Here is a 135063-nt window from a genome sequence, read left to right as displayed (position 1 = left end):
GATAAATCCCAGATAGATGCAACCAGCCTGGAGCATCAGGATGGAACTAAAGTTATGCTTTGTTTTCTCCGAAGTTAGATGATTCAGCAAGGGGCCTTTGAGACTGTTGTTCTCTTTTCTAGGCCCAAAAGACTCCTTCACGTGCAAAGGCCCTGCTGAGAAAAAGAATGAGATGTATATGAAACACTTAAAGGAAGTCACTATGGTGATTTAGGACAAACAGTGACAGTTAATCCAGTTGGCAGGTTAGGACAGCATCAGATCACCCAGGATCCTGTAAGTCATAGTGAGTTTTTGTGGAGTGTATGCTAAGAACGATGGGAGCCACCAGAGAGCTTCAGTCTGGGAGAAGCACTGGGGCTGATTGCTAGTTTGAAAGATAACTCTAGCAGCTGCATGGAGAATGAGCTTCAGTGGCAAGCATGGAAGCTGGAAAAGGAGTTTAAGGCTACATGAGCGCTGATGTGGCATGGACTAGGGGTTGTGGACAGGATGAAAAGTGGAGAGATCAGAAAGATAGTTGGAGCAATTTGCTGGTTGTCCAGTGCTCACTGCTTCCCTGGTCAGAGAATTAAGATTCCCCCCATGCCCTGGGATGTGGCACATATATATATATATATATATATATATATATATATAATAGTTAGGAAGTTGAAACAGTGCAGAATAGTCTACCTAAGAACTAACCCCTGGTGCTAGAATGCCTGGTTCGAAGCCTGGCTCTGCCACGTTTTAGTTGCATGCGTGCATGCTAAGTCGTTTCAGTTGTGTCAGACTCTTTGTGATCCTATGGACTTTGGCCCACCAGGCTTCTGTCCACGGAATTCTCCAGGCAAGAATACTGCAGTGGGTTGCCATTTCTTTCTCCAGAGGATCTTCCCAACCCGGGGATCGAACCTGCAGGATGGATTCAGGCAAATCTGTAATTTCTCTGCGCCTCAGTGTGTGCGTCTACAAAATGATGATAATAATGGTACTTATAGGAAGTGTCAGGATGAAATGAGTTAATATACACAGCATATTTACCACATTTTCTAAAGTACAGTAAGCACAATTGATATTGTGTGCTAACTATTAATTTTGATGACGCACTGGAACTGAGGAAGAAATCAATGGTGGTGTCAGGTTTCTAGCCTGAGCTACTGTATGTCTCCTTGAGTCATTAAAGTGGCAAAACCTTGGTCTCGAGTAAAACTGATAATTTATGTTCTCCATGGCTACTGGAAAAAGTCACATAATTGGGCAGGTTGGGCCTATTGTAAAATTCATGATCACAGACCCCAAATGAGACTTCAGTATTGCCTAGTAATTTTATTACATATTTTTGGTCAATCCACTCACCTGCCTTCTGCAACCATTTTTTACAACCTTCCTCACTCTTCTCTAACCTCCTACCCCAGCACTACCTCCTATTTGCCCTCATACATTCAATACTTGACCACAACTCTCATTTCACAGAGAAAATAGAAGCCATTAGATAGGAACTCCCTCATCTTCCGCTGACCAGATATACATATCTACCCAGCTCCTTACCCACCCTGTCTTCCTTGCCTCCTGCTACATAGGATAGTGGTTCCCAAACCAGTTAATCCCCCAGAACAGATCAACAGAATCAACACTGCCTGGGAACTTGTTAGTAATGCAGATTTGCAGATCCCGCCTCCAAACCTACAGAATCACAAACTCTGGTGGAGGAGGGGGCAGTGATCAGTTTTAAGAAGCTCTCCGGGGAATTCTGTTTTATTTATTTACCTTTGTTTTGTTTCTCTTTTGCTCTTGTTGTCGCCAGGGAATTCTGATGCACAATCCAGTTAGAGAACCAATGCAATAGAAGGATGATGCCTCTTCTCACGTAAGGCCGTTCCTTCTATTTCTTCTTGGAATAATGTCCTCCTCTGCCTTCCTGGGAACTTTTTGTAATTAATTATCTCTTTTTCATCATGTTTATGCAACCTCTCCTTCTCAACTGGAACTTTCTCATGCATATGAAAGCATGCTCTGGGACTTTCTGGCAGTCCAGCGGTTAGGACTCAGTGGTTCCACTGCAGGGGGCAGGGGTTTGATCCCTGGTTGGGGAACTAAGATCCCACATGCCTCACAGCAGGGCTCTGCAAAATGCTCTAACACAACATTGTAAATCAACGATACTCCAATAAAAATGAATTAAAAACAAAACAAACAAAAAACCAAAAAACATACTCTCGCCTTTCTCATATACAAAACTCTTTCAATCTTTCACCCGCTTCTAGCTACCAGGGGATAGTTTTCTCCCTCACCAGCCAAACATCTTGAAAGAGTTGCTGCAGGTGTGGGATAAGGGGTAGTCAGTAGTCTTAAGAGACTCCCACTGCTGATGGGAGGGAAAATTGGTACAGTCATTTGGGAGGGCAGTTTGGTAACACATTTTCTATTAAAATAGGAAAAGTGCAAGTCGTGTCTATTGAAATTTAAATGAGCATACCCTTCCTTTTGCCTTCTTTGACAAAGTCAGTGTATACAAGGCAGTGTTTTGCAGAATTGTGAGTGACTTGGGGGAAAAAATAAGAAGCACTTCAAAGACTATCAGTAGAAGAATGTCAAATAAATTATAATATAGTATGTGATATCTGTGGTGTATTTATTTAAAAAACGAAGTAGTTCATTCCATATATCATATTATACTATATAATATATGTATTGATATAAATGGGCTTCCCAAGTGTCTCAGTGGTAAAGAATCCACTTGCCGATGCAGAAGATGCAAGTTCAATCCGTGGGTCAGGAAGATCCCCTGGAGGAGGAAAGGGCAACCCCTTCCAGTATTCTTGCCTGGGACATCCCATGGACAGAGGAGGAGCCTGGCAGGCCACAGTCCATAGGGTCACAAAGACTTAGACACAACTGAGCAATTGAACATTGATACCTGTAAAACATATGCATATGTGTGTGTGTGTATATATATGGGTTTGGTTTTTTTTTTTTGCCTTTTTATACAGTTCATGGGGTTCTCACAACAAGAATATCAGAGTGATTTGCCATTCCCTCTTCCAGCGGGCCATGTTTTGTCAGACCTCTTCACTATGACCTATCCATCTTCAGTGGCTCATAGCTTCATTGAATTACACAAGCCCCTTCACCACAACAAGGCAGTGATCCATGAAGGGGGATTCAAACATCTGACTCATTGGAAAAGACCTGATTCTGGGAAAGATTGAAGGCAGAAGGAAAAGAGGGCGACAGAGAATGAGACGATTGGATGGCATCACCAATTCAATAGACATGAACTTAGGCAAACTCTGAGATATGGTGAGCGACAGGGAGGCCTGGTGTGCTGCAGTCCATGGGGTCACAAAGAGTCAGACACAACTTGGCAACTGAACAACTATGTTAAATTATGCTGTTACCTATAACAGTAATATATTAATATCTAGCAAAAGGCCAGGAAGGACATACCAAACAAATAACTATGGTTACCTCTGAAAGATGGAGAAGAAAACCAGGATTGGTGGCAGTGATCAAAGAGGATTTTAGTCTTGTTCGTAATGTTTTAATTTTTTTAAAGGAAAATATATTTATATATTATTTATTTAATTAAAAATCAAATAAAAGAGTTGTCAAAAAAGAGTTATCTATACCAACTACTCCATTTTATCACCTCTCACTCAATTCTCAACCCACTCCAATCTGGCTTTTATCCAGATAATTTCCCTGAAATAGCTCTCTTTCATGTTGCCAATGACATCTGTGTCACCACATCAAAAAGATAAGATGTTTTCTGCTCTTTTACTTGGCCTTTTTTTCTTCTTGGCACTTTCTCCTTGAAGCAGTCTCTTCCTTTGACTTCTAAGCTCTTTTATATTTAATGTTCTGGTTTTCCACCTACCTCTCTGCCTGCTCTTTTTCTAACAACCCTGAACCTTATCCTTCTCTACTAGACCACAAATTTGTTGAATTTTTTTAAAGACTTGCCCTAGATCCTCTTCTCATTCAGTATTCTCCCAAATGTGTGCCTGTACTCCGCAACAAGAGAACCCAACACAGTGAGAAGCCCGTGCACTGTAAATAGAGTAGCCCAACTGGAGAAAGCCCGCCTGCAGCAATGAAGACCCAGTGTAGTCAAAAATAAAGAAGTAAGTAAACCACAAAGAGATATCTTCTCACACCTGTTGCAATGGTTATTATCAAAAAGAACAGAAATAACAAATATTAGCAAGGATGTAGAAAAAAGCATGCAGTGTTGGTGGGAATGTAAAAAGAAAGTGAAGTCACTCAGTCGTGTCGTGTCTGACTCTTTGCAACCCCGTAGACTGTAGACTACCAGGCTCCTCTGTCCATGGGATTTTCCAAGCAAGGGTACTGGAGTAGGTGGCCTTTCCCTTCTCCAGCGGATCTTCCCAACCCAGGGATCAAACCCAGGTCTCCTGCATCAATTCTGGATTCTTTACCAGCTAAGCCACCAGGGAAGCACAAGGATGCTGGAGTGGGTAGCCTATCCCTTCTCCAGCAGATATTCCTGACCCAGGAATCGAACCAGGGTCCCCTGCATTTGCAGGCAGATACTTTACCAACTCAGCTATCAGGGAAGGAAAGAAATTGGTACAGCCAGTATGGAAAACAGGCTTTGCAGGTGGCTTAGTAGTAAAGAATCCACCTGCAACGCAGGAGATGCAGATTCAATTCCTGGGTCAGGAACATCTGGAGAAGGAAATGGCTACCCACTCCAGTATTCTTGCCTGGAGAATCCCCATGGACAGAGGAGCCTGGCAGGCTACAGTCCATAGGGTTGCAAAGAGTTAGACATGATTGAACAACTAAACAACAACAACAACTATATAAAACAATATGGAGGGTCCTCAAAAAATTAAAAATAGAACTACCATATGATTCAGTCATTGTACTTCTAGGTATTTATCTAAAGAAAATGAAAACAGTAACTGGAAAAGATACATTGCCCCTTCCCCCACATCCTTTGCAACATTATTTACAATGGCGGAGATACAGGAAAGCAACTTAAATGTCCATCATCGATAGATGAATGGATAAAGAAAATGTGATGGACAGATATATAGATACACAGTCATGCATGCAACACACAAATGGAATATTATTCAGCCACAAAAAGAAGGAAATCTTGCCATTTGTGACAATACGGATAGACCTGAGGGCGATATCCTAAGTGAGGTAAGTCAGACAAAGAAAGATAAATACCATATGCTGTCATCTATATGTGGAATCTAAACAAAACAAAAAAGAATAAAAACTGAGCTCATGGGTATAGAGAAGAGATTGGTGGATGCCAGAGGTGGAGGATTGGGGGTGGGTAAAATAGGTGAAGGGAGTGAAAAGGTACGAACTTCCAGCTATAAAATAAGTCCCATGGGGTATAGTGTATAACACAGTGACTATAGTTAATAACACTGTATTGCATATTTGAAACTTGCTAAGAGAGTAAATACTAAAAGTTTCATCACAAAGATGAAGTATGTATAGTGATAGAAGCTAAATAGACTTATTGCGTTGATCATTTCTCAATGATCCCTGTAATAAAGGGATATAGTGTACCCTTTGGATAATAAGTTAATATTGGTGCAGAAATATGACTCACAGAAACTCAACAATATCAAGGAAAAAAACGAAAACTCTCCATTCTCACTGTATCACAGAATATATAAACTATATGAATAATTACTTGAATGAAAAACTCAATCCTCAAAAGTTTTAAACCTGTGAAATCAAGCTATTTTTTTAAACTTTTTTTTTCATTTATTTTTATTAGTTGGAGGCTAATTACTTTACAATATTGTAGTGGTTTTTGTCATACACTGACATGAATCAGCCATGGATTTACTATATATGGAATTTAGAAATCAAGCTATTTTAATGGCTGCCTTGCTGTATGAAAGTCGTAGGTGTGGCTAGAAGGAGAAGACCCAGAGTCAACAACTGACAAATGTGGGAGACAGAACTATAATACAGTGTGAAAGTGACTAATCACAAAAATGCATAGGGTGTAGTGGGAGCACATATAAAGGACACTTAATCCAACTCTGGTGTATCAGTGGGGAGGGAGTGGTATATATGTGGAGTAGGGGGGCGGGTTGTCAGGGAAGATTTGCTAGGAAAGGTAACTTTCCAAGAAATATACAAGCAAGATTTCAGCCAAGCAAAAGGTGGAAGAGGGGGTGGCAGGATCAGCAGAGCCTACTAGATGAAGAAACAGCAAGGATTAATTTGTTCAGAGGCTAGAGAGAATGGCCTTTTCATGTAACTGTAAGTAGTTTTTTGGAGCAGAATCAGAGAGTGGCCTGACTGTGGGAGTGGAATTCCCATCCTTCCCCACCGCCCTCCACCCTCCTTCCCTGCCCTAAATTTTGATGCTGGAGCATGTACGTATGTGGGGCTGAAGGGTTAGGTCATGCAGGTCTTCCTGAGCAAAGGCAAAGAATTTGTACTTAATCCTTAGGGTAATGAAGAGCTAGGAGAAGATTTTTCCCCCACTTTTTATTCTGAGATAATTTTAGATTTACTAAAGTGTTGCAAAAATAGTACAGAAAGGTGTCATATACCTATTCACTGAGCTTCCTTTAACATGAACCTCTTACATAACCACGGTAGAATGATCAAACTAAGAAATTAAGATTGGTACAATATATTAATATTAACTACACTACAGACTTTATTTGGATTTCACCAGTTTTCCCAGTAGTGTCTGTGTGTGTGTGTGTGTGCGCGCGGGCTGGCAGCAGGATCCAATCTGGGACCCCATATTGCATTAATTTGCTCAGTAAAGGATTCTAATTATATTTATTTATTTTTTTCCCTGTGCTGGGTCTTGGCTGTGCTGGGTCTTTGGTGCTGTGCGGGTTCTTCTTCCCCCACTCGCTGGGGGCTACTCTGGAGCGGCGGTGTGCGGGCTTCTCATCGCGGTGGCTTCTCCAGTTCAGAGTCCAGCCTCTAGGGCGCACAGGCTTCAGGAGCTGCGGCACGTGGGCGCAGTTGCTGTGCTTCCCTCTAAAGGAGCAGTATCAGAGCAGAACCAAGTTTCTAATCCTAGGGTTAGTCACTCAGTCGTGTCTGACTCTTTGTGACACCGTGGACTGAAGCCCACCAGGCTCCTCTGTCCATGGGATTTTCCAGGCAAGAATGCTGGAGTGGGTAGCCATTCCCTTCTCCAGGGGATCTTCCCAACCCAGGGATTGAACCTGGGTCTCCTGCATTGCAGGCAGATTCTTAACCATCTGAGCCACTAGGGAAGCCCCTGGTTCCCTCTAGTGCACAGACTCCGCCAGAGTGGTAGCGCATAGGCTTAGTTGCTCCGCAGTATGTGGGATCTTCCCGGATCCGGGATCAAACCTGTGTCTCCTGCATTGGCAGGCAGTTTACCACTGAGCCACCAGGGAAGCCCCAGTAAGTGATTTTAAAGAGGAGTGTAACATGATCACATTTGCACTATCAGTTTTGAGAGAAACATATTTAGACTGTGGGCAATGGGGAAGGGAAAAGTGAGCCGAGGCGGGAAGCCCAAGGACTAAGCTAATCTGGCCCTATCTATGAAACATGTGATGTAGTTTCTGGAGCTGACACATTGACCTACCATGGCAGGTTAGTTCTCTTTTTGATATTCCAATATGCTGATTTAGAAACGTGGCTTAAATAGAGTATGATTCTGCTGGATCCCAGTATTCCTTTGTTCTACTCAATTTTGGTATGGGCACATTGAAGTGAACTGGAAAGAGGATGGGAATTGTAGCTTGGATACCTTTAACTCCACATGGTTAGAAACATGGGGAAAAATAACTATTAAAACCTAGTAGTTGCATTGGTCTGTTTTATACATTTTCACTAATGTGTCCTGAAGCATCTGCTTTTGTGAAGTATCATTCCTTGTGTTTCTCTTCCTTTCCAATGTTGTCCGAGTGACACTGCATTTCACAAATCCCATGGTTAAATCTATGTGCCTTTGTCAAAGATAGCTCCTAACCTGATATTTATACGCTTCGCTTAATCCTTTACCTGCTTGTTTCCAGAACATTCTTAGTTAATGTAGCTGGAAATGTAACCGCTACATTATAAAATGAGTTTCTTTCTTTTTTTATTACCAAACGTTTTTCACTTCCTTTTAAAACATTTCTTTATTTTTGGCAATGCCACAAAGCTTGCAGGATGTTAGTTCTCCAACCAAGGATTGAACTTGAGGAGCCTGCAGTGAAAGCATGGAGTTCTAATTACTGGACCATCAGAGAATTCCTTCACTTTCTTTTAATTCCATTAATTTAAGAACTATATTAGATATCAGGAGACCTGTTTTCCAGCCTTGACTTGGTCATCTATTATCTGTGTGACCTTGGACAAGCAAATTAACTTCTCTTGGTCTAAGTTACTTCACATTAAATAAATACCCTGCCTACCTCTTAATCACTTGAAGTAATGGATGGGCACAAACTTTGCAAACTCTACTGCTACATAAATAAAGGGGGTATTATCCTTCTTATCTATACTTACTCTTGTCTGTCCTTTGATTGCATCCTCTTTTGATTTATTTCCAAATGAGGTAAAACACAAAATGTCTGTGACAGTGTGAGTTCATTTATTAATTCATTTTTTCATTTATTCTGAATTACAAAGGGCCCAGCCGTGTGCTATGGATTTGAAGATAAGAAATGGATCCTGTGCTCAAGAAGCTTACTTTCAATAGAGGGAGAGTGACAAGTAAGCACAGAAAATTAGTACAGTGCTCATGCTCTACTTTTCCACCAACATTCATCATGCCTCAGGAGAGAGAACCCATGTCTTCCTGGAGTTTGGGGCATAGTTTACATTAAGAAACTAATTTCTTTGAAATGGAAAGATACCCCTTGCTCTTGGATTAGAAGAATTAGTATCCTTAAAATGGCCATACTTTCCACAGCTACTGGTCTGCAGCTGTTCTTAAAGGTAGCAGCTGTGGCATTCCACTGTGGGAAAGAAACTGTCACACAACCCAACACCTCTTTCTCAGCACAACAGAAAGTGGGCATGTGTGTGACAAACACAAGGTAAAAAAAAAAAAAAATGGCCATACTATCCAGAGCAATCTAGAGATTTAATGTAACCCCTATCAAATTATCCATGGCATTTTCCCACAGAAAAAATAATCCTAAAACCACTGTGGAATCATAAAAGACCCAGAACTGTCAAAGCAATACTGAGGAAAAAGAATAAAGCAAGAGACAACCCTTCCAGACTTCAGATAAATCTACAGTAATCAAAATAGTGTGGTGTTAGCACAAAAAATATACAGATAGATCAAGGGAACAGAATAAAGAGTCCAGAAATAAACTCACACACCTATGGTCAATTAATCTTTGACAAAGGAAGCAAGAATATACAAAGGAGAAAAGACAGTCTCCCCAATAAGCGGTGCTGCGAAAACTGCACAGCTAAAAGAATGAATTGTAGAACATTCTCTAACACCATATACAAAAATAAACTCAAAATGGATTAGAGACTTGAATATAAGACACGACACCATAAAACACCTAGAAGAGAATACAAGCAAAATATTCTCTGGCATAAATTGTACCAATGTTTTCTTAGGTCAGTCTCCCAAGGCAATCAAGTGAAGAGGCAGAATACAAATCCCCAGAGCCTCTATAGCACAGAGAATATGCTGTATCTCCAGGCCCGGCAGAAGGCTGGAGCTGGTGATGATCACACACTGATAACACTAGGAGGGCTGTCTTGTGGCAGAGAATGGGGACATAGCTTTCTGTGATGCTTCACTTCTTGAGGTTAAGAGACACAGCATGGCAGGGAGCTTTAATGGAAAACTTCGATGGCACTACTGGAGTTGTAGAGGGTGAGGATGGTAATCTGCTGACCACCGCTCTTTCCTGCTTCTCAGAATCTCTGGAGAGTGAGCACAAGGGCGGGGGCAGGCATCCTGTAGAGGACCTGGGGGGCACCCCTCCTCCAGGCAGTGCCCAGAACCCCACCTTCCTGGGTTAGCAGAATCCGCAGGCACTTGGCAGGCTGCCCAGTCCTGCAGCAGTTCCGGCCTGCTGGGTTATCCTGTTTTCCAAATCTTTACAGGGGCCACTCCAGTTTTCTTGGTCAAGTTCAATCCTTTTACTAACAACATGACTAATTCTGATCATTAGTACATTTTCTCCATTCATGTCCCTAACAACTTTTCCTACCTCTTGGGTCCAGGAGTAAACTCGCTGAAATTTCTTCCAGCTTCTGCTATTGGCCAGTTAGCTGCCTTTGTTTGGTCTTGAATCGCCCCTGCCAATCTGCAGAAGATGCAGACCTCTTGGAGCGAGGGAACTTGCACAGAAATGCTCTTGGCCAGGCACACACATCTCAACATAAACAAATGACCTCTGTTCTCCAAAACTCTTGAGACACAAGGAGGAAAAATAAGAAGCTCTTCTATTTTTGTCCTGTGATGCCTACAATGCTTCCCTCGGTGGCTCAGCAGTAGGGTCCACCTGCAATCCAGGAGACTTGCAGGAGACGCAGGTTCAATCTCTGGGTTGGGAAGATCTGCTGGAATGGGAAATGGCAACCCACTCCAGTATTCTTGCCTGAAAAATCCCATGAACAGAGGAGCTTGGCGGGCTACAGTCCATGGAGTCACAAAGAGTCAGACAAGATTGAGCATGCACCTACAATACTCTCTAGGTGCAAATACAGACACTTTGCATTAACAGACAGAACAAGGAGCAGAAGGTAAGGATTCTGACAGAGGTTGCAAAATAAGATCCCTGCCCTAAGAGAAAGAAAACTTTCTTTCAGAATCTAAGAGCACCCCCTTCCTTCTACTCTCTCTTCATTTCCCCCCTCCTTTTCCTCCTTCCCCAGACTTGTACTGTCCAACAGCAATATAATTAGAACTCCATATGTAATCTTAAATGTTCTAGTAGCCACACTTAAAAAAATGAAGAAAGGGATAATTTCAGAGTTTGAGATTAACAGATGCACATTATTATTATAAAGTAAACACAAGGACATACTGTATAGTACAGGGAACTATATTCAATATCTTGTAATAACCTATAATGGAAACAACTCTGAAAAAGAATAGATATATACACATATATAACTGAATCCCTGTGCTGTACACCTGAAACTAATACAATGTTGTAAATTAACTACAGTTCAATAAAATTTACAAAAGAGAAACAGATGGAGTTAATTTTAATGTTTTATTTAATGCAATATTTCCCTGGTGGCTCAGATAGTAAGGAATCCGCTTACAATGCAGGAGACCTGGGTTCAATCCCTGGGTTGGGAAGACCCCCTGGAGAAGAGAATGGCTACCCACTCCAGTATTCTGGCCTCGAGAATTCCATGGACAGAGGAGCCTGGTAGGCTACAGTCCATGGGGTTGCAAAGAGTCAGACATGACTGAGCGACTTTCACTTTCACCCTAAATATTATCATTTCAACATGTAATCAATATTAAGTTGGGGAGGTTTTGCATTCTTTTTATCACTCAAAGTCTTTGAAGCCCGGTGTGCAATGTACCATTGCAAGGCAAACTATCCAGCATCACCATAATCCAACTCTACCATTGCAAGGCAAACTATCCAGCATCACCATAATCCAACTCTATGACCCAACCACTGATGCCAAAGAAGTGTAAGTTGAACAGTTCTGTGAAGACCTACCATGTCTACTAGAACCAGCACCAAAAAAGGTGTCCTTTTCATCACAGGAGAGTAGAAAGCAAAAGTAGGAAGTCAAGACATACCCAGATTAACAGGCAAGTTTGGTCTTGGAGTACAAAATGAAGCAGGGCAAAGGCTAACAGAGTTTTGTCAAGAGAACACACTGGTCATAGCAAACAACTTTTCCCACAACTCAAGAGATCATTACACATGGACATCACCAGGTGTTCAGTAGTGAAATCAGATTATGTTCTTTGTAGCCAAAGATGGAGAAGCTCTATACAGTCAGCAAAAACAAGACCTATAGCTGACTGTGGCTCAGATCATCAGCTACTTATTGCAAAATTCAGGCTTAAATGGAAGAAAGTAGGGAAAACCACTAGGCCTTTCAGGTATGACCTAAATCAAATCTCGTATGATTATACTGTGGAGGTGATGAATAGATTCAAGGGATTAGATCTGGTAAATAAAGTGCCTGAAGAACTATGGATGGAGGTTTGCAACACTGTACAGGAAACAGTAACTGGAACTAAACCAAAGAAAAAGAAATGCAAGAAGGCAAACTGCTTGTCTGAGGAGGCTTTGCAAATAGCTCAGGAAAGAAGAAAAGGGAAAGGCAAGAGAGGAAAGGAACGATATACCCAACTGAATGCAGAGTTCCAGAGAATAGCAAGGACAGATAAGAAGACCTTCTTCAATGAACAATGTAAAGTAGAGGAAAACAATAGAATGGGAAAGTCTAGAGATCTCTTCAAGAAAACTGGGGCTATCAAGAGAACATTTCATGCAAGGATGGGCATGATAAAGGACAGAAATGGTAAGGACTTAACAGAAGCAGAAGAGATGACAAGAATACACAGAAGAGCTATACAGGAAAGGTCTTAATGACCCAAATAACAATGATGGTGTGGTCACTAACCTAGAGACAGACATCCTGGAGTGTGAAGTCAAGAGGGCTTTAAGAAGCATTATTACAAACAAAGCTAGTGGAGATGATGGAATTCCAGCTGAGCTATTTCAAATCCTAAAAGACGATGCTGTTAAGGTGCTGCATTCAATACGTCAGCAAATTTGGAAAACTCGACAGTGACCACAGGACTGGAAAAGGTCAGTTTTCAAACCAATCTCAAAGAAGGGTGATGCTAAAGAATGTTCAAACTATTGTACAATTGTGCTCATTTCACATGTTAGCAAGGTTATGCTCAAAATCCTTCAATTTAGGTTTCAGCAGTATGTAAACCAAGAACTTTCAGATGTACAAGCTGGGTTAAGAAGAGGCAGAGGAACCAGAGGTCAAATTGCCTACATTTGTTGGCTCATGGAGAAAGCAAGAGAATTCCAGAAAAACACCCAATTCTGCTTCATTAACTATGATAAAGCCTTTGAATGTGTGGATCACAACAAATTGTGGAAAATTCTTAGAGATGGGAGAAGCAGACCACCTTACCTGTCTCCTGAGAAGCTGGTATGAGGGTCAAAAAGCAATAGTTAGAACCAGACATGGACCAATGGATTGGTTCAAAGTTGGGAAAGGAGTATCAAGGCTGTATATTATCACCCTGCTTATTTAACTTATATGCAGAGTACATCAAGCAAAATACTGGGTTGGATGAATTACAAGCTGGAATCAAGATTTCCTGGAGAAATATCAATAACATCAGATATACAGATGATAACACGCTGGTGGCAGAAAGTGAAGAGGAACTAAAGAACCTCTTGATGAGGGTCAAAGAGGAAAGGGAAAAAACTGGCTTGAAACTCAATATAAAACAAAACTAAGATCATGGTATCTGGTCCCATCACTTAATGGCAAATAGAAGGGGTTACAGTAGAAGCAGTGACAGATTTTATTTTCTTGGACTCTCAAATTACTGCAGACGGTGACTGCAGCCATGAAATTAAGACACTTACTCCTTGGAAGGAAAGCTATGATAAACCCAGACCGCGTATCAAAAAGCAGACATCACTTTGCTGACAAAGGTCCCTATAGTCAAAGCTATGGTTTTTCCAGTAGTCATGTATGGATGTGAGAGTTGGATTATAAAGAAAGCTGAGTGTGGAAGAATTGGTGCTTTTGAACTGTGGTGCTGGAGAAGACTCTTGCGAGTCCCTTGGACAGCAAGGAGATCAAACCAATCCTAAAGGAGATGAACCCTGAATATTCATTGGAATGACTGATGCTGAAGCTCCAACACTTTTGGTCATTTAATGTGAAGAGGTGACTCATTGGCAAAGACCCTGATGCTGGGAAAGATTGAGGGCAGGAGTAGAAAGGGACGACAGAGGATGAGACGGTTGGATGGGATCACGGATTCAATGGACATGAACTTGAGCAAGCTCTGGGAGAAATAGGAGGAAAGAAGAGCCTGGTCTGCTGCAGTCCCTGGGCTTGCAGACTGGGACACGACTTAGTGACTGAACAACAGTAACATGCAATGTACACTTACAGAACATCAGTTTTGGATTAGCTGCATTTCAAGCCCGTATTAATCATCATAGTGGGCAACAAGGTCCAGGAATTCCCTGTCTTCTCCTTTCCACCCACCTGGAGCAAGACCTGAAGATGGCCGGGCGGCTTACCACCCGGTAACCCTGCTACTCTGGTGCTGAGAGGCAAAATCAAGAGGATGCCAGACTCTGGGATGTTGGAAACTTTAAATCTCTCCGACTGCATCCTCACCTCGCAACCATCCCCTACTCTGCACCCTCCCTCCAGACTCCGCGAGGAACCTCTGAAGGAGGCGCGCGAGAAGCCGCCCAAACCGCGGGAACGTGTTCCGCAGGGGATGCTGGGGAGAGGGGGAGGGGTTTGCGGGGGGGGGGGAGGGCGGGGGAAGACGCAGCAGGACCATCACGCATGCGTACGGCGCGCGCGCGCGCTCATAAAGGCAGCCAGGTCGCCTAGCAACCGAGTTCCAAGCCAGTATCTCGTCTGAACAGGTGGCCTTCCCCAGAGTGCTAAGTCTCACTAGCCGGTCTGGGCTCTCCTCTGTCGTTTCACGGTTCTCCTTATAATTTCCGCTTCTTCTCTCCACTGGGTCCAGTCACGCCCCTGGTGTGTGTCCCCAAGCGCAGAACCCGCTACTAAAATGAGTACTCGTTTCTGCCTGGGAACCAACCCCTGGAGCCGATGGCCCACCCTCCCCTGGCTCAGGGTGTTGCTGGGGCTGGGACTGATCCTGGGTCTTCAGACCGCCAGCTCCACCGCTTTCTATCTTCCCGGGTTGGCGCCAGTCAATTTCTGCGAAGTGAACGGAGAGACCAATTACTGTCAGGTGAGGACTAGAGGGACGAAGTGAGATGTGAGGGGAAGGCTTCGGGTTGGAGTATCGGGCACACCGGGGCCGACCAGTGCTGAGAGCTTTCTGACTCTACCCGGAATGCCCAAGCCCCCTCTGTGGGTGTGTCTCAGGGTCTCGATTGCAGAGCCTCGCACCTGGCGGATCCGGATCTATCTTTTTCCCTTGATCCTCTTTCTCTCCCTCTCGGTTCAGCCCCTCCCCTCCCGTCCCCTCCCTCTCAGCTCAGCCCCTCCCTTCCCCTCTTCCCCTAGGTTCTGCCCTCCCTTTTGCCCCCGCCCTCCCCTTGGCCCCGCCCCTTCCTTATCTCGTTCCCCCTTTTTCCTGCTCCTGCTTGGTCCCGCCTACTCCCTCACAGCCCACTCCAAGTGGTTCCAACCTCCCCCCTCCCAATTGGTTGCTCCTCCCCTGTCATAGCTCCTCCCAGTCATAGCTCCTCCTCGTCATAGCCCCTCCCCCGTCATAGCTCTTCCCGTCATAGCCCCTCCTTCGTCATAGCCCCTCCCCGTCATAGCCCCGCCCCGTCATAGCTCCGCCCCGTCATAGCTCCTCCCCTCCCCCTCCGTCTCGGTGGTTCCTTCCTCTTCCGGTGGGTCCTTCCTCTTCCGCTACGTATAGTCTTCTCCCTCACTTCCCCTTCCTGTTGTCCCCCTTATACAATCTGCCTGTCAAGACAAACTTCTCACTTGATCTTATGTATAGTCACACCATGTGTGTGTCACTCCTCACACCTGTGGTCTCAGACTTTTACCTGTTTAATTCTTGTTAATTCATCTTGGTTTCCCTTGGGCCCTCTCTGCAAACAGCAAGATAATATTTACCTCTCAGACTTGTGAGAATAAAATGAGACAAGGTATGAAAAGCACTGACAAAAACATCTGGCACATGGTAAGCTTTAAATAAGTTGTGACCATTATCATTATAAGTTTTCTTTAGTCAGAGATCTCTTGCTCAGTTCCTCTTCCACACGTCCACAAACCCCCTGATAAATTTTTGACTTCCTTCTTTGGCAGCCTAATTTTTTTAAACTAGAAACTCACTGTAAATTTTTTTTTGGCAAGTAATGCATTCAAAAAGTATTACTGAATAGTAAGACTTATTTTCTGATCTCAAGTTGCCGGTCAAGTGTGTGAGCAATGTTTTGGTAGAAGGAACCACAAAGGCTTTAGAGCTAAGAACAGTGCTAGGTGTGGCTTGACTACAGACTTAACAAATTGAAAGTTGGGGTTTTTAGAGACCAGGTCTAGGTGCAGCAAATTTGCACTTAAAACCTGGAGCTTGCCTTTTCCTGTGAGAAGTATTGATAGTAGTGTTTTGAGCCATCATCTTGCCAAATACAGTAAATAAGAAATGGCATTAAAAATAATTTTACACCTGCCTTTTCTCTGACTGGTAATGCCTAGTCCTGGCTCTTTCTTCTTTATTACAGCAGACTTCCTAGCAAAAATGATATAATCTTTAACCATATCAAATGTCTGGAATTTCTTTTTTGTAAGCTCTTTTCTTTTTAGATTTACTTACCTCCTTGAATGTGTTCTACTTTTGATTCTGAGATTGTACCTTCTTTCCTTTGGTGAGTCTCTCATTTTATGTTTAGTATGCCAAACTTCCCGAATTCAGTAGTGTCCGGCCTCTTGATTTCAGATAGGCAGAAATCAGGTAGTGAGATGAGATGGTTGGATGGCATCACTGACTCAGTGAACAGGAATTTGAGCACTCTGGGAGACAGTGAAGGACAGGGAAGGCTGGTGTGCTGCAGTCCATGGAGTCACAAAGAGTCAGACACAACTGAGTGACCGAACAACAGTGCGCATTTATACTTTCAATAAACTTTATTTTTTGAGCAGTTTTAGATTTGCAGCAGAATTGAGCAGAGAGTGTATAGAGTTACCATATGCCTTGGCCCCCCCACACGTGCATAGCCTTTCCCATTATTAACATCCCCAACCAGAGGTACAGTTCTTATAGTTGGTGAACCTTCACTGAATAACATTATCACCTAAAGTCCATAGTTTACGTTACAGTTTAATCTTAGTGTTGTACATCCTATGAGTTTGAACAAATGTATACTGATGTGTATCCATCATTATAATATCATACAGGGTAATTTCACTACCCTAAAAATCCTCTATGTTCTCTGCTCACTCATCCTAATGTCCCTTTAATCCATGACAACCAGTGATGTATTTATTGTCTCTACATGTCTGCCTTTTCCAGAATGTCACATAGTTGGAATCATACAGTATGTAGCCTTTTCAGCTTGGCATCTTTCACACAGTAATATGATTAAAGTCTCTTTCATGTCTTTTTATAGTGGACTAGTTCGTTTCTTTTTAGTGCTGAATAATATTCCATTGTCTAGATGTGTCACAGTACATTTATCTATTCATTAACTAAAGGACACCTTGGTTGCTTCCAAATTTTGACAATGATGAATAAAGCTGCCATAAACATTGTGTGTAAGTTTTTTGTGTGGACATGTTTTCAACTGTTTTGAGTAAATACCAAGGAGCAAAATTCCTGGATCATGTGGTAGGAGTATGTTTAGTTTTGTGAGAAACTGCTAAACTGTCTTCCAAAGTAGCCGTACCATTTTACCTTCCCAACCAGGAGTGAATGAGAGTTCACATTCATTTTTTTCCCAAAATAAGATCATAGTATACATGTTAATGACTGCAACAGCCATAAGGAAAGAGACATAAAATCTTTACACACAAGTTTATATTCTTTGGTAGAGTTGAGGGGGTGTGGGTAGCCGGGGTGTAAGTAGTCATCTCTTGCCATTCAGCTTTGGGGCAAATAACTCTTCTCATTTCACTTGATACTGAAGATGTCACAGAGTCAAAGCAAGTGCAATAGCTGATGCTCAAAATGACCCTGAGTCATCAAGGAAGGTTAAATTGTGATCATAATGTTCTGTTTAAGTTAGGAAAGAGTGAAGTGTATTTTAGAATAATTAAACAATAGTTAAAATAATGCAAAAAAAAGCACTTATGCAGGTAGCTTAATTATTTCAAGTTCTTGAGTTCCATGGACGCTAGGGTCCCTATGAAGACTCTTAAAGCTGAATAGGGAATTTGGTGAATGTGTGTGCTTCTCTGGGGAGAGGGGCCATAGTTTTCATCATATTCTCAAAGGGTTCTATGGTTTAAAAAAATTAAGAATGGCTGAGGTATATGAAAAATTCATATGTTCAGAGACCCTGATGAGGCCAGATAAATGAAATGTTATGAATTTATAGCTATACTGTGTTAAATTTTATAACTGTACTGTGTTATGAACATATAATACTACACTAAGTTATAAATTTATAAATATACAGTTATAAATTGATGGGAGTAATGAACCCAATTACCTTTCAGTTACTTCATTATTACGTATTTTGCAAGTGCTACCTTATTTTACTTTGTATTAATTAATTAATGTTTTTTTTCCTTCTTGCAGTCATCAATAGAACTGTATGTAAACAGATTGGACTCAGTGGAGTCCGTGCTACCTTATGAATATAATACGTAAGTTATAAGTATTATAATTATATCTGATATAGTTGATATAATTGTAATTAATTTATATCAAAATTATGATATAATACTGTTAAGATGTGCCTTCAGTTTTTAAAGTTAGTGAATGCAAGCCATGGGTGTATTAAGAAATGTGGTGGTAATATTATAATAAAGGTAACAGGAAAAAATGATTAGAGAACTTTCAATGTGAGACAAATGCCTAAAAGATTAGGAAGTTTCCATTCTTGATTTTTCTTGCTAAGAAAGGCAAATTATAAATTTGCTACATTTTGAACCTTGAAAAAGTATCTTTGCAGTTGTACCTTATTTCCAAAACATCGAATAGGTAGGTTTCTACTAAGATTTTAATGGATGAAGGTGCTTAGTTTAGTAGTGAGTAGTTATTACATATTGAAGATTAAGTATGATCATTCATTTGACAATAACAACAAATGATGCACTTCTTGGAAAAAAATGATCATCGTTTCCTTTGGTATTGCTTTACTGCCTCTAATTAGGCAGAAATAAAATCAGGTCTCATTTTCATTAAAATACCAGGTGTAAATGTAGGGTGTTAGTATGAGTATTAAAAATATTACTCAGGCCTACTATTTATTTTATCTTCTACCTAAACCATTTTACATTCAAATTTACTTAAAGGTAGTTGTGATTCTTTTCAGTTAGTAACCATTTGATTTGTGAATATGTGAGAATGTGTTTGAGGGCTTTTTTAAAATTCCCCTTTGGTCAGAACTGATAATTACAGTTTCTAAATGTCTCAGGTTAGAATCAGTACAGACTTTAAGCCATGATTTCCTTATTTGTGCTTACATGTCATTCGAAGTGTAACCCTAAAAATAGTGTTGGTTTCTTTCTGATTGTGATTACCTACATTACAAAAGTCAAGAGCAGTATCATGAGCATTTTGAATCCTGAATTCATAATTATCAGAGGTTAAACAATTTAAAGAGAAATATAGAATCTACCATGAAAGGTGGAGCAGCTAGATAAATGATCAGGACTGATTTCTTTGTTGAATTTTTTTAAACCTTACTTAAACTTTTCTTTTTTTAGATTTGATTTCTGTCATGACTTCAAAAAGAAAAGCCCTTCTGAAAATCTCGGACAAGTCCTGTTTGGAGAAAGAATAACATCATCTCCTTATGAGGTTATTCAGTTGATCTTATTTTAAATTTTATTTTAAAATGAATCTTCTCAGAACTGACTACATACAGAGTTGTCTGTCAGTATCCATGAGAAGTTGGTTCCAGGACCCACTGTGGATGCCAAAATCCACATATGCTCAAAGTCCCATAGTCAGCCCTCCATATAGGCAGGTTCTGCATCTGTAGATTGAATGAACCATGGTTCATGTGTTAAGTTTTCCATCTGCCATCCACAGTTGGTTGAATACGTGGATGTCGAACCTACAGATACAGAGGGTCTGCTGTATATTTATTGAAAAAAATCCACACATAAGAATGGACCTGGGTAGTTCAAACTTGTAGTTGTTCGAGGGTCAACAGTCATACCAAAGAGTCTTTGCTTTAAAAGGAAAAGAAAAAGGAAAGGAGGTAGAATCTGGTGTTGCCAGAAGAATGCATTAATATAGTCGGCCCTCCAAATCCGAGGGTTCTGCATCTGAAGATTCAACCAACTGAGAATCAAAAATATTCAGGTAAAAAAATTCTAGAGTCCCCAAAAGCAAAACTAGAATTTACATAGTATTTACATTATGCTTAAAACTAGTTGCACAGCATTTACATTGTATATTAAGTATTATAGGTAATCTGGAGATGATCTGAAGTACAGTTGACCCTTGAACAACACAAGTTTGAACAGTGTGGGTCTACTTATACCCAGATTTTTTTCCCACTATATGATCTATGGTTGGCTGAATCTGTGGATGTGAAATCTCATTCAGAGGAACCATCTATGTGGAAGACCACCTATAAGTTATAGGTAGATTTTCAGCTTCAGGGAGGGTTGATCCACTAACCTCTGCATTGTTCAAGGGTTACCTATATAGGGGAGGATGTGTATAAGTTATATGTGTATGCATGCATGCTAAGTCACCTCAGTCATGTCAGACTCTTTGTGACCCTCTGAACTGTAGCCCACCAGGCTCCTCTATCCATGGTATTCTTCAGGCAAGAATACTGAAGTGGGTTGGCATGCCATCCTCCAGGGGATCTTCCCGACCCAGGAATGGAACCAGTGTCTCTTCTGTCTCCTGCATTGGCAGGCAGGTTCTTTACCACTAGCGCCACCTGGGAAGCCCCATATACTCCACCATTTTATATGAGGGACTTGGGCAATGGTGGATTTTGGTATCTGTGGATCTTTATATCTTCCACTGATACTTTGATATACTTCACTGGGCTTCCCAGGTGGCGCGAGTGGTAAAGAATCAGCATGACAATGCAGGAGAAGCAAGAGACGTGATTTTGATCCCTGGATTGGGAAGATCCCCTAGAGGAGGAAATGGCAACCCACTCCAGTATTCTTGCCTGGAAAATTCCATGGACAAAGGAGGGCTATAGTTCATGGGGTCATAGAGAGTCAGACATGGTGAGCTATAGTTCATGGGGTCGTAGAGAGTCAGACATGACTCCGAGACTGAGCATAGTGACTGATACTGTGAGATGACTCTATACTCTTTAAGCTTTCTGCAGTAGTTGGTGGTTCCACACAAGGATTTTGCCTTTGACATTTTATTTTTGCTTCATAAAGAGAAAAAGTTTAATTTTTTGTTCTTACATATTTTGGGTAGGGTGATATAAGGAAATATAATTGGACTCTCAGTGTCTATTGATATTGCCCTCAATATCTTAATAGATGTGAGGATAGAGTAAGGATGTTTTCATGAGCAGTTATGATTATGAAGGCACTAAGTTTTTTCTTCTTTTTTCCCCAACTTCATGGAAGTATAACTGAAGTACAATAAACTACACATATTGAAAGTGTATAATTTGATCCATATATGTGAAACTATCAGTCATTAGCCTGTTTTACAACTTTTTATTTTGAAGTAATTACAGATTCACAGGAAATGACAAAAGAATGAACAGGGAGGTCTCATGTATGCTTTGCCCAGGTTTGCCCAATGGTAACATCTTGCACATTGAAAGAAGAGGGTGGCAGAGGGTGAGATGGTTAGATAGCCTCAATGACTCAATGGACATGAGTTTGAGTAAACTCTGGGAGATAGTGAAGTACACGGAAGCTTGGAGTACTGCAGTCTGTGGGGTCACAAAGAGTTGGACACGACTGAGTGACTGACAACAACAACATCTTGTATAGCTACAGTATGACAGCAAAGCCAGGGAATTAACATTGGACAATGCACAGAGCTTATTTAGATTTCACTAGTTTTACATGCACTTATTTGTGTGTGTGTGATACAGATTTGTGTACGTACTACCACAGTCAATACATGGCATAGTTCTATCAGCACAAGGCTCCCTAAAGTTCTCCATTTACTATTCTTTTTCTGTTTAGTTTTCAGAATTCTTTATGTATTCTAGTTATGATTCCTTTGTTGCAACAGTCATTTGCAAATAGTTTATGCCTGTCTGTGACTTGTTTTTTTGGACTTTTTATTAGGGTCTTTCATGAAGCAAAGACTTTAAATTTTATGTGGTCCAATAATCAAGTTTTCCTTTTATGAATCATGCTTCTGGTGTCTAGTCTAAGAAGACTTTGTATAGCCTTCGGGCCTAAAAACTTTTTTCTATGCTTTTTTCTAGAAGTTTTATAATTTAGCTTTATATCTTTAAGTCTGTGATCCATTTTGAATTTTTTTTATATAAGGTGTGAGGTTTGGGTTGAAATTTTTTTTCTTTCTTTTTTGGCCTGTAGGTGTGCAATTACTTCAGTACCATTTGCTGAAAAGACCTTTTCAACAATTTCAGTTCTTTCTACACTGACTTGCTTTTGCACCTTTGTAGAAAAAAATCACTTGGGCCTAGTTGTGTAGGTGTAATTCTAGGTTCCCTGTTGATCTGTTCCATTGGTCTGTGTGTCAGGCATTTGCTTTTTGATGATTAAAGTTGCACACACTCCCCCTATTATACCATTGTACTAAAAGAAAAGTGCACCTTTCCAAGAAATGCTATGCTTTGCACTGAACATGACAGTTCAACTCAGTTTGGGGTTAATATTGTATGATTTCAGGATATCAGGTGTTGAATTTTCATTGTTTATTCTTGCTCATTGTTTTCTGATTAACAACACTAGCACTTCACCTTGGTCATCTCCAGTAGCCAGACTTTGTAAATAAGAGATTTCATATTAAAAGTTTCAAATATTTTCTTATCATTTTTTGGTAACAGTTTTATTGAGGGATCATTTGGATGCCAAATAATTCACCCGCTCATAAGTGTCCATTTCAGTGCTTTTCAGTATATTCATAGAGTTCTATAACCATCACTACAACCAATTTTATTATCAGTTTTAAGTGAAGTGTTCTAGATCAGGGTAATTTATAGAAAGCTGCAGTGGATTTTATACCCCACCTTATATAGTATTGAAGAAGGCAGGTTCTCTTGAAAGCAGTGTGTGCCTATGTGTGTATGTGTCTAGTTTAATTATTTCAGATGTGTACTGAGGTGTAGAGGAAATAGTGTTGAGAGTGATGGCATACTGAAATCTCTGAAGAAAAGTTTTATCTGGAAGATAAAGGCTTACTTTGTGACATTTGGTTTATACAACTTAATACAAATCTCTTAATATTTTAAATTTTCTTTCTTAACAGTTTTCCTTTAACAAGACAGAGACATGTGTGAAAGTTTGTAAGAAATCTTATGATTCAGCAAAGGAAGATCAAAAGAAAAAGCTGGATTTTTTGAAGAAAGGAATGCAACTGAATTATCAACATCACTGGTAGGTTTGGCATCTGACATCGTATGACTTAAATTTTAAATTCCCTTCAGAAGCAGTTTTATGCATTTTATTTCCCTTTGGAGAAATGTATGTTGTGATAGTATAAATTAGTAGTTTTACTGTAAAGTAATTAACCAGTTTGCAGTCTTTGAAAATATGCTGGTATTTGGGAATGGATTGGGGGAAATCTTGATTGGGGATTTAAAAAACATCTTCAAGGAAAGAGAACAGAATGAAAGACAATGTTTGACAATTGGTAAACTTGTGGGTGACTTCTTTATTTGCTAGATTTTATATAGCATCCTTTTTATTTCTTATCTGCAAACAAATTTATGTATTAGTGCCTGGCATATGGTAGGTGTTCAATAAATAGTTGCTGAATGGGTAATGAGTGGAAGAATTTTTTAAAATTTATTTTTTTCATTTTTTTGGCCATGCCACACAGCATGGGGGATCTTAGTTCCCTGACCAGGGATTGAACCCAGGCCCTTGGCAGTGAAAGAGTGGAGTACTAACCACTGGACCACCAGGGAATTCCTTAAGTTCAGATTCTTAAAAAAAGATTTTTTTAAGTATTGGAGTACAAATAAATTAATAAAAATAATTGGAATGTAATTTCTTTACAATGTATTAGTTTCTGCTGTACAATAGCATCAATCTGCTGTATGTATACATATACCTCTTCCTTGTTAAGTCCTCCCTCCCACCTTCTCCCCATAAGTTAATATTTTTAATTAAAGCCAAGTCACAAAAAATAGTATATAATTTCAGGTAGATATTAAATAAATTTTAAAACTGCTTCTGGGGAATTTCTTGGCCGTCCAGTGGTTAGGACTCGGCACTTTCACTGCCATGGGCCTGGGTTCAATCCCTTGTCGGGGAACTAAGATCTTGCAAGCCATGTGGTGTGGCCAAAACAAAAACAAACAAGAATCTGAACTTAAATATATGTACGATGATGTTATTATTGCTTGTTAAATCTTTTCCTCAAAAATATTTATATTTAGGATTATTGATAATATGCCAGTGGTATGGTGTCGTGATATAAATGGTGGAAATAAGTACTGTACAACAGGATTTCCGATAGGATGCTTTGTTACCCCAAGTGGCGTATCCAGTGATGCTTGCATCATGCACGTAAGTATTGAGAACTTACTATAGAAATATAAGAATGTTGCTTCATTTACAATTTGCTTTCTAGTATAGTCACTTAACAAATATGAATGGGACACCTATTATTGTCTCCGTTTTATGCTAGAGGTTGAGGATACAAAGACAAGTGGTCCCTTGCCCTCTAGAAGTTCATAGTCCTAAGTAGAAGATAGACTTGTGAGCACACTGATGCAATAAAATGTTTTATGGTAGGAGACTAAGGAGAAAGGAGGATATAATGAAGGGAATGAAAAAAAAGTATTTGTTAGATGAATGGGTGGGTGAGCATTTCTAGAAGGGAAATCAGTCAAGAGATTGGAAGTCTGAAATAGCATGCTGTGATTGAGGGACTGTGAGTAATTGGGTATATCTGCAGCATAAGGCTTGGGGTTTTGGGGATGCATGTAGAGATGAAGCTCAAAACAGGGGTAGGTAGAAGCCAGATCATGGCAGGAGGTCCTGTATACAGTGGTAAGAAAAGTCACATTAAATGCCTGTTATGAGCCAGAAGCAATGTTATATCAAACTCTATACACAGTGATTAATCCTTGAAACAGCCCTGTTGCTAGAATCTACTGCTGTTTTACAGATGATGAAATTCAATCTCAGAGAAGGTAAGAGACATGACTAGGGGCAGACAGCTAGTAAGTGGGAGACATAGGACTCCAACTCAGATCTTTTTAGCTTGGAAGTCCTAATCACACGGTTTGAAATTTATCTTGTGGTTCTCAAACTGTTTTCTACTGGGTCCTAGGGTAACAGAAGTGTCTTGGGGCTGCCTTGGAGGCTGAATGGGCATGGAAGGGCAGCACCACTTAGAATCTTTCTTATATGAAGAGACTCAATGTGGATCAGCAATGGGCTGAAGGGGAAGGGAGAGAGAGGAGCAGAGGCTGCCTGCCAGGTTTCTGTTTTGGAGTCTAAACTATGGTACCCTTCATTGTTTCTTTCCAGAGAAAAGGGCTGTGCTTCTTGCATTTCAGTCATTCAGGGACCACCTTGGTGATTTGTGCCACAACTGAGGCACTTGTAATTATTATTTATCTGTAATTTTAAAAGTTTCTTTAAAGTTTTATTGTTATGAATCTAGGAAGGAAAGTTATATTTGGTACTGCTAGTTATAACAGCTATAGCAAAAAGTATAGTGACCATGATATATAAAACAATAGATAACCAACGTGGATAACCCGGGAGGTCACTCTCCCCGGGCTCTGTCCAGGTGGCGTACGGGAGCATAGGGCTCTGCCCGGTGATGTACAGTCCCTTTCCACAACGTTGGAGATGAAGCCGGGCCTTGAGTCTGCGCCTGCATATTCCTACGTCTTCTCAGAGTCCTGTGGACAATGACTGGGGAGAAAAACCATGCAGGAAACAGCTCTCTGGGAAAAAAAAACAAAAACAAACAAAAACAAACAAAAAAAAACAATAGATATTTAATCTTTAATCAATTTCGAAGGTATTTTTTAATACCAAAGGCTTGACATAGCTAACAAGACTCATGGGGCCTGAGGTGTAGTTTATACATGTCTCAGGGATTCCAGCATATCAGAGCAGGCCACTAAAAGTCCTAGTTACATGAAAACTCCATCTTTTCTCCCATCTCCAATAAAGACATCCTGGGAAAAAGGGGGCTTTTTTTTTTTTTTTTACACAAACATTTGTAACAATTTATGTTAGCCAACATCTGCAAACAATGTAAATGCCCCTCAACAGGTGAGTAAATGAGGAAGATATGGGGTATTCATTCCTTGTACAACAACTCAGCAATTAAAATGAGCAAACTGTTGACACATGCACAACATGGAGAGATCTCAAATTTGTACTAAGCGAAAGAAGCCAGAAATAAAATTTTACAGGTTGTGTGATTTCATTTATGAGGTATTACTAGCAAAGGTAAAGCTATAAAGACAAATGGCTTTAGATCTGACAAGCATAAGGATTTGGAGTGGAATACAGAGAAGACCAAGGCCAGAAGCTCCAATTCTTGGAGCGCAGAGAAATCACTCTGAGGTAACAAAGTTGAGATAAATGGGATACAGAGTTTAGAAGTATGTAACAAAATAGTTGTTTTATTTTTCAAAAGTTTTTCTTTCCTTTTTAAAAAAAACCCTGGAATATAATTGCTTTACAAAAGCTATTGTTTTGTTAAGGACCTCAAAAGTCATCTGGCTTAGTCTAGGAGACTTGTTAATACAGTGCTCTGCAAAAGAGATGGAAAATATGTATTTGTCTCTAATTTAACTTAAACTTATTTAAAAGGAAATTATAGAAATTACAGGCTTAGTGTACTTATATATTTTATTCATCTATTTTCAAGTACATAGAAAAGTAGAATACAGATTGTTTTTTCATCTACTACCTAAGATTATCTCATATATCCCCAGTGATATATATTCTTCACAATGGTAAACATTGACATAGGGAATGTGGGAGGAAAAGCAGCAAATAGCAGAAGAGAGAAGTTAATGAGTAGGAGAAATTTGGATAAATAAAGTTTGTGTTTGATACTCTAGATGAAATTCTATATGGAATGGTTCTTTTTTTGGTTGGGTCATGCAGCTTACAGGATCTTAGTTCCTTGACCAGGGATTGAACTGTGGCCATGGCGGTGAAAGTGCCGAATCCTAACCACTAGACCACCAGGGAACTCTCCAAAGGATATGGACTTAATAAAAACCCTTTTTGTTAAAAAAAAAACACAGATAACAGAAAACCACACAGAGCATTATATAAAGTTTAATGAACTATTGTAAGGGGAACAGCTTTGTAAACCTCAGCCAGATCAAGAAATTGAATTTGGCTGGCCTCCTCAGAAGGTGTCCATGTATCCTACCCGTTGAAACTCTGTTGTGTCCCCTAAAATAACCACAATCCTAACTTTTACCCTAATCACTTCTTGAGTTTCTTTTACAGTTTTATTACCCAAGTCTACATCTCTCAACACTATAGTTTAGATTTGAGCATTTTATATATCTTTTATCAATATTTTCTTATGAAAGTGAAAGTGAAGTCGCTCAGTTGTGTCCTGACTCTTTGCGACCCCATGGACTGAGCATTCTCTTTTTTGGGGGAGCATTTTCAAACACACAGAAAAGTTGAATGCATTGTATAGTGGACACTCATATACCTAGATTCTATAATTAGCATTTTTTGTATTTGATTTATCACAGATTTACACATTTGTCTATTCCTGTATCATTCATCCAAACAATGGTACATTTTCCTCTGTCCCTGATTTCTTTGAAATTGGTAGATGGATCTAGGGGCTTGATTAGATTCAGGTTTGATCTCTTTGACAAGATAAGGTAGTGGTGTTCTTTTATCAGGACTAACATAATATCTCTTTTTTAAAAATAGGTTTATTTAAAAAAAATAAAAATAGGTTTATTATTTAGAGCAGTTTTAGGTCAAAGAAAAATGAAGTGGCAGGTACAGAGACTTCCCAGGTGCCTGCTGCCCTCACACATGCATAGCTTTCCTCCTTATCAACATCACTCACCAGAATGTGGTACATATGTACAACTGATGAATCTTCATTGATACACAGTGAAGATACACATTATAGCACTATGTGATACACATTAATTAATGTGATAGACATTTCACCCAAAGCCCATAGTTTACATTAGGGTTCACTCTTGCATGCATTTTATGGGTTTGGACAAATGTATAATGACATGTGTCCACTGTTATAATATCATACAGAGTAGTTTCACTGCCCTAAAAGTCTTCTGTGCTCTGCTTGTTCATCCCCCTCCACCTGGTGTCTTTTGTTTCTTTTACTGTGATAACTGGATCCACTTCCTTAGAGGATGCTGAGGCTTCTGAAACTAGAGGGTAAAGAAACCGTATGCTTCCATCAACCAGGAAACAAAAACCTTTTCTCGTGCAGTGTCTAGCTAGCGCCCTCTACTGACAAAGCTTCATTTAGTGCCAGCTTGCAAAGGAAAGCTAGTTAAAATACTGAAAGGGCCCAGATAATTTTCACAGAGGTAAAAGAGCATGAATTTGGCGGTGAGAGGCAATAAATCAATAACTGGCACACCTTACACGCATGCACTGATCAATACTCTGATGAAAGAGAGCCCTTGTTTATCTCCAGAAATCTCTGTGCAGCTCTCGTTTCTCTGGTATTCTGCCCCACAAAATCCAGCCCCTGTGGCCTCTCTGGACTTTGAACTTTGTCTTTCCAACTGGGGAGATTGCGGGGCTCCCTTGGGTACCCCCTTCCCTGCACCACTGCCTGGAAATTCTCTCTGGGAAGGAAGCTTGAGGCTTCCCCTTCTCTAGGTGATCACTCTCTTATTAATGTTCTTTGTTGTCCAAGGTCTGAAAACCATTTTCAAATATTTTAACCATTTGAAAAAATTGTTTAAGGTGAAAGAGTAAATCTAGTCTCATGTTCTTCCATCATGTCTGGAGGAGGAGATTCCACTCTCCTGTTTTCTTTTTGCATACATTTGCTTGGTGTGACTTTGCCTATCCTTTCAACTTAACTTTCCAAATCTCTTTTAGATGTGTCTCTTTTATACAACATGTTATTGGTTTTTGCTTCAGGGCATCTTCTGAAAAATCTTTTCCTCTTAATGGGTGAGTTAAGCCCGTTTACATGTATTGCTATGATATTTACTTTCAGTTCTGTTATATTACCTTTAGTTTGCTATTTTGATATTACACATTTTATTGATTCTTTTTTTCCCATTTGTTTTTATTAGTTGGAGGCTAATTACTTTACAATATTGTAGTGGTTTTTGCCATACATTGACATGAATCAGCTGTGGATTTACATGTGTTCCCCATTTATTGATTCTAAGACTCATGTTTCCCCATATTTTATCATTTATGAAATCAAGATGTGTCTTCCAGTTGATGGCATGTTAAACTTTAATTGGCAGTGTATTTTTTTAGCAGCACATAAAATAATGTTTTGCAAGTGGTGGCATTTTCAATTCCATGAAATATAATATTTCTTCGAAAAATCTTTATGTGGTCTACATTTTATTGTAATTCTTCTAATATTTAAGGTTTGAATTTCTATTATAGTCTTTTCATTTCTACCTACTTCTTAGTCACTGTTTTTTTTTTTTTTGCCACACCATATGGTTTTCAGGATCTCAATTTCCTGACCAGCGATTGAACCAGGCCTGAGGCCGTGAAAGCTCAGAATCTTAGCCACTAGGCTACCAGGGACCTTCCAGTTGCCTGTTTCTTAGAGGGTGTTATACAGTTTGATGATTATGCATCTGGTTATGGATTTTTGTTTTGCTTTGTTTTTAATCGTGTTGTTAATTCCTTGAGTTTCGTGGACTGGTGCCTTTTATCAGTTCTGTAATTCTCAACCATAGTCAGATATTTTCTTCTTTCCTTTTTAGACTCCAGTTAAAGCTACGTTAAGTGTTTTTTTCTTCTCCACATGTCTTAACTTTTTTTCTGTATTTTCTATTTTTTTTCTGTGCTGTGTTCTTCTGGTATATCTTCTAGTCTATAAATTCTCTTTTCACATGTTCCTTCTCTTAAAATTTCAGTAATAATCGTTCTCATTTCTACAAGTTCTGTTGTTTTTCAAGTCTGCTAGGTCATTATTTTATGCTTATCTAGTTTATGCACATGCTTTCACACTTGTGTTTGATGTCTTTGAAATATATATTGAGTTTGGTTAACTTTAAATCTGCCTCTTATCATTCCTGGATCTGAAATCTTTACAAATTTGTTTCTGCTGGTTCCTGCCCATGATTCCTTTTTTCCTTGTATACTTCATTATTTTGACTTCACATTCATTGTTCTCAAGTAGTATTTGTGGAGTTTGAGTCCTAGGGTCAAAATACTTTCCTTCAGAGAGGATTTTCATTTACTTCCACATGGTGTCTTTGGAAAATACCAGTCCAGGAACACCTTAAGGCAAATTCATAATTTAAACTTCCTGAGGCAACTTAGATGATGTGAATCTAGCCAGCAAATCTATGATTTTTGAGGATAGTTTTATTTCTCTCCCCCTACCCCCACCAGGTTCTGTTTATCTTTGAGGCCATCTTCCCAATAGTCCGTTGGGACTATAGGAGTAGGCTCACTTCTGGCTCACCTTTATCCTGAGGATGTTGCTTTTGGAAGGGGTGGGTGGTCTCAGCTTAGTGTGCAGAGGGTCTCATATTAGCCTTCTCATCTGGGAGGGCCCTCCCTGAGTGCCCCCCTCCTCATCCTATGAAGCTACCCAAACCGAAGTTCAGGTTTGCCCAAATTAGCAGGTATCCTCAGTGCAAGAGCAGCATCAGTGTTTCCTTACCCAGCTGACCTCTCTGGCTTGCTGCTTCCCCTTAGAATTTGGCATTGGGACCTCCCTCGCAGTCCAGTGGTTAAGACTCTGGGCTTTCAATGCAGGGGGCAGGGGTTTGATCCCTGGTTCAGGGAACTAAGATCTTATATGCCACATGGCATGGCCAAACAATAAAAATAAATAAAAAAAACAATAAGAATAATAAATAAAAAAAGAATTTGGCATTGGTAGTTCTTTACTTTCTTGTCACCTCATGTTGCTTTTTTAAATTTTAAAGCCTATTTTTTTAGAGCAGGTTTGGGTTTATAGTAAAATTGAGAGGAAGGTACAGAGATTTCCCATGTACCCTCTGTGCCATACAGACATAACCTCCTCCATTCTCAGCATCTTCCACCAGAGTGGGACATTCATTACAACGATGAGCCTGCATTGATGCATCACATGATGACCACCTAAAGTCCATAGTTGACATTAGGGGTCACTCTTAGTGTGGTACATCCTATGCTCATGTTACTTTTAAGGAGATATTTGTTATGATTATCATTTGTGCTTTGCAGCAGGAGATTTGGCCAAAATAAGATGGGAATTGGAAATCTAGTTAGTTTTAAAGCATACTTTTAATATCTAGTAGGAAGGAATCTAACATTTAATGACTTCCTTATTCTGTGCCAGGTACTGTACTAGCTCTTTCCATATGATTTCTCATTTAATCCTCTTAATAATTTTATGAATTAAGTGATGGTAGCCCCATTTTACGGACTTCCCTGGTGGTTCAGTAGTAAAGAATCTGGCTGCAATGCAGGAGACCTGGGTTCGACCCCTGGGTTGGGCAGATTCCCTGGAGGAGGACATGGAAACCCACTCTAGTACTCTTGCCTGGAGAATCCCCATGGACAGAGGAGCCTGGAGGGCTAGAGTCCATGGGGTCACAAAGAGTCGGACGTGACTGAGGGACTAAGCGCAGTGTGCTGCTTCTGTTAGCATATATCATGGCCATACCTCCATGCCAGTACGTGCAGATCTACTGTAGCTGCGTTGTATTTCTCTGTATGGTTATATTGTCTTTCATTTAATTGTACTGGCAGATACAGTCCAACCCATCACAAGTCTTATACAGAAGCTTCTCCCACATCCTTATGGAAAAATAATCATTCACTCTCCCTTAACCAGTTTTACCAGAAAAGAGCAGTCAGAAGTTTTCTTTCTTCTGAATTGGAGCAGTGGTTCTCAAAGTGTGTTCCAGGACCAGTAGCATCGGCACCACCTGGGAGCTTGTTAGACATATAGAATCTCAAGTTTCACCCTAGGCCCAGTGAGTCAGAATCTGCATTTTAACAAGATCCCTGGGTGATTTGTATAAACTTTCAAGTTTAAGAAGCACTGATGTAGGATAATTACCTACAGATATAGTTGTGGCTGTTAGGGAACGAGCTAATGAATACTTGACTGATAGAGAGTTTAATTCACTTTTTGATGCCTCTGTTTGATGCCTGTGATTATAAATGTAAATATACCCTCATTATACAAAATTTGGTAAGTACAGAAAAATCTAAAGAACCAGTGGAAAAATGAATGCCTGTAGTATCACTACCGAGAGACACCATAGTTTACATTCTGCAACACGTCTTCTTTCTATTTTCTCTTGTTTCCTTACTTTTACCATAAGTAAAGCCCAAACTCTTGATATGCTTAAACTTTAAGTACCTATAACATTTTATTAGTTTATTTGCATTACTTCATATTTTTGTGTGGTTAAAAACCAGCAATGTGTGCATTTGTGAATTTTACATTTTCAAATTATTCCTTTGTAACAACTGTTTAAGACAATAGAATTAAGTAACATCTTAATTTTAGGACAGATATTCAGGGCTGCAGTTTTAACCTTATAAAAACACATTTACACTTCAGTATGCTTAATTTATAGCTTGGTTTTTTAGAACTAATATATCCCATTTTCATTCCATGCTCACAATTTATATTTTTGAGTTTGTAGGAAAAATTCAAACTTTTTTCAAATTTGTTTATATTTTTGCAGCCTGAATTCAACAAAAATAATACTTACTACCTCTTCAACCACGTTGATATTACCATTACATATCACAGTGAAAATGAAGTAGATTGGTATGTTTCAAAATTGGTTTCTGCTAGACTTGAACCCAAAAGGTAATTATAGAATATCTTTTAAAGTAGTCCCATTAATTTAAAAATTAATTTAAAGTGTAGAAGATCTCACCAGAATTTTCATTTTTAGGATATATGTGTGATATAACCTTAGACATAAAGTTTAAAAAAATCAAATAGACAATTTTATTCCCTTTTACTTATAGTAAGCATCTGAGTAACAGGTAATGTGAAAAAGAACTGACAGATCTGGAAGAGAATAGCCTTATTGAGGGTGTCCTAACTCTCTTCTTTAGTTGCTGCCATATGACGGAGATTACGTTAAGGTTTGTGTTTGCTCAGAGGAGAATTCTAGTTCCAATGGAGTCTATCAGGCAGGTATCAGTTGGGTTTGAGGAAGAATCTGCTAACAGTTAGAGCTCTCTAACAGTTGAATAAGCACTCTCAAGAAGCAGTGAGTAGTTAATCCCTAGATGTTTGTAGGAAGAGCCTAGATGACCCAGCTCTTAGAGATTTCATAATTAGGCACCCAGCATAGTGTCTGGTACTTAGTAAGTGAATACTTAATGAATTTTTATTTTATTTTATTATTTTTTTAACACTTAATGAATTTTAAGGGCAGTTCTGCATTGGGTAAGAGACTGGATAGGTGCAAATGATGTTCTAACTTCAAGATTCTTTGAAACTGTAGGATAAGATTGGTACTCTTCAATTAAAAGAGGGAGGGGGAATAAATCATACAGTATATCAAATCATGATCAATATGGGTAAAAATATTATAAAATCTGATATATTAGGATGGAGGAAGTTATCCTTTGAGACTAAGGTGAAGTATATTAAAGGAGGTAAGTGTGGTATAGTTTTCTGAACACAGAACAGGAATTTGGAAATTTGGATTTTAGTCTTATATCTGCCGGTTCCATTTTGGAAGTCAACCCTAAGTTCATTAAGATGGATCAGATTTCATTGTTTTTAAGTCTACTAGCTTATTTTATTTTACCCAAGGTTGTTCCATCTGTCAGAACTAATGACCAAAGGGAAAGAATAGTTAAAGAATGTACTGTACCAATCTTTTGGCCCTGGGTACATTAACTTGATGTCTCACAGGCTCAATTTCCTCATCTACAAAAGGAGGGGACTGAATTAGGGGTTTTTAATATAGATCCTTATGCATCAAACCCAGTTTTTATTGATGTGTATTTTTCTGGGTAAAAGGGTCCATATATTTCATTAGATAAACAAGACCCCAAAAGATGAAGAACATTGGTACTTTTCAACTCTGGTTTATCTTTGTTTTTTTATTTTTTTTTTATCTTTGTAAAAAGATATTCTTTTGGAAATTAGTGGTTATGTTAAAATTTTTTGAAGATTTATTTCATAAGGTATTGCAGATAGGAAATAAAAGAAAAGATTAAAAGGATCAGGGCATGTTTATCATTAACAGGATAAACAGAGCTACTCAGAGAGGCCAGGGAATACTAACCATTGTCAAGGGCAATCACCCATGCTTCTTTGTGTATGTCACTTCTGATAAGTGGGAATAGAATTTTAGGTTCATGGACTGTGAGATCTGACTCAGAATGGCTGCTCCTGTTGAATGTCATTTGGGTAGAAAGGTACTAAACATACAAAGTATGATATAGGAAGCTAATCTCATCAGCTATATGAAAATCAAATTTAGTGCTTACAGGCACATTGCATATTCTCAAACTCAGGGTAAAAAAAGCCAAGAAAATAATTTTCTAGAGCTGTGTTTATCTATCCTGCCCATAGTAATCACTTATGTATGCTTACAATAAAACTTTTATCTAATCACAGTAAAGCTCATTTATTTGGTCCCCCTGAGAATAAGGACTGTGTTAAAATTCATCTTTTTCGGAATTGGGCAATCTGCTCAAGGTCATAGATGTGAGTTAGGCCTAATGGTTTTCTAAGTCTAAAGTCTTGTGTTTTCTTTCAGGTACTGTACCCTGTTCATTTCCCTGATGGTTGCCATAGCTGATTATCTCTTTTTCCTTAAAACACCTGCTGCGTTGGCTTTTGGATTGCCACTTTCCTGGTTTTCTCTTGTCTCACTGGTTGCTCATCAGTCTTCCAATTTCTCCAACCTCTCTCTCTCTCTCTTTTTTTCTTTGTCATTTTTGGGTTTACCACACGGTTTGTGGGATTTTAGTTCTCCAACCAGGGGTTGAACCAGGGCCCTTGGCAGTGAGAGTATGGAGTCATAACCACTGGACTACCAGGGAAGTCCCTCATTTCTCCAGCCTCTTAATCTCAGTGGGCTCCAGAACTCAGTATTTGAGCTCTGCCTCTTTATTTATACTCACCTTGGTGATCTTACCCTGTCTCCTGGCATCAGACACCACAACGGCACTTAGGTCTCTGTGTGTGTGCTCAGTTGCTTCAGTCATGTCCAACTCTTTGCTACTCTGAACCGTAGCCCACCAGTCTCCTCTGTCCATGGGTTTCTCCAGGCACGAATACTGGAGAGGGTTGTCATGCCCTTCTCCAGGGGCTCTTCCTGACCTAGGGATCAAACCCATGTCTACTGTGTCTCCTGCATTGGCAGGCAGATTCTTTACCACTAATGCCACCGGGAAGCCCCTCTTAGGTCTCTAGACCTGTATATTTAGCGATCTATTTGCCACTTGGATGTCTAATAGGCATTTCCAACTTAACATGTCCCCAAATAAACTTCTAATCTTCCCTCCAAACCCACTTCTCTTGTTGTCTTCTCCATCTCAGTAGATGACAACTATATCCTTCTAGTTGCTCAGACCCCCAAACCATGACATCACTCTTGATTTCTCTTTATCATTCTTCCCTCATACCCTATATCTGGTCCAACCCTTTAGTATATCATGTGGCTCTGGCTTTTTTTTTTTGGCAGCACCATATGGCTTGTGGAATCTTAGTTACTAGACCAGGGATGGAACCCATGCTCCCTGTGATGGAAGCCCAGAGACCACCATGGAATTCCCCATGTGGCTCTATTTTAAAAACATATTTAGAATCCACCACTTCTCATCACCTCCAGCACTATCAGCTGGTCCATGACATCATCATACCTTACCTGGATTGTTGCAGAAATCTAGCTGGTCTCCTTGCTGCTACCCTTGTCTTCTCATAACCTTTTCTCAATACAGCATTCAGAGCATTCCTTTTTATTTTTTTATTTTAAACTTTTATTTTGTATCGGGGTATAGATGATTAACAATGTTGTGATAGTTTCAGGTGAATAGCTAAGGGACTCAGCCATACATATGGCTTTTTTAAATTTTAAAATTTAAAATTTCAGCTTGTGTTAATCCCCCACTTAGAATCATCCAGTGACTTCCCATCTCAGAGTTAAAGTTGAAGTTGTGAAAGAGGCCTGGAAGGCCTTATACAATTCATATATAAGGCCAGTGGTTTAAAATAGGGCTTCTAATTCGATTAGAGACCTTTATAGAATTTTTGCCACATAGTCTCTCATATGAAATGCAGATCTTCCCTGTATGGGGTTCAAGACCCATGCTTCATAGCATACTTGATATGCATTATCATGTAGTAATTTAATTTTTCCCTTCAGTGTGAAATGTTGACCTGTAGCCTTAACAATTATGATTTCTCTAATTCATAGCTATTTTAAAATGTATTTTGGCTTTAAATAGAACACGTTTATGCTACACTTGTAAGGGTACATTATGGACCAGACAGTAAGTAAGGTTACAAGAATGAATACAAAAGATGTGCACACCAGTAACCTTTGCAGTTGTGAGTGAGTGGTTTGATTGTGCATGTATGTGTAGAGATAATAATCTCATCAGGATTGCATAGTAATCTTTAGACAGAAACCACGGGGTAAACTGTATGTTGAATTAACTAATTAAAAAATGAAGCAACATGGTTTCTCCTTTTGATTTTTCTCCCTCCCCTTTATTCTTTTATTTTTCAAGAAATAGAAGAGTCACTTTATTTCTGACCAGGCATTTGCTAGCTTCACCAGTCCTGTCTAGTTTCAAGCTTCTCTAGTTTTTGTTTTCCATCTTTGGGTTTTAATGGTCATTCTCTTTTTCAAACACAAAATGTTCACATAGATATATCCTCAGGCCCTTTTATGGCTAAGCATGGCATTTTACACACAGTAGGCCCTCAAATCTCTGGGTGCTTATAAATATGATTTCGGTCTCATCTATTTGATTTTCTAACTCTATAGTTGAGGTTACAAGATAGATTTTTTTTTAGTATATAGAAGAGAGGGATGGGATGAAAGATGAAAAATAAAGCCATTTGCTAATAGGATTTAAAAAAAATCTATCCACTGGCAAAGAGAAAGTTCTTAAGTATTGTGTTTTGGGCAGTATATTGAGTCTATTTGCATGTTAGGGACATTTAGAAACAAGAATATTTTAAATTGCAAAGAGTTTTAAATGCAAAATATAATGAAAGGCCCATTTTTATCAGCCTGCTGTTATTACATGCCCAAAGAGCCATGAATCAGAAGTTTACAATTTCAATTTGGTATAAAAATTCCCTTCCCTTCCTTTTCTCCTTCTCTTTTACTAGCTATAAACATGTAGATGAAAACCATCTAACTTGTAATGGAACCCCTATGGAAATTCCTGGAGACAACACAGATAAGTTGAACATCATCTACACTTACTCGGTGAAATTTGAAGTAAGTATTCCATACCATAATCTTACTTTTTTTTTCTAAATCAAGTATATAAATATCATATACTTCAGTAATGTTAAAGCCTTTATTTCTATCAATTGAAAGTTGTATAGTGCACCTTAGGAGTCCAAGAAAGAAGGTAAGTTCTTCATGTTAAAACCATTCAAAGGACAATCATTACAGGAATTGCTGTATTTAATCTACTACATTTCAGGTAGCTTGCCAGGTACTTTACTTATTCTTACTTCATATTGAGGTTTGAATGAGGTACATGGGAAACCAGAGAGGTGTCGCCCGGGGTTGGCAGACTGGCTGACTGCTCAGGTGAGACCTTAAAGGAAGAGTATCTTGTGGAAGAGACGAAGTCTAGTATAGTGAAAAGAGCAGACATTGGACATTGGGACTAACCTGCGGTTCAAACTATGGCTTGGCCACTTACTAGACACAAGTGCATAGGCAAGTCATGTGATCTCTGAGGCTCAATTTCTTCTCATGTCATTTCATCCTCATTTTCAGAATATATAAAGCCCTTAGCATGATATAGAATAGGTCCTCAACATATAACATTTATTATTATTTGTACATCTGGAATTATCCCTTTTGTGAATAGCTATTTTTATAAAGATGGTATGTATTTTTGGTAAATAGGTAGATAGATTAATAACATTCTGGTGAATAATCTATCAGCTCTTTGAAGCCCATGTTTCCCAAAGAGTTTTCTGAAAACAAATTCCTTCATATTTTATTCATTTTAGCTTTTTTTATTTTAGCTTTATATTTTAAAAGGTGTTACATGAAAAAAAGGATCTATGATGAGGTTACGGTGGATAATGCTAGGTTAAACAATGTTAAAACAATGGCTTTAAGGGTATTCACTATGATAAACAGCATTGTAAATTTCCAAAAGATGATTATAACATGCAGCATTTCATAGACCATGGCACAGCTCATGGGGATATCATTTTCTGTAGGAAAATACTGTGTGTGGTGCTAAAAAGTGCACAACTTTGTACAAATGGGGTATTATATATATTATTTTCACTTACTGTATATGTCATGGACATTTTTCCAGGTCAATAAATACAGAGTCACCACCTTCTTTTTATTGACTACATAGTATATTTAATGTACAGGCTGTAATCAACTTATATTGTGCCCTATTGATAAAAATCCAAATGTCTAATTTTTAATTCTTATAAACAGTGTTTTAATTAGCACCCCTTTTTATTTGTCTGATTATCTCCTTGTATTAAATTCCTAGAAGTAGGAATTTAGGTAACAGGGTGTACAGAACAGACTTTTAGACTCTGTGGGAGAAGGCGAGGGTGGGATGTTCAGGGTGTAAACATTAAAAAAATATATTTGTTTGCCTGCGCTGGGTTTTAGTTGCAGCACACAGGATCTTTGATCTTCGTTGCTGCATGCAGGATCTTTAGTTGCAGCATGTGGGATCTAGTTCCCTCATCAGGGATCAAACCCGGGACCCTGTATTGGGAGCACAGAGTCTTAGCCACTGGACCACCAGGGAAGTCCCAGGGTGTACACATTTTGATAACACATTACCAAATTCTTTGCAAAAAAGTTGGTAGGCTGTTCCCTAGCATGCTCCGCAATACTAGGTTTCTGTCAATTTAAAAAATCTTGCTTCAGAATTTTAATTCTGTGAGTATAACAAAGTGAGATAGATTCATACTAGGCAAACTCCTAAGGGTCTAATATATAAACCAAAACACCAATTTCATAATTTATTTGGAGAACTCTAAATGCCTCGTTGACCACATCATTCACGTTAGCTGGTTGGCACATCTGCCTATGATAAAGAGATATGAGAAAACAAATATAAATAGAGTAGAATAAGTAGAAAGTTTCTTGGTGAACATAGGACTCCAGAGAAAAAGGAAGACAAGTATTAAAAGATGATATTCACATGGCACATGGACCAGATGTTCATATTCATGGGTCAGGTACTCTTAGCCTTGGGCAGTTTTAGAGGTACTTCCCCAGAAAATGAACAGTGGGGCTTACCTTTCATAGGGAAAACTTTTTATCACTATGTAGGTATATGTATTTCTCTTTATAGTTTTTCTTAAAGACTATGTGTCATATTTTTGATTCAGCTTTGATTATACTTGATTTTATACAAGGCTTATTTCTTATAGCTTTGGATATGCTTTCCTGAGACAAAACCCTAATCACCTTATTTGGGATCAGGTCTCAAATCTCTTTGAACACTTACAAATTGTGCTTGGTTTGTGTCATTTCTATAGATGGCCTGACAGCCATTATAACACAATTCTTCCTAATCTCATTCTCAAAGCAATTCCAGTTTGGGGATGCCTTGCTTTTGTCCCTATGTATCACCTAGAGTGGTTATCTCCATTTTATAAATGAGGATCCTAAAGCCCAGTGAGCTGAAGTAATTTTCTCCAGATCATAGCTAGCAGGAGGTGGAAGTGATATTCAAACTCAGGTCTGTTTGGCCCCAAACTCATAGTTTTTCCACTATTCCATTCTGGCTTTCTATATTAAAGGTCTATTATATTTTCTGCCTACAGAGTTACTGTAAAGAAAATGAGAAGCGTTTATGTTAGAGATATGTGTGTGTACTTTGAGTCATCCAGCTAGAGGTCAGGATTACTTGATCCTACATCCTGCAGTTTACCCAAAATACAATTGGTGAAAACAGGCAATTTACCAGTCCAATAAGTATAGTCCAGTCTTCTAATCTCTGGATGAAACACAGAAGTGTAATCTGGGAAAAGGAATGAAGTACACCCTGAAGAAATTAAAATAACCTTTTCCTAGTGATTGAAAATAGTATTCCAACTCCAAGCTATTACCAGAAGTAGATTGAAGAGTGGAAGCTCTTATATATTTTTATCACTTATCAATTGGCTATTAAAATTAAGTGTAGGATGGTAACAGACTTATTTGTGGTGATTATTTTGAAATGTATAGAAATATTGAATCACTATGTTGTGTAACAAGAACTGACAGAGTTGTAGGTCAATTATACTTCAAAAACAAACTCAGAGAAAGAGATTAGATTTGTGGTTACTGGAAGCAGAGGATGAAGGGAGGGAGGAATTAGATGATGGTGGTCATAACTACAAACTTGGAGTTATAAGATAAATAAGTGCTAGGGATGTAATGTACATCATGATAAATATAATTAATGCTGTATGTTATATATGAAAGTTGGGAGTAAATCCTAGGAGTTCTGATCATAAGGAAAACATTTTTTAATTTCTTTAATTTTATATCTATATGAGATGATGGATGCTCACTAAACCTATTCTGGTCATGATTTCATGACATATGTTAAGTCCCATCATTATGCTGTACACCTTAAATGTATACAGTGCTGTGTATCAATTATACTCAGTAAAACTGGAAGAAAAAAATAATAAAATAAATTTAAGTGTAAGAATGCTTATGTTTACAGGAAATGTCAAGGGAAAGCACATCTAAACTCTGAAGTTTAGACTCAAGCCAGGGGCCTACATGGTATGGTGTTAGTGATCTGTCTGCCTGTTAGGAAGCAACTGTGGCAGTTAAAAGAGCTAAAGTGCAAGTTTAGATGCAGCTATAGCATATGGGGGTTTTGGGGGGAATTGCCTTATTTGGGGTTAGGTCTCAACTCCTTGTTCTTTAACTTTCCTTAATCCTGGGAGCTATTTCAGAGGAGGAATTTTCCTTCCCATTGAAACTCATTTAAGGTGCTTAGAAGGCCTGTGGCTTCCAGATGTGGTACAATGGAAAGAACCAGACAAACCCAAGGTCTGAATCCTGGCTTTGACATTTCTTAGCTGTGTGAACTTGGGCAGGTTACATTGAGCCTATATTTCCTGATCTGTAAAATAGGGATAAAATAGTTACCTCATGTGATTGCTAGCAGAGATAAGTTAACAAACATATAAAATATTTAGCACAGCTCCTAGCCAGTAGTAGACACACAGTGTTTCCTCTTCCTTCTCTCAGATACAGGAGCGCTTGCTTTATAAGTGTCTTATACAAAAGTAGCTCATAGGTGCAGAGTGCACTTATACAGTGAGAATGCACTAAGCCACAATGTTCTTTTTTTGGCCTTTACTTAATTGCTTTTAACCACAATAGTCTGTATCTGAACACCAGGAAGTTGCTGTTACAGTTGTGGGGAGGGCGCCAGGAAGAGTGGTTATGAATATCTCTGATGGTGTTGTTTCTTTATTTTCTGTCTTGGGTTGAAAATGTTTGTGTTTTTTAAAAATTTTTTACCCAGTGATAATCGTACACATCAACATGTCCCAAAGTGCATTCCCGAGAATGCTAGTCAAATAAATTTGGAAAATGCTATTTTCTACTGTCTGCTTTTGTAGCTTCAGAAAGCACATGAGTGTTTGATGTTTTTTAGTTGCTATGTCTGACTCTTTTCAACCCCATGGACTGTAGCCCACTGGGTTCCTCTGTCCATGGGATTTCCCAGGCAGGAATACTGGAGTGGGTTGCCATTTTCTTCTCTAGGAGACCTGCCCAACTCAGGGATCAAATTCACACTCCTGCTTGATAGGCATATTCTTTACCGCTGAATCACCTGGGAAGCCCACATCAGTGTTTTAAAGTCTCCTAATAGAGAAACCTTTGACTGCGTCTAACTCAACAGTTTAGAATCGTCTTTTGACTATGGAGTACTATTCTGGAGTAACATTTATATCCCACTGCAGATTCTACTTTGTGTACACTAGGTGTACATGGTTGTTGTGTCTTACAGTAGCTTACAAGATTCTACTGAACTAGAAATTTTTACTTTTTAAATTAAAAAAAATTTTATTGAACTATAGTTGATATACAATATCATGTAAGTTTCAGGTGTACAGCACAGAGATTCAGTTATACATGCATATATATATATATATTATTTTTTAGATTTTTTTCCCCTTATAAGTTATTACATAATAGCGAGTATAGTTTCCTGTGCTATTTAGTAGGTCCTTGTCAGCTGTTTTAAGTAAAAAAAAAATTATAGTAGTAATTCATGTTCATTGTAAAAATATAGAAAGATCACAAAATGTAAATAAAAGTCATTTAGAATACCACCATGTGCTGAGAACCACCATGAAAATTTTGGTATGGAATTAGATAATTCTGAAATCAGGCAGCTGGGTTTGAATTCCTGTTTTCTACCACTACTTACTATACTAGCTCTTGCCTACCATTTACCTCTTCAGACTTCAGTTTCTTCATTTGTAAAACTGGGTCAATAATAGTAATTATCTACATCACAGGTGTGAAATTTAAATAAGGAAATATAACTAAAGGCACGAGTTATAGTTTCTGACACAAAGAAGGAGCTCAAACAATGCTTGCTACTAGTAGTGTCATTAGGTTGTGAGAATTGGATGAGCTACATTGTTTTGTAACCTGCCCTTTTAACTTAACCATATAATGTAAACACTTGCCATATGATTAAGTTTTCTTCTGCATTATCTAAATTTAAACTTGGTGAGATTATATTATTTTAAATTTAAGATTATGAAAATGAAAGTTCAATTCTCTACAATAAAAAATCATATTGAACCTATAACATAGCTTTCAGTGGACAAATGAGAAGCTGTGTACTTAATTATCATTTATTGAATTTCTTCAATGGGAATGACAGAATTTGAAAATAAGTCTCTTTTTCTGGATTTCCCTGGTGGTTCAGTGGTTAGGACTCCTCACTTCCAATGCAGGGGGCACAGGTTCAGTCCCTGGTCGGGGAATTAAGATCCCACATGCCAGACAGTGCAGTAAAAAAGAAAAAAAAGAGGTTTCCTTTCATCCTCCAACTAAATAATTGATTCAGGTCAATAATTGATTAAAGGATATTAAAGCTGTAGATGACTGAGTGCTGGAGAAACAGGGTTATTCTCACAGTGACAAAGTAGCACTCCATAGATTATTTTCTAACTGTAAATGAGAAAATATAAAAATAAATGGATAAAATAAATATGACAAATAGGAATTCATACTGATCTCTCTGACCGCAGTGGTCATGCTAGCCCTCTCCTCTTGTTGATCTGTAACTTCTTTCTCCGATATTGAGAAACCTGGCTCCCATTATCCACAAGATACTGACTTTTTGGTCAACTGAAGCACACATGTAAAATATTGTCTCCTGCTAACCCATAGTCCTGTGAGAAACAAATGTATTAAACAGTATATAGTGTTCGTGTAGCACTTTTTTGATAAATATCTTACATTCTTCTTTCTTGAACCAAATCTTTAAAATCTGATGTATGTTTTACACTTAGAGCTCATCTCACTTAGGACTGGCACATTTCAAGTGCTGAATAGCCATGTGTGACTAGCTGCCGCCATCTTAGCTAGATCTAGACCTCCACATTTTCAGGGACTGTCCGTTTTGATCTGTGTTTGTACATGTTCTTTGCCTTTTGCTACTTCTCACTCTTAATACAGAAAATCCCACCAGGTCATTTAATAGACTATAGTATAGTTGTAAAAATTTTGTCTTTTTGCTTTTTAATTGAACATCTGTGCACTTTGTGTTTTCAGAAAATGATACATGTTTCCATGTGGGTATAAAGTTTGGTGTTTATATAATGATTTTGTTCAGAAGTTACTGAAGGATGGGACCATAATGATTAACATTTGAATGAAGACCTTTTATTCATCTGTTTATATAGCAAATATTTTTGAGGGTCTATTATGTTCCTGGGCTTCTCTGGTGGCTCAGCAGTAAAGAATCCACCTGCAATGCTGGAGACATAAGAATTACACTTATAAGAAAGGGAAGATGTAAATCTAGTGCAGTATTATTAATGTCTCTAGTTGGTGACATGGTGCTTCCCTGGTGGCTCAGTGGTAAAGAATCTGCCAGCCAATGCAGGAGATGTGGGTTTGATCCCTGGGTCAGGAAGATCCCCTGGAGGAGGGCATGGCAACCCACTCCAGTATTCTTGCCTGGGGCATCCCATGGACAGACGAGCCTGGTGGGCTACAGTCCACCAGGTCGCAAAGAGTTGGACACAACTGAGCGACTTGGCATGCATGATTATGTGCCTAGCATGGGAAGTTTTATAAAGTACCTAGTTTAACTTTATTTTTCATACCTGCCTCTGAAGGCAAGTATTTTAAATCTCCATTTTTTTTTGGCCTCTTGACTTGCAGAATCTTAGTTCCCTGATCAGGGATTGAACCCAGGCCACAGCAGTGAAAGTGCCGAGTCCTAACCACTGGACCACCAGGAATTCCCTTTAAATCTTCATTTTATAGACTATAAAACTGAGACTCATAAAGTCACTTGCCCAAGGTCACAAATGTAAAGGATTATAAATCTAGATTAAGTTGGCTACAGAATCCGGGCTCCTAAAACAGCCACTTTAATGGTATGAGTTTATTTTTATTTTTTATCTATTTATTTTTTGGCTATACTAAGTGGCATGTGGAATCTTGCTTTCCTGACTTCCAGGGAAGTCCCCATGGTGTGTGTTTACAATGGGCAGGAACTATGCCTAGGAATGAAGGGTGGGTACGGGAGGGCTTTACAGACAGCCCCAGGGGGAGGGCAGGGCTCTGGCGGGAGGACAGTGTCTAGAGGCCAGCAGGCCCTGGGGCGTCCAGAAGGCGAGGCCCTGGGGGGGCTGGTGGAGGGGTTGGCTTCCCAGAAACCCCCAGGGTTCAGGTGGGCAGGGGAGGCCAGATCCCACCGTCCAGGCCCAGGCTGGGCAGAACTCCCAGGTGCTAGGAAGGCTTTTTAAGAGAGAGGCCTTGACCTAGTCCTTGAAGGATGTTGAGGATGGTTTGGATGGCATGGGTAGAATGTGCAAGGCATTCTGGGAAAGGTCATAGACTGAGTTAAAAGACCTGGAATTTAGGAATTTGGAGGGGGGCCAGCTGAAGGGCTTTCCAGGTGAGAATGTGCATGTGTATGTGGGAAACAGTGAATAGATTTGTCTGAAAGAAATTTTTTTCATTTGTTTATTCATTCATCAATAGGTAATAAGTGCATTCTAGGTGCCAGGTGTTAAGTCCTGGGTATATAAAGGCCAAAAAGATTCAGTATAACACCCCAGACTTTAACAGTTTATGTGTAAACAGTATTCATAGAAAGGTTAGAAAGATAGATTTGAGACACATTTTGAATGGCCTTGAATGCTGGGCTAAGGTATTTTTCTACTCATCATATTTTACTTTAGAAAACTTACTGTTTATACCACCAATTAAAGATTTTTTTGATTTCACTCTAATCACATTAATTTTAGTTATGTATCTGTGTATGTGAGTTATATAAGCTTTAGTTGTGGGCTAGCTTGAGACCCTAGCCACATATATAGATTGTTTTTTGCAAGATGCATTCCTGATTTTCAGGCACCATGGACCAATAACTGAATTTGAGAATCAGAAATTTTTGGTACTGGTTTACTTCAAACTCATACTTGACCTTGAGCAAGTTCATTTTCTTTTCTGGGCTTCAGTTTCCCTATAGTAGAGTGAGGGAATGGAGCTGGATAAGTAGTTCTCAACCCTATCAGATTAATATCTTCTTTTAATAACAAATGTTTTATCCTTCTCCCTTTGCTGTTGTAAAACAATTTTAATAGATACTAGATAATTATACTTGTCTTACACGTAGTTTCAAGAGACATCAGTATAGCACCACAACTATAATATAAAGGAGGAATAAAAAAATCAATTTTTAATAAGATATATTTCAGTCATTGTTAGATGCTTGCACCTTTGTGCATTCGTGCGTGTGTGCATGCTCAGTCATGTCCCACTCTATGGGACCCTATGAACTACATACAGCCTGCCAGGTTCTTTGGTCCATGGAATTTTCCTGGCAAGAATACTGGAGTAGATTGCAATTTCCTCCTTCAGGGACCTGTGTGTATAATCATTGTAAATATGATATATATGAATACAGATGAATATGAGACTATTTTATATTGGTGGCTCAAATATCACACCTTCCTAAAGGATGCCATGATTTTCTGAAATGTTGATTAATTTTAATAAAGTTTCAAGCCAAACAGTACCATTTTCCCTCAATTTACATGGTCGTTGCATTCCTGGGGGAAAAATAAATGTATATTAACTTGCCTGCCAATGCAGAAGATGCTGGAGACAAGAGTTCAATCCCTTGGTCAGGAAGAGCCCCTGGAGGAGGGTACGGGAACCAACTCCAGTATTCTTGCCTGGAGATTCACATGGACAGAGAAGCCTGGCGGGTCATTGCAAAGAGTTGGACACGACTGAAAAGATTTAGCACACAAAAATACTTTAATTGTAAAACGAAGTTAGAATCTAGCTGCAGATAATCATAAGCAGTTTTTCACTCACATAAATGGTGGATGGGGGCTTTTGGAAGTTGTTCTCAATTCTTTGTGTGGGTCTCCCAGTGCCCCGCAGGACGTCTGGCATTCTGCTATGCTTCTAATACCAGTAGTATCCTCGCGTCGTTTCATTATGTCCCCTAGAGGGTGCTGTTCTCCCTGTTGAAAACAACTAGACTGAAAGAAGCTCTAGTTGCCTGCCCCTTGATTCTTTGATTCCCTGCAGGTGTTTTTACTGAGTGAAACTCATCATATACTGGGTCCTGAATCAAGAACTCTCATCTACATTTCTGCCTTTGCTTCTTGTGATTTCATTAGAAAGAGCATTAAAGACCTGCCTACCTCATATGCTTTTATGTCTTATAAAAGATTTTGAAACTCTGGGATGTAAAGATGCAGAATAATTAATTTTAAATGGATTTAAAAAATGGGTTCCACCATTTAGTTATCTTTTTACATTTGTCATTTTGTCTCAAATGTGCCTTAGGATTTTAAAATAATTTCTTATTTTCTTATGGAGGAGTAGTATGTGTTGTGGATTGTTATTTCCAGCAGATGGCAATGTTTGGTGCAAAAACTACTTGATTTAACAACTGCAGATTTTCTAGGCTCTCTTTGTATTTAAAAGCCAAACTTCATAATGTATATTTGAAAGTATCTCTTTTTTTGAAGTTTTATTTTTTCTTCCAGTTTTATTGAGCTATAATTGATATACAGCATGGTATGAGTTTAGGGGCTTCCCAGGTGGTGCAGTGGGTAAAGAATTCTTCTGCCAATGCAGGAGATGCAAGAGATGTGGATTCAATCCCTTTGTCAGGAAAATCCCCTGGAGGAGGGCATGGCAACCCACTCGAGTATTCTTGCCTGGGAAATCCCGTGACAGAGGAGTCTGGTGGGCTACAGTCCATGGGGTCACAAAGAGTCGGACACAACTGAGTGACTGAGCACTGTATGAGTTTAAGGTGGACAGCATTATGGTTTGACTTATGTCATGAAATGATGACCACAATAAATTTAGTGAACATTCATCATCTCATATAGATACAAAATTAAAGAAATAGCAAAGCAATATTTTTTCCTTGTGATGAGAACTCTTGGGATTTACTCTTTTAACAGCTTTCATATGTAACATACAGCAGTGTTAATTATATTTATCGTGTTGTACATTACATCCCTAGTACTTGTTTACCTCATAACTGGAAATTTGTCCCTTTGACCACCTTCATCTACTTTCCCCTCTCCCCATTTCCACTTCTGGTAACTACAAATATGATCCCCTTTTCTATGGATTTATTTGTTTGTTGTTTTTGAAGTATAATTAACTTACAATACTATGTTAGATCTTGTTTGTTACAAAACAGTGATCCGATATTTCTATCCATTTTAAAATGATCACCGCGATAAGTCATTACCATCTGTCACCATACAAAGGTATTACATAATCATTGACTAGATTCCTCACCCTGTACATTTCATACTTGTGACTCATTTATTTTGCAACTGGAAGTTTGGACCTTTTAATTTCCCTCACTTATTTCACTCCTTGTTAAAAGGCTTGATATGAGTTAACTTGCTTAAGTCAATGGACAGTAGTCTGGTGAAGAAATGCATGCAATTCAAATTTTGACAAATTAAGTCACACTTTAGTATAATAACAATATTTTAATAATAAAATGGCTAAGACAAATCCTTTCATGCAATGACTATGTATCCCTGGATTTGTCAGTCTGTAAATTCAGATTTTCTAAAAATAACTTATTTAGAAAGAATTTCATACTACAGAGAAATTGCTAAAATAACACAAAGAACTCTTTTTTTTTTTAAATTATTTATTTATTTTTTTTCCAGTGGGTTTTGTCATACATTGATATGAATCAGCCATGGGTTTACATGTATTCCCAATCCCGATCCCCCCTCCCACCTCCCTCTCCACCCACAAAGAACTCTTGTAGTCCCTTTAACCAGATACTCCAATGTTTAACATTTTACTTCATTTGCTCCATTGTTCACTCTTCTCTCTGTGTCCATTATCTTTAGCCTTTCTGTGAATCCTTTGAGAGCTAGATGTTGTCTCATCGCCCCTAAATCTGCCAGAGTGTCTTTCCCTAAAACAAGCATGCAACAGTGCAAACCAGGAATCAATATTGGCATTACAGCATTACATTACCATCTGATTCATATCCATCCATTCAGATTTCGCCAGCTGACCAACAATGTCACTTTCCCCCTTTCTGGTTCAGTATCCTTTCCAGGATTACATGTTATATTTAGTTTTTTTTTAAAAATTTTTTTCCATTTATTTTTATTAGTTGGAGGCTAATTACTTTACAATATTGTAGTGGGTTTTGCCGTACATTGACATGAATCATATATTTAGTTTTTGATCTCCTCCAATCTGGGCCAGTTCTTCAGTCTTTCCTTATGTTTCATACTCTTGAAAATTTTGAAGAGTACAGACCTTACATTCTGTGGGATGACCATCAACTTGGGTCTGTCTAATGGTTCTTCATGACCAGGCTCAGGCCATGGATTCTCAACAGGAAGACTGCAAAATGATACTGCACATCAGTAGATACAAAATGTCAACCTGACCTTTCATAGATAAGTTCATCATGAACACTGGGTCATCAGGTGTTAGCTAAAGTCTACTGTTGAATTAAAAGTCATTTCAATTAAAATCCATCATTTCAGTTTTTTTAAAAGCAGTGTACATTGACTTTCTTCATACCCATCCCCCACACTTCACAGAAAACATAGATACCTAATTTTATTAATTTTTTCTGCCCATTTTAGATTATTTTAAATTATAAAAGTATGATAATACATCTATAGGAGACTTGGAAAATACAGAACAAAGTTACTTATAGTTCCATTATATATTACAGTTATTTTTAAGTAGATAAATTAAGATTTTTAGTTGGAGCTTCAATATCAAACTCTCAAACATTAATAGGATGAATAGACAGAAAAGTAGAAGGATATAGTAGACCTGAAAAGTACTATGAACCAATTTAACGTAATTAAGATTTATACAATTTTCACAAAACAGCAGGATACAAATTCTATTCAAGTTCCCATAGACTATAAATCAGTAGACACTAGAACGTATCCATGGACATAAAACAAGGTGCAAAAATTTCATGGTCTAAAAGTATTGAAATCATACAGAGTCTGTTTTCTTATCACTGGAATTATTTTAGAAATCATTATCAGAAGATATTTGAAAATAACCCACATATTTTCAAGCGCAATGTGACATTTACCAGGAGAGATCTTTGACTTAGTCATTGAAAGCCTCAATGAAGTTAAAAGATTGAAGAAACACAGTGGGTGATTGCAGAGAAGAAAGCATTTAAATGAGAAACTAATATAAAAATGAGAAATTAATATTAAAGATACTTTAAAAAACCCATGTTTTTTGAAATTAAATGTCCACTTTTTAAATGATGGGTGCAGATACCAAATTTTAAATAATAAGTCATTTCAAACATAATTTGGTCAATTTGTTACCTGTGTTTTCCTTTTGCTAAGAGCATGCCATTAATTTAAGGGGTAATAATAACACATTAATGGTTTAAATGTTTATCAGGGATTATCTTTTAAGATATTCATTTATTGGGGCTATTTTATAAGAAAGCTATTGAAAGGTTAGATTTGATCATACATCAGCAGAAACAACTGGTGATTATATTTTCTTAGGTTTTAATAAATATCGAGAACCACAATATTAAAAAACTTTTTATCAGTTTGTTGCTGAAACATTTCAAAATACTTAAAGTACAAAAGTAAAATATTAGAATATTCTGTAAGAAATAATGACAGAAATTGAATACTGTTTTCTAAGTAAACAAAATACTGTAATAATAAACCTATTTGCAGGAGGTGGATTTGGTGTGTTGTAGTGAAGCAAGTTGTCTTATAGTTCAAAATTTTAGTTCAATTTAAATAATAATATTGATAATACTTATATGTGGTAAAGGCTTCAAACCATATAGAAAATGTATAAGTAAAATTCTGCCTTCCTTTACTACCCTTCCCCTAATTTCTAGTCTCTTCCTCCAAAAGTATAACCATTGTTTTTTCTTCCAGAAAAATGTTTGCATCTACAAAATATGTATATTTTTTTGGAGGGGGAATAGAATCTTGCTGTACATACATGTCTTACTATGTACTTTTCACCTTTATTTTTTCATTTAATGCTATTTCATAGACATGTCATCACCTAGAGATGCACATCATTCTTTTTAATGATTACATAGTATTTCTTAGCATGGATTACCATAGTTTGTTTATTCCTATTCTGAAGGGAATTTTTGGTGGCTGTTTTTAGGTTTTTAAATTTAAAAACAAACCACAGTGACTCTCATTATATATGCCTGTGAAGTTTCAATTAAGATGAAAATGTGGTCTGGACAAAAAGAAATGAAGTATGGGGTGGATTTAGGATGACAGAAAAATAGCAAAAAGGTGCTATTATTTCTGACGAACAGTAAACTAAATTTTTTTTCCTAGTCCCTTTCTGAAATGAGATAGTGAAGTGAAGTTGCTCAGTCTTGTCCGACTCTTTGCAACCCCATGGACTGTAGCTTACCAGGCTTCTCCATCCATGGGATTTTCCAGGCAAGAGTAGTAGAGTGTGTTGCCATTTCCTTCTCCAGGGGATCTTCCCAACCCAGGGATCGCACCCTGGTCTCCCGCATTGCGGGCATCTGAGCCACCAGGGAAGCCTGAAATGAGACAGGATATCAGTAAAGTAAGATGAAAAAAAAAAAAAAAAAAAGTAAGATGAAAATGTCAGGCTAGATTGCATGATTCCATGAAGTTAGCAGTAAAGAAATGGAGAATGTACAGGCAGAATAACTTTCTGTTTTAGGATTAAACCTTTAATAAAAGGTCAGTTAAAGTTTGGTCATGTGATTTTTGTATTTTTGTTTTTAGGAAAACAAACAGATCAGGTGGAGTTCTAGGTGGGATTATATTTTGGAGTCCATGTCTCATACCAGCATTCAGTGGTTTAGGTAAGCACTTATTGAATTAAAGAGTAAGTAGCTTCATGGTGGGAAATGTATATACACACATATATGTACATATGTGTATTTTAAAACTTATTTTGTTACCAGAGATGATCTTTTGTTCCTTCCAGTTTTATTGAGATATAATTGACATATAATAGTATAAGTTTAAAGTGTGCAGAATAATCTGACTTGCATTGATGGCCACACTAAGTTTAGTGAACATCAGTGATCTCCTATAGATACAAAATGAAAGAAATGTAAAAAATTTCCCCTCAGTGATGAAAACTCTTAGGATTTTCAGTCTTAACAACTTTCAGTATAATGTACGTTAGTGTTAATTATATTTATCATATTGTATATTATATCTCTAGTACTTATTTATCTTACAACTGCAAGTTTGTTGTACCTTTTAATTACTTCACCCAATTCCCTTTCCCCCAACCCCCTATCAGAGATGATCTTGAGTGACAGTTTTTCTTCTCTCTGGCTAATTTCCCCTCTTCTTCTCCTCCCCCACCTCTCTACATACACAAAGAGAAACAGGAAGGAAAATCTGTTTTAAATATACTAATGTTTATGCTCAAGGGAAGGAGAAGGCTGAGATGTCCAAGAGATAGCATGTCTGCGTGTAAAGAGTAATACATGCTGGGAAGTATGCAGGATAGGACTGTGATAGTGGACCCTGTGCAGAAGATGGAAGGAAAACAAGACAGATTCTTTCATTTGTGGGGTCAGAAAGTCTGAGCAAAGTAGAGTGGAGGAAAAGCAGTAGCCAGCTGGGGTGGAGGAAGGTAAAGATGTCATGAAAGACTGGGAAGAGAGCAGAGAAAGATGAAAAGATTACAGATGAGAAACCAAAGCACTGCAAGTGGTCAGTTAATCAAGGCAGGTCATTTAGATGAGACAATTGTGTGGAGATAATGTCTGTGAGTGAAGGTCGATTCATTTTCCAGGTGTTCTTTTTCATCCCTATTAGGATGCCAAGCACTAGGGGAGGTGCTCAGACCTGGCAGTGAATAAGGCACACAGGCTTCTGCTCGATGGAAGCTTACATTCTAGTGGATTCACAGTGAAGGGACTTGATTCCTCAGGAATTTTCAACAGGATCAAACCACAGAGTTAGAAGTCCTTCATGACTATGGAAGGAATAGTTTCGACATGAAACTGAAGGATGGATCAACTGAGAATGTGATGATTGAGGCTGTCATAAAGTGCTGACAGCGAGCATAGGATCTTCAGTTAGTAACTTAGGAGACTGATCAGAGAAGCTGATGAGAAAATAGAAGAAACTGGTACATATAGTACTTTTCCCCCTTCGTCTCTTATAATAAAGCAATTTTGGATGGAAGAACACTATAAAGGTAAAGGTGAAAGTAAGGAAGGATGTAATTCTATGAGTATGGCCTTCTGAGGTGATGATTTTCCTTATACTGCTATTGCCTTTGTTTTTTAAAAAATATTTTATTTTGGGTTGGGGGACACATGTACACCCATGGCAGATTCATGTCAATGTATGGCAGAAACCACCACAATATTGTAAAGTAATTAGCCTCCAAGTAAAATAAATAAATTAATTAAAGAAATATTTTATTGGTGTATAGTTGCTTTACAATATTGAGGTAATTTCTGCTGTACAGCAGAATGAATCAGCTATGTGTTTACATATATCCCCTCTTTTTTGGATTTCCTTCCTGTTTAGGTCACCACAGAGCACTGAATGGGGTTCCCTGAGCTAAGAGTAGGTTCTCATTAGTTATCACCTTTATTTTTTAAAATTTCATTTTATTGAAGTATAGTTGATTTACAATGCTATTGCCTTTAAAGTGAGAATAGCTCCCATTCTCCTCCTCCTCCTATTTCTATCCTCACTCTTCCTTCTCCTCTATCTCCTTCTCTTCCTCATTATAATTATCATATCTTAATTTTTCTAGAAAATCTTCTGTTGGGGCAATAGTCCACATCCCATTTTGTCACACCCCCAAGGAGTCTCTTCAAATAAAATTTATTTAAATGGTTTCTTTAAAGGGGTCGTGAAAGGAAAGGGCATCCAGATAAATGGTGGGGCTAATCTCTAGTATTAATATTTATGATGTAACAATAAATGTACTTTAGTTTCTGTCTCGAGCTAATTTACTTATGACATTTAACAGACATTTTAGACATCCTAGTGGCATTTTTCTATGACAGTGCTGGTCTTTTCAGAGATTCTGGTGAAACTTTTTTAAATGTGTCTGGATTTGGCTGGGTGGTGGGATGACAGATGGTCTTGGTTTTCATTTGGACATAATTTTTAAGATTCAGTTTTGGAACCAGTAAGAGCTGGTAGGTAAGTGGTCCATGGGATCTTTACCCTGAAACTTGATAAAGACTTGATTAAGTTAAAAGCCTTGATCCATCTAAGGATCCACCTAAGGACTGACTGACTAAAGTCATCAATTTAACCTTGACTCCTGAACTTCCATTCTCAGTTTCATGTTCTGGAACTAAGTTTGTGTTCCTGATCTTTTTCATTTCCCCTTGTTTATTTTTGGGGATGTACTCTTAAAAAGTTGTAAAATAACCTTAAGAATAGTGTTGCTTCTATTGCTTAATTGGTAGTGAACTTTTGTGATAGAACTTTAGGTTTATTTAATATATTGATGTATTATCCAAATGTATTAGCCTTAGATCCAAATTTAACTTTAGAAAACTGTTCGACATGATAATTTGAATGTCTTTCTTTTACATGTGCAAACATTTTTTTTTATTTAACTTCTATTTTTCCTTCTTTCCATTTTCTAGTATCTTGAATTCATTTGTTGTTGTTCTATTCTTAACTGGAATGGTGGCTATGATCATATTAAGGACTCTCCACAAAGATATTATCAGATATAATCAGGTTTGTTTTCCTGTAAATAAAAATGCACATATTTGATTCAGCCAATATTTGAATGCCTGCTTTGCCCAGTTCTCAAGGTTATGTTTCTACTTAGAGTATAACACCTTGAATACAACACATTTTAATGTCTAGTAATTTTGCATATTGTGCTGAATCCAAGTATAGAGTATTGTGTAGATTCTTAAAAAGTATAGGTAAGTTTATTAGAGAGTTATTTGCTATCAGCTCTTTGGTTATATACCTTTCCATGTCCTGAGCTTTCAAAATATCATTATTTAAGATTTTCATTAATTTGGAACATGAGAATATGTAAAAAACATTGCAAAATACTACAATTTAGGGCAAATTTAGTTTTATCTAATTTATACTCTTTTGACTCTTATGATCATTTATGTATTGATGAACTTTTAATTTCTATAGAATTAGTTGAATTTTTTTTGTAAGTTAAATCATGTTGCTTTCTCCATGAAAATCAAGCCAGTTGTGTGCTTTACATAATTAATACAGTGCAAAACTTAGAGAATGGCTCATTTGTATGGCCGGATCACATACCTGCCAGAGACCTACTTTATCCAAAATGAGCCATTAGTCTTGTCTTTAGAGGAAAATTACTTTTCCCCTAACTTTCAGAGCTCTTGTAAACTTTCTGTCATAATAATTCCTGTGTTTATTAAAGACTTTCTCTTATGCAGGAAGATATCCAGAAGGATTATGGTTGGAAGCTTGTTCATGGGGATGTATTCAGACCTCCAAGGCATGGAATGTTGCTATCAATTTTACTGGGTCAAGGAACACAAGTTTTGATTATGACATTTATTACTTTATGTGAGTAGGCTCAGATCAATATGTGTCATTCTCAACATTCTGACATAGGTTAAACTTCGATTCATGTGTATAAAAGAACTTTGAAAATTCTACCCTAAAGTTTAAGGAAATGTGTATTTTATAGTATATTTTAATGAGTATTTGTAGTGTATTTAAAATAAAATTTGTATTTTATTTTAAGGATATGAGTCTGAATATGTTCCTATATCAAGGACCTTTCATAGTTTCTTCAGTTCTGAATAATATATTGTAATGTCCAATATACATGTTCCTTGCTTTGCGTGTGGGTAGATCATATTTTAGGTGGGCTCGGGGAATTATAATTCAGAGATTAAGATTTTGAAATGCTAAGGCAAGCCTAAGCACTGGTCTTTAAATGTATAAATGAAGTGGTATCATCAGTAGTCTTACAATGGCTGATGAACTCTCTCTGCCTTCATTATCAACCAAGAGTAGAGTTTGTCAGTTTTTCATAATCAGAGTGGGGATTTTCACAAACAAAGCTTCTGTAAATAAATGGCTTATTAGGTGTTTCAGATGTCAATGATAACTTCTAAATTTAGCTCTTAAGGTTATGTTTTCCTGAAACCAAGTCTCACTGTGATGGTTTTCCCCCCTCACCTTGGATAAAAGGAAACAGAAGGAAATTTTTGTGGGGAAAATGATTTGCTCTTTAGGGAGTGACTACTGGAGTAGGGAAAGGGAAGATCTTCTCTTTGATTTTGATTTAAAATAATATAATTAATGATTTAAACAAGGTGATTAAAGACTAAATTGAAAACACATAGTTTGCCTTGTATGGGATCAGACTTTTTATTAAGAACAGATTGTCAAAAAATTAGCTAAGTAACATCAGAGAATTTCCCTGTATTCTGTTTCATAAAAATGTCTTAATAAGGTGTCTTTAATATAAAATAAAGCCTTATGTGTTTTGAGGCTATTATTGTCACTGGTTTGATATTTCTTCTTTGTGCTTTTAGTTCTTGCCTGCCTTGGTTTCCTTTCTCCTGCTAATCGTGGTGCTTTAATGACCTGTTCTGTTGTGTTATGGGTCCTTATGGGAGCATCTGCTGGATACGTGTCTGCTAAGGTGTACAGATGTAAGCATTACTATTCTTATTCCAAGTTGGTGTGTTAAATATAGAAATTAAAAAGCTTGAAAATTTTAAAAATTGCATCAGGAATTTTAGCTGACCTAGCAAAATATAATTGTGTCTTCGTTATTGTAAAGTATTTGTAAAGTGGACTAAATCTAGTTGCCCTAGTAATTATTCTGTCCTTTACTTCCTCAGCATTTAGAGGTCTGAAGTGGAAGACAAATTTCTTGCTGACAGCACTGCTGTGTCCTGGGTTAGTATCTCATGTTCTCTTTTCTCTACACAATTATAATCTTCTTTATACTTTACCTTGGAAAAATCATTGTACACAATAATGAAGAGTAGAATGGAGGTGAGTGACCACTGTTTTTTCTGTGGCTGCAGCATTCTTTTTTTGGTATATTTGCATTCTTTTCATCTTTTTGTACATCTTAACCCTTAGTACAAAGAGATGGTGATGGTGCTGCAATATTCAATTTTGATCTTTGTTTTTGAAGCAGGTTTCATAAATGCTCATCTCAGTTATGCATCTTCCCTTATATGTCATGTTAGAGTGGCAGCTTATATACCACATTGTGTTACTCTCTTGTCTCTGCCTTCTGTGATTATTTCTTCCTATCTCACCTAGTTACTGCAGTGTCATTAGTGACTGCAGACCCCAGGCAGAGTCATGGTCAGAGAGGGAGTCAGGGTGGTGCTGCACAGGGGCTCTTAGGGAGCTCATCTGGTCCCCTAGTTCTAAAGATGCAGAATCAACGTGTTCAAGGTCATACGTGAAGTCAGTACTGGAGCTCGGGCTGTATACTATCTTGGCCAAAAAGTTAATTTGGGTTTTTCCATCTTGTGGAACAGCCTGAGTGACCTTTTTGGCCAACCCAGTATCCCCAACCAGTGCTCTTCCCATAATCCCTCACCAATAAGGTGCTGACTCATTTTGAGTTTTATCTCCAAATCCTTTAATATGTTTTATCTTAGTCAGCTCGGGCTACCATAACAGAATACCATAGACTGGGTGGCTTAAGCAACAGCCATTTATTTTCTCACAGTTCTGGAGGCTGGGAAGCCCAAGATCAGGGCATCAACAGGATACGGTCCTGGTGAGTGCTCTCTTCCTGGTCACTGATGGCTGCAATCTTGATGCATCCTTACATGGCAGAGGAAAAGAGAGACACTGAACTCTATGGTGTCTCTTCTTGTAAGGGCACTAATGCCATCATGAAGGCTGCACCCTCATGACCTCATCTAAACCTAATTCCTCTCCCAAGGCCCCATTTCCAAACACCATCTCATTAGAGATTAGGGTTTTTTTTTTAAAAAACTTTTTATTTTTTTGGGGGGTGTATGTGATTAACAATGTTGTGATAGTTTCAGGTGAACAGTGAAGGGACTCAACCATACATATACATGTATCCATTCTCCCTCAAATTCCTCTCCCATTCAGACTGCCACATGACATTGAGCAGAGTAGGGATTAGGCTTTTAATGTTAGAATTTTGGGGGAAACAATTCAATCCATAGCATATTTCATTAAAAAAATTCTTTCTTTGATATGTTCTGAAGGACAGTTTTTTTTTTAGGAAATGTCATGGATTATATCTTAATTGTTACATGGAACTTAAAAAAAGTTGTGTTTTTTGGCTGCACTGGGACTTCATTGCTGCATGGCTTTCTCTAATTGTGGTGCACAGACTTCCCATTGTGGTGGCTTCTTCTGTTGTGGAGCAGACTCTAGGCACGTGGGCTCAGTAGCTGCGCCTCATGGGGTTAGTTGCTCCATGGTATGTGAAATCTTCTCAGATCAGGGATCAAACCCCTGTCCCCTGCATTGGCAGGCAGATTCCCTATCACTGAACCACCAGGGAAGTCCTGTTTTGTGGTAATTTAATTTCCATTTGTTGTAAAATTCCCATGTCCTTGATGCTAGAAGTGTGTCACAATAACGCATGTATGTGTGCTCAGTCACTCAGTTGTGTCCGACTCTGTGACTATGGATTGTAGCCCACCAGACTTCGCTGTCCATAGGATTTCCTAGGCAAGAATACTGGAGTGGGTTGCCATTTCCTCCTCCAGGGGATCTTCCCAACCCAGGGATCAAAACTGCATCTCCTGCATCACTTGTATTGGCAGGCAGATTCTTTACCACTGAGCCACCTGGGAAGCCCCATAACAATGGTGGAAATTCTATAATGGAAGTTATATATAATAAATTCAGTTACATTGTATACTAATTAGTGACAAAATGAGAGCAAATGCTCTGTGACTGAGTATAAAGCCATCATCAGTGCAATGCAGTGATAGATGATATATTCAGTAGACTCATAATGTTTTATCTACATGTGGCCTTTCCCCTCAACTCCAGGGAAAGGCTTGAATATTCCAAGTTTGCACATCAAATACATGTACCACAGAGTTTTTGATTTATTTAAAATAAGGACAATGCACTCCTCTCCCCCTTGCCACCTTGAATAGAGCCATCTGCTTTTTCTGTAACTCTTTTCAAGGGAACTAGAATGGGTGGTCTTTCCTGAGCTTTAATACCTTTATGTAAGAAAGCAATGTCCTTGACAATATTTCAGATATTTGTTGCTTCAAGTTCAAGACTCAGATGAATCTGACATTGAGTAACTTTGGCACAAAAGTGCCATTGTGCAAAAGTCATTATACTGGATTGTAATACAAGGGATATTGCGAGCAAGAACTAGTCAATAAACCGTCTACTGTTCTCTTCATTATTTAGTTACTCATTCAACTTATTTATTGTATTTTTGAAAAAAATTTTTTTTACTATATTTAATGCATTATGCTAGGCACTGGAGAGGAAATAAATGTAAATCTCTCCTGAAATTGCCTTCATGGATTCAGATGAATAATAATGGCCTATTTTTCATCAGACAGATGTTCCATCTCATTGTAAAAAGAAGTTACGTCATTAGAATAGAAAATTTAAAAGAATTAGAATATGCTGTGTCACTAAGCTTGATTAACTAAATTGAACAATTAATGTCTGGAAAAACATTAGCATTTTCACTGCACTATGAGCTGTTTTTATCTCATTTTCTGTGGGATCAGTTTTGAAGAATGTTTTACACAGAAAAATTTAAAAATTCGAGTGGATGTCCATAATAACATGGCTCAGGGTTACAGGGACTATGAAATAGTTCAGTATCAAACCATAGTTTTGTGAAAATATTTTTTTTTAATTTGAAAAACACCTGTTAACAGTGGTTGTCCCCAGGTGGGTTGCTGCATGGCTGGGGGAAAGGAGTGTGAAGGAGACTGTTTTATACTTATTTTCACTGTTTCTCTATTTTTCTTTTTACTTTTCACATTGTATACCATATACATGTACTACCTATTTTTAAATAATCTCATTATAAACAACTCATTACCATATATTAAAGTGGAGAGGCAGCATTAAAGGTTACCAGCACAGGTGTTAGAATCAGACACACACACACCCTACACTCTGTACACATAGGGGTTCATTTCCCAATTCTGCCTCTGTCTAATTAATGAGGCCTTTAGTAGGTTTTGAATAAGGCTGCAATGAACATGGGAGTGTAAGCTATCCCTTTGAGATTCTGTTTTCATTTTCTTTTGCATACCCAGAAGTAGGATGGATGAATCATATAGTAATTTTATTTAAAAATTTTGGGGAGAGGACTTCCCTGGCGGTCCAGTGGTTAAGATACCACACTTCCACTGCAAGGGCATGGGTTTGATCCCTAGTTGGGGAAGTAAGATCTCACATGCTGCATGGTGTGGCCAAAAAAAAAAACTTTTTGGGGGGGAACCTCCATACTGTTTTCCGTAGTGCCTATACCAATTTAGATTCCCACCAACAGTGCATAAGGGTTCCTTTTTCTCCATATCCTGCCAACAATTGTCTCTTGTCTTTTTGATGATAGCCATTCTGACAGGTGTGAGGTGTTATCTTATGGTAGTTTTAATTTGCATTTCCCTGATGATTAGTGATGTAGAACACTTTTCCATATATCTGTTGGCAATTTGTGTGTCTTTGGAAAAATGTGTATTCAGGTCCTCTGCCCCTTTGTTAATTGTTGTTTTTTTGCTATTGAGTTGTTTGAGTTCTTTATATATTTTGGAATTTAACTCCTTATCACATGTATGATTGTGATATATGTGATACCCACACCACACAGTTTGCAGGATCTTAAGTTTCTTGACCAGAGATCTAACCCAGCCCTTTGGCAGTGAAAGTGCAGAGTCCTAACCACCGGACTACCAAGGGATTTCCTATCTGTTTTTGAGTATAGCCATCCTAATTATTATGAAGTGATGTTTTATTGTAGTTTTAGCTTATATTTTTTGGTGATTAATGGTATGGAGCCTCTTTTATTACTCATTGGTAATTTGTATATATTCTTTAGCAATATGTCTATTCAAATCCTTTGCCCACTTTAATTTTTAAACAATAATTAATTTACTTTGGCATGTGGGGTCTTAATTCCCCAACCAGGGATCAAACCTGTGCCTTCTGCATTGTAAGCATAGAGTCTTAACCATTGGACTGCCAGGGAAGTCCCTGCCCATTTTAAAATTGAATTTTTAAAATTATTGAATTGTAAGAGTTCTTTATATATTCTGTTAACTAGATACTTATCAGATATATGATTTGTAAATATTTTCATGTCTTCTGTATGTTGTCATCTCAGTTTCTTGATAGTATTCTTTGAAGTACAAAACTTGAAATTTTTGAAGACATTTATTTACTTTTTCTTTGGTTGCTTGTACTTTAGATATATTTAAGAAAGCTAATTCAAGGTCACTAAAATTTATGCTTATGTTTTCTTATAAAAGTTTTCTAGTTTTACGTACTAAATTTTGGTCTTTGGTCCATTTTGAGTTAATTTTTTTGTATATGTGAGAGGTAGGGATCTAACTTCATTCTCTTGTACATGGATATTCAGTTGTCTGGACACTATTTGTTGAAAAGACTCTTCTGCCCCAGTTGAATTGTCTTGAGTCCCTTATTGGAATTCAAATGTCCACAAATATGTGAGCTTATTTCTGAATTCTCAATCCTGTTCCATTAGTCTATGTCTATCCTTAGGCCAGTACTCATCATCTTGGTTATTGTAGATTTTAATAAATTTTGAAATTATGAAGTGAGCGTTCTCCAGCTTTTTTCTTTTTCAAGAATATTTTGGCTATTCTGAAACTTTGCATTTCCATATGAATTTTAGAAAAAGTGAAAGTGTTAGTCTCTCAGTTGTGTCTGACTCTTTCCGATCCCATGGACTGTAGCTTGCCAGGCTCCTCTGTCCATGGGATCCTCCAGACAAGAATATTGGAGTGGGTTGCCATGCCCTTCTCCAGGGGATCTTCTGGAACCAGGGATTGAACCCAGGTCTCCCACACTGCAGGCAGATTCTTTACTGCTGAGCTACCAGGGAAGACCCTATGAATTTTAGGAAAAGCTTTTCAATTTCTTCAAATAGCTGACTGGAATTTTGATAAGGTTACATGGAATCTGCAGGTCAGTTTGGGGGATATTGCCATCTTAATATTAAATCTTCAATTCATGAACACAGGATGTCTTTTCATTTATTTGGTCTTCTTTAATTCCTTTCAATTACATTATACTTTGTGTGATTTCAGGTCTGTTAAATTTACTGAGACTTGTGTTATGGTCTAACATATGGTCTACCCTCGAGAATGTTCCATATACACTTAGAAGAATGTGTATTCTGCTGACAATGAGTGGAGTGTTTTACAGATGTTTGTTAGGTCTAGTAGGTGTACACTGTTGTTAAAGTCTTTCATTTCCTTGTTGATTTTCTATCTAGTTGTTCTATCCATTATTGAAAGTGGGTATTCAAGTCTCCAACTATCATTGTTGAATTGTCTGTTTCTTCCTTCAGTTCTATCAGTTTTTGCTTCATATATTTTTTGGATTCTGCTGTTATGTACATATGTATTTATAATTGTTTTTTTTATAATTGTTATATATTCTTTTTTTTCCATTTATTTTTATTAGTTGGAGGCTAATTACAATATTGTAGTGGTTTTTGTCATACATTGACATGAATATATGTTCTATATTCTTGATTGACAGTTTTATTGTTTTTTAAAATTATTTGGCTGCGGGGTCTTTGATCTTTGTGTAGCATGCAGGATCTTCTGCTGTAGCACACAAGCTCTTTAGCTGCAACATGTGGGATCTAGTTTTCTGACCAGGGATTGAACCCAGGTCCTTTGCATTGGGAGTGTGGAGTCCTAGCCACTGGACTACCAGGGAAGTCCTAACACTTTTATTGTTATAGAAGTCCTTCTTTACCTTGCATAATGCTTTTTGTCTTAAAGTCTATTTTGTCTGATAGAAGTATAGCCACTTTAGCTCTCTTTTGGTTACTGTTTGCATGATCTATCTATCTATTTGTCTATCTATATATATCTAGAGATCTTATATAGATCTCATATAGTTGACCCTAGAACAACATGGTGGCTAGGTGCCCTGAATCCCTGCAGAGTTGGAAATCTGTGTATAACTGTAGAGTCAACCCTCTGTATCCATGGTTCTGCATCTATGGATTCAACCAATAGCAGATTGTGTAGCACTGCACTATGTATTTATTGAAAAAAATCCATGTATGAGTGGACTCAGGCAGTTCAAACCCATTTTGTTCAAGAGTGAACTATATGTAAAATCATTTCACTTTCAATCTATTTGTTTCTGTGAATCAAAATTGTGTCTCTTGTAGACATCATTTATTTGGATCATTTTTTGGGGTCCCTTTTGCCAACCTCTGCCTTTTAATTGGAATATTTAATCCATGTACATTTAATGAAATCATTGGTAAAGTAGGATTTACATCTGCTATTTTCTCTTTATAAGTTTTAAGTCTTTTTTGCTGTTTCATTAATGTTCTCTGTTGTGTTAAATAAATATTTTTAGTGTACTGTTTTTATTCCCTTATCATTCCTTTTACAGTTTTTTGGTTTGTTTTCAGTAGTTGCATTATGTATTACATTTAATGTTTCAATTGGAAACAATCTAGTTCAGATTAATACCAACTTAATTATAATATTATTAAAAATATTATATGCTCTTATGTAGCTTCTTTCCCTCTTCCCTCCTTTGTGCTGTTATTGTTATACAAGTTGCATCTTAATGCTTTGTGTGCTTATCAACACAGATTTATAATTACTGCATTATGCAGTTGCCTTTTAAATTTGATAGGCAAAAGAGGAGTTTTAAATAACATTTTATATCATGGGACCTTGAGCAAGTTATTTTACCTTTCTGATCTTAGGCTTCTTTATCTGCAGTATGGAAATAATGGTATTATGTATTTCATATGATTGTTGTGAGGATTAAATGGGATAATGTATTAAAGCTTTTGTAAGTGCCTAGCACATAATAAGTAAGTGTTAGTTGCTCAGTCGTGCCCGACTCTTTGCGACCCCATGGACTGCAGTCCACCAGGCTCCTCTCTCCATGAGATTTTCCAGGCAAGGATACTGGAGTGGGTTGCCATTTCCTTCTCCAGGGGATCTTCCCAACCCAGGGATCGAACCCAGGTCTCCTGCACTGCAGGTAGATTCTTTATTGACTGAGTTACAAGGGAAGCCCAATAATAAGTGTTTAATAAAGTACATAATAAGCACATAATAAGTGTTTAATAAATGGTAACTGGTTTATTAGCTACTATTTTCTTCCACTAACAGGCCTTTGCTCAAGCTGTTCCATCTATTTTGTTCCAATTTTCCAATGCCAAATTTGCATTCATTCTTTAATTTCCAGCTCACCACCACTTTCATGTTTTAAAATTGTACAATATCTATTACCGTTATTACAATGCCCACCACAGTATTCCTCAGATTGAGTTATTAATGATATGTCTTATCTCTCATTTTACATTCTAAGACTCATGTGAGTGAGTGTCTTATTCATTTTTGTATCTTTCACAGTGTGTAGCCCAGTGCCTTATATGAAGTATAAGTGATTTATAGAGTGTAAGTGTTTATTAAATGATTGAATCATGTGAAGAATTTAAAATGCAAGACAGGTTCAGTTTCCTATTTCTGTTAGTAGAACTGAACACAGTTTAAAAGCAATAAACCAGACATGATACAAAATACATATTCTCTTCAAGAGGTTTAGGGGCTTTCTTAAGTAGATGAGAGGGAGAATCTCAAGGTACTGGGATTCTTATTTGTTAGAATGTGGTAGGTTGAAAGAGTTTCAGTGCCTCATGGTATGGACATGGACAATGTAAAAATGGTTTTGAACTTAAATGGAGAAGCAGTTAAATTAATGAGCATACACTTCCTAAGAGAAATTGAAAAAAGTAAAATTATTAAATGATGTCATTTTGCTGCATGTAGCCCCAAGAGTGGTAGTAAGTAAGAGAAGAGTCAGCAGAGGTTGATGGGCATGTACCCAAACTTTAAAGTTAGAAGAAGGAAGGTTGAATTGTAGTACTCAGTATTAGCTAAGTGACTTTGGATAAGTCCTATAACCTTTCTGATTGTCCATTTCCTTGTGTGTAATGCTTGTGTCACAGAGTCATTTAGAGAAGTAAATGAACTAATGGATTGTGAAATTGTTTTGTGAACTACAAAGCATTTTTGGCCACTCTCTTCTTCTGTGTTCCTACTGTTTTATATCTATTATCTGCTATAATATTTCCTATGTTATAATTTGTTTGTCTCTGTCCCCCACTAGACTGAGCTTTTTCAGAGCAAGGATTTTTGTTTTATTTATCTTGGAACACCAGGGCCTAACTCATAGGTACTCAATAAATGTTTGATGAATGTGTGAATAAATGTTTCAAGTAGGAGATGGACCCGGGTGACCTCTTAAGTTTCCTTCTGGTTTTGCTGTTTAAGATTCTATGAAAAGGTCTAGAAATAATTAGACATCAACAAAGGAAGAAATACTTAGAATATAAAAACATGAAATGGAAGGACAGTTACAGAATTGTTAAACACATATTAGCATTCTAGAGTGTACTTTCAAAAGGAAAATCGTTGAGACGGGTTAATTGAGTTTATATATAAGAAAGAAGGTTATGATTTGTCAACTGAGAAGTAATTTTTCTGGCTATGGAAAGATAACAGCTAAAATGAATCTTTCCAAAGCTAGAAAATGTGGCAGAGGAATATTGCGGCTAAACAAATTCATTAGAGCAGAAAGGTATTAAAAAAACATTTGAGGAAGTATGGTTAAATCATGGGAAACTAAACTCCCTTATTGAGAAGCCAGAAACTGATGAGACGTAAGGTGGAGGTTTTATTGTTGTACATGCTGTTGTTTGAAAGGACTGGAAGCTATATCTCCAACAGGAGCAAAGTATGAGCCTTTAAAGAGCAGAATAGATACACCTACTGAAAAAAGTGTTAATAGAAGAGTCTGTAAATGCAAGGAGGAAAGGTGAAGTAGAAATAGTAAAATGAAAGAATAAATGGATAAAAAGGAATAAAAGAATAAAATGAAAGAAGGTTTAGAAAGGACAAAATCACTTATAATGAGGGATGGGGAAGGATCCAAAAACAATGATCCTAAGTAAGAAATTGAAAATAGATGGAAAATACGAAGGAAGCCTTAAAATACTAGAACTGGAATGGGCCTTGAGAGAATTTACAGCTGAAGACTGAAATCAGAGATTCTCTAAACAGTAGACCTCAAAGCCTAACCTGGTGCAGCATCAAGTGGCTGTCACCACACTCCCTGTCTCTGATCTTTGACAAAATGTTTTGGGGAGGAGAAGGTAGATGCGATTGCTCTGGTTGGTTCCTACTGTAGAGGCTTTATTATAGCACAGTGGGATGGAGAAAGCTTGCTGTTAAACACACACACACACACACACCCCTGAGTAAGAATCCCAGCTCTGCCTCTTTTCAGCTGTTTGATCTTCAGCAAATTACTTACTGTCCCTAAAAGATATTCAGAAAGAACTCTATCCATGTAACTTCTCTTTTACATTTACCTGGGTTGATCATTAATTTTCCTTTTTTTTCTTGCCTGTTCTTCATTTTTTTCTCTTTTTAAACTGCTTTCTATGACATTTCATCAGCTTTATCTTGCAACCCTTTTACTAAGGTTTATATTCACCTTGTCATTTTTTTTAAATTGGAGTATAGTTGATTTATAGTGTGTTACAGGTGTACAGAACAGTGATTCAGTTATACATGTATCTATCTACCATATATATATATATTCTTTTTCACAGTCATTTCCATATAGGTTATTATAAAATATTGAGTATCATTTCTTGTGCTATATAGTAGGTTCTTGCTGATTGTCTATTTTATATATTAGTAGTGTGTATATATGGGCTTCCCAGGTGGCGCTAGTGGTAAAGAACCTGTCTGCCAATGCAGGAGACACAGGAGACACGGGTTCAATCCCTGGGTTGGGAAGATCCCCTGGAGGAGGAAATGGCAACCCACTTCACTGTTCTTGCCTGGAAAAATTCCATGGACAGAGAGGCCTGGTAGGCTACATATGTTAATCCCAACCTCCTGATTTATTCCTCTCCTCGCCTTTCCTTCCTGATAGCTGAGTTGGTAAAGCATCCACCTGCAATGCCGGAGACCCTGGTTCGATTCCTGGGTCAGGAAGACCCGCTGGAGAAGGGAAAGGCTACCCACTCCAGTATTCTGGCCTAGAGAATTCCATGGACTGTATAGTCCATAGGGTCTCAAAGAGTCGGACACCACTGAGCAACTTTCACTTCACTTTCCCGTTTGATAACCATAAGTTTATTTTCTATGTCTGTCTCTTTCCATTTTGTAAATAAGTTTATTATTATTATTATTATTTTTAGATTTCACATACAAGTGCCTCTGGTCATACTTTGAATTCCTAAGACCTCTTCCAGGGAATTCCCTGGCAGTCCAGTGGTTAGGGCTCTGTGCTTCTGTTGCAGGGGGCACAGGCTGGATCCCTGGTCGGGGAAGCTAAGATGCTGCAAGTCCTGTGGCACAGCCGACACAAAAGCAAAAACACAACAGCAAGAACTCTTCCATTTTCTCAAAAGTCTTAAAAAATTTCCTCTTCCTGTCTCATGGCTGCAATGTCTCCTCTGATTTCTCTGAGGATCTTAAATTGTCTTGGTAAAGTTTTTACCTGAGCTTCAGGAATCTTCTCTAAGGAACTAACCCTCCTGTCTTTTGCAGGGGTTGTGAAGTGACATTGTTTGGTTCTGCAGAGTTGGGGGGTGGGGGACAGAATCTGCAGGTCTGTCAGCATCTCAGGCTGACTTTGAACCAGTCATTCTGGTTTTAGCCACTCCTTCATCCCTACCTGTAGAGGTACCTGGCACCACAAATTCCCGAGCCTTTTTGGACCTCTGTGGTATAAATTGAGTTGCCTCTCAGCCTTTTCTACTGACGACTTAGGATACAAGTTCGCACTCCAACTAACTTGGTTACTATTTGTCTGCTCTCTGGTTTCCAAACTTTGCTGTTAATGTCTTCTCCCCTTTACAACATCCCCCAATCCTTATGCCTTTAAAAAATTCTTTTGCTATAATTTTATCAGGGTTTTGATGAGGGAGCAGAACTAAATATGCATTCAATGTGCCATCTTTAACCCAAAGTCTTTTAATTCTTCATGTCTTTTGTATCCATTCTTTACATTTTAACCATCATCACATTGTACAGATTCTTAACACTTTATATCTAGGCTCCTTGCCTCTAGTATCTCCTCCTTTAGATTTGTCCTTTGGAATGCTGTATACTCATCTTTCCGGAAAATTGCATGGAGTACCTCACAGCTTTGAGTGTAAAAACCCTTTAGTTGCTTCCTGGTGTTGACAGGATAAAGTCTATATTCCTTAACTGGACATTCAAAGCCTTCCACAATCTAACTTCTGCCCATCTTTTCAACCTCATCATTTAGGCTTTCAGAAATACTCATGGGACTTCCCTGGTAGTCCAGTGGTTAAGATTCCATGCTTCCAATGCAAGGGGCCTAGGTTCAATCCCTGAATGGGGAACTAGATCCCACATGCAACAACTGAGACCCAGTGTAGCCAAATAAATAAATGTTAAAAAAGAGGAAGAGATAAATCCCTGTCAGAAACACTCACATCCGTACCACTGATACCCATACTCACCTGTAGCTGTGATTAAACTTGTCTGGAACATCTACAGGCATAGTAGCTGGGCTTGCCTGGTGAGTTATCCATTAGACTTAGGGGTTGACCTGCTGATTTTGAATGGTTAATTTAAACAGTTTGTTTTATTTTGGGGGAAAATTTAAATTATTTTATTGTAAAATTTATACAAAATAAACCATAAGCACACAGTTAAACTTTAAACAGAATTAAGCCAGTCCATAAAAGATTTAAAATAAAAAAGTAATAAAAACCTTATCAGTTCATTTGAAATTATTCATCTTTAGATACATGATGGTTTATTTCCTAGATTTAGAATAGTGATCTCCATTGCACTTAGGCTGTAAAATATTAAATACTATTTTTAAAAGACAGATTCTTTTAAAAGTTTTTTTCATTTTATTTTTTTCCCATTTATTTTTATTAGTTGGAGGCTAATTACTTTACAATATTGTAGTGGTTTTTGCCATACATTGACATGAATCAGCCATGGATTTACACATATTCCCCATCCTGATCCCCCCTCCCACCTCCCTCCCCTTATTTTTTAAATTATGGAAGTATAACACATTTACAGGAGACTTGGAAAATACAAAACAAAGTTATATGTAGTTCCACTATATATTACAATTATTTTTTAAGTAGATAAATTAAGATTTTTAGGGGAACTTTCAATATCAAACTCTAAAACACTAATAGAATGAATAGACAGAAAAGTAGAAGGACATAGTAGACCTGAAAAGCAGTATGAACCAATTCAACATAATTAAGATGACAAAACCCACTACAATATTCTAAAGTAATTAGCCTCCAACTAATAAAAATAAATGAAAAAAAAGATTTATACAGTTTTCACATAGCAGCAGGACACAAATTCTATTCAAGTTCCATAGACTATAAGCCAGGAGACACTGTAACATATCCAGGGACATAAGGTGCAAAAATTTCATGGTCTAAAGGTATTGAATTCATGTAGAGAAAAAACAGATTCTTATACTCAAGGATTAGCAAACACTTGCAAAGTGATCACCAAAATCTTTATTTGAGAACAAAATTGTAAATCCAGAATACAAAAATCTACTTGAAATAATCTAACCAAATACTAAATTACCTAAATGAGACTCAGTTTCTGAGGTGGTATCAAGAGGAAAAAAATCTTATTTACATACAAGTTTGTATACACAAGTAGGTTTTTGTCAATATATGTTTTAAAATTTTTTTATTGAAATATAGTTGAATTACAGTGTTGTGTTAATTTCTGTTGTACAGCAAAGTGATTCAGTCACACACACTCACACAGGTTTGGCCAAAAAGTTTGTTCAGATTTTTCCATGACATCTTAAATTCTCTTCATATTCTTTTTCCATTATGGTTATCACAGGATATTGAATATAGTCCTCTGTGCTATACAGTAGGACCTTGTTGTTTATTCATTATGTGTATACCAGTTTGCATCTGCTAATCCCAAAACTCCCACTCCTACTGCCTCCCACCCCCACTTTGGCAAATATACTTTTTTAAAAAAAAATCAAACTGGCCACCATTCCCAAAAATGCTTCTTACACTATGCTGGAATTTAAAAGGGCTTTTAATAACTTTGAGCCCTATCTGCACTACATGTGAAACAGCTTTTAAGATTTCTCTACCTCCTGTACTGAAGGTAAAAAAAAAAAAAAGCTGAAAATGTCTGCATGATAGTAAACTTTTCCCCCCATCACTTAGAGATATTATTAGAAATTGTATGGCAGAATCTTTGTTAGGAAGGCTCTGAAAAAAAAAGGTATGTGTAAGATAATTTTTAATGAACTTTCTTCCAGGAAATCATTGTAAAACTCTTGGTTTTAAATGAATACTTGTTTGACAAGAGGCTTCATATAGCCCATTTCAGTCTAGTATTCTAAAATCTGTTTGTAATATATGTATTTTCTTAATTGTGTTTATTGCATATTGTTTTTCGATGGTATATTATTCCACACCTTATTTATTTTCTGCTAGGCTCTGGAACTGCAAAGACGAGTGGGATGTAGAAATTATGTCCTGTAATAAACTGCTATCTTGTTATATATATGGTATTGAGTTTAAGCTCCAACTCAATAACTGGGTTTACACAGAATGATTTAATATTCTTCTAGGGTTTAATGTTCTAACATTCATATCAAGTATGTTTATAACATTTTCCTGAAATCGTAACATTTTCTGATGGTTTTTCTACCCTAGTGTGGTCTTTGTTGACATCTTCATCATGAATTTAATTCTTTGGATTGAAGGGTCATCATCTGCTATCTCATTTGGTACCTTGATAGGAATCCTTGCATTGTGGTTTGGAATTTCAGTGCCATTAACATTTTTGGGTGCATACGTTGGAAGTTTCCAAAAGGTAAACTTTTAAAATACTGCTTTTAACCATTGAATGATGTCTGAAATAATACCTCGGTGTGAATAGACTATACAGGAAATGGAAGATGTACCACTGGAGAAAATGACAAAGAATAATCATTTAGGGATAAAAGATTTTTTACAAACTTTAAATGAAAGACAGTAACACTTTAAAAGACATTCTTTAATGTATTTCACATTTTATGGGTTGTTTATATTTCCCTCTCTCGGATGGGCAAAATTTAAAAGATATATTATAGGAAGGCTGACTTTAAGAAAGTCAGAAAAATAATGAGATTATATAGTTGTGGGAAGAAAGCCAAGATACAATCCAAGAAATGGGTTCTGTTGATGGATTTTTTTTCCGTTATGGTTTATCCAGGATATTGAATATAGTTCCCTGTGTTATACAGTAGGATCTTGTTTATCCATTCTCTGTGCAGTAGTTTGCATCTTCTCACCCAGTTTACAGATTTGAAGATAGCCTATTCAACATATAGGGAAAAGGAACAGTATACCAAAAAGACTAAATGAGGCCACACTACAAAAGGGTTGTATTATGAGGACATAGTGTGAATTTGCAGGGGAGAAGTCAGACAAGACAAAACAGGAAGTGGAGTTCCACATAGAGCAGAAAAAGAAAAATTTCTGAAAACTATTGACAAATTTTCAGAGACAAATTATTAGACAAATTCTAAGAGAGAACTTTTTGACGTCATATATTATTTTACATTGAAACAGTCACTAGTAAGTTTTGTCCAATATCTCCCTTGAAATGTGTAAGGAAAGATAAACATCCTTATTGTCTAGCTGTGTCCTATCTAACATGGTGGCCACTCAACAACTATGGTTTTTGAGTACTTGGAATGTGGCTAGTCTGAATTATGTGCTGTAAGTATAAAATACACACTAGTTTTCAACCACTTAGAACAACAACAAGAGGAATGTAAAATATCTTGATTAATAATTTTTATATCGGTCACAAATGTAAATGATACTATTTGGGCATGTTAGATCATTAGATCAATTAAAATATATCAATAAATTAATTCCACCTTTTTAAAATGCACCTACAAAGAAACTGGATACTGCATTTGTGGCTTGCATCATAGTAAGCATTGGTCTAGCCTTTGCCCATATAATTGCTCTTGAAAATGTTCAGATTCAAGATTGTGTATTGTGATGTTGTCTGTATAAATTTACTTCAGTTTTATTTCATTCTGATTTTCACTTGATTTATTTTTGAGCAGTTTGACTATCCAGTTAGTACAAACCTGATTCCTCGTCAGATTCCTCACCAGGCTTTCATTAGAAGACCATTTTTTAGTGTCATCATCGGTGGTGTTTTACCTTTTGGTTGTATTTTTATCCAACTATTTTTTATTCTAAACAGCATTTGGTGAGTATCATATCTTCTTTTTTTTAGCTTATTTATTTTTAAATTGAAGGATAATTGCTTTACAGAATTTTGTTGTTTTCTGTCAAGCATCAACATGAATCAGCCATAGGTATTCATATCTTCTTAATCTCCAAAATATTAATTGTTAATAAATTAATTTTCCTATATGTCGAGGTTGAATTCTGGTATAGTAAGACTTCATGTGCTACCCTGTTTTATCTAGGGAATAGCAATCTGACCCAAGGGAATTTCCTAGGAAACTAAGACTTAATTTACAACATTTTAAAGCCACTTTTGGATGGAAATGTCTATAAAGGTTTCCTTTTTGAAAATTAATAGCCTCTTTTTAATCCTTTCCAGGTGACTTAGAAAAGTTGGTCTCAAACCATACTTCTCTGAGACTTTGCAGGGGGTTAAATAGGGGTGTCCCTTGGAGGCAGGTACCTAAAGATGGAAGGGGCAGCTCTGATTTGTATCTGTTTTCCATACAGGCCTCCCGTGCAAGAGTTCATTTATTTTCTCTGCTAAAGATAACGTGAATAGCACTGATTTTGGGTCTTTATCTGTACTGAACTATAAGTAATGGTTTTCTATCTTCCTTTCTGTCAATTGTTAGTTCTGCTGTCAGATGCCTTTTCCTTATAGCCTTACTCTTTTTATCTGCTACTTTTAATCTGTTGTAATTTAAGAATTCTAATAATCAATATGGAGCTTCCCAGGTAGCTCAGTTGTAAAGAATCTGCCTGCCAGTGCAGGAGATGCAGGAACCTCAGGTTTGATCCCTGGGTCAGGAAGATCCCCCTGGAGGAGGAAATGGCAACCCACTCCAGTATTCTTGCCAGGAGAACCTCATGGACAGAGGACCCTGGTGGGCTACAGTCCATGGGGTCGCAAAGAGTTGGACACAAGCTGAGCACACACGCACCAATAACCAATATAGAAATGCATGTGAAGTAAGAACCAGTGCTCTCTGATTAAAGTGCTACAGTTTTAGTGCCCCTGCTTTGTGACAGCTATTTCAGTTGCTCCAAGTCCCTTTTTTTTTTTCTTACATCCTGATTCTTGACAGCATTTTGGTTTTGGGAGCTGCCAAGTGGGATTTACTCTGGAAGGATTTTTGGAGATGGGGCAAATGCACAATAAAATAAAATGCAGTCACCAATTGTGCATGTTTATAACACTTTTGTCCCAAAAGAATCTTCTAGACAAAGCTTTGATGTCCTAGGAAATTAGGTTTAATCATAAACATTAATTGCACACCTTTTATAAACAGCACTGTATCAAAGTTGTTTGAAAGATAAACAGTAAAATCTGTTATCTTGTCAGCAACTAAATATTTAACATGCTGCAAAATAGATTATAGTAACCAAATTTTGCAGATGTTTTTGATGGGAAAGTATTTGTAAAGCAAAACTGAAAGATTCTTTGAAGTGTTAGTCACTCAGTCATGTCTGACTCTCTTTGCGACCCCATGGGCTGTGGCCCACCACGCTCCTCTGTCCATGGAATTCTCCAGGCAAGAATACTGGAGTGGGTTGCCATGCCCTTATTCAGGAGATCTTCCTGACCCAGGGATTGAACCCGGGTCTCTCATATTGCAGGCAGATTCTTTACTGTTTGAGCCAAGATTCTTTAGAGGATTTAATTTTTGTTTCAATGAGAAACCAGGGTGCTTGTTGTGTACAAGCACAAAGTGTACAACTTTGTATATATTTATGAACTCTAGACATGATTCTTCCCAACCCCCATCCTTCATCCTCACCCCCAGGTGTATATTTTACATGAAGTTTTAAAATGGAATATTGATCAGTTCACCAGTTTCTTCTCTTCAGAAGGCTTTTTGAAATGTCTATTTCTTATCCCAGTTTAGTCAGCTTGCTCTATAATAATGAAAGGAATTACTTCATTCCTTTGAAGTTTGGCCTAAATGTAATCTACACACTGATATTTTTAAAGATGCATGTTTGAAAGTAGATTTCATGAATTATGTGTGTTGTGCTATGAAGACCAATTTGGAGAAGCTACCTGTTAATAGACCTCCAAAGACAAAATTTGAATCTGTGGTTTTCTGTTGTATAATATAGTTGCTGGTATTTATGCCATTTGCAACTTTCTGTTTCTAAAGTCACCAGCCCAGGTGGGATGCATGAGACAAGTGCTCGGGCCTGGTGCACTGGGAAGACCCAGAGGAATCGGGTGGAGAGGGAGGTGGGAGGGGGGATCGGGATGGGGAATACGTGTAAATCTATGGCTGATTCATATCAATGTATGACAAAACCCACTGAAATGTTGTGAAGTAATTAGCCTCCAACTAATAAAAAAAAATAAAATAAAAAAAATAAAGAGAAAACATGTTTTCAAATGTGTATAGAGAAAATTGATGGGTTTCAAGTGAACACTAAATTATAGGAGCAGACAAATATTGGTAAGTAGCAATACTGTTTCTGATGAGAGAGAACATGGCCAAATTCTGAAGCTGTGTAGGTGAGGGAATATACATATATATTTGATACTACATGGATACTACATGGATTTGATGATATTACATGAATAGATGAAGTCTGGAATGAAAATCTCAAGGTGAGAAAAGTGTGTGACAGTTTACTGTTTAGAGTTGGATGGATCTTTCTGTGTGTATCCTTAAGTTAAAGCTTATTTTAAAATTGTCATTTTTCTTTTCAGGTCTCATCAGATGTACATCATGTTTGGCTTCCTTTTCCTAGTCTTTATAATTCTTCTGATTACTTGTTCTGAAGCTACCATTCTGCTGTGTTATTTTCATTTGTGTTCTGAGGTAAAGACATAAGAAACTAATAATACATCTGAAGCTTTCTAAACCTGCATTATTAGAATTAGAAGTCTGTTGAGAAAGGGATTAAACTAAGTGTTAACTGCATGGTTTCTACAACTTGGGATCACTTTTATATTGTGTTTTCCTAATGACACATTTTGATTTTGATGCAGCTATCAAGTTAATGCTATGTTTTTATTTAAATTAATTTATTTCAGTTGGAGGCTAATTACTTTACAATATTGTAGTGGTTTTTGCCATACATTGATATGAATCAGCCATGGGTTTACATGTGTTCCCCATCCTGAACTCCCCTCCCACCTCTCTCCCCATCCCATCCCTCTGGGTCATCCCAGTGCACCAGCCCTTGCATTGAACCTGGACTGGCGATCTGTTTCATATATGATAATGTACATGTTTCAATGCTATTCTCTCAGATCTTCACACTCGCCTTCTCCCACAGAGTCTAAAAGACTGTTCTATACATCTGTGTCTCTTTTGCTGTCTCGCATATAGGGTTATTGTTACCATCTTTCCAAATTCCATATATATGTGTTAGTATACTGTATTGGTGTTTTTCTTTCTGGCTTACTTCACTCTGTATAATAGGCTCCAGTTTCATCCACCTCATTAGAACTGATTCAAATGTATTCTTTTTAATGTCTGAGTAATATTTCATGGTGTATATGTACCACAGCTTCCTTATCCATTCATCTGCTGATGGACATCTAGGTTGCTTCCATGTCCTGGCTATTATAAACAGTAAACTGCAATGAATATTAGGGTATACGTGTCTCTTTCAATTCTGGTTTCCTTGGTGTGTATGCCCAGCAGTGGGATTGCTGGGTCATATGGCAGTTCTATTTCCAGGTTTTTAAGGAATCTCCACACTGTTCTCCATAGTGGCTGTACAGGTTTGCATTCCCACCAACAGTGTAAGAGGGTTCCCTTTTCTCCACACCCTCTCCAACATTTACTGTTTGTAGATTTTTGGATAGCAGCCATTCTGACTGGCGTAAGGTGGTACCTCATTGTGGTTTTGATTTGCATTTCTCTGCTAATGAGTGATGTTGAGCATCTTTTCATGTGTTTGTTAGCCATCTGTATGTCTTCTTTGGAGAACTGTTTAGTTCTTGGGCCCATTTTTTGATTGGGTCATTTATTTTTCTGGAATTGAGCTGTAGGAATTGCTTGTATATTTTTGAGATTAATTCTTTGTCCATTGTTTCATTTGCTATCATTTTCTCCCATTCTGAAGGCCGTCTTTTCACCTTGCTTATAGTTTTCTTTGTTGTGCAAAAGCTTTTAAGTTTAATAAGGTCCCATTTGTTTATTTTTGCTTTTATTTCCAATACACTGGGAGGTGGGTCATAGAGGATCCTGCTTTGATTTATGTCAGAGAGTGTTTTGCCTATGTTTTCCTCTAGGAGTTTTATAGTTTCTGGTCTTATGTTTAGATCTTTAATCCATTTTGAGTTTATTTTTGTGTATGATTTTAGAAAGTGTTCTAGTTTCATTCTTTTACAAGTGGTTGACCAGTTTTCCCAGCACCACTTGTTAAGGAGATTGTCTTTTCTCCACTGTATATTCTTGCCTCCTTTGTCAAAGATAAGGTGTCCATAAGGTGTGTGGATTTATCTCTGGGCTTTCTATTTTGTTCCATTGATCTATATTTCTTTCTTTGTGCCAGTACCATAGTGTCTTGATGACTGTAGCTTTGTAGTAGAGCCTGAAGTCAGGCAGGTTGATTCATCCAGTTCCATTCTTCTTTCTCAAGATTGCTTTGGCTATTCAAGGTTTTATTGTATTTCCATACAAATTGTGAAATTATTTGTTCTAGTTCTCTGAAAAATACTGTTGGTAGCTTGATAGGGATTGCATTGAATCTATAGACTGCTTTGGGTAGTATAGTCATTTTCACTATATTGATTCTTCCAATCCATTAACATGGTATATTTCTCCATCTATTTGTGTTTTCTTTGATTTCTTTCATCAGTAGGTTAATGCTACTTTGATAGAAAGTTTTCAACAGAAAGCAGTTTCTCTCTGGCTAGTTACTATAATTTCTGTATAGTATTCAGTTAACATAAAAAAAGTAGGGAACTGATTTGATAGTTCAGACATAAACGATCTGATTTGATGATGTTTTCTTTTTAACAATGAACATTTTCTTGTAGCTTAGGCCAGGATTATATTTTATGGGCTTGAGGTTGCTGCTAAAGACCCTTTCTCTTTCTTTTTGTTGTTTTGGTTGCCATGGACATAAATAATTCTTTTTACCTAATGCCACCCTCAATTTTTCCTAAGGTCATTTTGAATAACTGAGCTAGTGGTGAACATATTTTCTTAAATCCCCTAGATCCCTCTTATTTTGGTAATTTAATGTGACTTTCTAAAGGTGACAAGAGAGTTTAGGGAATGATTATTATATACATGATATCTTAGAGCATTTTTTTCTTGAGCTATAGGAATAAAAGTAAAAGATATATAATTATGTACATATTATACTTAGGTAAGTATATACTTAAGTATATACTTATGTACGTATATACTTAGAATGAATGAATACTCATTCATTCTATGATACATTTTGTCATAGGAATTCTGTAACAATCATTAATAAAACATTAATAGGCATAAGATATATATATACACATATATTTCTTAGAAAGGTTTGAGGGCCCCCAAAACCATCCACATATTTGGTGACTCACTAGAAGGACTCATGAGACTCAGCATATAGACATCTTCTTGGCTAGGGTTTGTTACAGCAAAAGGATGCACAACAGGATCAGTAAGGGAAAAAGACACAGATGGAACCTGGAAAAAAAACCCATGTGCAGTCTTCCTGTGTTTTCTCTCCCTCATGAGGGGACACACCAAGCGTGCTCCTTCTGCAGCAGTAAAAAATGCAGTAGTATATGTGCAGTGTGTCTGCCCAGGGAAGCCCACAAGAGACTCAATAGCCAAGGCTTTTATTGGGAGCTAGTCACATAGGCACACTCTGCCTAACAACTCCAAACTTTTCAGACACTCTAAAGGAAAGCACGTGTTCACCATGAATCACATAGTTTGTACAGTCTAGGTATAGAAAACCAGTCTTATCAGTCAGGGAATGATTAAATGCTAAATTCCCAGGTATTAAGCCAAGAGTCAACCTTGTAAGCAGACTTTTTTTTTTTTTTTTTGTAAGCAGACCTTTCTAAAGATGGCAACCTCAGACCTGCTATGTTAACTCTTTTCTGCATTTATCCCCTTGGCCCTTGACCATGGTGCTTTTATGGTAATTTTATTATCAGAAGGAACCCATGGGCAGGGTGAGACTAACCTGATTATTGACCTCTGTCATGCCTCCATGGATCATGAATTTAGCCAGTTAAAATAATTCCCATTAACCATAAAGGTCTATCTTAAACAAACAAACTTATAGAAAAAAAGAGCAGACTTGTGGTTACCAGAGGCACGGGTTAGGGGGAGGGAGAATTGGATGAAGGTGGTTGAAAGGTACAAACTTGCAGTTATAGGATAAACAAGTACTAGGGATGTAATGTACATCATGATAAATATAATTGACACTGCTGTGTGCTCTTTATGACTGTTGTTAAGATAGTAAATCCTAAGAGTTCTCATCACAAGGAAAAATATATTTTTCTCTATTTCTTTAATTTTGTATCTATATAAGATGATGGATGTTTAGTAAAATTACTGTGATAATCATTTCATGATAAGTTAAGTCAAATCATTATATTGTACACCTTAAAATTAGACAATGCTGTGTATCAATTATATCTCAATAAAACTGTAAGGGGGGAAAAAGATCTATCTTAAATTTCTCTACTAACCTTTTTTTACCTGAACTGAGGCATCAATTCAGGCCCAGCACAACTCTGGCCAGTAAATTGAAGCTGACCTGAAAGCCTTCCAGGGCTGAGGCAGCGTCTAGGGAGAAGGGATGTGCATATTAGAAGTACAATCCCTGAGGGCACACATAGTCCCCCTGGAAACCAAGAGTTTATCATTGTGAGGGCGCCTCAAGCAGGATGTACATTAGTCAGACAGTACATATGAAATTAAATTTCTTCTGAAACTTCCTCTTTTATTTCTTTTAATCCACAGTCCTATAGAGCCTATTTTATGTTGCCTCTTATTATAATTACTAACCCATGTATAGTTAGAGTTTCATCTAAAAAGTTGTTTTTTCTACCTCTTCTCATAGGATTATCATTGGTGGTGGAGAGCCTTTCTTACCAGCAGTTTTACAGCTGTTTATTTTTTTGCTTATGCAGTTTACTACTTCTTCGCCAAACTTAAAATCACAGGCATTGCAAGCACCATTTTGTACTTTGGGTACACGATGATCATGGTCTTGATTTTTTTCCTATTCACCGGTAAGCACAGAATTACATTTTGTGTATTTTGGATTCTCTAAAGAGACTTGGAGATAGCCATAATATAATAAGCATCAATTAACAATTAATGGAAGGAAGAGGGAACAAAGTCATCATGTTCATTTCTATGCTTTGGGGATAAAAGATTGCAAGGCCTGGGGAGCTGGAGGGACCTTATGTACTTAGCTGTAAGACCGTCCCTTGTGAATGTTTTTAAACAGTAGGGATGTGTTCCAAAACACAGTAAGGGTTGTGTGTAATCACTTTTGAATTCCTTCCAGGCATAAAAAATTAACTGACTTGAATAACTTTTAAATTAGTAAAATTAGATTAAGTCAATATAAGCAATTATAGGTGAGGAACAAGATGGATACTTCTTAGGATTACTCATTTGGGATTGTTATTTTGGTTCAGATGTGATGGAAATTCTTGTTTAGATGAATGCTTAAAGCAGGTGAAAAAATGGCATTGTTTCTAAAATGATCCCATTGGAGAAATAATGAATTTGGAGAGCTTTATGCCCTTGCCAGCCCAAGGGAAGCAGTGGTCCACATTTACCTGCCTCACTTTTTAAGTTCTGGTTTTAGCTCAAGTCACATCATTTGTGTAGGTCAGTTTGGAACATTTGAAGCATCTTCCTATGCTTTTAACGCTCCAGGTTCAACAAATATGCAAAAATTAACAATGAAAATTTGTCGGAAATCAAAGCCTTAAGACACATGCAAACATTATCTGAGAAACTGGGCATCTTGGTGGTGACTTCTTTCTGTCGTTTTTGTGTACCTGCTGCTCTTAACTCTTCAGTAAGGAGAAGACTGTGCAGGCCTCCTCTCATCTCTCAGTTCTATTTAGGAAATTCCCTGGTGGTCCAGTGGTTGGGACTCCATGCTTCCATTTCTACTACAGGGAGCCTGAGTTCCATTCCTGTTGGGGGAACTAAAAAATGAGTTCTATTTAAAACCGAAGGCCTGACAGTGTCTCACTATTCTAGCCTAATGAGGCTCCTCACGTTTGCTTCTGAGGTTTTTAAACTTTTTACTGAAATATGCCTGCAGAAAAATGCACACGTCATAAGTGTACAGCATTGAACACACTCTGTAACTGACAGCCATGTTAATAAAAACTACGTGATCCACGGACCCAAAGCCTCTGTTGGGCATCTTTCCACTCATCTTCCCCAAAGGCAACCACTATCCTGACTTTTAACAGCATCAGTTAACTTGCCCTGTTTTTGAATTGTAGGTTAATGGAATCATACAAGATAGACTCTTCTATGTCTGGCTTCTTTGAGGTCAGGTTTCTTTTTCCCCAGATTGTTTGTGAATTTCACCCATATTGCTGTGTGTACATGCCATCTCTGCCCACAGTGTCTTGTTTTGGATTTCTCTCTTTGTAAATTACTGGCTTTTCTATTTGTGTAATGTGCAGTTGAATGGATTGAGTGCAGTGATTTCAGGCTAATGTTTTCTTCATTACCTAACATTTTGACTCAGGCTACCTTTTTCTGGGAGTCTTATATTACCAGTAGCTTCTTTCAAAAGTGAAATGTCATCCCAAATGGTCCCATTGCTGACAAACATCTATGCCCATTGGTAGTCTCCACCACTTAAATTGCTTCTGTCACTAATATCTGACTCTGCAAGGTTCTCAGTGGTCTCTTGCAAAAACCTAATGGCCGTTCCCTGGTCACCATCCTCCCTGGCTTCTTGGTTAAACACTACTCCACACCCATTCTGTGAAATTCTTCTAGCAAGATTGGCATTCTTCTTCCTGTGCCGAATTGTGAATTCTTTTGTTTCCCTCCCTCTTCCTGTCACCTAACTCTAGGCTTTATTGAGGGTTCCACCTTCAGCATTTCAGTCCTTTCTGCACTCTCCCTTTTAGAGTTTATTTAGTCCCAGGGCTTCATTTATCTCCTTAGTGCTGACAGTTCCCAAATCTCTGTCTCTAGCCATAACCTCTCTTCACGTATATTCTGAACATTTTCATGTCATGTTGGTTCATGCCCCAGAAAGTGAATCTAGCACTTCCTCCCCCACCCACTGATTCATCTGAATTTCTCTCTCTCTTTGACCCTCATCTCTAATCTCTGATCTCCTTGGCTTAATTTGCATGAATTCTTAACATAGCCCTTCCATGCTTTATGGACTTCCCTGATAGCTCAGTTGGTAAAGAATCTGCCTGCAATGCAGGAGACCCCAGTTCGATTCCTGGGTCGGGAAGACTGGCTGGAGAAGGGATAGGCTACCCATTCCAGTGTTCTTGGGCTTCCCTGGTAATTCAGCTGGTAAAGAATCCACCTGCAGTGAGGGAGACCTGGGTTCAATCCCTGACTTGGGAAGATCCCCTGGAGAAGGGAAAGGCTACCCACTCCAGTATTCTGGCCTGGAGAATTCCCTGGACTGGATTAGTCCATGGGGTCACAAAGAGTCGGACATGACTGAGCGACTTTCACTTTCATTTTTCCATGCTTTATAGTTAATCACAGCCTCCCTATTTATTCTTCAGAAACTTCTTTTTCTGTCTTACACAGCGCTAGACTCTGGGCTAGGTGCTGGGAGCACAGTGGTGAACAAAACAGGTAAGGGCCCCTGCTTTTGTGGATGTTATATGTTAATAGATGGCAGACAAAGAAGGAATTAGGGTTTGATGAATTTTGTGAAAGAAATGATATGAAAGAAGAGGTGGATAATCAAGTGTTTCAAACAGGTGACAGCATGTTCAAAAATTCTGAAGTAGGAAGGAATTTGACATCTTCAGCACGGAGTTCACAATGGCAAGGGGGGCGGGACTTCACTAGGTGGCAATAGTGATGTTAGAGATGTAAGGAACTGGCAGATCTTACCAAGGTCTCAAAAACTCTACTAAGGAATTTAGATTTTATTGTTGGAGTGATGGGACGTTGAGGGTGTTTAAATGTGATAATTTCATTCATCTTTTTAGAAAACTAGAAAACTTTAATAGTGCCATACTTCCTTATCAAGATCTAAACTTACCTTGGTGTTTGGGCTCCTGTTCTGCCTGCTCCGTGTATTTTCTAAATCTCTTAAACTGAATCATTTATTGAGTTCAGGTGTGTATCCTCCTGATTTTTTTTTTTAGCATGTTTCTCCACCTAACTTGGAATCTTCTTGAGAACAGGGACCACACATCTTATGCCTATTTTCTATCCTTCATAGTGCTAAGCACATGGTTCTTCTTGAATTACATAGTGTATGAAAGAGAGTAGATACCCTTATGGAATAATGTTTCCATATCTAGTTTACTTTAAAAAATTTTTTAGATTGAAGTGTAACTGATATACAACATTTTATTAGTTTCTGGTGTACAACACAATGACTCTATATTTGTATATATTATCAAATGATTACCATAATGTCTAGTTGACATCTGTCATACACAGTTACAAAATGTTTGCAATCAATGAGAACTTTTAAGGTTTATTCTCTTAGCAACTTTTAAATACTAATAAGTATAGTATTATTATTTATAATCACCATGCTGTGCATCATATCCCTATGACTTATTTATTTTATAGCTAGAAATTTGAACTTTTGACCACCTTCACCCATTTTGCCCACACTCTTTTATTTTTTTCCATTTATTTTTTATTAGTTGGAGGCTAATTACTTTACAATATTGTAGTGGTTTTTGCCATACATTGACATGAATCAGCCATGGATTTACATGTGTTCCCCATCCTGATCCCCCCTCCCACCTCCCTCCCCCTCCCATCCCTTTGGGTCATCCCAGTGCACCAGCCCTGAGCACTTGTCTCATGCTTCCAACCTGGGCTGGCGATCTGTTTCACCCTTGATAATATACATGTTTCAATGCTATTCTCTCAGATCATCCCACCCTCGCCTTCTCCCACAGAGTCCAAAGTCTGTTCTGTACATCTGTGTCTCTTTTTCTGTCCTGCATATAAGGGTTATCGTTACCATCTTTTTAAATTCCATATATATGCATTAGTATACTGTATTGGTGTTTATCTTTCTGGCTTACTTTGGATGAAACTGGAGCCCATTATACAGAGTGAAGTTTGCCCACATTCTTGTCTCTATCCCCCAGCCTCTGGAAACCACCAGTCTGTTCTCTGTATCTATGAGCTTGGTGTTTTATGTTTTTAAGATTCCACATGTAAGTGAGAGCATGCAGTATTTGTCTTTCTTTGTCTAACTTATTTCACTTAGCATAATGCCCTCAAAGTCCATGTTGTCACAAAAAGCAGGATTGTATTTTTTATGGCTGAATAATATTCCACTGTGTGCATATACCACATTTTCTTTATCCATTTATACATCAGCAGACACTTAGGTTGTTTTCATATCTTGGCTACTGTAAATGACACTGCAGTGAACATGGTGTACATGGCTTTTTTTCTGTAAGTGTTTTCATTTTCTTTGGATAAATACCCAGAAGTAGAATTTCTGGATCATATGGTATTCTATTTTTAATTTTTTTAGGAACCTCCATACCATTTTCCATAGTGGCTATACCAATGTATATTCCTATTAACAGTGCACAGGGTCCCCTTTCCTGCACATCCTTGCTAACACTTTTTATTTCTTGTGTTTTTGATAATTGTCATTCTAACAGGTGTGAGATGTATCTCATTGTGGTTTTGATTTGCATTTCCCTGATGATTAGTGCTACTGAGCATCTTTTCATGTACTTTTTGGCTTTCTGTATGTCTTTGGAAAAATGTCTATTCAGATCTTCTGCTCACTTTTTGGTAATAAATTGCATACATCTATAGTAACAGGGGGAGAAGGAAATGGCAACCCACTCCAGTATTCTTGCCTAGAGAATCCCATGGACATAGGAGCCTGGTGGCCTGTCGTCCATAGGGTCGCACAAAGTCGGACTGAAGCGACTTAGCGTGCATGCATGCATTGGAGAAGGAAATGGCAACCCACTCCAGTATTTTTACCTGGAGAATCCCAGGGACAGAGGAGCCTGGTGGGCTGCCATCTATGGGGTAGCACAGAGTTGGACACGACTCAAGTGACTTAGCAGCAGCAGCAGCAGCAGCAGCATAGTAACAGGCCTAAAATCTTTCTGGAGGGTGTATATATTTTTTCCTTTCCAGTTTTATTCAGATTTTTTATTGAGGTATAGCTGACATACAGCTCTGTATAAGTTTCAGGTATACAGCATAATTATTTGACTTTCATGCATCATGAAATGATGACCACAGTGGTCATGAACATTGACCACTTGAACATTTATATCAATGAACATTTATATCATACAGATACAAAATTAACAAAATAGAAAAATTTTTTTCTTCTGAGAACTCTTAGGATTTACTCTCAACAACTTTCATATGTAATGTACAACAGTATTAATTACACTTACCATGTTTTACATTATAAGTACTTATTTATTTTATAACTGAAACTTTGTATCTTTTGACTGCCTTCAACCAATTCCTCTTCCCCTATCCCTCACATCTAGTAACTACAAATCTGATCTCTTTTTCTATGAATTTGTTTGTTTCTTTGTTGAAATATAATTGACCTACAACACTATGTTAGTTCTTGATATACAACAGTGATTTGATATTTCTGTCCATTTCAAAATGATCACCATGATAAGTCTAGCTACCATCTGTCACCATACAAAGATACTGCATAATCATTGACTATATTCCCCATACTGTACAGTTCATCCTATGGCTTATTTATTTTGTAACTGGGATTTTGTATCTCTTAATTTCCCTCACCTGTTTCACTCCTCCCCCCTCCCCCCAGCAGCCACCTGTTTGTTCTCTAAATCCATGACTCTGTTTCTATTTTGTTATGTTTGTTCAATTGTTCTGTGTTTTAGATTCCAGGTACAAATGAAATCATACAGTATTTGTTTTTCTCTGTCTGACTTCTTTTACTTAGCATAATACCCTGTGGGTCCATCTATGTTGTCCCAAATGGTCAAATGACAAGGTTTCATTCTTTTTTAATGTCTGAGTTATATATATATATAAAATATATGTGTATTATGTATATATATATATCTATGTGTTATATATATTATGTATATATATGTATCTACACACACATATACCACATCCTCTATTGATAAACACTTAGGTTGCCTCCATATCTTGGCTGTTGTAAATGAGGCTTCAGTGAGCATATGGGTTCATATAGCTTGAATTAGTGTTTTTGTATTCTTCAGATAAGTACTCAGGAGTGGAATTGCTGGATCTTGTGGTAAATCTATTTTCAATTTTTCAAGAATCTGCATAGTGTTTCCATAGTGGCTGCACCAGTTTACATTACCACCAACAGTGTAGAAGGGTTCCTTTTTTTTGCACACCCTCTCCAGCATTTGTTATTTGTAGACTTTTTAATGATGGTCATTCTGACTGTTGTGAGGTTATACTTCGTTGTAGTTTTGAGTTTTTAAATTAATTTATTTTTATTTTTATTTTTTTTATTAGTTGGAGGCTAATTACTTCACAACATTTCAGTGGGTTTTGTCATACATTGACATGAATCAGCCATAGATTTACACGTATTCCCCATCCCGATCCCCCCTCCCACCTCCCTCTCCACCCGATTCCTCTGGGTCTTCCCAGTGCACCAGGCCCGAGCATTTGTCTCATGCATCCCACCTGGGCTGGTGATCTGTTTCACCATAGATAATATACATGCTGTTCTTTCGAAACATCCCACCCTCACCTTCTCCCACAGAGTTCAAAAGTCTGTTCTGTACTTCTGTGTCTCTTTTTCTGTTTTGCAAATAAAAGCAAAAATAAACAAATGGGACCTAATGAAACTTAAGAGCTTTTGCACAACAAAGGAAACCATAAGTAAGGTTAAATTATTTTTTATTGGAAAATAGTTGATTTGCAATGTTGTATTAGTTACAGGTGTACAGCAAAGTGAATCAGTTATACATATACATATAGCCCCTCTTTTTTAGATTTTTTCCCCTATATAGGCTATTACAGATTATTGAGTAGAGTTCCCTGTGATATACAGTAGGTCCTTATTAGTTAACCTATTTTGTATATAATAGTGTGTATATGTCAATCCCAATCTTCCAGTTTATTCCCCTCCACCCCCTGGTAAGCATAAATTTATTTTCTACATCTGTGTCTCTTTCTGTTTTGTAGATAAGTTTATTTCTACCCTTTTTTTTAAGATTCCACATATAAGGGATATCATGTGCTGTTTGTTGTCCTCTGACTTCTTTACTCAGTATGACAATCTCTAGGTCCATCTGTGTTGCTGCATATGGCATTATTTCGTTCTTTTTTATGGTTGAATAATATTCTATTGTATATATAGTACCACATCTTCTTTATCCATTCATTGTTTATGGGCACTTGGGTTGTTTCTATGTCTGGCTGTTGTAAATAGTGCTGCAATGAACATTGGGGTGCTTCTATCTTTTCGAATTATGGTTTCTCCAGATATATGATATATGCCCAGGAGTGGGATTGCAGGATCATATGGTAGCTCTATTTTTAGTTTTTTAAGGAACCTCCATACTGTTCTCCATAGTGGCTGTACCAGTTTATATTCCCACTAACAGTATAGGCGGGTCCCTTTACTCCATACCCTCTCTAGCATTTATTGTTTATAGACTTTTTGATGATGGTCATTCTGACTGGTGTGAGGTGATTCCTCTTTGTAGTTTTGATTTGCATTTCTCTAATCATTAGTGATGTTGAGAATCTTTACATGGGCCTCTTGGCCATCTTTATGTCTTTGGAGCAATGACTATTTAGATCTTCTGCCCATTTTTTTTGGATTGGGTGGTTTGTTTTTTTGATATTGAGCTGCATGAACTATTAGTATATTTTGGAGATGGCATATGAGCCCTTAAGAGCCAAACTTCAGTTTGTATCAGCTGCTTGGGTCTCATGGGTATGAGCTCCATGGTTTTTCAAAACCCAATGTCTGGAGAGTTTATTTCTCAGGTGCCAGTCTTAAAGGTTGGAGTGCCTGATGTAGGGCATGAACCCTTTGGTCCTCAGAAAGAAGCTCCAGGTTTTGGATTCCCTCCCAATTGTGTATCACCATGCTGGATTTGGGGTTTATGGTGAGATCATTGTCCCAGCCTTTCCTACCCACTATGATGCAGTTTCCCCTCTAATTTGTCCCTTGTGAAGATGTTGCTCTGCCAGGTTTTTTTCAGAGGAATTTGTTCCATGTATTGCTGTAGGTTTGGTGTGTCTATGGGAGGACGTGAGTTTAGGATCTTCCTATGTCCCTGTCTTGAATCAGAGCAAATTATTTTTCATGGCGGGGGATGGGGAGAGGAAAAGAGATCTCCATATCTATTTTAAAATTAAATCATGAAAAACCTCCAAAGTAAATCCTAGTTATCGTTCATATCAGGAAAAAAATTTTAAATTGTGAAGTGTGCTTTGGACATCAATTTTCTACAACTGTTCTTTAAGAAGCCCTTTCTGCCTAAGACTCTTGAATGGCATCTCTGTATTCCATTTCACCACTATATTTTGAGGTTCACAGCAGGAAGCAAGGCTTATTGCCTCTGCTCATGGTGTTTCACTTTTGAGGAAGACATTCTTAATGAAATAATTAGTCTTAAGAATATAGATGTACACAAAAGTACAGTTCTTAATTGCTGATTACTCTTTCTTGCTACAGGCAGATCTTTCTGAGAGTGAATTTTTTAAATGAGAACTTTAAAATTAGCAATATCTATTCGTGTAAAAATTACTGAAGAGTTTTACACTAACTTAGAATAATTATGCATTCATCCAGATTTCTTCCTTGTGGTCACCACATTCCTCTTTGGTATTTGAATTCATCCATGGCATCATAATGGAAGTACAGGACCTCATAGCTTTTCAATATTGAGTATGTTCCTATATGTCCTTTATATTTGCCACTTTTATGGCTGTTTAATCTGTTGAGAAGATTACTTAACTGTTTCTTCACTGTTGAACCCCCCCCACCTCCCCCCACTTTGAATTATTTCCTTAGGATAGTCTGTGAAATGGGATGACCGGGTCAAAAAGCATAAATATTTTTATGGCTCTTTATGCTTTTCTGGCATCAGCAGAGTTGTATCGTTTTCCCTACAGCCTTGGCTGGCATTGAGTATTATTTTAACAGAAATAATAACCAACTCCCCCCAAAATGGTTTTCTTTTTTGTTAACTCAATATGTCTAAAATGGCACCCCATTGTTTTCTTCCTCTCAGTTTTTGAGGCAAAGGAAATGATGTGCATTGTGGCTGGTGTTCCTCTACTCAATTTTCAGTACATAGCACACTAACAGATGTGTTAATAACATTTTGAAATAGAATTCAAAGAACAGGCAGAAGGATAAGCCACACTATACCAATAATGTCACCAAAGGGTACCAGGAGAGAAATGTTACATTGTAGAGACAAAGATAAACTTCAGTTCAAGTTGGGTGACTTGTCCCAAATCCTAACTAGTTTCAGTATAACTAGTTTAACCAGCTGTTAAGAAACCAGCTATTAAAGAAATGAAGTCTATGTGTGACCAAGTAGGCTGTGATATCTTCTAATTTGATCATTTTACTCAGATTTCTAATGGAGGTTGATGGTCGGCACACATGTGGATACTTGATCTTGATTGGAGGATAGTGATTTTTAAAATTTGCATCAAGTTCTCTTTTTGATATCAACAAATGAGTTAAAGTCTTAAAATTAATTGAAATAATGTATCTCTAGTTTGATATAATAGACATAAGATCAGAATAACCAATTCAGGTCTAACACTTAAGATTCCCTCTCCTAAAGTTTAAATGCTATGTTCTATTATGATAGTAGAGTTTATGGTTTAATATAAATCCTGGTTGGCATTACCATGGGTAGCAAATTAAATATTTTATCTAAATGTTTGCATTTAGCCACAGACTATTACTCCTGAGCAGTGATTCTCAACCAGGGACAGATTTATCCCCTTATAGGACATTTAGCAATATCTGGAGACAGTTTTGATTGTCACGACTGGGATGGGAGGATGCTAATGACATCTAGTGGGTAGAGGCCAAGGATGGTGCTAAAGATCCTATGATGTACAACAAAGAATTATCTGGCCCAAATGTTAATAGTACTGTAAGAAATACTATTTTTGAACCTCACTTTTACCTGGGAGTTAATGCTATATTCCAAATATAGTTTTGTTCATCTCAAGAGAACATGTTTAGAATCAGCGACTTTGAATCAGCAATCACTGTGCAGTGATTGAAGCCAGTGTGATGCAAAGAGTTTCTAAGACCCAGAAGTATCAGCCAAGTTTAGAGTGCTTTTCTGTTGGCTTTCTCACTAAGTGTCTATGCTTTAAACATATTTTTATTCATTAAAAGAAGCAAATAAAGTTCAGTATATTTTGAGAGTGTCTACTGTTTAATATTTTTGTCACTAAATTGAAGTGAAAAATGTTCTCACACAGTGCATGATGAAATAAACTATACTGAAGGAAAAGTCCAATTATCTTAATATACAAATATTAGCTATAGTGGTTCTTTTGTGCTTTATTATACCAAATTGTCTCTGTCTTATTAAAAATTTAAATTCTAAAGGACAAAAGATCAGAAAGGAATAAAGATGTATTAATGCTAATTGTTAAGCAGCCAACAAATATTTACTAAACTTTTTATGGGCTTGGCAAGGTGCTTACAGGGAATATGAAAACATAAGATATAATACTATTTATTTCTTATTGAGTCAATTATGTGTCAACTATTAACATACATTTATCTCAATTTTCACCTAACTGTCTAACTGTTGTGAGGTGTAAGTCATATTACTCCTATTGCATGGATGAGGAACTGAGGTCCAGAGAGATTAAGTGACTTGTTCAAGGTCACTTAGCTAGCTTAGTCTGGGAGCTATGATTCATTCAAATCCTGGTTGGTCTGACTCCATTGTTTATTCTTTTTTTTGTTTGTTTATTCTCTTACATACAACTCTCCACATCCTCCTTAAGCAAGAGGTACTTTTTTAAGCTAAGGCCAAACCAACCACCAAATGATGCCTGCAAAATCTCCTCTGTGGCTTTCTGTTAGATCTGGTGGACTTCCTGTAATTGGGAGAATGAAGACAGGTGCATGTACCTAAAGCCATAAAACATCACCCTCAGGGGTAGATAACGATAACAGCCAATTCCAAGTCTTTTCCATGCTCTTTCAACCCTTCCAGCCCTTCTTAAAAAAATAAAGGCACACCCTTCCAATTTTTCCACATTATTCTAGAATACAGGGAGTCAAGGCCAGTATAATCTTTGGGATAATTCTATTACCTCTTCAATCCCAGCTCATTTTTATTTCAGCTTACATTTATGGACCAAAATGCCGGGTGCTATTGGAATGAACAGGACATAGTGTTCTCTATTTTCAAGAATATTGAGAACCTCAAGGTCTTAACATTTTTTCCCAGTACAGGTAGTTACAGACCTATTCTAACTCTGGGCCCTGTGGTAGCTAGTATTCTTCTAGTTTCAAGTATCATACTAAAAATTTCAAAGGAAGGGAAGTATTCCTTTTCCTTATGCTCAGTTGCTAAGTTGTGTCCGACTCTTTGAGACCCCATGGACTGTAGCTGGCCAGGCTCCTCTGTCTGTGGAATTCTCGAGGAAAGAGTACTGGAGTGGGTAGCCATTCCCTTCTCCAGGAGATCTTCCTGACCCATGGATCAAACCTGTGTCTCCTGCACTGCAGGCAGATTCTTTATCACTGAGCCACCAGGGAAACCCAAGCATTTAATAAATAACAGCTATTGTCATTATTATAATCATCATCGTCATTTTCTTGGTCATGAAGGTATTTGTTCATATCTCTGGCTAAACTAAACCGACTAAAACCAATAAATCTGATGCCCAGGGCCTATCCTAAAGCCTGTGAATCAGAATCCTTGCTTATCTGTATTTTTAATTGCTTAACAAGTTTGTGATACTCTCCAGGGTTTAAGTACCTTTGCTATGGAAAGCTATTTAAAGTTTGTAAGTAGGGGCTGGGCAATCAAATTTGTGTTTTGGAAGTATCACAATCACTCTGATAGAGTGGAGAATTGATTTGAGAGGGAGACTGTCCATAAAGACAAGCCAAGAGATAGTTTTGTAGATGAGAGATTTAGTGAGTATGACTTAAGACCCAATGGCTATGGAGATGGACAGATGGATGGAGGGGATGGATTCAGAAAATTCCCATAAAAAGCAACATCAATCATGTTCTAGAACTGATAATAAAGTTTTTAGAGAAAAGATCCTAGAAAACATTATTTTATTATTGATAGAGCATTGAGCTTGGAAAGTAAGCATAAATTAATCAAGGAATCAGTGAAAACTATATTTACCATCTCTGATTTTTATTTTTATGAGTTATACAATTATGCAAATATGAGTATAAAATATGTTTATAAATTATATTAAATTGTCTCTATTAAGACTTTCTGCATTAAACACAGAAACAAAAAATGTCACGGGTTACCAACTGAGAGGGGAAAAGTGGTTGTATTCTGTATCATGGTAAGTATTCAGTTGAGGAAAAGAAGTATTTATGAGAGTGATCCATTGCCCACTGTGCCATGAAGGCAGGTGAGAAGAAGTATTTAAGTAAGCATGTAAAATAAAATATTTGCACTTTTAAAAAAAATTCCAAGTTGGAATTGGAAGGTCTTGGTGACTGATAAAATATGAAAGTGAGAAAGGCTGGAGTTAAGGGTCCTTTCCAAGTCTCTGACTGTGACCTCTATATAAGCAGCAATATGTTGATTAGCCCCTGGCATTGTTCCCCACCAGAGGTCCCCCTGCTATTTTTTTACATTTTGACCACACCTCACAGCGTGCAGGATCTTAGTTCCCTGTCTTGGGATCGAACCTGCACCCCCTGCAGTGGAAGTGAGAAGTCTTAACCACTGGACTGTCAGGGAAGTCCCTGAGCCACTTTTTCTATCCTTTACATTACCTGGCAAGCGCCAGGCCCAGAGAAAGTGTTTACTGAATACTGAATCAACTATGGCTGAAGAGAGTCAAGGTCCCTAAGACCTTTGCTCCAAACAAGCTTTCTCTTTATTCTTCTGTGCAATGGCTCTAATTCCAATGGTAGGAAAATCTTTTCTGCATGTCTTAGTCACAGGTGCCAATTCTCAAAATAATATATATTGGAATTTAGTCCCCACAGTAGCTGTGGAAAGCCTCTTTAAAGGTTTGTTTATATTGAATAGAATGTGATAGACTTTCAAAATGTTTTATTAGCTAGTTTCTTCTTCTTTTTTCAAGTGTACATGAAGACTTTGGGAAGGCCCTGGAGGAAATGTGTATTGGATGCCAATCTTAGATCAGGCTGTGAATTTTGTTTTTCTCATTGTAGAATTGCATTTAGGGAAAGGAAAGGGGGAAATGGGCTTCTCTGCTTGTCTTGGACGGCCTCATTCAAGATCCTGTAGTTGGTTTGTCTTTTTGTAATGTGTCTCCTGACCTAATGAAAAAAGGTTAAGTTTAGAAAGAAACTAGGACATTTCTAGTACTGGTTTAGTACTTTCTCTGTCCTGGGGCAAATGTAGGCAAAGACACCAAAGGTATAATACTTCTCCCTTTTTGTCCCATCTCCCTTTTTCTATCCTTAACTTGTAGTACCAGCAATTGAGTTGTAGAAAAACTTTTTTAAATTTCTCCAGATCCTTTGTTGTTGTTATTGAGTCACTCAGTTGTATCTGACTCTTTGCAATTCCATGGACTGCAGCCTGCCAGGGTCCTCTGTCCATAGGATTCTCCAGGCAAGAATACTGGAGTGGGTTGCCATTTCCTCCTCCAGGGGATCTTCCCGACCCAGGGATTGAATCCGTATCTCTTGCATCTCCTGTATTGTCAGGCAGATTCTTTACTACTGAGCCACCTGGGAAGCCCACTCCTTTACATTGCTTTTAACTTGTGTGGTTTTTTAACTTGTGTGTGCTTTTAACTTTACTTGCTTTTAACAATGACCCTTAGAAATTTCCACACCTTTCTTAATATTTAATGTTTGTTTACAAAGAAGGAAGGAAGAAAATGAAAGAAAGGAAGGAAGGAAGCATTGAAGGAAGGCAGACAGATAGGCTAGCCCAGAGGTTCTGAACCCTGGTTTCATAGTAGCAGGATCTGGGGAGATTTAAAAAATCTTGACATTCAGGCTGCATCTCAATCAGTTAAGTAGCATAGCTGAGGGTGTGACCCAGACAATAGTATTTGTTAAATCTTCCCAGGTGATTCCAGGCTACAGGTGATGTTGAGGCATTTAGTCAAATAAATCCCAAGTGAACATACTTTTCAACCCCAGATCAGAACATCATTTCTTGAGTGCCTATTTTGACAGACACTCTAATGTATTTTGTCCTTTTTTTCCCTCAGGTCAAGCCTGTTGGGTGGGTGGGAGTATGATTCCTTTTCACTTATGAGGAACAGAGGAGAAAGGTAGCTTGTTCTACATCACCCAGCTAAACATCTGCGTGACTCGAAAGTCCAGCTTCTTTAGCTCAGTCAGCTCTCAGAACAGTGTGAGGGCTGATGAATTTTTGTGTTTTGGGTAGGACACATTTTGGTATTTTAAGCAGAGCATCAAAAGGTTGAGAATTCATAGACATTTTCTTAATTTATGGGACTAATATGCAGCAAATGGAAATCAGGAGTGTTTTAGATTCAGAGACATACGTTATCTCATGAACCTTTGAAGTTGTTGGATTCAGAAAAGGGAGACAAAAGTAGGAATAGGTATTATCATCCCCATTTTTCCACTTAGAAAACTGAGGGTTGGCAAGACTCTCACTTGCCTAAGATCAACAAATAACCAACAGAGGACACTTGTGTCCCTCCAGAGCCTATAATCTTATCACTATTCCATGTGTGTATTCAGTTGCTAAGTCATGTCCGACTCTTTGCAACCCCATGGACTGCAGCACGCCAGGCTTCCCTGTCCTTTTCTATCTCCTGGAGTTTGCTCAGATTAATGTCCATTGAGTTGGTGATACCATCCAACCATCTCATCCTCTGTTGCACCCTCTCCTCCTGCCTTCAGTCTTTCCCAGCATCAGGGTCTTTTCCAATGAGTCGACTCTTCTCATCAGGTGGCCAAAGTGTTGGAGCTTCAGCTTCAGCTTCAGCATCAATCCTTCCAATGAATATCCAGGGTTGATTTCCTTTAGGATTGACTGGTTTGATACCATATTAACTGACAAGGAGCTGTAAAGAGTGGGAGGGAAGTGGCATGATGGTATATAGAATGGAAAGTTATTCTAAATTTAGAAATTGGCATAGAAAAATGTAACAAACCCTGCCTACAGCTTTCTGTGATCTTGCTATTAAGATATTCTCCTAGATGATTGACTTGTCTTATGGTGTCCCATTTAGACTATGGGATTTGGAAATCTTATTAGAATTTTCTTCAATTAAGTCATTGAACATTAAGGTCATTTGAAAATTAAAAAAAAAAGAAAATTTATTTTTATAGTATGAGCATCAATGGAATTCTATGTTAAAGAAAAATTTGTCCATAATCATGTCACCCTAAAATAGGGAAGTATCTTCTGTCATTTATGCTGTGCTCTAGTCTACGGGTTTAAAGCTTATGTAATGTTCTCATAGGTGTGATACCTGGAACTTGTTTAAGACCTGGCTTTTTTCACCTAATACCACATTATAAAGATTGCCCCAGGACTTCCCTTGTGGCACAGTGGATAAGAATCCACCTTCCAGTGCAGGGGACACACATTTGATCCCTGATCGGGGAAGATTCCACATGCCTTGGATTAACTAAGCCCCTGTGCCACAACTACTGAGCCAGTGCTCTAAAGCCTGTGAGCCACAACTACTGAAGCCCACAAGCCGTAGAGCCTGTGCTCCACAATAAGAGAAGCCACTGCAATGAGAAACCCGCACATTGCAAGGAAGATCAGTGAAAGCCTAAGCAAAGCAACAAAGACCTAATGTAGCCAAAAGTAAAATAAATAAATAAGTTATTAAAAAAGATTGGCCCATGCTGCTTTATATATCTTTATGTTTGTCATTTTTAAATAAAATAATTAAACTAATCAATTAATTTTGCTGTGCTGGTCTTAGTTGTGGCACATGGAATCTTTTTTTTTTAGTTGCTGTATACGAACTCCTAGTTGCAGCATGTGGGATCTAGTTCACTGCTGCTGCTGCTAAGTCACTTCAGTCATGTCCAACTCTGTGTGACCCCACAGACATCAGCCCACCAGGCTCCCCTGTCCCTGGGATTCTCCAGGCAAGAACACTGGAGTGGATTGCCTTTTCCTTCTCCAATGAATGAAAGTGAAAAGTGAAAGTGAAGTCCCTCAGTCGTGTCTGACTCTTAGCGACCCCGTGGACCGCAGCCTACCAGGCTCCTCCATCCATGGGATTTTCCAGGCAAGAGTACTGGAGTGGGGTGTTATTGCCTTCTCCACTAGTTCCCTGACCAGGGATCAAACCGTGGCCCCCAGCATGGGGTGCTCAGAGTCCCAGCCACTGGACCACCAGGGAAGTCTCTATATTTGACATTTCTGCTGCCTCTCTTATTTCATCTTAGTCCATCATTTAGCTAGTCACCTATTTGGGGGCATTTGGTTTGTTTGTAGTTTTGCAATATTATAAATCAGTATTATGAACATTTTTTGCATGACATTTTTTTCTCTATAGGATCATTTCTTTAGGATAAATCCCCAGAGATGGGATGTTTCTCAAGCTTAATATTATAAAACTTTCATTTAGAAAACTAATATATGCTCTGATTATATAAGTAAATAGATTATTCTTGCTTTTAAAAAATGTATTTATTTGGCTGCGCCAGGTCTTGGTTGTGGTACACAGGATCTTTAGTTGCCACACGTGAACTCTTCTGGCATGTGGAATCTAGTTCCCTGACTAGAGATCAAACTGGGCCCCCTACCGTGGGAAGCAGAGTCTTAGCCACTGGACCACGAAGGAAGTCCCAAGATTATTCCTTATTTTGCTATGTATAATGATAATGGTTATTTACATTTTCCAAATTGAAGCAAGTTATACAAAGTTTATTATGTTAGAAAAGTAGCCTTGGACCTTTTTGTATCCGTTTTGAAATAGAGAACTTAAGCTACTTGTTTTTTGCTTTGGTTAAAGACCTGCAGTGTTCAATCAAATGGATTCTCACACCCCTTTGCAGGTGACTGCCTCCAGCCCTGCTGCTCATCCTCTTTGCTCAGCAAGAGAGCCTGGTGATTTTTATTGGATAAAGTACAAGTCTTGAGATGCAGAGAATCAGTACTCCATCTCCAAACTGACATGCTTTGCATTTTTGAGAAAGCTATTTTGATTTTCTATAATGTCTGGTTAACAAAAATCTTTCTCATTTTGTTTCAGGAACAATTGGATTTTTTTCCTGTTTTATTTTTATTTCTAAAATCTACAGCGTGGTGAAAGTGGATTAAAGAATGCCCCCAAAGGCTTCAAGGCACGTCACCCTTGCCTTTGAATATGTATCTGTATCTTGTATGAACATCTACAGAGATACATATGCTTCCAATTGCATGCTTTTAAATATATACCAATTTAAAAATCTCACTGTCTGGCCTCAGTTTGTGTAACACAAAATGCTATTATATGGGAGAAAAATCAAGGTGACAAGTAGGTTTATTCTAAGTACTATTTTCCTGAAATGGTACCATAAAAGGGTATTTAATTTAAAACAACCAGAGCAAGGGAGATACTTTTTCTTAATTTAAGTACACTGGTTTTTCAGTTGAGAAGGTTTTTTCCCCTTCTTTTTCTTCCTTGTCTGTCCAGAATATCAGAACTCTTGTCAAATAAATGTTAGGTAAAATGTGACATTTTCCAACTTAAGTTGATTGTACAAACAATATTATACCTTTGTATCTAAGTGATCACTTAAAAATATCCATTGGTTTAGCATACAGAGTTTATGAAATACCAGATACTGCTGTCTTATTACTCAATTAAATCTGTACATTCCTGATTGTTTAGCTGCCTATTGTTTTTGCTTGTTGCCCTTGGAAAACGTGCTGAGAATGTGCAAGCTTGACTTAGTTGTGTGTAGATAACATATTTGAAGTCAATTCTCTTGGATTTATTTGCTCCTACTAGACAATAGTCAGGTGTCACAACTTCCCAAATATTGGTAATTTGTATTGCAAATGTTCTTTGAGCTTGCAGTTTCGGGGGAGATGGCATGAAATTCATACATTGTTCTGTGATAAACATTATTGATAAATATTTGTCTTATTGAGGTAAAGATTTAAAAACCACCTATACATACCCTTCAATTCATGAATGTTCTCAAAGTGGCCCTCAAGCTGAGGAATACATGTTGGTGTGTGCAGGGATCAAAGAGGTGGTGTGGCTCTTGACGGGGAGTCTGCAATGAAGAGGGACAAGGTCAGAGAATTGCATTCTGAAAGAGAGTAGGAGAGGGAGGAAGAGTTGACTAGTTGCATTGGGGAAGAAGAAACTCATTTGGTCGCCTGCAGTAGGCCTTCTTCTATATTGGAAGGAGCAGGGTTTTGACTGGGGCCTGGAGCAGACTGAGGGGAGGAGTGGCTACAGACAGTCAAAGGTGTCTCTTGACAGTGGGATTTTCTGATCCTCTCAGCCCTCTCGCATACAGTCTCATAGTCAAAAGCTGACCCCTAAACCCTGCCTGAGAGGAAGAGCTGTTATGAGGAGATGCCTTGGAACCAGGCCCCTTCTCCTCTAAATACTCTGCACTAAGCATTGTTCCAGCTTCCGGCTCCTACCAGGTTTGCTGCCTGATAGTTTTATCTGAGTTCACTTGCTTGCACTGGTAGCTTGCTAGAAGGTATTAATAAAAGTATTTCGGTAGCAGGAGAGGGTCACTGCCTGGTGGGCATTCACAGACCAAGGTTAAAGGTGACTGTGTGAATAAGGCAGCCATCTTTTAACATCTTGAAATACAGCGTGTAGGTCAGTATTCGATTTAATTTTGGAGTAAAAATGGGAGAAGGGAGGGCACTTTCTTTTGATTGAAATGGGCATGGATAGCTCGGATAGCTCCCTGAACCTCTGTAGGGCTGCTTCAGAGGTACAAGGGTGCAGGTCCTTAGACCACCACTGATAAGATTTGGAGAAGAAGGGCTACCAGTAGGTCAAGCACCTGGACTTGAGAGGAACCAGTAGACTCTTTTAGATATATTTGTTTGTCTCATCTGTGCCCTGTGTTTTCATGTCATGATTGGTGTTAGAGGCAGACCCATTTTCTTAAACTGGGGCTTGAGGGAACACGCTCCTGCCTCTTGTTACATAAACCCTGTGAGTTGGAGCTGCATTGTGTGTGTGTGTGGGGGGGTGGTGTGGTGGTTAGATGGTCTGTGTGTGGCTTAATTGTGCCAAGGGAGGTGTCCTGGTCATGAGTAGCAGGACAACAGGGGCAGGAGCCCAGTGGGGGTGATCCAGGTGCTGGGCAGTAGTGTTTCTTAAAGCCTATTCACCCCCACCCCGCAACCTCATGGCCTTGGGAATAAGGCTGGCATTATTCCCACAAGCCATCTGGCCCCATTTTTCCACTCAGCCCACCCACCCTCAGTTTGCCATTTTTAAAAAATTTTATTTTATATGAGAGTATAGTTTTTTAAAAATATTTATTTTATTTGGCTGAACTGGGTCTTGGGGCTTCCCAGGTGGTTCAGTGGTAAAAAATCAGCCTGCCAATGCAGGAGACGTGGGTTCAATTCCTGGGTCAGGAAGATCCCCTGTTGGAGGAAATAGCAGCTCCAGTATTCTTGACTGGGAAATTCCATGAACAGAGGAGCCTGGTGGGCTACAGTCCATGGGATCACAAAAGAGTTGGACATTACTGAGCGACTAAACACCAACCAACCAGGTCTTAGTTGCAGCATGTGGGATCTTTAGTTGCGGCATGTGAACTCTTAGTTCAGCATATGAAATCTAGTTCCCTGACGAGAGACTGAACTCGGGCCCCTTGCATTTGGGAGGGTAGAGTCTTAACCATTGGACCACCAAGGAAGTCCCTATATGAGAGAATAGTTGATTTACAATGTTGTGTTAGTTTTAGGTGTACCGGAAAGTGAATCAGTTATGTGTATACATATATCCACTCTTTTTGAGATTCTTTTCCCATATACGTTAGAACAGAGCATTGAGTAGAGTTTCCTGTGCTATATAGCAGGTCCTGGTTGGTTATGTATTTTATATATAGTAGTGTGTATTTGTTAATCGCAAACTCCTAATTAATCCCTCCTCCCACCTTTCCCGTTTGGTGACCATAAGTTTATTTTTGAAATCTGACCACTCTCACTTTGGGAGGGCTAAGCAGATTCCCCTCTTCCAGCAAGCCCCTGAAGACCACTCCCCCTCCCACTGCATATTCCTTATATTGGAAAGACACAATGCAAAAATATTGGAGCCCACATATTTCATTCTACCATGTACTCTGATTAGTTTCTCCCTTGTCTCCTCTATTCAACCAAAAGGGAGGGGATGGAGAACTAGTTATGTGTCTCCCTCCCTTATGTTTTCCCCATGGAGCTTGGAACAATAACCAGATATGCATTAAAATTAGACTTTATTTAGCATATTTAAGAAGAATATACCAAGGACAGATTAACAGCACCTATTTAAGAAACACAAACATTATTTAATAATATTTAGTTAAACCACAAACATCAATCTCTCTGCATTCCCCAAGCAGGAGTCCATTATTCCTGTCCAGCAAGAACATGTGCTGTAACCATTTTAGAAAGGATCCAATTGAAGTCAACCAATATATGAAACCTTGTCCTTGGGCAGAGTCTCTGAGACTCCTGATCTGTGTAACAGTATTGGTGTATGAATTTGATTGGGGTGTGAAGGGGTTTCTCTTCTTGCTGGGGGGAGGAGGATTAAGTCCACCCCTTTTGTGCACCTGAAGGTAAGTTGTGCCAGTGGGAACTTGGCCCCAGGATTGTAGTTTGGCAATCCTTTCAAAAGGCACTTTTAAATTGCAAATACTTTTTGAAAAGGAAAAGGAAAAATTCAGATTCAAAATACTAAAGAAATCTGTTTATTGACTGAATGCATTTTCCTCCTGCTTTCAGTCTCAAAAACAGCACATAAAATTTGGTATTAAAAGGCAGTTTTAGAAATTATTCAATATATATATATATAGCTTTTAGCTTTACTATTTTTATTCTTAAAATATAATGAACTCATCTCATAGTTCTCTTTTGTTGTCTGATGCAAATGCTGCTGCTATATGATTGTAATTCTCAAACATCTTAGCTTCGACTCCTGGAGGAGTCCCACTACTTCTTTATCTATTTACCCATCTAAGCTCTTCTCAGGCAATCAATCAAAGAAAAAAAAAAGAGCAGCCTTTTTCTGGTTTGTGGTACTGCTTTGGGAGGGGAGAGATGGTCACAATATAGATCTGCTCAATGCAAACCGTCAGTTCACAGTCAGGTACTGGTTGGATCTTGAGAGTACATCATTCTTTCCATCCTGCTAACAGGATTCCAATAGCCTGTCCTGGGGTCTTTGCTTTGTAAGGATGAAAGGATTGTCTTTTTCATTTTGCATTCTATACAATGAATGAAAAACAGACGTGTCAGTGCCAAGTGTGTCGTGGAACTGCCAGTGAGGACTTCAGCCAAGACGATTAAGTCGCCGTAATGACCAATTGTACCAGAATCAGTTCTCACCTGTCGTATACTGTACCAGGGATTTAAGAAATGAAAGGCACCACTTCCTGCCACCCCACCTTGGAGCCTCTTCTACATCCTGAAGTATATACTTTAAAAAGAAAACTTTAAACACAAATATACTATGTTCTACTTTGGAAACTGACCAAGGTGTGTGTCACAAATAGAATTGTGCATGCATTTGATTAACTAACTTTACATGGATGCACTACCCATTTTTGAGGGTGACACAATCTATAGACACATACAGTCTAATATCTAGCACCTTATCTCCAAGAACACATATTTTATATACAGTAATAGCTTACATTTAGAAGAATTACTACAGAACGGAATACACCACTGAAAAGGACAAAAATACCAAAAGTTTTAACATCAAAGTTGTAGCACAGATGAAGGGGTGGGGGAATCCACTCAACTTTGAAGCACCAAACTGAAACCAATCTTGTTTTTGCGTGTATTTTAGAACAAGAGAGATCCAGGAAGGAATTCTTGGCCATAGCAAACCTCTTGTGAGTGTACAAGTTACTGTGTTTTCCCCTTGGTGTGTAGACACTGAGACAGGTGAGCTTTGAGAGGCAGTGATGAGAATACTTGACAGCTATTGGCAACCTTCACTGACCTTGAGGATTCTTACTCTACCTTTTAACAAAGAGCAGTGAACTTTAGTTGTGGATTTTAGCTTTCCTAGTTCTTCCTTCAGTCAGCTGTGCTGCTTTTAGCAGAAGACTGCTGTAAGCAAGCTGGGCCTTTGCCTTAGAGGAAAAGATTGTAAGTAACTGGAAAGAATTTATGACAAGGGTCTCTCTCCTTTTGGACTTCTAAGCTATGATCTGTTGTTTGTGGCTCACTGCTTCTGTCTCCTCATGCCTCAACTTGGAAGGGCTTTGAGAGGGGCCAGGAGCACCTGTCTGGCCCATAGAAAAGGAGAGACAGAGATAAGGACCGAGAGGGTTAAAAGCCATAACTGACCAGATTTTCTCTCCTTATCTTGGTGACTGGCTCACAGCCACCTGTTCCTTGAATCGTTTGTCCGCTCTAGAGGGAAAAGACATTTTGCTTAGAGAAGCCTCTCCTGACAGCACAAGGGTTTGTCTTAAAGAAGAATACAATAAAAAAGATATTATGAGGGGAAAACACTTCTTTTGATTTTTTTTTTCTCAAAATCTGGGAGAAGTCAGTTATGAGAAAAAAAAATACAGTCCATAAGTTGACATTGGTACTCTCTTTGTTCGATCTTGACGACCTCTGAGGGTTTTATTTTGGAGCATTCAAATGACCAGATGATGCATAATTTTTCTCTTCCAAATGGTATATTTCAGACAGTTTTAAGAGCATTTTGGCAAAGTCTAAAAAGAAAGTGTAGTTTAATCTTATATGTTACTCTTTAGGTAGTATGAAAAAAATCTTTTGAAGTAACTTTACCTAGCTTAATTGGCTAATTATGTAGAAAATAAGGCAGTATCAGGCACCTTACAATTTTACAGGCAATTTTTTTAGTGTTTTTCTTTTTTTGCTGAAATAATTGGACAGTATCTACAGAATTGAATGTGCTCCCAAAGATGTGTTGTAGTGGGTGTTTTTTGATAAGAAATGAGGTGCCTACCCCCTCCTATGATAAAATGGCAGTTTTCCTTACCTGCTGAATTTGAAGTAGATATCCCCTCATCTTTAAATTGGACTGGAGTTGGGGGAGGAGACAGAAAAATACCTTTAATTGCTGCTCCCTCTGTTTACTTCTGTTCTTCCCTGCTTCATGGGCCCCCGGGTCCCTGTGAACCTGTCAGCTCTGGGTGGGAAGGGGATGAACGGGGGTGAGTGAGCACACGGAGCTTCAAGAAGGGCCAGCACAGCAGGGGGAGGGGGTGAAGGCAGTGGGCATAATGGCAGGAGGTAGGCAGGGGGCCGGAAGTACACAAGACTTCCAAGCAGCTGGTATTTGTGGTGCCATAGAGAAGATGGACCCTCGCAATCATAAAAGTCACAGAAGCCTGGGGCTTGCTCCTTATTACTGCCTTCCCAAGCTTGTTGAAATTGGTGTGTTAGTCAAAGCACCTGCGACTCCTTGGCAAACTGGATGCTCTATTATTTTTAAATAAGGAAATCATTAAATTGGAAACCACATCATTTCAAAGTCTGGTTTGTCTGGCCCCTGGACTTTAATGGGATTTTTACTGCATGTATGAAGTGGCCTTGGCAGAAGAACACCTCCTTTAAAAACATTTAGGGAAAGCTATTGCACACAAGGATCTGTGAGGCTAATGATGACTTCTGTGTGTGCTTTCAGATTTTCAAATGACAAAACAGTATGTGCAGTAAAACCTCATTAAGTTGATAGTGTTTTATTCAAAATAGCATACAATTTGAAGCAGTTGCTATCTCCAAGCTCACTAGAGGCCCTATTGTTCATTAAGAAGATGTCAGCAAAGCAGAATGCTCTTAATTCAAAGGTCCTCTTTTTCCAGTCCCCTATTTTCAAAAGGTTTTCGACTTTGAAAAATCCAATTTTCTATGAAAATGGACAATGACTAAATTAGGGAAAAGAGGAACTTGAAAAAGGAAATTGGTGAGTGTTGGTGCCCTGGAGGATGTTGTGTGTGTTAAGTGAACTTACCACACTCGGACAGGTTCTGCTTCCATTTGGATTTGGGATTTTGGCAAACAATTTTCTCTGATACACTTTGAAGGGGTTGCGCTTTAAAAATAAAACAAGAAGTTCAGTTTCAACAAAATATTTGGAGACACTTATGTTTGAAAACCTGTCTCCTACCCAGGTAAGCATTTCTACTTAAAGGACAGGCTACCACTATGTCAAACTCCTTTGACCATGACTGATTTTCAAGGCAAAACCCCTCCCCCCATAGAAGGATTGGTCACATGGGCCATTTCTTCACCCAGAAATCCTTTGAGGACAGACTGATACAAGAGCTTGGCAATAAATTGGTATCATAAATTTATGACTGTTAATTCACATTTTGGTAGAAAAATGATTTACAAAGGTAAACTTTAGCCCCCATGTCTTGTCTGAATTACCACAAGTTCCAAATTACTGGGGTTGAAATCAATATGATTTTCATGGATATATCAAATTTATGGGTCAGCTCAATGCTATTTGGGTCTATCCCCAAATTTATTTCCTAAATTCTGAACATGGCAATGCCAAATTCCATGCAGACTTATTCATAGCCCAGATACACTGACTGCTGTTTACCTCTTCCCCCTTGAGATGCTCATGCTGGAATCTGTCAGGAGGAAGAGATAAAATATAAGTGAGCTTGGCTTTTAAATGAAAGAAATTTCAGTTCTAATACAGACATGGTCATCACACAAGAATGAGACTAAACCCTGAATATAGCCATCTTTATATATACCACCTGATCAACCATTTTTTCCATGAAATACTCTTTCCTCTCCCTCCACCCATATTAACATTGGATTTCTGCCTGAACACTTGATCACAGAGTTGCTTTAATGTGATCTTCAGGAGGATCAAAACACTGTCTTGACCATTTTTTGGTTCCATGTTATTTGGTCATGTCAACATGGTCTGTGCCCTCAGAAATACACAAGTATATACCCACTCAAAGTGATTTCAGGGCTTGGGATTTGAAATTTCCTCTGTATTGACCCTAAGGATGATTTAGATATTGTAAAGGTTTTCCCAAAGTGATATACTTCGACAGAAATAATGAGGATAAGTCTGACCTGAATGCTTCGATTTAGCATTGTCTGGAACAGGTCAGGTAATAGTCTGGGTATTGAAAAAGCATCCTCTCTGTTATTTCCAACTCTTACTTTTCTCTGCTACATCTGTGGAGACCTTATAGGTTTCAGAGATGGTAATAGGTAGAAAAGAATCATGGGTGTGCCTGGACGAAGGAAAACATTTATCCTGCTTTACTTTTACCCCATGTGGAGATCATATGTCTTGTTTATGATCTCAGGGACACAAAAGACATTTCTAGTGGGCATATCTCTCTTGATTGGCAGTTTGAGTTTTGTAGGACAAGTGACTGGCAGAGGTGCTTTGGAGGATTCTCATGAGCATCTCAATTCAATCACAAAGGGAAAATTGTAAAACAGTGGTGATTTCTGTCCCAATATTATTCAAATAGGAGACAGAAAATAGTTCAGTGTCAACAGACAATTTTCCATTTGCATAAAACAATTGTGGCCTCCGCCCATGCCCAAACCCAGGATTTTATAGAAAAAAGTCAACTGTTTAGCCCCACAGATGTGTGATTTTCCTAACTTCTCCGTTGGACTAGCTTCCCATTTCAAACATCCTCTATTATCCTCTTTCACTTTTCTGGATCCCTTTGGAGGATACAGAAACCTTGGTCTTTTGACTACACAGTGCCCTTAGTTTCTGTAATAGTCTTTGCACCAGACTGTGGGGGCTCTTCAGTCTGGAATTTGGCTAATACGTTGATCAGTCGGTCAGGTTCTGCTTCCTGGGCTCCATGAATGACTTAGTCCATTGCTTTTCTTTCAGTTGAATATACGCTGGAGCCCTTCCCATGAGCTCACAAGTCCTTAAGTTCACCAGCATCATCTTCCTTTTCCCTCAGAGCAAAAACTGATAGATGGTAGCTCTGGGGAGACAGACATAATACCAAGCACGTGTCCAAACTGGATAGCCCTTGTTGCTTTAAGAAATTTAGAGCCTAATAACTTTTTTTTGGTGGGGGAGAGAAATTTCAGTCAGAATCCTCAAGTTCATTCTTTGAGGGGCACGCTTTTTAGGGAAGACCCCAGTTCCTACCTCTTCCATATATGTATCTACCTTGTGGTGAGAGGGGTGTGTGCAGAACCTTTGCCTGGAATGGTATGGGTTGGCATTAACGCGATTGTGGATGGTCCATTTAAGAGAAAGCTGCTCCGGTATTCTGTGAACAGTTCAAGGTTTACCTTAGAACCAACTTCAAGGCGAAGTGGCAGAATCATAAGAAGGGACGATCTTGCCTTCAGTTCCACCCTCAGTGCCGGCTTCGGTTCCGGGCAGGTCTGGGTGGCTGTTTTCTTTGGGGGGCTTCTCCTTGCAGAAGAACTTCTTCAGCATATCCTGGATCTCCTTCTTGATGGTCTTGTGCATGTAGCCATAGACGTAGGGGTGGATGCAGCACTGCAGGAAGAAAAGCCAGATAATTATGGTGATCACCCACTGGGGTACCTTGGTTTGGACATCCACCCACACGGCCAGGACCGCTAGAAAGCAGTAGGGCCCCAGGGACAGCACGTAGGAGAAGATGATGAGGAAGATCACTTTAGCAGCTTTGCACTGGTAGCACCTGGGCAGAGGGGGGTCACCATTGCTGTTTCGACGACTGGCTGGGAGACTCTCTGGAATGTTCACCGCCTCGATGTCATCCTCGCTGAAATGAAGGTTATCCTCACCAAACTCTAGGTCGTCTTCACCCAGGTCAATGTTGCACTGGGTGACTTCGAGGCGGCCCTTGTCTGCCTTCCTGCTGCTCTGAATTTTGGTGCTGCCTTTGACCACCAAAGAGTTGCTTTCTCTGACCTCTTCACTGCCAGTGGCCTCCACGCTCCCCTCACCAGTCTCCACGCTCCCTTTTTTGGCCTTCCTGCTGCCCTCCTTGGCTTCCACGCTGGCCTCCTTGGCCTTGACCTCACCTTCATCCTGGCCGTGGAGCTCACTCTCACTCTGGAACTCATCCTTCTTGCCGCCCTCTTCGTTCTCATTCTCCACCCGGTCCTTGGCTCGCACTTCCAAGCTGTGGCTCTTGACGTTGTAGAGCAGCGCGTGCTGCCGGCGGGCAGCCCCGAACACCACAGAGTAGCAGGCAATCATGACAATCAGCGGGATGACGATGAAGGACACGACGCTGACCACTGTGTAGCTGGGGCTGGCCCCCCAGATCATGGAGCAGAGGGCGTTGCGCTCATCGAAGGCAGCCTGGCCCCAGCCATAGAGTGGGGGCGTGCTCTGCAGGATGGCCACGATCCAGGTGCCATAGAGGAGCAGGTAGCCCCGGCGTGGGGTCATCTTCGCCGGGTAGGAGAGAGGGTGGATGATGGACAGGTAGCGATCCACAGACACCACCACGATGGTGTTGACGCTGGCAAAGGCGAACAGGTGAGTGAGGCTAACCAGGGCAGTGCAGAAATGGCTGTTAAGGGGCCAGAAGATGGGTACGGAGGTGGCCACCACCCAGGGGGCCACGAGCGAGATCTGCAGCAGGTCAGTGACGAGGAGGTTAAAGATGAAGCGGTTGGTCACCTGCAGCAGCTGAGGCTTGCGCTGCAGCACAAACGCCAGCACGATGTTGCCCACGAAGGAGGCGGTGAGGAAGATGAGCAGAACGCTCGAGCGGATGATGCCGTGCGCTAGGCTGATGGGCATTTTGGAGAGGGGCATGCACGCGTGGCTGCTGTTGTTTTCGCGCGTGCTGTTGGTGCAGGTGGACGCCATGGCGGCAGGGGCAGGAGGGCGACAGGTGCGGGCGCCGGGCCGGCCCCGGCGGGCGGCGAAGGGGCGCACGGAACACTCAGCGTCTAGGCTGGGGACGAAAGAAACGCGGGCTGGGTTAGTCCCCCTGCTTGGGGCGCGGGGGTGGGGTGGACGCTTCCACGCTGGGCAGCAGCGCTGCAGGACCCCAGCCCCGGGGACCCCGCGCGCGTGGCCCCCCCGTCTCTCCCCCGCGTCCGGGCAGTTTCTCTAAATCCGTCTCTTTGGGTCTCTCTGCCTCTCCCTCTTTTGGGGGGTTTCCGAGACACCCCCTCCCACAGCTGTCTCCAGCTGGCGCGTGGGTCTCCCACACTCTCTGGGGGTCTCGCAGTTTGGGTTTCTCCAGAGATCTCTCCCCGGGCTCTCCCGCTAGCGCATGCGTGCGTGCGCGCTCCATCCCTGCTTGTTTACTTGTGTACACTTGTCTTTTTCTCCCCAAAGTCTCTAATTAGCGCACTTTCCCTGTATCTCGCGTGTGCGTGTGCGCGCGCGCGCGTGCGTTACCGGTTTTCTCTGACTGTCTCACCCTTGTCTCTCACTCTGGGGTCTGTCCCTATTTCTCAGACCCTCGCCAGCACGTGCGCGCTGTCTGTCCTCTGCCAGTCTGTCCTTCTCTCACCTCCGTTTCTGTTGCTCCCCTCTCGCCCGCCTACTCGCGGTCAGCTTCTCCGCCTCAGTTTCTCTCGGAGTCTGCTTTCGCCAGCGCACTTTCTCCGTGGCTGTGTGCGCGCCTCTGCGCGCAGAGACGCGCCTCTGCGTCTCGCCGTCTTTCTCTGGGTTTCGTCCCTGTCTCTCCTTCCGTCTTTTTCTGATGCCCTCCCGTTTCTGTGTCTCTGCCAGTCACTGTCTCTGTCGCTCGCTGGTGCGTGCGCTTCTGCGTCTTCCCCTGATGCTGTCTGGTCTCCCCACTTCTCTCCCACAGTCTATTTCCCTGACAATCTCCGTGGGTCCCCGGTGCACCTGTTCAGTATCACTCGCTGAATGTGTGTCTCTGACCATCTCCTCACCTCTCCAGCTCTCCTGTCACCGTGTCTCTCTCTCGGTTCTATCTCTCAGCGTCCTCCATCTCTCGCTGCTCTTGCTCTGCATTTCTCGGATCCTCTCCCCTCGGTGTCTCTCCCTGTTTACCCCCTGCAGCTTCTGCCTTCCCCGCGCCTTAAGTTCTCTCCTTATCACTATCTGCCCGTGTCCCTCAGGATCTACTCCGTGTCTCCTGACTATCTCTGCCTCTGCGTTACTCAGACTCTTTCCAGCGCGTGCACTTAAAGGGAGTCGGCTTCTCTGTCTCTCACTCTCTTCTCTGGGACTCTCGTGAAACACTTTTTTTTTTTTTTTTTGGTATGTTTGAGTGTGTGTGCAGTCTCTTTTACCATCCTTCTCCGATGATCTCTCACCTCGGTTTATCTCTGGCTGGATCTCTGTCTCTGATCTCTAGCTCTCTGTCGACTTTATTTTACCATGGAAACCAGCTGCCGCCTTGGCCGCCGCGGGCTCTGGCGGATAAAGCTCCCAGTTTCTCACAGCTCCTTAGCGGCTGGATGCAGGGGGGATGCCTACTGCGGACGCCCCCACCCCTCCAATTCGGCATCCTGTCTGCATTCTCCAGCCCACCTGGCCTCCTGACCTCGGCGGTGGCGGGTGGAGGGATGGGTGAGCTGGGGAGAGCCGGGGAAGAGGCCGAGGTGGTGGGGGAGAAGTCTGAGAGAGAGAGTGCAAGAGATTGAGACGCAGACAGAGAAAGAGAATAAGAAAACATCAAGAGACAGAGACAGAAAAAGATGAGAGACAGAATGAGAGCCACCCAGAGACAGAGAGAATGATAGAGAAAAGAGACCTAGAGTCAATGAATGAGCCAATGAGAGAGAGACAGAAGAAGGCGAGACAGGGCAAGAGACAGGGGGAAACAGTGAGAAAATTTTTTTAAAAGGATGGGAAGCAGAGAATGTGAGAAAGAATGAGAACACATCGAGACGATAGGGGCGGGGGACGAGGGAAAGTGCGAGTGAAAAAGCGAGGGCGAGGGACTGGCTGAGAAGGGGCCGCGCCGGGGGTTGGGGCGGGGGGACCCCACGCGGGGCAGCGCAGTCGCCGTCCGGCCGCGGCGGACGCGGCGTCCGGAGCGCCAGAGCGCGGGGGTCCAGCTGGGCGCAGGGAGCAGGGCTGGGGCCGCTTACCTGTTGCTGCCGGAGGCGTCGCGCCGCGGGAGCTGCGTGCCGGTCCCTCGGGACGCGGCGCGCTCGACCGGGCGGCCTCCAGAGGCGCCGGCGGCCGCTAGCTGGAACCCAGCGGCGCGAGCTGCGAGAGCCCGGGCGCCCGAGCCCGCACGTCCGGCTGGCGCGGCGCGCTGCGAGCTCTGAGCGGCGGCGGGGGCGCGCGGCGTCTTAAGGCGGCGCGGGGCCCTCACCTTGCGGCGCCCCCCTCCCCCCCGCGCCCGCCCGCGCCGCTGACGCACGAGGCCGCGGGCGTCCGGAGGAGCAGGCGGGCGGGGGGCACTGCGTCGGGCCCGCTTAGCGCCGCTCACCCCGCATCGGCGCCCCGGGCGGTCCGAGCTCACTGGAGACTCACAGACTGGGGAGCGTCACCGGGGCTGGTTTTCCTGCCGACTAGCCTCCCCGGATTTCGGTCTAGGGTCAGGCCCCAGATATGGCACGCGTCTTCCGAAGAGAAGCAGAAAGCTGGCCGGGGCCTGGGGCCTCGACCTTGGAAGACCCTCCCCCAGCCTCACTCCCACCCTCCCTCAAGTATGAACCTCCCTGGGACTCAGAGGAAGTGACTCTGATATCACCGATTTGCCACAATTTGCTCTAGCTCCCAGCAAGAGCTAAAGAGCAGTTCCTTTCCTGTAGGCCTTGGGAGCATTTCCTCTAAGAGGAGCTGCTCAATTATCCACTCTGGTATTTGACTGAAGTCTGTCTGTAAGTCAGTCTGTTGGTCCACCCACCCCCAGGTACTGTGGGAAAACTGTTTACACAGAGAATACCCCCGAATCCTCACCCCAGCCTTGTGAGATAAGTGCTGCTATTATCTTCATTTTTATAGAGACAGAAGCAGAAGCCGGAGATTACCCAACTTGCCAGAAGTTCAAGTAAATGTACCTGCTTTGTTAACTAGGGGCTTCCCTAGTAGCTCAGTTGGTGAAGAACCCGCCTGCAATGTGGGAGACCTGGGTTCGATCCCTGGGTTGGGAAGATCTCCTGGAGAAGGGAAAGGCTACCCACTCCAGTATTCTGGCCTGGAGAATTCCATGGACTATATAGTCAGTCTATGGGATCCCAAAGAGTGGGACATGACCGGGCGACTTTCACTTCAGTATTAACTAAGACTTTCTGGGCCTCTTCCAAACACGTGCACATGGATTGTTTGCTCTTTACCAGGCAGGCAAACACCAGACTGTAACTCCCTCTGCCTCCCAGAAGAGAGAGTCGTGTCCAGGAAGGTGGTCCAGAGGAGGGGTTGTTTTCATCTGGTTTCCAAGGAGTGATGAGATATCTTCTGGGCATGACAGACGGGGAGAATGTGTTCTTTTAGAAGGAGATGCATGGGCAAACAGGGCTGCAGCAGAGAGCTGGGTGCCAAGAGAGGCTGCAGCATGGTGAATGCCAGCAGGTGAGCCAGAAAAATGGAGTGGAGGCAAATCCTAATGGGCCCTGAATGCCGGTTTGGACTTGATCCTGAGATCCGTGGAGAGCTGTTGAGGATATGTTTTATTATGCACAGTTTCAAACATGCACAAATATGATGAGAATCATCATATAACTCCCCGTTGTTCTCACCATGCAATCTTAAGTATTCTGCCATTATTGTTCATTGTTTTTTTTTGAAGTTTTAATAAGTGAAAAAAATCAGAGTATAAAATTAGATACTCTTTTTGTTTTGGTTGTGCCACAGCTGCTTGCGGGATCTTAGTTCCCTGACCAGGGATCAAACCTGTTCCCCCTGCAGTGGAAGTGCAGTGTCTTAAACACTGGACTGCCAGGGAAGTCCCCTAGATACTTTTGTTTAAAATGGCCTATACATTTTTTATACATGAATTCAGAATATGAAGGTGGATGTGTTATAAGTTATCATCCAGTGTATGATAAGATTATATATTATTTAAAAACAATTTTCAGTTTTCATTGATGGTTTCTGTGCAGGGCCATGTGGGAAGAGTTCTGTTTTTCTAGGGTCTCCTAGAAACAAAGCTGGGGTTGGGAGTGGAGGGGGCAAGACTTTGAATGGGGAGAAAGCACAAAGAAGGCTGTGGCAGGAGATAAGACAGTCTCAACAGGTCACAACGAGGGGGCTGAGCATAAACCCCCAGACAGGCAAAGTTGGCAGTGGAGAGGGATAAGGACAGGGAGGTGCTTGGGAGGGTCTAGGATGATACAAGATTCTGAGTTGATTGATGGGATGGATGGAGATCCACCCCACCCTCCACTGCACCCCATGCCTTTGGGTAGGGATACAAGGCAAGTGTAGAATCAGGCCCCAGGATGTTCTTTGGATTTCAAGTCCTATCATTTGCTGTAGATTTCTTGTCTTTTTTGGGGGGAGGGTGTGTGGCTAGGCCTGTTTTTATCTTCCGAAGTTTAAATGGTATAAATGTGGTTGTTTTTCTTAGAGACAGTTTCCATGATAGTCGCTCACAATTATGAATTCCCAGTCTCACACTGGCCATGGTGCAGAATCCTGGGTGGCATGAACTGTCCTGTGGTTGTTCACTCAGACTCCATATTTTAGAATCACTTGGGAGACTGTCAAGCTGGGAGAAATGACCAGAGACAAAGGCTAGTCTAGTCTGTCCTGCTCTTTCTTCTTTTTCACCGTGGTCCTGAGAGTTTCCTGGACTGCTGGGATCCAGCAGGGCACAGGGAGAAAACCTCTCGGTACATGTCAGAAGTAAGTGCCTCAGAGAGGTGGGCTCATGGAATCAGCAGCTACACTCCTTAGTGCCAAGGGACATGATGGCAGAGCTTGAGTGCGTGAGGCCTCTGCACCCAAAGTCAGTCTGCCTACAGGAGACAGTACAAAAGGTGGGGAAGCCCTGAGGAATAAATATAAGCCACTTTTCTGTACGGGGAGTTGTTGGAGGGTTGTTAATCCTCAGGTGTCTATTTCTTCTTTTTTTCCCTCCAGGCGGGAGCAGAGTTGGTGTCCTTGAATTTCAAAGGCATGCAAGTATCAGCATCCCAACTCGAGGTATGTGGGGGGCCTTGGGGAATGTGGATCTGGCTTCAGGCCCTGCAGGGTCTGATTCCAATGGCCTTGGGAGAGCCCTTCGACTGACAAGCTTTGTTAGATTCTGTGGAGGTTCTTTGGGATGAGACAGGGAGAGTCTGGGATGATGGCACCAGAAGTCACCTTAGCAGCAGAGGTAAGATCAGGCTAGTGGTGTTAATGAAGCAGAACTGGAGGGCAGGAAGCTACTAGAAAGCCTCTAGGGCCTGATGACAATCACAAGTTGCAACACCAGCCAGCAGTGTGCCAGCCCGGTCTTCCCAGACTTGTTCACCTCATCAGACTGCCCCGATGGATGTACCAGCTGCCAGGTGAGGGAAGTCAGAGGCCCAGGACCCACTCAGATATTGGTTCCAGTAACAGTGAGAGTGCAGGAGTCCTTCAGCACCTACCACTTGCCAAACTGTATGTATGCTTGCTTTATCCTATTTAATCCTTGAGGAAACTCTGCATGTTAGAGATTAATACAGGGTTTTTAGAATCCAAGACATCGTATACTATTAAGAATAAAAAACTGCAAATTTAACCATCACACCACTGCTGGCAATATGCATCTTGATTTCAAAGGTGCTAAAATGCAAAGGGAAATGAACATTAGAATCAATATATGCCAATACCCTCCCTGTCCTTACAGAGAGGTTAAGTAACTTTACCCAAGGTCACACAGCAAGTAAGTTTTGGAGCTGAGATGTAAAACCTGTTCTGACTCCAAAGCAGGAGAATATCCTAGGCTGCTTCTTGGAAGAGTCAAGAGGCAGGACAGAAAGAAAAGCTCCCAGAGACCAAGCCCAGAAAGAGTTTTTGAATCCAGATGAATAGCTAAAATTGTGGGAAGACAAATGCAGTTGCAGTGATAATGGCTTCTTTCTGTAGGATACATGGTTCCCATAGGTGGTGAAATGACTAAATTAGCCAATCTAAATTCTAAGTCACACTCTTTCCTGCATAGTGAGTTCATAATAAGTCAATGGGGAAAAATATATGGTTTTGTTCTAGAGTGCCTACCCATGGGGGTATTTTAAGTTTTTCAGTGCTATGAGCTGCTCTGGTATTCACTTTAGGCCAACCTTAGGGATTGTGATTGCAAAAATCACATGAAATTAAATACCCTCTGGGTGTGAGCTAATTTTTCCCACTCAGTGGGCTTGGGCAGGACAGAAGGTCTAGATTTCCAAGCTGTATCTATCCAAATAAAATGGTTTGGAAGAAAAAAATCAACAGAAAATAACCAGATGGAATAAAAATAAAGAGCAGGAGACCTGATTTCTAGTCCTAATTCTGTGGCTAGAATTAGGTGTGTGACTTTGGGAAGATACCCTCCCCTCTCTGATCTCAGTTCTGTTAATCCACCAAATGAAGTGGGGGTAGTGTTAGGTAATCTCCAAGGATTCTGTCTGGTTTTGACCGATTCCATCTATTTTATATCTTAATGTTATTAAAAATCCCCAAACTAATCCACCTCAACTATTTAAGAACTGAAAACTGGACCTCTGCCTCTGGCCATAGATGAGTAACAGGGGCTGGATTTATCCTTCCTTCTTAACTAACTGAAAAAGTGGGCAAAACATGTGAAATAATGGTTGTCCCATGTTGGAAAATAGGATGTGCAGGACAGTGATTGTCAAGGAAAGGGAAACAAATGAGATGAGCCCTACAATTGCCCTAGTTTACTACCTAGAGAAAGTTTACCAGTTGGGAACCCAGGCTGAGCCTAGAAGTCTGCCTAAGCTGAGAAGACAGAGGTCAGAATTCAGGAAGGTAGGTAAGGATGGCTAGAATTTGCAAGGGATGTTTCAGAGAGGAGCTTCCCAGAGAGAGAGCTCTGGAGACCTGATTCCAAAAGAGTAGGTGGAGTGATTTCTAGAGCTCACACAGGACTGGGAATAGCTCAGTTTCCTAACAGCCAGAGAGAAGAAACTCGTCATATTCAGGGCATTAGACTGAGTACTCAGAGAGGACTACCTCAGCAGTGGAGCCAAGTTAACCTTGGTGTAAAGTTTGTTCTGGTTCCATGTAGCAAAGCTTGAAAGCAAGCTTTAAGAGAGTTGAACTGTTTTCAAGTATCTTTACTGCAACTTAAAGCAAGGCTCAGAAATATTTAAAGGAGTACAAAATTCTCTATCACACAAGAAGGTAAAATTTGCAAAGTTTGAAATCTAATAAAACATTATAAGGCATGCAAAACAGGAAAATACAACCCATAATAAGAAAAATTCTTAAATAGAAGTAGACATGGATGATGAAATTGGACAACAAAAAGTAAAGAGACTTAAAACATGTATTTTGTATGTTTAAGAAGGTAGAGGGAAGTGTAGGCATGTCAAGGAGAGACAGAGAAGATAGAAAATAGATTAAATCTTACTTCTGGTGATGAAGAATATAATGTCTGAGATATACAATAGATGACATTATTAGCACATTAGATACTGCAGCAGAAAAGTTTAGTGAACTTGAAGACATAGAAATAGAAGCTGTCCAAAATGAAGAGAAAAAATATAAGTAGAGAAACAGTGAGCTGTGGGACAATTTCAAGTTGCCTAAAATAAGTGTAAGTGGAGTCCCAGAAGAAGTTAGGAAGACAGAAGTGTTATTTGAAGAGATAATCACTGAAACCTTCCCAAAAATAAAAACTATAAACCCACAGATCTAAGAACCTCAACAAAACTCTAGCACAGGAAACATGAAAACCATACCAAGGCACTTCACAATACTTACTGTTTCTCCATAAATCCTTGCCATATAATTGGCGAGGATATTTGGAGAAACAATAACTTTGATACACTGCTTTTGGAATGTAAAATAAAACAGCCACATTGATAAAGAGTTTGGCTGGTTTAAAAAAATTTAATGTACACTGAACATACGACTTAGCTTTTCCATTCCTAAAAGAAATGAAAGCATTTGTCCGTGTAAAGATGTACATGAACGTTTATAGAACCTTTATTTGTAAGATGCAAACTGGAAACAACTTCAGTATCTATCAACAGGTGAATTCACACGTTGAGGTTAAGAAAATATTCTAAAGTTGAGTGTGGTGATGACTACTTAGCTGAAAAGAGAACAAAGTGTTGCTGTATACAACAGCATGGCTGAATCTCACAATAATTATGCTGAGTGAAAGAAACCACTCAAAGAGAATACATACTATATGGATTCCTTACTATGTAAAATTCCAGAAATGCAACTAAGTGCCATAAAGCAGATCAGTGGTTGTGTTGAGATGGGGGAAGAGAGAGGGAAGGGTATGAAGAATCTTTTACAGATGACACAAATGTTCTCTATCTTGATGGTGGTGGTGATGATTTGTGGTGTACTCCTGTCTCAAAACTCATCAAATTGTACTGTTTAGATTTTTGCAGTTTTATCTAAATGTATTATACCTAAATAAAACTGTATGTAAATATAAGTCCCCAGGGGAAAAAAACCCAAAGCAAATGGTTTGGTGTTCAGGATTCCACCTCCAGCATTAGAACACTCACCTTCCTCTGAGGGAATCATCAGGGCTCCCAGTACCCCGTCTTGGCTCTCATCAGCATACCCTTGTGTTTGATTATCAGTGTTCTCGCCCCTTTATCCCTCTGTGATGGGAACACGATGTGAGCTCTTTCCAAATGCTTGCAGAATTGTGTACATCCCCTCATGGCAGTATAGCAGCTCTCATTTACTGAGGATTTAACAGTGTACCTAGCACTTGACCTCTCCCAGCTCATTTAATGAGCACTGTGCTATCATTTACCTCGTTTTATATATGGGGAACCAAAGGCTTAGACAGAAGCTGTGGCTTACTCAGAGTCACTCAGAAACAGGCAGGGCTTGAATTTGAATTTAGGACTGACTCTGAATTTATAGCCCAGATGCTTAGCAGAGACATGATTTTGCTTCCCTATCCTAAGCAACTTTTTAAAACTTCCTTTTTAAAGTTCCTCACTTATACATGAGGAACTTTATACACCTTATCTCATGTAATTCTCCAACAATCTAATGAGGTGGGTATTGTTAATATTCGTTATTTTGTAGATGAGAAAACTGAAGCTCAGAGAATCTAAATAATTTGCTCTAAGCCACCCCAATAGCATATGGATAACTACAGAACCCACTCTCCATAGCTGCTTTGCTTACTGTCATCCTCAGGGCCGGAAAGATTTAAATCCTCTCATCTTTGTAACCACACCTAACTCTTCTTGAATCAAGTTGTCCAAAGGCTCTAGAGTTTCACAGCCTAACTTTGGTGCCATGTCAGGTGCCAGGAACACTGAAACGGCCTACTCTGTTTTATGACACGTGAGTGGAGGACTTGGGTGGTTAAAACTGATGTAGGGTTGGTAAATATTGGATATTCAAAGTACCAAACACTTCAAACCTCCCCTGTCTCTGCATGAAATGTTAGGGTCTGTGGAGTTTCCAAAGGCAAATTTATATTTTACTTTTCACTGAATTAAGACTTGGAAATTTGATTAAAAAAAAAACAGAGTTTGATGGTGTTAAGAATCAGAAGGGAGCTGCAGAGCCTGTGGGTCAGCTAGAGACAGAGGTGGTTCCTAGAGTATGTTCTGGTGCATTCCTTGAACTGTTAGTATTGCTTGTTGGCTGTAGAGATGTGGCCAAAGTACCTTAAAATTGAGTTGATAGAAAGTAGGATTATGTTTCCACATTTAGGAAAATATTTCTGCCATGCTCAGATATCAGCATTAGAGGGGAGAAAGCAACCTCTTCAAGTCAAACTGTAATGACCATATAATTTTTAGAGTTTTTGCCCAGAGGAATGCAAAAGGTGGCAGTTTTCTGGAAGCTGCACATGTGAAAGTCTTCAGAAAGAGTGTTCTGTGGTACAGTGTGGTAGAGACAGTCTAGAGACAATCTGTACTGGCTCGTGAGAGCTGGTGTACTGGTCTGTTGTGTTATCAGGAATTTTGCAAGTGATGGTTAAAAATTAAATTGCATAAGTGTACAGTTAAATGAATTACACTCAAAAAAGGTAATAAATACTCAAAACACATCACTTCCTAATTATTTCATCACCTTTTACTATTATCCATGATTATCTATGCCCATTGTATATGTATAGTGCAAATACTTTATAATGGTGTGCTGCCACACAACTCCTCACAACTCCATGTTGACTGACATCACATTGGTCACTTGAAATTGGCCAAGGGAGTATTTTTACCATGGAAATCATCAAACACTACAAATCAGGACTTTATTTCTCTGAAAGCCAGATGTTAAACCTTTACTGACACATCACTGTCTGTAGAACATACTGTTTTTATTTATGTAGCTTTATTGAGATGTATTCTATATGTAGCTCAGTCAGTAAAGAATCGGCCTGCAGTGCAGGAGACCCAGGTTCGACCCCTGGGTTGGGAAGATCTCTTGGAGAAGGAAATGGCAACTCACTCCAGTATCCTTGCCTGGAAAATCTCATGGAGAGAGGAGCCTGGTGGGCTGCAGTCCATGGGGTCACAAAGAGTTAGGCACGACTTAGCGACTAACACTTACTTACTACATGCCATACACCCATTTAGTGTACAATTCAACTGATTTGAGTATATTCACAGATATGTGCAACCATCACCATGCTCAATTTTAGAATATTTTCATGACCTAAAAAAGAAACCCTTTAGCTAACAGCCCATTATCCCACATCCCATGTCCCCACTCCTTAGCCTTAAGTAATCATTAATCTATTTTTTGCCTCAAATATATTAAATTGACCTATTCTGAACATTTTGTATAAATGGAATCATATACTATGTCATCTTTTGTGACTGGCTTCTTTCACTTAGCATTGTGTTTCCAAGGTTCATCTATGTTGTGATATGTGTCAGTACTTCATCCCTTTTCATGACTGAATAGTATTTCATTGTATGGATATACCACATTTTGCTTATCTGTGTATCAGTTAATGGACATTTGAGCTGTTTCTACCTTTTGACTATTGTGAATAGTGCTGCAATGAACATTCATAGCCAAGCTTCTGTTTGAACATCTGTTTACAGTTCTTTTGGGCATATGCCTAGGAGTGTAATTTCTAGATCATGTAGTGATTCTGTTTAACTTATTGAAGATCTGCCAAATTGTTTTCCACAACAGCTGTACCATTTTACATGTGCACCTGTAGTGTATTGGGATTTCAGTTTCTGCACATCCTCGCCAGTGCTTGTTATTTTCCTTTTTTGATTATAGCTATCCTAGTGAATGTGAAGTAGAATCTTATTGTAGTTTTGATTTGCATTCCCGTAATGACTAGTGATGTCAAGCATCTTTTCATGTGTGTATTGCCATTTGTATATCTTCCTTGGAGAAATGTCTATTCTGATCCCTTTGTAGAGCACTTTTAAAATACTTCTACTGATAACAACCTTGGAAAGTATGTTTTATGATTCCCATCTTACAGTTGAGGTAACCGAGACTCAAAACAATTAAGCAGCTTGCTGAATTTGTACACAGTTAGAATGTATCTGGCTTGAAAACCTGTGCTCCCTGCATTATACCATACTGTTTCCAAGACTCCTTCATCTGTCCACTCATACTTTAAGGCTAATACTCTTTGCTGGGGCTTTCCAGGTGGGGCTAGTGGTAAAGAAGCTGACTGCCAGTGCAGGAGACAGAAGAGAAGACACTGGTTTGATCCCTGGATCAGGAAGATCCCCTGGAGGAGGGCATGGCAACCCACTCCAGTATTCTTGCCTGGAGAATCCCATGGACAGAGGACCCTGGCGGGCTACAGTCCATGGGGTCGCACAGAGTCAGACACGACTGAAGCGACTGAGCACACATGCATGCACTCTTCTGTGATTGCTGTGCTCCCAGTGAAGTCCTCTGGCCTGGGTTCTAGTCCCGGCTCTGTCCCTCAGCCTCCATACCCTCATCTCTAGCTGGATGACCTCTGTGTCACTCCATTTATATAATAGAAGAATTAGCCCTTTCATTTTGGATGCAGATGTCCCGAGGATTGTACAAAGAAGGCTTGATTGCTTCATATGTTATTTTGAGTGGTTAATGGGATTCTTTTCCATGGTGCATTATGTTGTGCTTGCCTACACCAACGCTCACCTGCTACTTTTCAGCCCACTCGTTCAGCCTCTCAGCATCTTCTGCAGTTTAATCTAAAGAGCTTAACATGTTACTACTCAGAAGGGTTGAGTGTTGCCTGGAAACCTGAAGTTTTTACTAGGCTGACTTTCTTCCACATAATTTTTGAGTAAGTCAGATGAACTAGATCTCTTCATCAGTTTTTTTTGGGGAGGCTGTAATGTCTAGAGGGTGTCCCAGGTGGCTCAGTGATAAAGAAATGTGCCTGCCAATGCAGAAGATGCGGGTTTGATCCCTGGGTTAGGAAGATCCCCTGGAGTAGGAAATGGCAACCCACTCCAGTATTCTTGCCTGGGAAATCCCATGGATGGAGGAGCCTGGTGGGCTACAGTCCATGGGGTCACACAGAGTTGGACATGACTGAGCATGCACACACACACACACGGGGTCTAGACTTCTCTCCTCAGAGAAAATCAGGTTTTTCCCTGTTTCTTGTCCCTGTGCCCATCATTTATCCTGATACAACCATACCTGCACTCCAATGGTGGTTTGGAACTGTGTCAAAATCTTTTGTTTTCACATTCCCTTTTTAATCCATATGTATTTTTGCTACTTAAAAATTTCTGATAGATTGGTCTGGCATGACATCATCTTGTGTAAACTGTTGTCCAAGTGGTCACTGAACTCATTTTTTGACTTAAAACTTAGGTGTTGCCCAGCCTGTGCCCTGGGATCTCTTTAGGACCCTACTTTATGAATGGAGCTCGTATTGGCCATGTGGCAGTCTTGTCACGGGGCCCTTGATGAGGACAGGCTGCATTTTTGGACCTAGTTTCATGTAGACACTTTGCCCCTGAGTCTTAGTGACGGGCGCACAGTTAAGCTATTCTGTAGGCCTTGGACATCCACAGCATTTGCCACTATCTAGCGGGGGGCTTCCCTGGTGGCTCAGAGGTTAAAGCGTCTGCCTGCAATGCGAGAGACCTGGGTTCAATCCCCGGGTTGGGAAGATCCCCTGGATAAGGAAATGGCAACCCACTCCAGTATTCTTGTCTGGAGAATCTCATGGATGGAGGAGCCTGGTGGGCTACATTAGTCCATGGGGTTGCAAAGAGTCGGACACGACTGAGCGACTTCACTCACTCACTCACTCAGTTTCATGACTTGGACACTTCTAGTGGGGGCTGGGGAGCAGACATCCCACTGATATTCTGCTTGGTATTTGTTCACTTTTTGGTCTCCCAAACATGGCTGCTATCCAAACTGTCAGTTGTCCCCATTGATTGTCTTGCTGGCATTCTTCTTAGACTAGATCTCAAATTTGGCTTTTAGGTAACTTGTCTGGTTCCTTTTCAGTTCCCTTGGTCCCCCTGAGTTTTAGTGCCTTTGTTCTGACACTTTTCAAGAGCATCTTTGTTCCCTTTGCTTGAGCCACCTTTCCATTTGGAGAAGGAGCATTTATCTTGCAGCTCGTCTCTCTCTCACTTGGCTTCTTAGTTGCTCAAAGGTAATTCGTTCAAAGTTTCTGATATTTTGGATTCTTGGTACACATTGCCCTGGGTTTTCGATAAGGTACTTTCTAAACTACCTACGGGCCTCTTGTGGTTATTGCCGTACTTAACCTTTTCGTGTTCTTTCCTAAGGAATGCTCATGTTTGGTCAGGGTTCCATTTGCTGGAATGAAGTCAGTCTCTGGTGGATTTCTTTTGGTTTTCCCTCTCCCACTGGGATGCTGACTCTGGTTATTCCAGGATCAGCATTTTAGAAGCCTTATTCAAAATGACCTGATCAGTATCTATTACTAACTATAGGCCTTTGTCTTCCATAGGGGCCCCGGGTGCAGGGAGAGGACAGGTGAAACCAGTAGGTGCTATGTGGTAATATGGGGGTGGCAGAGAAATCCAGCTTGTAGCCAGGCTCAGTCACAGTTTTCCTGAATGACAGTAGGTAGGCCATTTCCCCTCCCTGGGCTCAGTTTCATCCTTTTAATGAGAGGACTGGTCCATAGGAAGGGCAAGGATGTATAAATGTTATCCCAGTGATTCAGTTTGCATTACTACATTTTCAATGCACACTCTTGTCCATGGATCAGTCAGGCAAGATTTTTAGATCATTGCGATATCTGAACCCTGGAGCCAGGATTTCCATCTGGATTGGTGGCTAGGACTGGGCTGTGTGGCTCTGAAGAAAATGGCCCTGAACTTTCATCCTCAGTTTCATCATGCCCAGCCCCGTACTCTGGCTCTTTATTCTTCTTCACAATACCATGGGGAGAACTGCTGACCAAGCTTAGTGTTTCTTTGAGTACAGTGATGCTAAACTGTTTGCTTTTTAGATCAGGGACCCCTTTGAGAAACTAATGAAAGCTGGGGACCCTGTCCACCAAATATTGCATGTACACACACATACACACAGACACACCAATCTGAATATATTTGTAGGGGGTTCATGACCTATGAAGGCAAGTCCATGTAATCTGGAGTCTAAGGATCTCGGGTTCATTGTTCCAGCCCTAGAAGGTGGCTCCTGGCCTGTGCTGAGCTCAGCATCCCCCACTGCAGCTTCGTTATACTCCGACTTCATGGTCTAGGACTAGTGTTGGTGATCAGCGAACCACCAGAATTGATCCAGAGCCTTGACTGTATCTGGAAGGAGTCATTTGCCCTTGGACAATAATTCTGTGCTGAGCCCCACCAACAATACAAAGGAGAGGGGATGAGGGTCAAGTGGAAGATTCTCATGGCATCTCAGGTAAGGGTGCTTTCTGTGATGGGAGGCTTGCTGGTGGATATAGAATCACTGGGACGTACTTCTGTGGCTGGCAAATGGGGATGAGACTCCATTGCTTTCTATTATAGCAGCCAAAATCTATGAAGAAAACAGGCAAGAGTAAGGTAAAAGCTCAATTAATAGTGAAGTTATGTTTGAATGCAAAGCCGTGGTTTGATTGAAGGTGAAGGACTAGTGGATGAAATGAATAGACTTAGAAAGCCAGTGACACAAAGAAAGAAGCGAGCCTAATGAAAAGTAAATGGTAGAGGAGGGGGAATGTTATTAGTTAAAACCTCTCTCATCCTGATATTTTATTTCTTGGTGGAGACATCATGATTCCCTTCAGGAGAGCTTGCTCATGTGTGCCACGGAGCTTTGGGGACATGTGAGGGGGGAAGCTGGGATCCAGAAAGTAGAGATTAAGAGTTGGGCAAGGAGCACTTCAGGGCATGCACACCTGTCCTTAATGTACCTGAGTCTGGTCCATTTTGAAGCAAAATGTCCTTTGTGAAGGCAGAGCTGTGTTGAGCTCCTCACATCCGCCATGGTGAGCAATTATGGAGAGTGACTAAGATACGGAGCTTGTGCAGCAGCTTTGGCTAGACTGGTCCCATCAGAGACATGCTCCTTTGGCGCTTACAGGCAGAGGGAAAAGGGGTCAGTTAGTTGGAATTCACTGTGGCAGTCTTCAGTATCTCTTTGGCATCATGAATTTACCCCAGCATTTGGCTGGCATTAACCCAGTCAAAGAGCTGGAGTGGCAGCTAAAGTGTAACTGCAGCAGGTGGAGAGTCCTACTTCTCCTGTGGTGTATTCAAGCGGGACAAGCCAATGGGGCTTGGAGGCTGAATAGCTTTCTTTGCTGAAATGTAGCACTTTCCCTGCCTAAGGCAACACGCCACTTGTGTGGGAGGTGGTAGGTGCGCTTATGGGGTAATAACCGGGGAAATGTTTGTAATCAGCCTCTTCAGAGGTGGCAGGGGTGACCTGCTGCTAACGGACCACTCACTGTCACTTACTTGCCCCGCCACAAGAAGGCAGACACAGGTCTGGCCACCCAGAAGTTTTTTCTTTTTCTTCTTAAACATCTCTTATCATCTTTATGGTCAATTAATTTTGGGAGAAAACTCTTGAGAGTAGGTTACCAGAGAAAAGGCGTTGAGGAGAGGTGCTGGGCCTGCTGAATCACTGACCTCTATAGGTTGCTGGGGACTTCCTGAGTTTCTTTAGGTCCACACTTAACGTCCATGGGCCCTTAAGAGGAGTTTGACTTGTTCTTTAACCTTTGCCATCCAGTGCTAGACTAGGGTACATCCCATCACTTTTCGTTCATTCTTGCTTGTTGAATTTCAGACTCAACTGCTAGAGCCGCATGCAGGAAAGGCAGTTCCCGAAAGGTAGCACCTTCTGTTATGTTCTGTGGGCAACAGGAATGGGGTCTATATGGGACATGCTAGCGTCTCACTCAACTTTCACTTCTAGAGCAAACAGCCTATTCCACAGCCCCCTCCCCGGGGAACTTGGTGCATATCATTTTGCATGTCTTTCTTTCTTCCCCTTTCCTGCCTTCCTTCCTTTCTCTCTTGCTTTCCTTCCTTCTTTCTTTTAAAAAATTATTTATTTATTAGGTCTTAGTTGTGGCATGCAGGATCTTTAGTTGAGGCATGTGGGATCTAGTTCCCTGACCAGGGATGAAACCCAGGCCTTCTGCATTGGGAGCATGGAGTCTTGGTCACTGATCCACCAGTGAAGTCCCGTCCTTCTTTCTTTCTTCCTCCCTTCCTTTCTTTCCTTCTTTCTTCACTGTTTGGACCAGAAATGGGCACCTGACCCAAGAGTGATCCTACCGAGACTGGCACCAAGGGCTTGGCCTAAGAGTGGCCTTGGCAATCAGCCAGACCGTGAAGACAGTGCCATCTGGAATTTGGACTAGAGAATGTTGAGCGGCTTTGTCAATTGGTCATTCGAGCGGCACAGGACACCATGAGAGGTAATGTGACACATGAAAAAGAGAAATGGAGAGAGTAGCAGGTCCCCAGAGAAACTTCACTTCCTGATGACTTTCAATTTCCACTTCCTCCGACTTCCTCCTCTCACTTTTTAATTATTTTTTATTGTGGAAGTTCTCAAACATATGCAAAATTAAAGACAATAGCTTAATAAACCCCATGTACCCATCACCCAGCTTAAGCAATTATGGCTGATCTTGTCTCATTTAATTCCCACCCACTTCTTCCTCCCATCCCCTGGAGCACTAAAAGCAAAATAGGTTTATTGAGTTATAATTTACAAACTATAGAATTTACCCATTTAAAAAAATTTACCCATTTGAAGTGTAAAACTGAATGGCTTCTAGTCAGTATACAGAGTTGTAGAAATATCAATAACCACATCCAGTTTTAGAACATTTTTTATCACCCCCAAAGAGATTCCTTGTGCTCATTTTCCTGAACTTTCATTGTTATCCTGAGCACTCTGCAACCACCAGTTTGCTTTCTGTCTCTATAGATTTGCGTTTTTAGGGCATTTTATATAAATGGAATCATACAATATGCAGCCTTTGCTTCTAGCTTTCTACATGTGGCATGTTTTTGAAGCTGTGGCGTGTATCAGCTGTTCATACATTTTTAATTGCTGAATAGTATTCCATTGTATGGACATATCACATTTTGCTTATCCATTCACCACCTGATGGGCATTTGAGTTGTTTCTACTTTTTGTCTGTTATGAATAATACTGTTATAAATATTCACCCCTAGAACATTTTGAAGCCAGTCTCAGATATTATCATTTCATCTGTAAATACTTGGATATATATCTCTAGATCAAGCATGGGAGTCTTAAAAACAGTCACAGACACACCACCATTACCACATGTAAACTAATTAATAATAATTCTTTAATACCATAAGCTCTCCAATAAGATTAAAATTTCCAATCATCTCTCAGATGCTATGGGATTTTATTTACTTATATATTTTGTTAGAATCAGGATCTAATTATGATCTACACATTGCAATTGCTTGATATGTATTTAAGATTTTTTTTATGACTTTTTTTGGGCCATGCTGTGTAGCATGCGAGAATCTTAGTTCCTTGACCAGGGATCGAACTCATGCCCACTGCGTTGGAGTCTTAACCATTGGACTGCTAGGGAATCCCCTGTTTAAACTTTTTAATCTACAGGTTTCTCCATGTCTTTTCTCCTTCTTGCTCTCCAATTTATTTGTTGAAGAAATGAGATCATTTGTTATGTAGAGTTTCTGGGAATCTGGATATTGCTGATTACATCCCCATGATGTCTTTTAACATGTTCCTCTGTCCTCTGTTTTTCCTGTAAATGGGTAATTGGATTCATGTTTGATCAGACTCACATTTGCCTTTCAGCAAGACTTCCACAGAGATGGTGTCATGTGCCTCTGTTAGGAGATGCATGTTGTGTGGTCATCTTACTCTTTGTGATGTTAGAAGCCACTGGGGATTATTAACTAGAATGAATCCTGAATGAAATTCTCCTTGTCCTTTTCACTTCAAAGTACCTAGCTAGCCTGAGGAACTCATTTTCAAGCTGAGGCAGCATGGCAGGGTGGATCTGGAAACTCTGAAGCTTCTGCAAATGTGTGCATTTTGAAAGGAGCTGCTTGGGTGGCATACCTGGTCTAGCAAGAAGTGCCAATTATTTGGGCCTTCCTCTGTGTCTTATTTTGAGCTGCCATAATGAAACAAAAAATTAAACAGCAGAAATTAATTACTCATGGTTCTGGAGGCTGGGAAGTCCAAGATCAAGGCAGCAATAGATTCAGTGTCTGGTAAGAGCCTGCTTCCTGGTGCAGAGACTGCTCTCTTTTCACTGTGTCCTCACGTGGTAGAAGGAATGAGACTGCTCTCGGGTCTTTTATAAGGGCACTAACCTCATTCATGAGGCTTCCACCTCTATGACCTGAGCATCTCCCCAAGTCCCTACCTCCCAACACCATCACATTGGGGGTTAGGATTCTGACATATGAATTTGGGGGGAGGGACACAAATATTCAGTGCATAGCACTTCATCTCTCAAGTTATGGGGTTCTGTATATACATACTGGGACTTCCCTGGTGGCTCAGATAGTAAAGAATCTGCCTGCAATGCAGGAGACGCAGGTTCCATCCCTGGGTCGGGAATATCTCCTGGAGAAGGAAATGGCAACCCACTCCGGTATTCTTGCTGGGGAAATCCTATGGACAGAGAAGACTGGTGGGTTACAGTCCCTGGGGTCGCAGAGAGTTGGACACCACTGAGCGACTGATTACACACAACATACATACTGCCTTGCTGCTTTCCCAGTTTCCAGCACCCCGCCATTCCACCTTTTTCATCATGTTTCCTTATCAATTCTTGCTTCCTCCTTCTCACTGCCCATCTTTCCATTTCTTATCAGTAACAGCCTGTTTGGCCACTGCATTATGAGAGAGAGGGAGAGATATCCAGCCCAAAGCATCTGATTGCTACACAGCACTCTACTTTAAGTGCGTTACTAGCAAATGGTGGAGAAGATGGGAATTTGCCAGACAGTGGTGTCTCCTATTAATATTCATTTGTATTTTGGCTTTCTATAGCATAGATGAGTACCTGTTATCAAAATACAGCTGTGAAAGAAAGATGAAACAGGGATCCAAACAAGAAGAGAGGACACAGTGAACATTGCATCATGCCAAGGAAATAATTCACCTTTTCACCATTACTGTTGTCTTTTTATAAACTCTACCTGTCAGCAGGCATCAGTCTTTCAAATAAACAAACCCCCAAACTAGACGAAAAAGCAGACAGGGCCACCTTGTTTAATTGGTGGAAAGTGATAGATGTTGTAAGCAGAGATGCGGCCCTAATTCAATTTCACAAGTCCCCAAGAGCTACTGCTTGTCCACTGCTGACATGGCCTCTGCTCCCGTGGTTCTTGCCAGCTCTCTGTGAAGACCGACACACACAAGAGAATCAGCGAACAGGAGTTGGAAACAAGCAAGTCGCTACAGGATGGCTCCTACATTAAGTATTAGGGGGAGATCAGAGACAGAAAGTAATGTGGGCTGAGAAAGCTTCTGGAAGGAGGTAAGATCCTGGCATCAGTAGTTTATGCCAATGTGTTTAGTGATACCTCTGGACCACTTATTGGATGCTTTTCCATTCTGTGCCCAGAAAGCAGATCTTGCAAATGTTGGCAAGAAGCCAGGCCTGAGAGTCTAAAGGACTCCGGGTGTCTGGGCCACTGTGGCTCCTGGTGTGGGCGATCACTTCCTAACTCAAGTGGGGAAGGCTTACTTCAACCAGTCTGAGATACCACATTCAAAGGACACCAGAGGAAGGTTTGGGGGTTATTTCCAAGTGAAAAGAATTAAGAGCCTGAGTTATTTTTATAAACTCATATGCTTACTTTTTAGCTTCAGTATTTCTTGCTGGATTGAAGAATTGTATAAGCAGTCATTTGGCCAGCTGTGTTCCCCATCAGGGAGGTGGTGTGGATGGTGAAAAGAACACGGTTTTTGTGTGAACTTGAACAGATCCTATACCCCTTCTGAGCTGCAGTTTCTGCCTCTGTAAAGTGAGGCTGAGAATGCCTCCTGGGATAGTTTTGAGGATTAAATAGAATGATTGATGTGCAAGTGCTCAGAGTCACAGTGGCAAGTACAATAGTAGGTGCTTTTCGGATGACTGTGATACAGTTCTGTGCATCCTTAGCGGACGCCCCCTTGGTGGGTGGCACCTGGCATCTCTGAGGTGGGGTACATTCCTCAGGACAGAGCCAGCGCTAAAGGATTTGCGAGATGCGGCAGGATGGCGTCTGATGGCAATTGCTCATCCTCAGTCGTTTGAAAATGACATTTGCTTGAGCTCCCGTGGGTGTTATGGATGCTTCCCCCTCCTTCATTTGCGTTTTGCCAGCTTGTTAGCAGAGGTTACCTGATCCGATGTTTCCAAGAAGCGCGGGCCCCTCCCTGTGGGCTGCAGAGCGAGGCCCGGGGTCGCGCGCTACCGGGGGGTGGGTGGAGGGGGCGATGGTTCAGGCGGGCGGGCGGGCAGGTGAAGAAGCCTCGCTTCCGTCCCTCACCTCCCGGAGGCCCCCAAGTCCCCACCGGTGCCCGGCTCGCGGCGAAAGCAAGCTGTGCGCGCGGCGCCCTCTGGTGCCCCGGAGCTGTCACTGCGGGAGTGCTCGAGCCCCTAGCCCGCCCGGACCCCCGAGAGTGATTGCGAAGACACTGGCACCTGGCACCGCCGCGCGCCTCCACCTCCAGTCCCCGGTGTCCTGGGTCCCCCTAGACCCCAGGACGCAGACCTGGGGGGGTAGCACTCCGGGTCTTTTATTTCTTTAGCAAAACTGTGCCTAAAACGGGCCCTCGGCCTTGGCCCCGAGGGCAGCGCCTGCGGTAGCGTGCAGCCGGGGTCCCTGCCGCGCCCTCTCGGGACCGCGGTGCCCCCCGGCTCAGACGCTGCCACTTCCAGCCCCCGTCCCGCAGCACCCTGGAGGCTGCCATCTGCTGCCCTCGCCACCATTTACGTTTGGGGAAGCACTCCGAGGAGAAAGGGGGGCTTTTCTCTCTCTGGTACCCTGTTGGGAACCACATGTAATGTGCAGCCCCAGGAAGATGCCCGCGGGTCTGTGGAGTGCAGGCGCTGCGGGTTAGAAAACCCTGAGTTTGATCAGACGTAGAAATGGATTTTCACCCCTGCGCAGCTTCAGTCTATGTTTCGACAAACTATTAAAGAGAACTGGATTTCACAAAGGGAAATAAATTTGCGAGGGCCTGCTGTGCCGAAATGTGGGTTGCTATCAGCACCCGGCGTTTAATGAGGACTGAATTATCATTAATACGTGGAGGAAATTTATAGTGCATCATTAATACTTTTGGAAGACAACATTCCAGGCATCGTCTCTCTCTTCCTTCTGAAAAATATGGATGGGCTTCAAAATATATGTCTGGATCGCCTGAGCATTTTGAGCTGCAATCTAATTGTCATTCATTTCTGGGTTTGGCCATAGGGCTTGTAACACCGGCCTTCATTTCCCCCTTGCTTGATGTTCTTAATGCTACGGAGATTCCTCTCTGCTCCCTCGTAATGAATTGTATTATTGAATAGCAGAGCCTGAGAGGCTATGTATTCATCCCTTCAAATGTTAAAATGTTTTTAACGGTAAAAGTAAGAAGAAGAATTACTATTGTCTCAATTATGGCATTATCTTCTCTTACTTGAGTTCCCCCTCCTCGCACCTCCCCTCTCCTTTTATATAAACTCGGCAGGACAGGTTTATCACAAGTAGAGTGTTCCAATTCAGTACCCATCACCAAATGTGTTTCTGTGAAAGGCAGATCTGTAAGAGGTTGGAGAGAGAAAATGATAAGAGAAATACAATTGCAAGAAACAATTGCATGTCACTTTTAAGAAAACCCAAGGCTTGCAGAAGCACTGCCATTGTGTGGGCCTTCTTAAATGTGCGTTTTTCTTCTTCTTTTTTTCCCCTTACCTATCCTCTCTATTGTAAATTTTATTGTTTCACATATGCAAAGTTCAAAGTTCAAACTTGATTTCTTCTGCCAGTGTTCAACTGCTTGCTTTTCTCTGTAACTGTGCAACCTCCCTGCAAGGGGAAAATCTTGGAAGGCATAGCAGGAGAAATACTGAGGACCACTTCCACGGCTCAGGACTTAGTATAGGTCTGTACACCTTGGGTTTAGAGGGACGCGTGCTGGACCACCAAGAGAAGGTGGCAGAGAGCCCCAGGGGCGTTGGTTTTTTTGTTTTGTGTACTTGGTCTTCTTGGGAGATAGGGCTGGTTGGTGGACCTAAGGCTGGACTCCCAGAAAGGACCACTGGATATTTTCATGGTGTTCTTAGCACTTTTCACAAAGGAGGGAGGTGGAGGGAGTGGCCTGCCCCACCCCTACAGCCTGAGACTCTGCCCTTGATCTCCAGGCCCGATGGTGGGGAGCTGTGGCAGCCCCAGGGGTTAAACTGGGAATTTCAGTTGTGCAGAGCACTAGTGTTGCAAGGTTTCTGCTTTGATTCTCAGCCTCAGTTGCCTCATATGGAGAAGGAGGATGACAACCTGTAGGGCTGAGTGAGGATCAGAGGGGTTCATCAAGTGGACAGCTCGTAGGATGCATTCAAGTTATAGTAGTACTTTCCACTTTGTTGAGAATGTGGATCCTGTGAACTGTTTGTATGTAAGGGGAGAAGGCAGAGGAGAAAGAAGACTTCCATTAGAATTCCTTCGAGATGGGAATAGCAAATTGCAGTGACTCCTAGGAGAGAGAGAGAGAGGAGCATTCGTGTTCAAGTGGGACTAATGTCAGGGTAAGCATAGTGATGGAATGGAAATATTTCTGAGTTTATAAACCAATGGATAAGACTGGATTCAAGAGCTGAGGACTTATCTCAAAGCGGCAGGATGCTGAACCTACCAATAATGTTCAAATCTACTTACCAAATCTACCAATAAGGTAAAAGGAAAACCATCTCCAGAAAAATGAGAAGCACTGAAACCAGGGCAAGAAGAATGGAAGTTAGACCCAGAAAGAACTCTATGAGTGAGGGCAATGAGCAGTGTTTAGCAAAAGGAGGAAATGAAATCTCATTCTGTGGAAATACAGTGTTTTTGAAGAGCCCTGCCTGGGAGCACAACCCGGCTGTGCAGGCAGGCGGTGCAGTGGCTGCTTCACATGCTCACATAAATACAGATTTCTCCTTTCTGTTTTCATCGAAAACTGAAATTGATATCTTCTGTGTAGGATTAGACTGAAAAAAAAAAAAAAAAAAGAGTTCCGCGATCAAAGTTACCCCTTTCCCTGAACAGTCTTAGCAGCCCTGGAATGGATTTTATTTCAAGGGAACCTTTTTACTCATACACTTATCTATAGACGCACACCAAATGCCTGACCATCAGGAAGATTTTTATTTTCACAAGACAACAAGCAGTTTTGGTTGCTATGGCATTTGTCAGTATCATTTTCACTATATAACCTCGTACAGACCCTTCATTTCTATAAAACCTACTCAAGATTCAATCCTACTATTGCTACTTTTTTTTTTTTCTGGCTAAGTGTGTGATGGTTATAGTATTAACAAAGCTTTCTTGGGCAATGCTGACTCTCCTTTTCAGGGATTAACAATACCAGGCGAGCTGTGACATTGCAGTTCTTTAAAACTCTTTACCAGGATTTCTGTACAGACGATGGCTTTGAATGGTGCATTCTTTTCTGCCTGGCTAGAAAAGTAAGCTTTTGCAAATATATTTAAGGGGAAATTAATCTGTAGCTAAGTGGGAGTGGGAGAGGTATGTGACATGTTATATAAGCTTCTCAAACGTCTTCTTCCCTCATGGATACAATTGCAAAAATCCCCCTTTGTGACTGGAAGTCAGTTACTTCTGAAGGTGGAGTCAGCTTTCATCTGAAGTGGGATGTACATTTTCTATTATTTATTAATGGATAGAATCTTGGTTTTATGATTGCCCTAGTGAGGAAAGAATCATCTCTTAGCCTCAGATTGGGTTTGAAATCAAGGCTGAGATGTCATAATGCACAAAGATGGTATGAAAAAGCTATTCCATCATAAGGTGAGCATGGCAAGCTCCCAAGCAGGTCCATTTAACTTGAATGAAGGAAGAGGCTAGTGGTTGTTTTAGTTTTATTGTGACTAGGGCACGGGGTAAGGGTGAGGGTTCCTTTGAAATTTTAATGGCTTGAACCTCCCGGCTGGCATGAAGGGAGGGATCACTTGGACTTTATTCCAGAGTTGTGCAAACTTGAGACAAATGAGAAAGAGGGAATGGGCTGGAAAGCCATCAGCAAGCATAAAACATGGATTCAGACTCTGTTATTGATGCAATTCATCTCTGATATTTCACTGATGACTGAATTGTGCTGTGTTTCATTTAATTGGATTTGAACTTGTTGAAGTAAGCCATTATGGTGCTCTATGAGGCCTGCAGCCTGAGACCAGTGAGGGTCTTGAACGTTCCTTTGAATACCTGCTTCGAGAGCCTAGCATTGTGTATTCTGAAAAGTGAAATGAATGCCTCATTCACTGTCAGTGATGTCTGGACCTCTGAAGAGGATAAGGAGTGTCTTGCTGGGACCTTGCAGAGACATGTGTGACCTTGATTTAGATTTTGGGTAACTGTGAAGTCATAAATTCCCAGAATTTTTTACCCTAAAGGGGCAACCTTGGATAAGGAATTGTTGCTGCCGTTGATCGGATTAGGTGACCACACCATTGGCAGTGACCCAAAAGTCTAAAAAAAAAAACAACAACAAGCAAATGCTTATGGGATCGATTGTCTAGGGTATCCTCTAGTGCTAAGATGATGGCCTGTAGTTGACTCAGTTCTGATGATTCTTGAGTCCTGTCCATGATTAGGTACGTCCAGGTTAGATGAACAGCAGCAGCTCTCCAGCAGCGCTGCTGTCTGTAACGTGTTCCAGTTCCCTTTGTGGATCTGAAGTTGATCCCAAGGGACTCTTCAGGTGATCATTGAATCTGGGAGAAGGTAATCTCCTTCAGCATTATTGGATCTGTCAAGGGCCTGGGGACAGAGGAGGCCACCCATTTCTCTAGATGAGCTATGCTAGAAGGCCCAGGTTTGGCCCTATTATGGACATATCATTTTCATTGCAATAAGGAGGGGTGCTGCCACCATGATCAAAAGCATCCTGGGCAGTTGGCGTGGAGAGTCCCCTGTGAGAGTCTCCATCTGCAGAAGGGCCTGGTATGTTCAAATAGCCAGCAGTTGTTGCTCTAATGCATGTAGCCTGGGGCTGAAGAGCAGCTTTTGCACCAGAAAAAAAAAGTTTTCTGCATAGACAACTTATGGCCATCTTAGGTGGTCCAGAGATTCCAGGAGGCAGGAGAGGAGGTTCCTGAAGCCTCTACAGTGAAAGACTGTCTGGAAGACACTAATGAGAGTGCCTGCCATCTTGGGCTTTGGACACATTCAAGTGCATTTCATTGGTGGGAACTTCATTCAAGATGGGCTGATTTGTAAGTAACAGCATAAGTGGGTTTAAGTAAAATTTGTGAAGAAGGAATATATTGCCTTGGGAACCCCCAAATGCCTAAAAGATGTTTGGCTTGTTTTAATGATGTGGTTGCTGAGACGACCAATAGTTGTTTCTTGACAGTATTGGGGTGGAGTGGCCCTTTGGCCAAATGATTAACGGGAATTTAGCCAAATGCTGGGGCAACAGCTCATCCTCCTTTGTGAGCTCCTTTGTGAATATTTTTGTGTCCTGAATCAGTGTGTCAGATGAATCTCTTCAGAGGAAGATGTCGTCAGTGGGATATTATACCTGTGCTCCTGAGGAAAGTTGGATACCATTGATGTCTTCCCTGCAAAGACTGTGTGTGCCATGGCAGTGTTGTTAAGATACTCTGTGTGTAGCTGGGTGAAGGTGTATTATATTTCTTTGAAGATGAGGGGAGACTTCAATTGAGAGACTATGGAAATAGGCACTGAATAGAGCATATTCACCAAATATTTAGTAGCAAAACATTTTCCAGTTGTGGATTGGGTCCTACTGGACCAATATTTCAATAATATTAGTTATGGAAGCTGTGTAGTAAAGAATGTAACCTTGCCCAAAGACAGGTTCAGCCTTTTCCCTTAGCTTCTTGGAGATAATATCTAAGCCCTTGAAATACCGTGCCTGATAGGAATGTCTTCATTTGTCTCAGGGCTTTGGGTCATATTAACAGTCTGATTTAGGGTGGGAGCTTTGGGTCATGAGGTCTCACTTGACCTCTGGAGGGACTGGAATTTGAGATCAGCCATATGGATCGCCAGCCAGGTGTACACTATCAAGCCCCAATAAAGACTCTGGACTCAAGGCTCAGGTGAGCTTCCCTCATGGACTCAATGTATATTGTCACATATTGATGCCAGGAAATGAATACTGTCCTTGACTGTGGAGAGAGGACAACTGGAAGCTCCAATTTGGAGGAACTTGGTGCCATGTGTCTCTCCCCTTGGCTGATTTTCATCAGGGAGGAGGTCTATGTGGTTCCATTTTGTCACACCAGTTGTAAATACCAAATATTTAATTTTATTTCAATTTATTACTCATTTGATCAGAGCATCCATGCCCACTACGGGATGTGTTAGGGAAGTGGGTAGTGTGACCTTGGGGACTTTAGTCAAGGCAGCAGTCCTGATGGTTAAGGTGAGGCATACCTTTCCCTGCCTCTACTTTATGTTTGGTAATTCTCT

The 135063-nt window shown here is 39.8% G+C and overlaps 2 protein-coding genes and 2 non-coding genes across 4 annotated transcripts; 3 read left to right on the top strand and 1 right to left on the bottom strand.

Annotated features, from left to right (window-relative positions):
- Positions 1-8879: 8879 nt before the first annotated feature.
- On the top strand, positions 8880-9013 carry LOC122436183. The gene has a single exon (XR_006267941.1). It is a non-coding gene; the product is annotated as a small nucleolar RNA SNORA41 (small nucleolar RNA).
- Positions 9014-14543: 5530 nt separating this feature from the next.
- Positions 14544-97183, top strand: LOC122434985 (transmembrane 9 superfamily member 2-like). Its single transcript, XM_043458806.1, has 17 exons — positions 14544-14908; positions 18377-18444; positions 19510-19603; positions 23192-23319; positions 24327-24456; positions 32778-32905; positions 37412-37523; positions 51773-51852; positions 54631-54727; positions 55420-55552; positions 56533-56652; positions 56845-56902; positions 70956-71115; positions 72365-72513; positions 75196-75307; positions 79521-79692; positions 97019-97183. The coding sequence occupies exons 1-17, from the start codon at positions 14723-14725 to the stop codon at positions 97084-97086; spliced, it is 1995 nt and encodes a 664-aa protein (XP_043314741.1). The 5' UTR covers positions 14544-14722; the 3' UTR covers positions 97087-97183.
- Positions 25645-25848, top strand: LOC122436161. Its single transcript, XR_006267921.1, has one exon. It is a non-coding gene; the product is annotated as a small nucleolar RNA SNORA73 family (small nucleolar RNA).
- A 9069-nt stretch (positions 97184-106252) lies between the features above and the next one.
- GPR101 (G protein-coupled receptor 101) lies at positions 106253-107764 on the bottom strand. Its single transcript, XM_043457829.1, has one exon. It carries the CDS (start codon positions 107762-107764, stop codon positions 106253-106255), a length of 1512 nt encoding a protein of 503 aa, XP_043313764.1.
- Positions 107765-135063: the final 27299 nt, after the last annotated feature.

Source organism: Cervus canadensis, chromosome X (genome assembly GCF_019320065.1).
Source record: "Cervus canadensis isolate Bull #8, Minnesota chromosome X, ASM1932006v1, whole genome shotgun sequence".
NCBI classification, from domain to species: Eukaryota; Metazoa; Chordata; class Mammalia; order Artiodactyla; family Cervidae; genus Cervus; species Cervus canadensis.
This window is presented reverse-complemented; position numbering and strand designations above follow the sequence as displayed.

Excerpts from the sequence above, each read along its gene's own strand:
- LOC122434985 (XM_043458806.1), top strand. The coding sequence starts at position 14,723 with ATGAGTACTCGTTTCTGCCTGGGAACCAACCCCTGGAGCCGATGGCCC. Across the intron at positions 54,728-55,419 it reads ATATTATCAGATATAATCAG|GAAGATATCCAGAAGGATTA; the intron begins GTTTGTTTTCCT and ends TCTCTTATGCAG. Across the intron at positions 56,903-70,955 it reads ACAGCACTGCTGTGTCCTGG|TGTGGTCTTTGTTGACATCT; the intron begins GTTAGTATCTCA and ends TTTCTACCCTAG.
- GPR101 (XM_043457829.1), bottom strand. The coding sequence starts at position 107,764 with ATGGCGTCCACCTGCACCAACAGCACGCGCGAAAACAACAGCAGCCAC.